Raw genomic sequence first — 132,691 nt, 5'->3', positions numbered from 1 at the left:
CGTTGGAAGGACCAGAGTGGAGAAGGACCTGGCTTCGTTTGGAATATCCAATTGGCGCCACGTATCGAAAAGAAGAAACGACTGGCGCGCTGTTGTTAACTCGGCTATAATCGCGTAAGTGGTGTCTACGCCAATAAAAAAGAAGATATGGTGATCGAAAATCCTCGTTCGTAAAACTTAACGAATTGAAATGAGAGATCTGCATCATTATCGAATGCTTTCTCTGCCGCTTCATCTGCTGCTAGCTCCAAAAATAACATCGTACGAAACTCTTCAATTCGAGAGAGAGCTGACCAAATCCACAATTTGATACAACAACATAGAAACATTAGACCGACAATACAAAGAATGAAGGCCCCAAGTCAGTACGCGACTAAATCTAATGGCATGCTAGTTTAACGTTACGATTGCAGCGTGACATTGCCACATTTTATCAAACATACCACAAAAAGTAAAACTTCAACTTCAACTTCAACTTCAACTTGGACCAAGCACATTTTATCAAAAGTTAAGATTAAATATAACGCAACAAAAACAACGAAAATCAATCAGTACGAGAAGTTCGAGCAACTCGCCCACACAACTGCTGAACAAGCAGTGCAAAATGATTGAATGCCGAACATCAAAAATAACTGCCAACAAGCGGCGAACAAATGAAGCAACAACAACAGCAAAAACCAATACAGTACACATATACAACTGTAAATGTAAATATGTAGAGTTAGTAAGGCAGCAGACAGCAGCATTGACAGCTGAAGCAACAACAACAGCAGTACCATTAATGCCAGCGGCCACCACAAGTTTGAAAGCCATCAACGTAAAACATGATTTGTGGCATTTATATCCGATTTAAATGGCCAGCAGGATTGCAGCGTGCCGCGCCGCGCCGCACAGCATAGCTGTGGGTGAATAACTACAAAAGGTAAAGCGCTGAAGTGCTGGCATAGCGAATGGCCACCGAGTCACCAGCATACTTTTGAGTTTTAACTTTGGATTTTAAATTGCACACTGCGGATGGCTCAGTGATTATTTGCTCCCGCCGCTGGTGAGTGCGCATACCTCGGCACAAGGTGCACAAGCGTTTACACAAACACACACACATGAGCGTGGGCAATCCATCGCCTGTTTGAAGCGCCGACACCCAGTTAATGACAGTCTCGCTGGTCCGTGTTGACAGTCAGCAGACGCTTCGCTGTCTGATTACTTGCTACCAGCGCATGGGTTTATGCATCTATATATATACATACATATGAGTGTATGTGCGTGTGTCGATCTCTGCCTGTCACTCACAAACACTCACCGCCTGCACGTTTGTGCTGCTTCCTGCTGTTGTTATTATTATTTCCTTCGTATTCAGTCAGCATTCGTCGCTTGCTCTTGTATTCCATTACGGAATTTCGCTCGCTTACTCACTATGCCATTTCACATCCTTCGTCCTTTTTTTTTATATGTGCATGTGCTCGGTGTTGCCTGATTGCTGCTGGCTGCTGGCTGCTGTGTTCAGCAAAATTTCTTTCAATTATTTATTCGCATGTTAATGTTAAATGCCAGTGCCGCATTTCGATGTTGCATGCCACATTCAAGCGGTTCAGACACACTTGTTTTTGCGTTGTTAAGTTAAGTCCGAGCTCTGTGTATGGACAGTTGCTCCAGATTGCTGCCAGGATGCTGACACTTTTTGTGTATGTTTGTGCGTGTTTGTGACAATTTGAATGCCATTTCACCACTTGAGCAGGTCTTTGTGTAGTAAGAGCTTGTTTGCACCTTGGGTTGGCCATGAACTGCGCTCATATACATAAAGGCTGATCTACATCGATTGTCTGTAATTAAGTCTCGTAGTTGTTAATTTGTTTCAAAACCTGATGGGGTCGCTTAGTAGACATATTTTATTTTAGACAGAGTGAAGGTTGGCGTTTTTAGTGGAAATTACTTTTTACCGTATACTAGATAATTATTTTAGTCTAATTAATTTCCATAAGGGATAGCTCAACACTGTCAAAACAGTTGTCAAAGTGAACACATGTGTATAACATATATTCACAATAAACTTTTCAAGTTACTCTGCCAAGACTTGTGCTGAAACAGCGTTAAAATAAGACAAACCTTGACTTCGGCTGCGCTATAGCTATAATACTCCTCACAGCTGCATTTTTTATAGCTCTCAAGGGTATACCTTGACTTTGATTGGTCAGTTTATAGTATATGACAGTTATATGCTATAATTTCTAAATCTCAACGACATCTTACAAAATTAAAGCATCATCTTGGACAATAAAAAATGCTGAATTTCTTGAAGATTTCTCTAGAAATTAAAAAACTAAAGGACCTAATTTGATCGGTCAATCTCTATGGAAGCTACTTATATCTATAGTGATCCGATAAAGACATTTCCGTTCCATGACTAGCTCCTTGGGTAGGAAAGGACGTTTGCGAAATTTCATTTCAGAGAGATATATCAAAAATTCAGGGCTAGTTCGTATACAACCGTCACTTCTCTGTCTTCCATCTTTCTTCGGGAAAATCAAACTTCCTGGCAAACTTAATCGTTCATGATATAAATATATTTAGGGTGATTTTCCAGGTTTCCTTGTATAAATTAATAGCTGCCAAGCTCATATAAAAGCAATTTTTCCATATGAAAGTGAAGATGGAGCTTACCTTTCCAATTATCACCGTATCAGTATTGACCATTGCTTTTGACCATCTCTCTAGCAATTTGTGGATACCATGCCAATAAAAATATTCTTATTTTCAACCAACCCAATCAGACAATAAATTTTCGACGTCTGCATAGAAATCCAAGGACTGCGCAGTAAATGTGTGTCCTATCGATGAAAACATATGCATTATGGTGTAAAAAAAACTACTTTGCCGTGTCTTCTGGCGCATTCTGGTCATTTTTCAAACAATGCATGGTTCAAATTGAACATTTGTTGACTGTTGTGTTTAGCTCTAATAGTTTCACTAGCTTAAAGTAGCTCATGATATATACGTACTACACCTTTCTTATCACATCAAACAAAAAACATTTACCTTCTTACCAAATCGATCTGTTTTTGCAGTCGATGTTGGTGGTTGTCTCGGATTAAGCCATGATTTTTTCCATTTAGGATTCTTAAAATAAATCAATTTTTCATTACTAGTGACAATTCGATATAAAACTGAACTAATAACTGAGAAGTATGAATAAATGCGCAAAACTCTGTTCGAACAATACGTGCAATAAAAAATTTACACAATTCTAAAACCAAAATATAGGCAATTTAATGAATTTTTTAATCTCTGATATACTGTTTGTAAGCCTAAACGTCAATGGTCAATTTAAATACCATTCATGTAGGGAATACATGATTCTGATCTCACTTTGACGCTCTCTTTTATCTAACTCTAATCGATTGCTTGCACCCTAAGTTCAATAAAAACTATTATTTATCCTTCTGACGGTGCCAGTGGTACTCCTCATAAGCACGATTTGAGTTTGTTAGATGTTTTTGCAATTTGATTTGAAAGTCCCTTATTATATTTGGTACAAAAATTTGTCCGATAATCTTTTTAGTACGATATAACTTAAGCCAAGTATATGATTTGGCGAACTTAACCAATTCAGGTAAAGCTTCTGTATATATCTAAGACTTGTTGATATTACATATCGATATTGTATTCTAAATTGGTTCTCTTTCTCGGACTGTCGTTTTGAATAATAACGTTAGACATTAAAAAATGTTAGGGAGAGTGAAAATTTGCATTCTTCTTAGACTGGTCAATCGTTCGAGGGGATATACTTGTACATTTGTCTAAAATGTGGAAATAATATGGAAAAACTTTCAGTCTGGACCAAATCGAAAGAGTTACTGGATAAGACTCAATTTGGTTACTACCCGGTAGCATAATGAGCAAATCAGGATCGCTCATCTCGTTTTGGATCTATTCACTATGCGACGCACTTTTTGTTCGAAAAATGCCTTAAATTGTATATCAAAGGTAAGGCTGTGCTGCGAAAATAGATAAACATTCTTAAGGCTGCAAAAAAGTTGGTTAAGTGGATTTATACCAATCGGTAGATTGTGAGACCCCTTCTGCCTGAAGTACTCCTTCTATCGAATTTCAAAGTTAACTTTTAAAATTAATAGAAAATTGTAAACGAAATATTATAATTTTAACTGAAGATTCAATTTAAAAATTTTATTTCTAAATAATGGGTTGTCAAAAAAGTCTTTTGGCGCTGAAAGCGCTTAGTTCTAGTTCGTCGCATCGGGCCATGCTATACCTTTTTGGAAAGCTCATTTCACATGCTAATACGTGTTTGATTGATTGTCGTTTTCTTTTAAGTCGTTCGTGAGTTATAGCGTCGCAAACATGGAGCAAAAATAAAGAGAAAATACGGCATATTTTACAGTACTACTACGATAAAGGCAAAAATGCATCTCAAGCCGCCAATAAAATTTGTGCAGTTTATGGACCCGATACAGTTTCCATTTCCACCGCACAACGATGGCTTCAACGTTTTCGTTCTGGTGTAGAGGTGGTCGAAGATGCGCCACGCTCCGGAAGGCCTGTCGTCGAAAATTGCGATAAAATCGCTGAATCGGTCGAAAGAGACCGGCATAGTTGCAGCCGTAGCATCGGTCAAGAACATGAGTCATCAAAAATTCAATTCAATTTCAATAAAAAAAAAATTCAATAAAAATACCGCAAGACTTTTTTGACAACCCATTATGTTAAAGAGTTTAAAACTTTTCACTACGCAGTGTTCGGCTAAAGTCCAAGTCCCTCGTGACAGTCAGTTCCAGTTATTATGTTTCCCAACATATTTCATTCCACCACTTATCTGTAAAATATTTCGCTTAAATTTAGGTTATTTATTGTGAAGGTTTATTTTCCCCCTAATTTTTTATTCGAAAATTTAATGTTTAGCTTTGTTGTCATTTCAGTTTAATTAATATTTTTGTAGTCACATTCTGCCATAACCGTTGCATTAGTTTCTTGTTTTATAAATATCCCATTCACCTATTTTACACACATTTTCACACTTGGCAACAACAAAAGCAGACAAAGAAATTATCTTTTACCATTTATTAACTATTTAGTCCAGTTTAATTCCACTGCTTCGACACGCTCGTTCAACTTTTTTTTGTCGTTTTTGTTATCCTTACATCTAAGCATATTCGTTTGTATATACATATGTATATGGCTGAGTGTGTATGCTGTCATGCTGGTCGCTCTAATCTGATTATGTTTTCGAAATTAAACTTGCACATTAATAAATCATAAAACACACCCCACAAAGCAAAAAACACCGAAACAGGCACAAAGTATGAAGTCCTTTCTCCACCACTAACACACAGTTCCACATAAATAATTTCGTATGCATTCGTGATGACGTTGCATTTCCTGTCTGCTGTCTGCTAATTTTCCAACTGACTTTCTGATTAGTTCTGCTTTTCGAGCGAACATTTGTACACCTTTGGCGCGTTTGCTTTTCGTATAATTTTCTGACGCATAATTTTTCAAATGATTAGAATACGCGACCCGCATGACCTCCTGCTTGGCGCCGCGGCGTCCACGTGATAAAAACTAATTTGACTCAGACCAATTTTCTGTCGGCTTACAATTAATTCTTCTACCCCCCGGCAGGACTCTTCGTGTTTGGCTTGGTCGGCATGTTCGGCTGTGCCTTTGTCTGACATGGCTTATGACTTAATATTTTGACATTTCTTTTCACTCACCAGCTGTCTAGCCACGGCAGCTTCTTTATTTGCAGTGCGCATTAATGTTTAGCATAAATATACTTTTCAGGTTATGTTCAACATTTGTGAAATATTTTTATTATATAAATTGTGTGCTTCTAAGGCAATTAGAATAAAGAGCACAAGACAGTATGACGAAACGTTGGGTTAGGTCTTTAAAATGTGGAAATTTCTGAGCTATAGACAAATTTAATATGTCTTCCAGCTGTCTTTACTTTAGTAAATCGAAAAACCTTCAGTAACAACGTTCTCAATCAACACTGTAGTTGAATAAAGCGAAAAAGAGTTTTTTTAAATTTCCTTGGAATACTTTACTTCCAACATTGTGAAATGGGGGTCCAAAAATTATCATCTTGGATGTCAATGCTGATTTGTTGCTCAAAATATTTTGTATAGTTAGGTTCCTTCAATAGAAATTATGTTCCTTCTATTTAAGTTAATTTCGCCGGCCTCTAAAAGGGAATCTATCCTAATGAATATAACCTTCGTTCCCAAATGGGGAAAATACCTGGGAATGCAGTTCACAGACACATTTATGTGCTGACTGACCACATGCTAACCGTAGCGTTAACCCATAAGCGCAGACCGCTTAAAAACTCGTCATCGCAGGTATCAATGCTGGGTTATATAAAGAATTTATTTATGGTATACAGTATACATGTAACCAACTCTAGGTTTCTATTTAAGAGAAGATTTAACCAAGAACCAGTTTTTCTGGATCATTTTATCATTTCCTCAATTAATTTCTATACATAGTTTCAGAGAGAAGTAGTGAGGGAAATAACTCGATAGCCCGGACTATTTCCATCGTCATCGAACTTCTTGAACGGTATCAAGAAGAGCAAGTAAAGAAGGGCTAAGTTCGGTTTCGCCCAAACATTTTATGCTCTTGTAACTTGAAGCAATCAAACGAACGAAGAAGTGTCAACCAGAAGATCGAAATTCAAGCAATTTTATATATACATATATATACCATATATATGTAAATCTTATACTGACAGACAAATAAGGTTTGTTAGCAAATCGAAAATCATTATGTATAGTAAATGGGAGTTGGGACCCATTTTCATTTTTCTCAATACCACATAATAATAATAACATGACACATACAAAAAAACTTATTATATAGACTACAGTCAGACGGATGTTCAAAAATCCTGATATTAATTATTTTGGAGCTTTTTCAAGTTTTTGCCAAATTTTATTTATTTTAAGTACGAAAATACACTGTTGTGAGTAAAGTAAGTTCCACTTTTCTCGTCATCCTGATCATTTATATAATATATACATAACCCTATATCTATCTCGATTAATTTTAGGTGATACGTACAAACGTTAGGTGAGCAAAACTATATTACCATGTAGCAAGTGTAAGAGTATAAAAATTATTAAAGAGTCTTCTTGCCCAAAACTTTTCCCATAACACATTTTATACAAAAGTGTTTCTGAAACAAATACAGGGTTTTCCTAGAAGAGCGATATGATTTCTGAACACACTCATTGTTTAATAAATTTAAATGTTTTTGATTTGATGTGAAGTACCATCGATACAATTTAGTTTTGAATATAACATCATTCAAATGGCCTCACGACTTCTGTTGCATGAACGGATTCGATGAAACCTATTTTCGAGTGTTTTTTCCACTAAATCCAGTCGTATGTCCTGAATAGCAAGTTCAATATTGACTTGAAGAGTGTCTGGTTTATGGCTAAAGAACAATGACTTCAGATAACTCCACAAAAGATAGTTTAATGGTTTTAAATCACAACTTCTTGGGGCCATTCAATGTCCAAATTTCTTAAAATTATCGAATCTCTACACTTTTTTCACAATAATTCGTTTGTTGTAGATTAATTTCTTCCAATGACGGCTATAAAAAGTTGGTTATCAACGTTTTATACCGCTCGACAGTACATTTGTCACCAGTTTTATTTCGAAAGAAGTGCGGACCGATGACTCCATCAGACAAACTGTCAATTTAGTTGAAAGTAATGGTTGTTCATGAATAATGTTAGTACTTTATTCGCAGCAGAATCGACAGTTTTAATATTTACCGCACCACTCAAATGAAAGTAAGCCTCATCGTTTTCCAGATGTTCCAAGGCAAAATCAAGAATTTAGCGACATTTACGTTCGTTCAGTAACTTCAGCTCTTCAGTGAGAACAGATTTAGATAGATGCAGACCGAAATCGTTTTCAAAACCTGCCAGGTTGTATTGTGAGACAGTCCTAATTCTGTCTTGGATACGACAAATTCCCATCTTCAGCAGCACTTGCCTGAACGCCAGCAATATTTTCATTACTTCGTGCGGTTCTTTTTCTTTTTGGCACTTGAACATTATGTCAAGAAAATGTAGAAAATTTTCAACAATTCCACGATTAGCGAGCAGAGGTGGGCAATTATTACGACCATTAAATGGCAAATACGCACGAAAAGTTGCAATTGCAATTGTAATCATTGCCGAATACAATGAAAATGAATTACAGATCATGACATATTAAAAATGGACAAAACGACTTTTAGAAATCATATCAACCCGGCAAGTTACATTTCTATTTAAAGCAACTGGCATACTTCAGGTTCATGGTCCAGATATATAATTTTTAAGGCTACTAAAATTTTATAAAACAAATGGTAGTTTAGAAATTAATAAATACATGACTTCTATAATTTTATTCCGACTGAATAAAATTTAATCGAGTACAGACAATATGACTCTCGATAATTCAGTGCATTTAACGAAATCTAAATATATTTGGCAAAACACCAAAAATACGAGCACATATACAGATATACGAACATCCACGCATCAGTAACATAGAAGCCTAGATGGTAATTCAGCCAACAGGCTGCACGAAAAGGGCTAGCCAAAAATATGGAGGCTTACCCTCGGCCTCGCGCAATTCGCCGCAAGTAGCGTTCACTTTCGCTATCAAACAGCGAATGACACAGAAAATAAATTTTCGTAACTGTAAACCTTCATGTACATACAAAGGTATTTGAGGGCTCGAGCACATGTGTACGCGTTTTACGCCTCAATGGATGTTAAGTGTTGAGCAACAGACTGGCCACAATGTTGCTGCAACATTTGGGCGAAGCGAAATAACTGTTTGTTGTTATGCGAGTAACTCACCACTTTTTTAGGAACAAATCCGATATGCAGCTAAGGGGCATTTGTGGCGAATTTTAGGGGTAGTTGGCGCTTGCGCACGCATTCGCATGAGTTTATGAGTAGCTGACCCGAGCAATGCAGAGCGAAAGAGAGCATATGATAGAGAGTCGATTGGCTTACTAACTATAGAGAGTGAATACGACTGGTATTCGGAACGGATAGTGATTGTGAATTAATATGTGTGTATGAGGTTTTGAATTTTCGCGCTTCTTATTGGATTTTCAAATTTATTAATTTATTTATTAAGGACAGATTACTTGCTTTAAAATATTTAATAAATAATTTTCGTTTTAAGCCAAAAGCTCTCATTTTCAAGTATAGTATTCCATGAGTTTAAAAATAAATATAGATAAATAGTGCAGAAACAAAGTCCCGAATTGAGATGTTGGGAGCGCTAAGTCCTTATGGTCTTTAAGACAGCTGCCTAAATCAAACATTTCAAGGTTTTTCAAGATGGCCAAATATAATATTAGATGTTACATACAAACGTAATTTTAGCAGGTTACTAAAGTTTAGCTCCATCACTGTTAGATGGACTCGATTTTTTTGGTAAATGACCCATATTTCTTTTATTCTCTCATTATTTACACAATATACTTATTACATATCGGAGTAATGGTTACTCATATTACTGGACTTAATGTTTAAGTTAATACTTTAAACTGAACGTTTTCCGGAAATAACTAAGAGGGTACTAAAACCTCGTGGATCATTGATAGGCCTAGAAAATAACACATTTATAAAGAAGCTCGAGAGCGTTCAACGGGCGGCGCTCTTCAGCCAGCCCAATTCATCGGCCTACAGATATCGGCATTAGGTATATGACCGTAAAATGTGTTCACGGATTCAGTGAATCTGCGTTTCTAACTGAACATGTACCATACCTAAATCCTGATACGCTTTGACTTCAGGAATTATCTTTCAACTTCCGTTTCGGACATTATGACTATTGTAATGTTTTTTTGATGCCATTGCAGGCAACGATAGACTTACTGCTCCACTCTGATAGCTGGACGGCGATAAAAAACTTATTATTTATGATATCGGGTCAATTTGTGATAAGACTAGTGTGCGCTAAGCTACAGCGGAAGCGCCGTTAACTGAAGGCTACCTTGCTTCGCTATGAGTCGAATGAGAGTGGACCGGTCTTCACTCTCCTCGTGTGTGCTACTACTGAATAGCTAAGTTTCGCAAGAGCTTGACCAAAGCTGGCCTGTCATCGGTTACAGAAACCTTTTGTCCTTAGATCGGCCATAAGATAACCAGTAAACTATTTGCCCTACAAAGGGGCTAGTCTCTCCGTAGCTGTTTGGGTTCTAGCACGTCGTTGGCATATGAATGCCAGCTGCAGAAGCTGTATGGAAGAAAGTGATGTGGAAACATTTTCTTTTTGGTTCTCTCGTGTTCGTAAGATTAAGGCTTCGACTTTCGGATGTTCCTTCGAGCTGGTGGCAATACAGATTAAAAGCTTAAGCAAATTTGTACTGACCAAAAAGCGCTTTACCGAGCTATGAAATCGTATACATGAGTTCTATTCTCGAGGGCTTCACAAAGGACTGTATATAGTAGTTGAAGTGCGATCCTTAGATCTGTCATCGAACCTAATCTAACTTAACCTCAAAAACACTTTTAAATATGACCTTAAATACCACTTGTTTACACTTTCCAATTCATCCTTTAATTAGTAAATGTTCTATATAGCACATAGACCTGCTTTCGTACTTCAAGTCACCCACACATTTGAACAACTCAAGCAACTCTTAACTGCCCGAACCGTTATTCTCTTACTTGAAACACTTCTCTAAAAATACTGAACGAATTCGCCGCATTCGGAGAGCAACAATTCGTAACATTGTCTATTGAGCGCGTTCTACTTAGCAAATTACTGGTTTACTACTGGTGCGAACGACCCCTTTCACAATATGAAAGCGCTCAGACAACTGGCTTCACAGCAAAGAGCGCCAGCACAGTGCATTTCGGCGAATTCACGAGTACAACAACGAACCTCAGCGATAGCCCGGTAAACGAACCGCCTTATAATAATAACGACATGGGCAACGTTGGTAACGAGGCATATACCGCTATGCTAAAGAAGCGAGTGCATACACGAAGTGTGTATACGGCGGATTTGACGAAGTCTGCTCGTCTAGTTGGAATTTCAGTTGGTTTGAAGGAGTAAAAGCAAAAACGTTTAGTTTGAAGTGAACTATTCGGCAATGTTGACATGTTGAGCGCGTTAACGCTGTAACGGTATATAGACAGATTTTAATTTGAAGCAGCAGCAGCAAGTTGTTGTAGGAGAGTTTGTTGTGAAAAATATTGATATATAACAAAGAAAATTTTAATTGATAATTTTTATAAATAACCGAAGTGCTCTACCGAAGTGAAACTTATTTTAATAAAAATATAAAAAATAAATAAAACGAACAGTTTGTGCTAAAAGTATTGTTGTGCGATCATAAACACGTGTTGGATAATTGTAGTGCTCTATTTTGAGCACATATAGAATAATTGATGCATGCTTTTGGGCGCATAGACGTGTGAGTGTTAACAAATAAAACTTCCTGATATTTTTGTGGCAAGCATTTTTGTTGCAATCAAAGAGCGGGCTTGTAGCAAACAATTCACGCAGTAATCAAACTTGCATTTGATTTTCGAAATTACGCGCCTATTTATAACTAGCATACATTCAGGCGCGGGAGTGTTTAGCTTCATTAACAAGCAAACCTAACGTTTAACGGCTTTTATTTGACAATTAATATAACTACTTCTCGCTTAGTGAAGCTTTTGGCTTATTTCCATCATTTGTACTTACTCATTTCATTTGTCTGTATGTAAGCGCGAAAACGCCCTCGAGCTTAAACGTCGCAGCTCAAGCGGGATTAAGCAGAGTGTAGCAGAAGATCAGTAAGACAGCAGTTGAAATAATTGCAAAGCGTATAGAAGCAAACAATCAATAAATTTGTTGCAACAGATGCCTAATAACTGCCACCAATGGCATGTGCGTGTGGCAAACTCAAATTGAAAATCGAATCTCATTTGTGAAAGTGTGTCTATAATAACAAAGTGGATTGCACTTTAAGTGAATAATTGATGAGTCAGGAATCAAATCAGGCTAATTTACATTTGCAAAAAGGAAGGCACACTTCATCTCACAGCCAGCAACATAGCATTGTGTACTTTCTTTCCCGTCTAGTACACCCGGGAGTGTCGTGCACCTCGCTCATTTATAAGAAACCTCACTCTGCACTCTAAAACCGTAACATTGTGTGTGCGCTACAAATAAACAGGCTAGCACCTCCGCTGTATTGTGCTTTTGCGCCCAAAAGTATATGCCACGGTGTGTAGTAAAATTTTGGGGCAAGAAGCTGGAAGTGAAACAACAGTGAAAAGTTTCTGCATTTTTGGCCGCTGCTATAAAAGTAAGTAAATAAGAAGTTGTGTAAGGACAGCAAGCCATAATGGCTGGATAATATAAAATATAGCATACCTTTAGGAGTGCAAAGAAAAACTCATTTATTTCTTTCAATAAATATGCTTTAATTAAGTGTAGCAAGTAGTTGTCGGGAAAAGTTTGTCGTTCATTTGGAAATGTTCGCTTTGGTTTGGGATGGCCTACTTTTGTTCTAAGACATCATTAAATTTGAAGGGTGTTGGTCCAACTAAAGATTTGTTTGTACTTTTTAAGACATTCTAAATAAATTTTTTATCTAAAGTTGGCCAAACTAGGTATTTTTTTTTTTTGCGTTTTAAGAAATTTTGTATTATTGAAAACTCATATTCTGAAATTTTTTTAAATCTTGTCGCTTTTAATTTAAGTTCTCGGGAGATTCTAAATCCATCTTGCCGATATTGAATATTTATATCGTCACCTAAGAAAGATGTGACACAACGTATCATAAAAAAAACGAAATTGACTTTTTTATTGCTTATAAGAATTTTTAGTTACATTTTTCATTTCTAGGCATTTATGAAATCTTCGAAATTATAAATCACATATCATATATAAACCTTTTAAAGCGAGCTTCAGAGTTAAGAGATAGCATTGACTTGGAATGCAGAGTACTGTCCACAAAATCCAGATTCTTAAGCTCACAAGAATGATCTCTATTTTTATAAAACAACAACAACAAATTTGTAAGCTGAGTGTTTCTAAAACGTTTTTCTATATTTTTAAGAGTATTGAAAATATATTATTTAAACAGTGATGGTTAACCGCAAAAAAAGAATTACGTCTTCAGCTGAAAACGGCGTTTCTAATGCTTCTATTTCTTAACTTCTCTATTCATGCGTCTTTCTCCCCAAAAAAAAATCTCTTCTCGGCCACCAACTTCAGCGAAAATCGACATTATCAAATCTTCACATTCGGCACGCCTGCCTTCGCCCATAGTTCGCTGCCTTTCTAGCAGCTGACCCATACTTGGCTGGCTCCATCCACAATTCGGAAGCCAGCAGTTTAACTGTCTTTAATATTATATGCCTCGCCGCTAGTCCCCATCTTTGTTTATGCCATTTCAATTTATTTTAGTGACGCCCAATGCTTGTTTTCACTTAAATTTTTCTTCGCTTTCGTTTCGTTTTTTTGTTTGGTTTTTGTCGTGCATTTCGTGGGCATTCCATTTTGTGCTGGTTTAATGTTGTCAACCATTTCGCCAGAAATTGACAGCTTAAATTCCATTAGGATGCTTTTCTTTGCTTGCCATTCGCTCACTCATTCACTTATCCCTCGCAGAATGCGGGCTTTCGTAGGATGTGTGCGCCCAAATGTATGCTATGAGAAAAGTGGCGTGAATGTGTGTGTGTGTGGCTGGGACAACGCCACTTGAAGTAAGGTATAGCGCGTCACTGCCGCTGCCAACCAAAGGCTAATGGCGGTTGTATCACTAACAACAACAACAATAAGATTAACAAAAACAAAAACAACAGCAGCGACAGTATTGGCAGCACTTTTCCCACTTGATTGATAATCAATTGATGGGATTTCGGTCAACTTCGCTGCGAGTGTATGTGTTAAGCTTGTTGTTGTTTTGTTTTTGCGGTCAGATTAGTGGCATATGATGCCATTTACGCTGACTATCCAAGCATCAATGACGATTGTCGAAATCGCTGGCTCTTCACTTGGCCTTGTTAATGGTTGTTTTTGTTGTCTTAAATTTTTTCTTGCATTTTTTGTTAACATGTTTGTTGTTTTTGCTATTTGTATACATATATTTCTCATATTTGTCTAGCGTACAAGCTTGTTGTCGCTCACATTGCTGAAATGCCGTCATGTTGATGCCACAAGTGCCGCTGCCACATTAAAATGGTTAAGTAAATTTCGTAACAGTTTTTATTTTTGGATTGAGTGTTTTCCTATTTTTTTTTTCCTTCAATTTACTTTTTTTATTTATTTCTGCTTCTTCTTCAACAGCACATTGAACCTTCGATATGCCTTCTTTGCTTTGTTTTGGTGCGACTTTGTTTCCGCTTCGCCATTGTTGCTGGTGCAATACTAATGTTATTATTTGTTGTAATTGGATTAAATTAAGATTGATTGATACTTTCGTCGTGTGTGCTGAATGTATCACACCGTGCAGAAAGGAAAGTGAAATGTACGCCAGCCCATCAGCGGCATTAGCGCTGTTGTTTACAAATGAGCATGTGTGACCACACACAACACATTCAAATAAAGTCACGCATACACAGATACTTGTATGTGTGCTTATTATAAGCAACAAATGTATTGAGCTAAATGAATTGAATTGTATTGATATAACGAGAGCACGTGTGGGCCGATAGTATCTGTTCCGTAATTGAATTCATTGGTGGCAACGTACTTGAACACATATACACACATATTTATCGATAACTGATGCGTTCTTATAGTTAAACAAGTACATATTGGTTGTCATTAATATTGTTTAGAGACATTCCACTCGAGCTTACCGCATAACCACGTAATTACAGTTAAGCAGGTTAGGCATAGTTATTTAAAACGCTTGTGTGTATATATGCATATGTGTACATATGTATATAATTATTTTATGAGTGGTTATGTGTTTATTCATCTATAAATATGCGCTTATTTATTATGTATAACATAATAAACATTTATATTGCTATTGTTTTTGCCCGACACTCATGCTCATCGCTCAACCGCGTCGAGTGTGCTTTAGAAAGCGTTGCATTGCTGAGTAATTCAATTCAATTCAAGGTCAAAATTATTTGTTTTTCCTACAATATAAAATACTAATCAAATATTTATTGTGTGATAATTTGGTGGCACATGCATTGAAAGGCAGCTAATAAACAAACTCGCAAGCGGAAAGCGTTAACTGCCACACTATAGTTATCCATCATACAAGGAGACTTGTTTCATAGGTTCTTCAGGGTATAAATGTCATTGATTTTGATAAATTAGAAGAGCAGATCATCTGTTGATCGATTGCTACTGTTTACAATTTTATTCTTTCTTCTTTAGTAATTGAAATTTAACTGATCAAATTTGAACCGGATTATTAAAAAAAATGTGTTAAAAAAAAAACATTTAAAAATTACAGTGTTCAGCATTTTTTGCAAGCAAATTTTTCATTTTATAAATGTGAAACCATTGCATGATTAAAGACGCTTCAACTTGACTTGACAGAAATTTGACGAAAACAAAAATTATAATTTTAAAAGTGCAGCTATTTGTGTTGATCAAGTTCCAACTATAGCTCCTTGCGGTGCCATCACTAATCCTTGGCGATTCAGACAATTGTTCAATCGAAAAAATATAGTTTCATAATGGAAAATCTCGTACCTGATCAAAGCTTGTTTTAATTTAACTAAATGGCAATCTCAGGAAAATTTTTTCCAGAATTTTGGGGAGAAAACCAATAGTTAAGTGCTTATAAGAAGTCTACATAAAAAAAAAATCTTCTAGCAGGCATATAAATTTCAGTGAAATCCACCACACGGTTATCGAGCTGCAGTGATCACCGCTTCAAAAAACACAGTTTTAAACCAAATACTTGTGAAGCTTTACACGAACTTTCCGGAGCGCCGGCGAACTTTTTTTCGGATTCATTTTTAAGTTATTACACTAAAAATAAATTGAAAAAAAAAATAAATATTTGTGGAATTTCTTTCGAAGATATTATACTCTAAGCAGATAAAAAAATATATATTTTTTTTTAATTAAAAGAATTAAAAAAAAAAAACAAAATTTGAAATAAAAAAAAAACTTAATATCTCTTGTTTGGCTTCTGAGCCAATACAAGCATGTCAAGGCTTAATCCATCCATTCAGTTAAGTTTTTTTTTCTTATTTCAGCTCATTTATGAAGCGCCATTCGTTAAATTGTTGGACAGTCTCCAAAATGTATTTTATTTTTATATTTTATTAACAGAGATGCTGATATTCGCTAGTAACTCTCTGATGCCAACATGACGTTTTTCAAGTACTGCTTCATTAACTTTTTCGATGTTATTGGTATCAACAAAGGCGATCATTCGCATTAGGCAAGTTTTCACGAACTTTACTAAATGCTTTTTGACATTCAAACTGTTGCTAACTTAGAAAACGCCTCGATATTTTAAGACAAGAGCTCTTTGGCAACCATTTTTCTATTTTTAGCAGCTGGATCAGACCACGTCAAGTGATCCAAGAAAATTTCGAAAAATCTGCGATTTTGAAAATTAGCAGTTCATTAGGAAGGGGACCAGACGCATACGCAGTGAAATAAATATTTCGTCAAAATTATTTTTTTTTGTTAAAGTTATTGAAGGTTGATATTTGGAGCATGATAAAATTGTAAAATTTTTTACTCATAAGTCACTGGAGATAAATCGATGAAATTTTGTGAAGTCAAGGAAAAATGGTAGTGCTATATTATAGATATTTTTCACGATCCATTTATTTTAATAATAATATTTTACATAATTTTTTGCTAAACAATTGTAATTTTTAAAATGCTCTTCACGCTAAAAAAATCGAGAAGTATGTCATGCAACGCAAAAAATATTCACTTTTAATAATCTGCAAAAAAATGTTTGTTCATTCATACCATTCCAAAGATATTGAATTTTTTGCCTCCCTGCCGCTCTTAAAACGTATGGCACATCCATCGTTGCGGAGTGCGCTCGTTAGCTCCCGACTTCTGTGCCGCAAGAAAAGCATTAGCGCATTCGCATTCGACGTGCTATCACATACCTCTCATACAACCGGGTATTCTGACTTTTTAAACTTCGTGTTAAAAATCGCTGGCCCAACACCGGCTGTATAGATCCATAGTCTATTGTGTAAAGTTGTTCAGAATGATACGTAGAACATTTTCTGCACACGCGATTTTTTGGCTCCCTGTAAATTGATCCACTCTAATGCATATCATCATGTTTTCTTTGTATTTCAATGGTGTATAATATACTTCTCTTAGGCTTGACGGTTGCTCTTAGCGATCAAGGTCAAATCTTCGAAAAAAATATACAATTTTTCCAAAAATACTGCGTAATTTTTTCAAAATGTTGTATCGATTTTATTATACAGTGTTATTGCTATATCGTTTTTTTTCACCTCCGTTCGTTTTTTACGTAAAGCTTGCAAATATCACTTGGCGGCAACATAGACACTTCGTCAACTGTTTTGAAAAACTTGAAAGCAGTTTGTATATTGAGATAAAAGGTAGTTCAAAGGCCTACTTCTACAGGATTAATTAATATTTCATTTATTTAAACTTTGCTGAAAATAATTATTAACGTTAGGTATTTATTCCAAAAGAAATACCTGCGCAAGACAAACACCAGCTTATAACTGAAAGCTACTTTCTCATAACAATTTCCCAGGCATAATATTTGTTACAAGAAAAGCCTTTCTAATATTTCGTCGGCACTTGTAAGCGTCCTTACTTAGCGCAAATATTCAAACTTGAAACAAAAGACACTCAAATAGAGCCGTTTAGTGCAAACAATTGCACGCCGCAGCAAGTGAGTGTATGTAAGCATGTCTGAGCTACAGAAATCATTAGAAAAGTCATTTGTCCATCTCCCGAAAGGGTACGTTAATGACAGCCCGTTGCTAGTGCTTGTAGGCATAAGTACATGAAAATCTACATAAAAATTACACAGCAGAGTGCGAGTGTATGAGTGAAAGTGTGTTTGTAAATACTCAACCTGCCGGCTGGACTTGGACGGCGTGTTGAAAGTCACGGCGCTGGAAGAATGACTCATTTGAATTTGTAATTAGTTTTCTGTTGGCGAGCGAATATTTTTGAATTTTAAAGACCATGCTCCATTTTGCCGTTTGTGTTCACCAAACTGTAATGTTTTGTACGCTTACTTATGCAAGTTGTTGTGCGAATGTTGTTGCCTTATTCGAAATACTGCAATTTCTTCAAGGTTAGCGATTTTATTTCGAGCTTTGCCATGGCATTGCTGAGGCGGTTTTAATGTCTCTTATTATTTTGTACATACATATGTACCGTTTTTTACATGTAGTCATCATGACATATAACTGTATTTTGGTAACGTTAAACCACGTCTACTCGCTGGCACACATATCCAAGTCTTCGCTCATGCAGAACACTTGAACTCACAAGCATCGACTGTGGCGCAGGCAAGCAATCGAAATACTCGTACCACAAACAACAGCAAAAACAGTAGCGAAACCAGCGTCGAAGTAGACAACATATTTGGGCGAGACCGACATCTTTCCATTTATTTATTTCAAGCCACTCCTCCCTGAAAGGAGTTTCGCCAAGTCAACGCAGTGTTGTTGGCGCTTTCGGTCGTGTTGGTCTCGTTGCGGTTGTGTTCCTTGTTGTAGGTTTCAAGTTTTTAATTAAATTCTATATCGACTCGTTTATTTATTAATGTATGCTGACTTTTCGCTGGCGTTGTTGATTTAGTGGGTGTTGGTGCTGTTGTTATTGTAGAGAGTATTATTGCTTGGAAGTCGTTAAAGTTAATTTCAATAGTTGAAAGCGCAAAAGGAGGAGTGGAAAAGTTACTATTTGAGACACTTATTGCTTGCTCCTATATGGCTGATTTCTCGTCAGTCTCATAAAGTTTTTAGCGCTATCAATTTTATGGGAAAATTCATAAAAATTAAAAGTATAGTTGCCAGTTAGGTTCAAAAATGTGTTTTGGCATCTGAACAGAGTTTTTGAAAATCAAGTTTCGCTAAACTATAGCTGTCCAATAGTTGTGTTCGTTTCGCCATTTCACTGCTCACAGCACTTGAAATTCTAACAAAATTACATGGGAAAGTAATAACAGTATCATCGAGTTGAATTTATACAAAAAATTAAGCGGTTATTTCATTAAAGTGCTATAATCGCTATATTGATACCTGGTTTTGTTCTAGATCTTATGTTTTTTTCGATTCACTACTCGTCAACATTTGTCGAATCAAAGACAGCTAATATTGTTTTCGAACCCCATGTAGAAGTGGAAGCTCATTATAATTCATCTCCATGAAATGACATAGAAAAACATTTTTTCAAGTCTTCAATCTCTTAGATCCTTCCGTGAGCATTTCTCAAACTAAAGGTCAAATATGGAGAAAAAGTGTCTCTGTTGTTATCGTAGCTAAATGTCTTCTATTTCCAGGTTCAAGCTCTTCATACTTTGAGGCGCAAGTTTACTTTTATTTTACCTTAAGAACATTGTAATTTTCGTTCTCAAACTATTTATAGTAAAAATTTCGCTAAATTTGCAGTTAAAACTAGAAATGAACATATCAACTTCAACACGCAATTTAATCGTGTTTTAATTTATTATTTTTACCGGAGTTTATCTCGACCTTTCCGAAATATTTTTCAGAGAGCCGCTGTGGTAATGTTCCTTATCTCCTTGAGCAACGTAACATATCCATCTTCTTCTTCTACACTCGTGGCCACGCAAACCTTACCACTATACTTTCTTAATTTTTTTTCGGACTTTTCGTTCCTTCGGGATTTTTTTCAATTTTGTTTTATTTTCTGTTTTTAGTAAGCATATGTAAAGTAAATTATATTATCTAATTATAATTATAGTTTTTAATTTATTACGTTTAATGAGTAAAACGCAAATTAGCTTTTCTCTTCTTGTACAAAGCGGCCGATTTTATTGTTTTTAAAGTGTTGCACCAACTAAATTTCGTGTTTCAATTAAAAAAAAAATAAAATAAAATATTAATTTCAGTTGTACTCGTATTTTAAATGAAATTAAATTAAGAAAATAAAAAATATTATTTTTTCACCACATGTCAGTCTCTTACATTTCGAGCTAGTTTTGTAAAGTTCACTATCTTTCAATCGATTTATCTATAGCTGAATGTGCTTTGTTTTTAATTTTTAATATTTTTGATTAATAACATGTCACTAATTTATTTCTAAGTAAAAAATTTCTATACCGCAAAAAGTACCGCTATAAAGTGTAGTCAAATACGCACAATACTTAAAAATTTTGAGTGGTAACTTTTGCGTGGCCACGAGTGTACCATTTATATAATTGTTTTGTAATGTAATATAATAATAGAGTTTTATACGAAATATAGAGTTTCAGGAGATGACCCATATAAATACTAATATTTATATTTAAAAAAGTAAACGCTGATTTCAATTTAATTATAATAATTAGAATATCCAAATTATTTGATTGATTTCAATACTTTTAGTTATTAAAGACAAAGGGGTAACACTTTAGTAGTGTAGCGCTGTTTGGTCGAAGAGACCGAAACCCATTTCATTCATTTGACGTCGAGTTCTTCTCTTTCGCTTCCTCCTTCTTAACGGCAACAGTGGTTTGCTGGATTTTTTGACAACAGCTACTTTAGTTCATTACGGTAGCGTCAGAAATAGTTAAATGATTTTAGAGACAGCATTGACAGCACTGTGCTGTGCCGAAGAAATAAAAGAAATGTACTGCATATTTGCGCCTCATTTTTTTCTAAATTTATGACGATTTTCACACGACATTTTTAAACATACAGCACTTTAACATGCAAATATTAATTATACTTTGGGATTAATGTAGATTGACATATGGATGTAAAACCCAAGAGAAACGTGAGAGTTTCTATAAAGTGTATACTACTGTGGTGTAAAAATAGAAATACATTTATTTTAAATTTGCCAAATGTCACATCAAATAAATAATTTCATTATTTAGCAAAGAAGTTTCATTAAATTTCGTGTGCGGAATCAAATTTCTGGTGCCGAAACAAATTATTCAAAGGGAGTCGAGAACGCGTTGACGATGAACCGCGTCCAGAACTGCCATCAACATCCACTGATAAGCAACACGTCATTAAAATGAACGAATTGGGAATTGATAATCGACAACCAACAGTCAGAGAACTTACTGACATTGTTGGAATGTAGAAAACCTTTTTGAAAGATCATTTGGAAGTGAAAGCACGATTGGTTTCAAAATCACTATTTTTTTCGAAAAATGGGATCGCATAAACCTCAGTAAACAATGCTTTCCGACTATCAGGATATCATGACTCCTATTAGTACTGACGATGAGTTTTGGATCTATGCTTACGACCTGAAAACCGATGATCAATCGGACTAATGTTGTAAAACGAGTAAAATCAAGTTCTTGTAAGGAACCTTTTGCATTTGTTCCGTGCAAGCAAAGTTAGCGATTTTTAAAGCGTTAAAAAATTAAAATTTAACTAACTGTTAGCGTTGACTAAACTCGAATTAAATTAATTTTTACTATATCACACTGTTATCTACAAACGTGATACGCTTATGTAATTAAAGTTCGCATTAAAATCAAAAACAAAAATTTTTGCGCAATTTTCATTAACACCACGCAATGGAAAATAAATCAAGCATTCAATGCATCCCTTGCACGTACCGTTATTGTGGTTTCAATTGCAGTTAAATCTATTTGTTTTGCTTCTTTCCTTCCGCAACAGCAGTTAATTACATTGCGAGTCATTTACTGTGCAGCAGCCATAAAATAATGCCATAGTAATGCAACAAAAACCATAAAAACCCATAAAGCAAAAAAACAAAAAAATTTTAACAGCAAAACTAACATTAAAACAAAGGAAAAAGAAACAACAAACATTAACAAAAATAAAAAAGTATCGAATAGAAAATAACAAATATTTTATGTAATTATTTGATTATTTGTAAGAACGCGCGTGTCATATAAATAAAGCGATAAACTGTTAGGGCGCAAAAAACTCAACTAAATGCAGGGTTGCATGTGCAATTAAAAAATTAAGTAATTAGCACACTAATTGCAGTAATGGCAATTTGAATGCCGAGGTAACGAAATATGATAAATATTTAAAATCTCGTTTCAAGTGACGCCGAATTTGAAATTAGTTTGCACAAATAATTTGCGCATGAGGTAATACGATTACAGTTATATGCTTACATAAATATATATATGAAATTAAAAATCCAGGCAATTGTTTACATAAAATATATATAATTTTTGAAACAAAAAATATTAATAATAAAATGAAAAAGTAAAAACAAAAAATAATTGCTTAAAATAAAAAACCGAAAGGTCAATAAAACACTTCTAATTAGTTTTCCGAGCGCAAAACATATTTATTTTTTTTTAATTACACTTTAGTTATTTTGTCACATTTTCGTTTCCGCATTTGTTTGCAAGTATTTTGTTGCGTTGAAAAGTGTGCGACCACAAAAACTGTAATTAAGTTGAAACTTATTGAATTTAAGCATAATTAATAAATTACATCTAACGCTAGGTGTCATATTTATTTCATTGGCAACCGCAAAAATTCACCCGGCATTGATCAATTTTATTTAATTCATTGATTTGTTTTTCGCCCAAATGTATGCTATTTATTGTAACGGTAATTGCGTATAAACGAATTCATCAGCATAATAAAATCACTTCCGCTGTGCATTAAGCGAAAAATAATGCTGCGCTTTGCAGTTTTTTCGCCATTATATTTATTTAAATATTTAATTATATAATAGTGTGTATTGTGCTAAAATAAATTATGTACATGTGTGTCAAATGAGTAACTATTTTATTAATTTATAAACATATTGTTGCTTTCACTAAGCGTGGCCTATCACATGTAGGAGATATTTATTTATTTTTTTGCAAAATAAATGCAGTAATACATATTGCAAAAAGGTTGCCAACAAGTCCATTAAATATATACCGGGAAATGCGTATTTTACATTAGAGAGCTTTCATAAGTTCTAGGCCAATGTTATTAAATAATAATATGCCACGCTTCAGTTCGTTTTGAGATTCAACAAATCGAAATCTAATATTTTTTATTCACACAAGTTTTTTGTTTTAATTTCTCAGCGAAAGTGCAATTAAATTATTTCAAAATATTAAGTAATATATGGTATGAAGAGCAATAAAAATAAGAAAAAATTATTAAAATCTATAAATAAATTTTGAATGAAAACTCATGTCAAAATTGACACACAAAAAACGAAAACGAAAGCTAAAATTTTATTTAGAAAAATTTTCAACGAAAGCTCTAATAACCCAATCTCTGGGAGCTTTGAAGAAGTTCATATTATACACGGTGTACCATCTATTATGTGGTATGAGGCTCTATCTCTTTTAGATATATCTTTAGTTTCATATTTCGCTAGGATGTACCTTAGAAAAAATAACATATTCAAAGTCTAAATAAATATTTGAAATATTTTCAAGTCAGAAGCTTGCAAGAGAAATCTGCTCTAACAAATTGATTTGAAGTTTTAGACCATGTATCATTGGATTTTGGGGTACATAAGCATAAGGGCTTTATACACACTGACTTTAGCAAATCTTTCGATAAAGTAAATCTCTCGACTTTCGTACATAAACTTCTTTATAATAGAACACATAGAGCGATATTTGAGTATACTCTTTCAGAATCTTTCGGAATCAGTTAATGTATTTTTAGGTGTTCCGCATATCTCTTCTGTAATAGAATTTTTATTAATATTATTATATGCCGACGACGTAAAGTTTTTTAAACCATACATACTTCAACTGAAGAAATGTGTTTGTTGCAAATATACTTAAGCAATTTGGTTGCTTGGTGTGGTTGAAATGATTACTCGTTATGTAATAAAAGACCATACACTGGCGCTTATAACTTTGTTGATTTGGTAGTTACCTTAAGCTTAATTTTAGCCTTCATATTGATAACATGGTCTTGAAACGGAAGGTGTTCTCAATTTTGTTAAACATTGGTGTAAAGAATTTAAAGATCCCTATGTTACGAAAACATTTTTTGTAACTTTGGTTGGACCCATATTGAAATATGGCTTTGTTGTGTGGAACCATAGTTACCAAGACCATTCCGATAAGTTAGAAATGCTGGACATTATATTCTTGGCCTAAAAAAACTCATAAATGAAATGGTTTGCAGTCTTTCTTCTCCTGTCTGAAGTTAAATTTAATATATCGGTTCACTTTTCGAAGCAGCTTTGATCTTTACTGTTGAAATCTTGAAGATAAAAATGTGTACTAAACAACCATTCCTTCGCATATGAATTATCTGGCTCACTTTTCGAAAGTAAGAATACTATATTCCTCTCTCTCAATTAATAAAATCGTAATAATTGATTATAGGTATTTTAAATCTTTATTGCTGATTTTTTTTTTGTAGCTGAGCAAGTTTTAATAGATCTCGATGCTTAAAAAATTCTCTTGCCTTTCATGACAGCTTATTCCGCACGTATACGGATGCGCTTCTAGCGTCGGTTAGGCGGAAGTGAGGGTAATCGTTGAGTTATTATTATTATCAAGTTTTTATTTCGATCAGTTCAACTTTAATCTCGTTTTTTTTTGAACTAAAATTTTTCGAACTACCTTGAGACATATTCATTGTCAATGTTTTCTGGGTGTTCTGTATAGTCCTTCCTATAATAACCTAACTTTTTTTTGCACTTATAAGATTCGAATTTTGGCTGACCAAAAATGACCAAAGTATTAAGTAAAAGTCAACTTTTTTTTAAACATTATTTGAAGGACAACATCACCTGCTTTGAACTTTTTTGATTTAAGTTTCATCCCTGAAGAAGGCCGGAATAGCTTTTTAAAAATATTATGTTGCCACAGGCACATGTTTTGTCTGATACCCGTATCGATTTTGAATCCTTTGGATTTCTGATTTTCCTTGAATAGGCATCGACATTTCGAAGTGATTAGGTTCCAACATAAACTTAACGAATGAAAGTGATACCTCCGGCTTTAAAACCGAGCCTGTTATATAAACACTATTTTCACATTAGTGTAAATCATAAGTAATATCTGATCCAATACTTTTAGAATATTTTGCACCACTACAAAAAAAAAATCACTAAAGTTTTTCAAATTCTCTTAGCGTATTTATGTTATTATTATTATTAAATACTTTGACCGGTCCCCAAAATATTCTGAAAATAATTTTAAGTTGAAAGACTGATTTCCATTAAATGTTTTCGAAAAAGGTCTTGCATACTCAATCCTGTCATAAGTTCTGTTACAAGTTGAGGTCATTATAATAAAAGAAACTGAAATGTATTTTTTATTAAAGTTAATTTCACTCAACAATGCTTATATAAAATGAGCGCTGTACCAAATTTCAGTCGAACTACCTTTTGCTTTTATGCAAGCTCCCAAACATTTGGGTCACTTATCAACAGCAGCATGCATTGTTTCTAATTATTTTAACAACGTTGCTCGAAACAAAGATTTGTTGAGACTCACCAAACTACTGTGAAGTATTTCTGAGGCCATAATATCCAATTCTGACTACAAACTGTAGATTCAAATCTGAATTTCTAGATAGTCAATCAGCTAAAGATTTGAAACCAGAAATATTGCTTTCAAGGCGGTCTTCTGTGATTTTTGCCTCATGTGCTGGGACAGAATTTAGCTGGAAAATCCAATGATCCATCCAAGAATTTTTCAACTGTGTTCCAACATCTTTTCAAACATTCTTTTTATATCATGCAGTTTTAACTCCTTCTCATAGAAATGATGAGGTATAACGTCACCAACCATTTCGATATGGTGGAATTTCATTGAAAAACATGTTAAACCTTTGGAATAAAATTTTTTCATCTTTGAACGTTTTATTGAAGATTTTTTTCTTTTGTTTCATACAAGCGAACAATTTTTCTTTTATAAAAATAATACTTTGATGGCCAGTGACCGCCTACTGCTAAAAGCGCCGCTTGTATCTGTTTAAACTTTTTTTTTTCAAGCACATTGGTAGAGGATGGCCAGTTTACTGACGCTTGGCTTTCATCTGGAAACCTTCTTGAATAAATCTTGATTAATCATTGATCTATCCATTTTCTTTGACACAATTTTCTATATTTTGCGACTTCTCTATCCGTCATCGACTGCAGACTTTTGGAAAAATCGAACAATAATGTGCTAACATTCCCGAAGGATTAATTTTTTTGAGAAGCTCTTAAATATCACTTCCGCTCTTTAACCTATATAACCTATAAGGCAAACACCGCAATACGTTATTCTTTTGTTTTCCATTTCATATTTTAAAAAGTTTTAAGAATATGAGAAGTCTCTAACCAATACTCCTCCTAATAATGTTTGAAATTAACCTCTATGTAGCAACTTAAAAACATGATTGCCACATAATACGAGCAACAGAAAGTAAAGTTTAAGCCCACATGAGCCACTAACTGAGGTTAAATATTTTAAAGAAAGAAGACATCTAGACAGAAAATCAAATCCTAATAAAAAACATATTTCCTACGCCCAGCTGCGTGGTCGAGGTTTTACTATTTATTTAGAGAATGATAAACCAACACGTGTGTGTGTGTGTAGCAGCATAACAGCGCTCCATGGTCTCATCTACGCTTGAACCCTTTTTCCATTTTTCTAACTTTCCATTTCAATTTAAAAAGTCAACAATTGTAAACCACAAAGCAAGGCAAGGAGAGATCTACACATACATGCATAACCCCGCACACATACATAAGGACATACAGTAAACATTACCATGTGTGTGTGTGTAAACTATCAAGTGCGAGCAAGTGCAAGCAACCATTACGGACCATATGAATATATGGAAAGAAAGTACGTACGAGAAAACTTGTAAAATTTTGTGCAACAACATCAAACGGACAGACAATCCTATCCAAACACACACCTAATCAAATTATAATATAAATGAAATATGAAAGCAAATCAAACCGCAAGAACAAAGTTTATGAAATGTTTGGAAATCCATGAGATGAAACCCCAAGATACACTTAAAAATTCGGTTAATCAAATTTTGCGGAGGAAAAAAAAAACAAGACAGAATGTTGTGGCTAAGAATGTGAAAAATAACTGTACATTGAAAAAGTGTGAAATCCTTTGACATTTGCTCCTTTGATTGATATGCCTTCCATTTGGGAAGGCGATGCAGACACGAAATTATTTAAAGTGGATATTTGGTATAGATTTATATATATTATATAAGTATATACATACAACTATATACAAAAGGTAGAAAATCAGAAGTTTGGAAATTTGGCATTGTAAGTTATCAGACAGATGTTGGGGAATATTAAAAGCAATGCAAAATGTACAGTTTTTTGATCGGAAAATTTATGTTTTGAATTCCTTTAAGCATTTGAAGTTCGGAATATTTATGTATATGTATATGAAATTGTAGTTGTTAAAGTTCTGAGAGACTTTAAATATTAACTTATGACAATATGTTCTGAGAAATTTCCCACTTCTTTAGAAAATGTAGAAAATAAATACTAACGAATGGGCATGAAATTAAAGCAGTTTTGTAAGACGCCATACAAAGAGGTTGCTAGCTGTATAAAAATTATATTTAAAACAAACTTACATGATGAACGATTTAATAGTATATGAGAAGCTCAAGATGGTTTTTATTTAAAAATATATCTGAAGAGGTTGCCACCTGTTTAAAAATTGTACTTAAAAAAATATATTGGTGTAAACCTTCACACTTTTAGATAGCTTATATTTAGAAAATATCTATTATTTTTTTTTTAATCTCTAAGGGTTGCCACCTGTAAAAAATCATGTTTTAAAAAGACATCGACGATGGATGAGTTTAGTTTGAATAGGTATAAAATTGAAAAAAAAATTACATGACTTAGAATTGAAAGTATATCTAAAAGGGCTGCCACCTTTTTCAAAAGTGGTTTGTTACATTAAAAAATTAGCATTTTGAGCAATTTAATAAAATATGGGTACGAAACTTTAAAATTTTGAGAAGATTTACAATTAACAAATATGTAAGTAAAGAGTGTTGCCACCTGCCAAAAAATATATTTCAATAATTTTATGTGGTAACTGATTTACTCAAATTAATATATGTATGTAACGCGCTGACTAACTGATAATTTATTTTTATGGAAAGTTGCCATATGTTTGAAAATTATGACATAATTAAACTCATAGCTCAACGATTTACTTAAATATTACTCATAAAATATTGTTGTTCAAGATAATTTATAGACAAATTGTCTATAACAGCTGGCAAGTTTTCAAATTTGCTAAAAAAAATAAATATTACAATATGACATCAAACTAAAAAGGTTCAAATGAATTTTTGTTGAAAAAAATTCTGAGAAGAGTTGCCAACTTTTGGAAAACTAGCATAATTGTACATGAAGTGTAACATTTCCGGTAAAAATTAAAAAAAAAGAGAAATATTTGTGTCATTTTCCTCAGTCATAGAATATTAAAAAAGAAGGATCAGTAATGATAAAGACTTTCAACTTTTGGGAAATGGACCGATTTTAATTGCTATCGAGTTTATAAACCGGGAAAGTTGCAGTCGCTTCACTGCTTGTTTGGATTACACAGAAGAGAAAATAAGTTATTTTCTAGAAGAGTAGTGAAGCTGAACGTATTACTTCAATTGACAAAGGAGAGTAAAATTGAAACTCATTATAACTTAAGGTGAACTTAAACAACAAAAAAATAAAAACCGATTGCTGATCTTAACAAAACATATATAAGTATATCAATTCTAAGAAACTTTGACATCAAAACGCCTACCAAAAATCTAATAAATAAGGAAATAAGGAGCACACACCCACACTCATTCGCCGTGTGTCACACGTGCCCTCAATGAAAAAAGTTGTAACTTTCTTACTCCCACACGCCTTTCTATAGCCTAAGGGATAAGCATTCCTGCTTTTCACCTGCTCTTTAGACTCCCCCCACTTAGCCGCATTAAACCACATTGATTGTTAAGTCATAAATAAAAGCTTACCTTAAATGAGCAACCACAAAGGGAAAAAGTGAGTGGGAAGTAGGTAAAAAATAAGAATCAAGTAAGAAATGAATAAAAAATGGCAACATTAAAAATAACACACAAAGCGGAATTTGGCTAGCGTGTGGGAAATAAAAGAGTGAAAAATGTGAAAAAGTAGATAAAACGCAAGGCTGAAAGGCCTACCGGAAAACCTCAATCACGCAAAAACAATTTATTTCGGCTCACAAGTCGGGCGCACGAAGAAAGATAGCAAGCGAAAAGGTTACATAATCAAAGCATTAAAGAAAAGAGTTGCACGCACACAGCGATACTAGCATACAAAGCGCGTATATGTATTGCTTGTGCTGAAAAATCAACTGCCCCTAAATGTAGGCAACATCTTTTGTATTTCTTTAGTTTCTTATTACAAAAAAGTGCTTTATATTGCTTTATTTGGCTATATCCGCCAGGTAAAGACGCCTGCTTAACATAGCCATAGCAAGCGTTCATCATGCACACACACACACATACAGACACGGCACGCCATATTTGAGTGTTTGTAAAAATGATTGAATGTCCTTTTTGTGGCAGCCAAGCGTGCTTCTTTTCGTGGTTAAGCTTTTCCTTATAACTTCTAATCGTGTTTGTGAGATTTTTTCTTCGAGCTAAAAAAATGTAAATGTTTTGATGCAAATTTTCAAATGCTTTAAATCATTTTTTATGTCGAGGCAAATCGTCGCTTTTGTGTTGTTGCAACTTTTATCGGCTTAAAAGGCTTCTTTTCTATTACTGACTTAAAGCGATGTTAGTTAGTCTACTTTGGCTCGTCTGCAAGTCCTTTTGTGAGTTTTGATAAGTTAATGGCTTGTGTTGATTTGGCGTGTGATAAATTAAATAAATGATTTGGAAGGTAAATACGCGGTTGGTGAGAAAGGGATGAATGCGTGCGGAAATGATTTTTATAAATAAGATCGTTGTATATTAGTAAAGAAAGGGAGCATACGGTATTTTTTCGCTTATCACCGCTCATTACAAGGTGGAAATTTTAAATTTGAGCAGGCATATTCTAATGATCGTAATCGTTTAATAGGTTGGTTGTGACTTTTGTTGTTTTTGAGCTTAAATTTGATCTGTTTGAAGACATTAACTTTTGTGTTTTCTTTTATAGAATATAGACTAATTTGAAAGGATTTCACTTGGTAGTATCAAGAGTAATTTCTTGAAGTCAAATTAACTTTCAAATTGATATAATTATCCGAATTTTATTAACTAGATGAAGGGAAGAGGGTGTTAGGTTGGCTTTGGAATACGTCAGGACTCTTCCAATTACACAGACGGAACAATAATACTATAGGGTGCCTATTAGATATTTTTCATCAATTAATTTGACTAGAAAAAATATGAAAAATAATAAACGGAATCCATACCTATCTTTGCTGCCTAATTGAGAGCGCTTGCGACCACGCTTTGAGTAAAGTTTTCCTACAATAAAATCTGCAATATTTTTGAACTTATCTAAGGAAAGTTTGCTGAAATCATATCTCAGAGAACATCAAAGTTATATTTTAAAAATTTATTTTCTTTGTGTTGTTTCATGTAGCAGAAAGAGACAATTAAGGAGTAAGTATATACATATTTCTTTTTACTTTTTTATTTTCTAAGCTCGGAATGAAGTAATTGAGTCTGTCTCATGAGTTATGTTAATGACGGTACACCGGAATAAACAAAAACCGTTTGACAAAAACGGTGCCCACCAGTGTTACAAAAATAGCAGTATCCTCATTTGCGCCATTTTTTCCAAAGCTATAGATACGCAAGATACATATGCTATGGGGATATTTCATTTTTCTGAAATAATTAAATATTGGTCCTTAAGCTTCTAGATATGGGCTCCTATTTCTTGAAGAAGTGTAAGAGAATGAAACTTTCTGTGAATTCTCAGTCTTGGATCTATGCTTACGATCTGAAAATGCCGGAATATCGTGGCGAAGGTGAGCTGAAACCAAACAACTCCGTCAAAGGTGGTCAAAAATCAAGGTTATGTTGATAGGTTTCTTCGATTATCGGTGTGAAATGTAAGCGAATTCTCTTCGACCGGCCAAACTCTCAACAAAGAATATCTTATGCGTCATTTGCACGAAGCTATAGTAAAATGAGTCCGGAATTCTGGGTCGATAAGTTCTGGTTTTTGCACCACGATGATGCACCGTCGCATATTGCATTGATTGTCCGTGAGTTTTTCGACAAATTTTCAACCAATATCGTGAAACAACCACGTATTTACCTGTTTTAGCATTGTGTGACTTCTGGGTTGATCAAAATCAATATTAAACTCTATCTATCTATTCTTTGAATCACTCTCATAACGCGCAATTAGAAAATCTGGTAACACTTTTCTGGCAACTTGAAATGTTCGCTAACATATAAATAATAAAATTTCAGTTGCTTATATTTCCTAGTAAACCATAAACTCATTGTACGTGATATCTTCAGTTGGCTGAACGTTAATCTCATTAAACTTAAAGCAATAAACTGAGAGGAAACCATTGAATATATCAACAAAGGGAATACAAACCCAGACAATAGTGTTTGCAGAGATTAACATTCCAGTTAACCTACAGCAAAAGCGCAATAAGCATACCTGGAAGGGTAACAGGAGCGCTGTTATTATGGCGCGAACATTATCACAGTGCACTACTTGAACCGATTGAAATTGAAGTAAAAGCGTTTAGTAGGCACAGAAATTGAAAACGCAAAATGCGATTATATTTCAAAGCAAATTTGTCGATTTCAATTCGATATTCTGCTAATACAGATATTTCCAAAAAAATTATGCGCCAAATTAACAAATGAGTTCGCGGTTGCGGCGGCTTATTGCGCTAATATTCAGTTTCAGTACGCCGAAACCGCATGTTTGATTTGCGAAATGTGTGCCCGAGTTGGTTTTGCACACGCACACCCTCACACAGAAAAACAATTTTCGAGTGTAATTTCAAAACATGTGTATTGCGAGCGTTTCCAAAACAAGAGTACACGTGTGTGTGTGAGTGCATGCATGTGTAGCTAACAATTTGGGGTTAAGGGTACTCTTACGATAGTTCGTGTAGTGCGTATGTAACTCAAACCCAATTACGTAACTAAAAACATAAAATTTGACTAACACAAACCGACATTAAACGGCGTGTTGAATTATAAATGCGCACACCCACGCATGCAATTTTGTTGAAGGGGAAGGTAAGCTAGTTGAGCTAGAGTGTGGTTGTGGAGCATGGAAAGCAATTAGGTGGAATAATTTTTGATTTAACTGCAATTGGGGAAAATATTTTTTTAGAAATGGACTCCAAAATTGTTGGAAAAACTGCTATTTGAGCTAGACAGCATACATTATGAGCAACTTGAAGATATTCAAGAGCTGCCATTTCATCCGGTAAAAATAACGGGTTTGTGAGCAAGTGAAATCATCCACACATATTTCTTGAAAAATGAAGCCGGTGAGAACATAACCGAAAAAGGACGACCGTTATCGCGCCATGATAACAGACTATTTGGTGTTTGAAGTTGAAGCTCGCGACATTTGGTTTCCACAAGAGTGCACCACTTCCCACATATCGCATCAATCATTGGATTTATTGAGAGAACACTTTGGTGAGCAGATAATTTTACGTTTTGGGCTGGTCGATTGGCCACCAAGATCGTGCAATATCACATCGTTAGACTTTTTCCTGTGGTAATGTGTAAACTTGTGCGTCTGTGTCTGGATTTTGTAAGAAAACATAACGCGTGTCTTTCGCTAGTTACCAGTCAAGATGCTCGAACGAGTCATCCAGGCTTGGACTCAATGCATGGACTATCTGAAACGTAGCCACGGCCAACATTTGAAAGAGATTATCTTCAAAAAATGAAAGCCAAAGAATGTTCTTTCGATTGATAAAAACATTCTCCACTAAATCTGAAGTTTATATGTTTTTTCTTTAAAAAAGTAGTGAACCTTAAAATAGGTCACCCTTTATTTTTATAATATTAATTATATTGTAATAAGATCGGTAATATTCTTGAGTTAGTTTTGCATTTTTCGCTGTTTTTCTGAGAGAATATTGATTCAAATTATATACATTATATACAATATAGGTAGATATGGCTATACAAAATACAATTTCGAATACAATTTTTGTTCACCTGATTTATTCGCTATATGGCGTCTCTTAGTATTTATGTCGCTTGCCTCGATTTTCTCCTATTACGTTATGAACCTATAGCATAAATATGTTCCAAAAATTATTATTATAAACAGTCTTTTGAAAAAACAGTATATTTAAGTCGGTATAGTAATGCAGTCCACCTGTAGTCATAATAGTATATTTTTTTTTTCTAACAAACCATTCTCATGTATTTATGGAAATAAAAAATACGTTGTACCTGTAAATATCTTAGCTTTTGTTGTTGTAGAGTTCACTGTAGTGAAAAGAACCTCCAGGAACATAACAAGCATTTACTCAGGCAATCGGGCTGAAATCAGGATCAGTCAGTTACTGACAGCTTAAGAATAGATTGAAAATTTGACTGATTTGAGAGGAAGAGTTTTTAGATAGTCCATCACAAAAGTTTCTCGAACACTAATGTTGAACGCTTGATATAGTTTAATCGTAAGTAAGGCTAGAGCGAAGGCTTAATCATGGAATTATTTTGCAAGTTGCGTTTTGGCCGAGGTAAGATTAGATATTCTTATAATTCTATAATCTTCTGAAGATAACACGGCTATAAGTTTTAGTATGTCTTCTTATTGGACACTACTTTTAAAGAATATTAACAGGGCTGAAAGGAAAGGTAAGGTCATTAACTTTGGTTGTAATGAAACTTGAATAACCTTCACAAAAAAAGAAGGGATATAGTGATCTGAATACAGGAAATTTCTACTTTTATTTTAGGGTTAACTTAGAAAACAACACTCCTAAAAAAATTGGAACGTGTAATTTGCGACTAATGTGCTAAGAGGTCTGCGAGGTAGTTGAGATGTCTTGATTACGAATTTCAGTTCAAGAATTTTACAACGCGTACAGTTATTTCTGCCATTTTAGTAAATTTTGGTGACTTAACCCCTACAATCCTTGACTACAAAACAAAAAACCCTACGTGTTAGGAAATATTTATTATCATTTTCAGTTTGAGCAACCCAAAACTAGCAAGAAACAGCCTCTTTCATCACAGTGGCAAAATGACTGTAAACTAGTGTAATCTCTGCCAAATTTCAAGAAAATATCAAGCAAAATAAAAAAGGTTTCCGACAAGAACTTCACTTTGATCGTTCGGTTTGTATTGCAGCTATACTCTATATTGTTCCGATGTCGAGGTTGCCGACAGATGAGCAGCTTCTGAAGGTGAAAACAACCTGTGCAAAATTTCAGAATGATATCTGAAAAATTGAGGGACTAGATTGCGTATATGCAGAAAGCTGGACAGGTTCCCAAAGGGAGTTCACCCCAATTTTCTGTCAGCTTTCAATCCAATGATTTCTGATGTTATCTGGAAGAACTTCAGAAACAACTCGCTGCATCTTAATAGATTGTGTGAAACTTTTTTTTGTTCTTTTTCAGCTTCTGCATCATTTTCTTAGCTCTTTCCCCTTTAAACATTAGCCAATAAATTCAAAGTAGTTGTCCTGCCATTACAGAGTCGCCTCAATAGTAGTATCTAAATATTTGAAGCCTCACCTCATTTCACCTTGAAAACTGAAACACTAATTAGGTAGTTGTACTACCTACCAACAAAATTAAAATAGTCGCACAGAAATCACCGCATCCAAGCACGATTCCAAAGCGAAATTAATGCCAACTTTGAGCGCGCAGAAACACGCAGGTATAGTGAAAGGAGAGTAGATAAATAACACAACAACAACAAAAACAGGTTGTGTTAGGAAATATTTGGCACAGCAGCATTGTAACGGTGCTGCTGCGCGTGAAATTGGAGAAAAATAAGCAACAACAGCCTAAAAGTAGGCTACTATTACAAACGCCAACATAGTAACCAACAACAAACAAGCAAAAAACAACAACAACACACACCGCACTACTATACGCAGCCAAATTAAAAAGTATTAGCCAGTATTAGACGCGTATTAGTGGAATACCGTTAGGCGCGCACGATGTCGCATGCCATTAGTTGCCTGTATTAGTGTATTCATTTACACAAAGTGTGCGCATTTTGCATTCGTTTGCAAACAGCAGTCGAAAAACGAGCGTTTTGTGGGGGATACACGCGCGCACACACACACGCGCATATGTATGAGCGCTTTGCTAAGTATGTGTGTCACTAGCGCGGCATGTCAACTTATTTGTAGTTGGTTGAGTGAGTGCGCCGGTATGTGTGAGTGTGTGCGCGCGCTCTTTTGCTCAATTGTTTGCATTACCATTTAAAGTGCTTGAATTTGTCTCTGTTCTCATTAAAATTGTAGCACAGCTGCGGATTACAACATGGCCAAACGAACACACAAACGCGTACATACATATACAAGAACTCCGTTAAACACTAAATTCGACGTGCGCGGTGAAATGGTTAGTGAGAGTGAAAGCGCCAACAGCTAAAGTGAAAGTGCAAACGAGGCGCTGCGCCGTGCAGGTGTATTGGTAAGCGCGCGTTGTTATATAGGTGTGCGTGTGAGTGCGGGCGCGCTTGTGTATGTTTGGCTGAGTGTACGCGCCTTTCATTTGCACGCTGCGCTATTTATTGTACTTATATTTAATTTGAGTAGAACGGTAATTACTATAATTAGTTGAGGCACCAAATTGCCCGGTGTTTGCGCGCGTACACACACGCGCAGAAAGGCGCGTTGTATAAGGTGTTACTGCTGACAAAAGCGCGCGTTTTTGGCGCTTTTTCAAAGCTCAATGCCGTTGCGAAATCTCGCCGAAGAATCTGCACGCAGCGCGAAAGGGTAACATTTACGGCGCGCAATTTGTAAGCAACGGCAAAGACGTGTGTGCCACGGCCACATATGTGTAGTTACATATTATATATATTAAACTGTATATACACATGATTGTGTGTGCAAGAAATTAGCGTGTGCATGTTTGCCTATGTTTGTATTTATTTAAGACATAACTTTAGTTTCAAGTGAACGCGGCGCGCATGGAAATTAATTTCTGTCGCTTTGCCGAGCTTTAGTCAGCGACTGGTGGCTTCTTGTAACGTTGGTATGCGAGTATAGGTGTTTTATAAGTACGCATACGTAGAGGCAGCTCAAATGAGCACTCTTATAACTAAGCGCAAACATGCTTATATATGAAATTCATATATACATGTGTCATGCCACGCCCTTGTTAGCGCATGCTGCTGCTTGTAACGGCGCTTTATTGTATATAATATACTGTCGTAATCAGCAGTTAAGCAGGCGGCACCAGTTGCTAAATATTGCTGCCTTCTTGGCTTGTCAAGGCATGTATGTAAGAAGGATATACAGACATACCCAAACATAACCTCAAACCTTCAGTTTTATATTTCTATACTCACATATAATAGCAATGCACATGTGTATGTGGCACACTGTCAATCTTCGAAGTATATATGCGTATTTGCCCCCATATATTTCGCAGCACAGATACACACACACATGCATATACATATATAATTGCGAAATTAAAATTTCATACTTATGGCGCGAATTTTACGTGTTTAGAGAGTTTCAATTAAATTTAATGAGTTACGGTGAAATCGATTAGCTGCCAATGTAAGTTTGGCACGAACGCGGTTTGCGGCTGCCAGATAATCGGGTCGCATACTTGTACCATACACTATTGCATACGATAAGAAGTCATTATAGGCATGGGTGGGTAGTTTTGTAGCTCTCTGCAAGGCGCTGAAGTGAGCGTGTGCTCGTATGAGCTTTCAATCAAAATTTTATTGCACAATATGTATGCATGCAGGTAGTCCTTGAAAAGTTCTCTTTATAATTACGCTCGTTTTACAGCTGAATTTTGCTTTATTTATGTATACAATACGACGACTGTGGTAAAATTTAAAAAAATTGGCTAATAATATTAGTCAACAAATGGCACTGTGTACAAAATTGATCAAAATCACACATCTATTATAGCTGAAATCGATCTAGAGATAGAAATAAATTGAGGTTTACACGACTATCTGTTATGCCCTCCTTTTTATACTCTCGCAACAAAGTTGCTAAGGAGAGTATTATAGTTTTGTTTACATAACGGTTGTTTGTAACTCCTAAAACTAAAAGAGTCAGATATAGGGTTATATATACCAAAGTGATCAGGGTGACGAGTAGAGTTGAAATCCGGATGTCTGTCTGTCCGTCCGTCCGTCCGTGCAAGCTGTAACTTGAGTAAAAATTGAGATATCATGATGAAACTTGGTACACGTATTTCTTGGCACCATAAGAGCCAAGTTCGAAGATGGGCAAAATCAGCCCACTGCCACGCCCACAAAATGACGAAAACCGAAAACGTATAAAGTGTCATAACTAAGCCATAAATAAAGATATTAAAGTGAAATTTGGCAAGAAGGATCGCATTAGGGAGGGGCATATTTGTACGTAGTTGTTTTGGAAAAGTGGGCGTGGCCCCACCCCCTACTAAGTTTTTTGTACATATCTCGAAAGCTACTATAGCTGTATCAACCAAACTCTATAGAATCATTTCCTTCAGGCATTTCCATATACAGTTCAAAAATGGAAGAAATCGGAAAATAACCACGCCCACCTCCCATACAAAGGTTATGTTGAAAATCACTAAAAGTGCGTTAACGGACTAACAAAAAACGTCAGAAACACTAAGTTTTACGGAAGAAATGGCAGTAGGAAGCTGCACCCAGGCTTTTTTTTAAATTGAAAATGGGCATGGCGTCGCCCACTTATAGACCAAAACCATAACTCAGGAACTACTCCACCGATTTCAATGAAATTCGGTATACAATATTTTCTTGACACTCTGATGACATGTTCGAAATATGGATGAAATCGGTGCACAACCACGCCTTCTTCCAATATAACGCTATTTTGAATTCCGTCTGATGCCTTCTCTGTATAATACGAGTATAAACATTAGGAACCAATGATGATAGCGGAATAAAACTTTACACAAATACGGTATTTGAAAAATATGTAAATGACGGATAATGAAATCTCGATTTTCACTTTATCATGCGGTTCGGAGACAATACTTGGAACCCACTTATGGAGCTTTTTGGCTTGCTTTTGAATATTTTTAACACTGCCATGACCGCTCTTCAAAAGTATATTTGAATCAAGGGTTTTGTTTGTAAAACTAAAGTAACTCGGTACATATAATCTAATCTAAACCAGTTGGGGGCAGCTGGGGAAACACTAATCAATTAAGTTGTCCTAGACCATTTAGCTCCTTCAAGGATTGTTTGAAGCAACGGATCCTTGAAGAACAACTTATGTCTTGGAACACTAGCAACATAGAGTATGCCACAAAATTACTTTAATATTACAATTATTTCTAACGAAAGAGGTCCTCAAAGGTGTGATTAGCGAAGAAAACGACATAGACGTTTTTATTAAGATATAAGATAATATTACGATTTTATCAATAAAGACCTATAAACAAGTGCGATAATCAAGATTAAAGTCGAAAGCTTTACTCTAGATGACCAAGACAAGAAATAGCTATTCAGAAATCAAGTAAAAAGTCCTTCCATTAGCAAGCTGCTGGCTTTAGTTAAAATGTCAAGCATTTAGCATGCATTAATTTTCAAACGTTTTGACTACAGCGTCATCCACTGATATAATTTACATTCATAATAATGTAGTATGATACTCGCACTAACTCAAAAATCTGGAATCAACGTATTGCTCACTCAAATGCTTTGATGAATAATGAATTTAATTAACCACAGAGGTCAAAGGTAACAACTCTCCATTATTATTATTAGTGACAATGCGGCAATTATATTTGCTTCACTCGGGATTTCACTACAAAAATGCATAAATACTAATTAAATTTTCGGTGTTTTCAAAAATCACATTAAAATTGATTCTGATTGTAATCCATAGATAACAAAGAACCATTGGAACAATGGTATATATAATTTTTATAAGAGTGTATATACAGTATTACGTCCCATTTTATTTTATTATATGTAGGTAGAGGAGGAGGCCTAATATACCCAATTATATAGCTTCATTGAAAACCAATAACATTAATATATTTATTTATATGTAAGTATATGTGTATATTTCTAAAACGGCAGTGCCAAAAAAGAAATAATAATAATAAAAGAAAACAACCAAACACGTAGTAAGCAGAATTACCAAAAAGAAGTTTTAATTGAATATTGGGACACTTTTACTGTTATTTCTTCCGCTACCCCTGCCAATACAACAAAGTTTGCGGAATAAAGGTTAAGTTGCCTGTTCGTTTGCTGGGAAGTTAGGTTAGGTAATTGAAGCAATTGAAAGCAAAAGTAACTTTTTATTGCTTGCAGTTAAATACATTTTACTATAATTTACTTGTACTTGCGTAGGTGTATGCGGGTGACCAGAATTTGAGCTTTGACTGAAATTCAATAATCCATGTTTAGTTAGGGAAAGTGATTTTTCAATTATTTTATATTTTCGCTACTAAAAATTCAAAGTTTTTCAAACTTACATGGATTTTCGGTTTGTAATTTTTGCTTTTTGCTGGACGAAATAAATTAATCTGAAAGCAAAGCGAAATAATCAAAAGTTTAGTAAATCATATATGGTGAAGAGGGAAGAAAGAAGGGAGGGAAGATAAACTTGAAGAAAGTAAAACAAAGTCTGGTCTGCATAAAAATCGGTGCAAGTTTTCGCTTCTTAAAGTTTTTCCAAAGAAGTAATAAATTGCAAGTGTCGCTTAGAAATCTTGAATATTTGTATTGTAGATAATATCTTTTTGGCCAAAATATTAGCACTAACCCAGCTATAGTGATTGCGGACTCTTTGACCTTACAATTTCGACGTTTCTCTGGTATTTTATGGATAACAATAATGACTTTATTTACTAAGTCCATCGTTTGAAGTAGTCAGTATAAGGATAAATGTTCATTAACTAAATTGTTTACTAACTATATATTTTACAACGGTTTATTGGTCATTTACATACAGTCACTTGAAATGCAAAATAACGCAAAATCACTTTTCATAAGTTTAGAGACGAAGGAAAAACGATAGAATAGAAACCATTCATATTGTGACAAATTTTGGGTTTTGGTTAAAAAATCTATATCTGAGAGCGGAAACTTGAAATTTTACGATATTTTACAAGTATATGTACATAGATAATATTGTATAATGATGTGAATAAAAAAAAACTAAATTTCGAGTTTTTTGATGATACGTTGTTTTGAATTTCAGGTGACGACAGTAATATATATATATTATTTTGTAAGATCATTATCCCCGACTTTGTTATATCCTGAACATGCTATGAAGTCTTTAAAATACAGTAGGAAATGTTGGAGACCATATATAGAGTATATATATTTTCAGAGGAGTATATCTTATATCTTCGTCGATATAATCGTGTCCATCGACTGCACATCTGTCTGTATATGTATGATCGAACTGGTCTCTCTGTTCTTAAGATGTCGGTCTAAAATTTGGTACACGTCGTTTGCTTCGTAAGAAGGTGCTCATTTGTCAGAACTGCTGGTAATGAATGACAATAGCTTATATCTGCCATACAAATTGTTCGCTCAAAAACCAGTCTCTGCATTTATTGGGTAGTCGAAAAGTCTTCTCGTATTTTGCCAATAGATGTCGTTGCAGTCGTATAAATGTTAAGGTATCTTCACAGAATTTGGCATGGATTATTATCCGAGGCATCGCTACAATATTCCTAAAAATTTTTGAGAACGGATCACTATAGCATATATCCGCCATATAAACTAAACGATCAAAATCAAGTTCTTGTGGGGGAAACTTTTTTATTTGAGGAGATAACTTTACGAAACTCAGCACAAGTTATTGCCCAGAGCAGCGCCATAATCACCGAAGAAATTTGTCAGATCAGACCATTATATCATATAGCTGCCAAACAAACTGACCGTTTAAAATCACAATAAATGTATTTTTATAACCTTTTTTGTTATAATAAATGCACCTGTGAAGGGTATTATAGCTTCGGTATAGTCAAATTAAATGTTTTTTCTCATTTTTTATACTAATTCACCAAAATAAAGCAAATTCTTCTTTATTTAAATGGCAGGCAAAAGCTGCTGTAATATAATATAGAAGGCAAAAGCTTTCTATAGCTTAAACTTAAAGCGGATAACTACATCAGAATCAGCTTTTGAATGCATCCTTAACCTTAAAAAATCTTTCGTTTACAGAAAAGAGCTGGTGTAAGCTCTTTAATTTTTAAGAGTACAACAAATAGCTACCTTTTGAGAATCATCAAGATCCTTCATTTGAAGGACAGCTACTAGTATGCTACCGAGCTGGCTTCCTTGAACTGATATTGCATGAAGTATGTGCCGAAGGTGCTTTGAACCTAACGCGAGTTGCATAACAATTTCATTTAAAATGCAAAACAACTTTATAAAAGTATACCAGCAGGCGCATTTACGCGTATTCGACGCAAGTGCGGCCTGCAGCAAGATTTCGGGCATTTCAATCGAACTGAAATACATATTTATATAGGCATAAACAAACATAATTGATTGTGTTTCGATTATACATATGACGGTACACTTGTAGCGCTGCCTTTATATTGCTCTTTAACACGACGCGGGAGTACACATGTAGGCGGCCACTAAACAAACGGAAACGGATACGCACGCATGAACCGAACAGCACACTAGATACGCAATCACGTGCCAGCAGGGCGTGTAATGTTGCACTCTCCGTATGCATGCTTACAATTGCGTGAGGAACTTTCGTATGCGCCTAAAATTATGTATAGATATTCATTGTGTGCGGCATATTGTTTAACAAAATGTGGTTTAATGCGCAGCAAAAGTTAATAAATATGGATAATTATTTTTCATTTGCGCGTTCAGTGTTCACCTTTAGTTTCATCTGTTCTCTCCTGTACTCTTTCTTTCTTTCGTTCTTCATCGAACTGCTGCAATTCTAAGTAATTTATTTCATTTATTGCTCTCTTGTTGTTGACACACAAAATGCGGCGTTTATTTGTTTAAACAATTTGTCAACTGTCAGTTATTTAGCCGTCGCCGCCGGCAAGTCATTAATGGCTCTCTCTTTACCTGCACGCCTTATTTACGCAGCTAATTTCCTTAGCCAGCCAATTTTGTGGATTTTGTTGGCTTGTTGCTTCTGTCATCAACCGCAGACATTTTCCCCGTAATTTTCATGCTTTCATTTATTTATTTCCGTTATAGCTTTATTAATGCGCCGCCGTCTACTTTTTGCTCTCTTATCCTCCACAAGTATATATCTAAATATGTGTGTGTGAGTGTGTGTGTGTGCGACAATTGGACGTAGCGCTGAGGCACTTAATTCACGCAATTGCGGAGCGAACTTGTCACTCACTCGTCCTCGACTCGGCGCATTGACGTTGTCAACGAAATTAATGAGCGCTTTGGCCGTCTGCTGCCTAGAGAGCTGACTGTCATTGAAATGTCAGAATTGATTCATTGTCGTAAGGCTTCTTCACTCGGCGCTCACGCCTACCGCTCCCACCACCAAACAGGGCTGATCCGCTAACTTTGAATTGGATTAGTTAATACTCTGCGCTTATGTTGACATAACAATGACAGCTGCTTGACAGCTGCTGGTAGCTCCCCATTATTGTTGTGGCTTTGCAAGAATTGTCATTGAATTGTGCACAGAATACATATTTATAACAAACAAAAAAATTATCATTCCGCTAATGGAAATGAAAAAGTTTGGGTAGATGAGTGAATAAATAAGCAATCGCTTAACAGCGAAAAACAAAACGTCAGCAAGGGAATAACTTCAGTATATTCAAGTATCCATATTTATGAGGCAATTTTACCTGAGGTTGAAATTCAATTAAAAGCCTAAAAGCTCAGTCACACTTAAACAAATTTTAAAACGTTTCGAAATTGAGGGAATGTATTCAAAACCTAAACACACGACGAAAGTTGTAAATTAATGCGAGTACAGCTCTGTGAGCAAAAAGTAGTGAGATTTTTTAATTTAAATTTCGCGCGAAAACCTATTCGTCGAAACGTTTTTTTCTAGGTTGCTATGACTGTCCGTGATATCTGTGTCAAATGTCACATCAAAATAATCATTAGCGTTTCGAACACGCTTGACTTTCCGAAGTACATAAAGTGCATTCGGCGATTTTTATCATGAGTGAAATTATTCAACAAAGAAGTTCCATAAATTTTGTTTGCGGAATCAAATCGAAACGTTCAGAATGTTGCAAAAGGTATTCGGTGATAATTGCTTGTCGCGTAGAAATGGCTCAAATTATTCAAAGCGTTGACGAGGCATCACGTCCACGTCCATGGTGCTAGGGAATCCAGTCAGAGGTTTTACTGGCATCGTTGAAATATCGGGTGGGCCTGTGAAAACCATTTTGAAAGATCATTTGAGCTTAAGAAAATTGAAAGCACGATTGACTCCAAAAACACAAAATATTTGGAAAAACAGCCACGCGTCAACGTCTATGAAACAATGGTTTCCGACAAACAGCATGTCACAGAACATATTATTACTGGCGATAAGTCTTGGATTTATGCCTAAGATCCAGAGAAAGACGATTGGTCTGCTGAATATCGGTAAAAAAAAATTGAGTCAAAGTCAAACAAAAACACGTCCATGCAGGTCAAAAATCAAAGTTAACAGTAAAATGAAATGTGTACTGAAGAAGAACTGAACTGTCCGATAGACTACATCTTGAGTAATCAGTATGTAATTGTAATAAAATATGTAATTTTGAAAGACAAAAGAAAACAGAAAAAACTGACTAAGAATCATTGTCAACGCAAATTAAGGGGCGTTCTCATGAAGGATCTAACCTTTTTATTGTATTATTACATTTCTACAATTCTTTTTCAGTTACCTTTTCCGCAGATTACATCGCTGTTCAGAAACCAAACCAAATCTTTGAAGGTTTTTTGTCCCAAAACAAACTTTATGGAGCTTTGAATAACTTAAATTTGTTTATTTTCTGAAAATATATGTGAAGTAGAAAAAGTTATATACCTTAATATATTTGTATCAGCACTTTGCCTGTATTTTAAATCTTCCATGTTTTTGTGAATATCGTTGTGCTTAAAGCCTTAAAAAGGTAACAATTTGAAAGCTCTAGTAAATTATATGATTTCTACTACATGAGAATATTGGAAAAAGTTTAACCCAGCATAAGTCTTCCAGTTTTCGCTCATCTCCACGTCCGCTTTCCTTTTCCACAGCAACGTTCATTAAAAATCGTCTTCGCTACCATGTGAGGTGCCTCGTCGCGCTCTGTCAACTATCTGCTTATGCGATCAGCCGCATTTATCACACTTTGTCATTTCCCATTGTGGCAACGCGCCGCAAGAAATATCCTGGCGACGGCGGCAAGAGCGTCACAACAACAAAGCTTGTTATTATATTGAAAAGTAGGCTACTGATATGTCGCGTTATACGAGTATATGTGAAAAACATATGTGTATATCTATATATACATATATTGTATATCGACAGCCAAAGCCGCAATGAATGCGCTGCAGCTGCTGGTGCTATTGTTTCGTTAAGTGAAACCCTGTTTGTATTGGCTGCGGTTGCTTGTCGTCGTTTAGCTTTATTATTGTTGTTTTTGTTGCTATACGTTTTTATTCCCCTTTTTCCTCACTCACATCTTAAGCAGCTTTCTGCTTCTCACTCTTTAGCGCATTTTTCCTTTACTCTGTCGCTTACCAAGCGTGAGCGCCTTACGATATGCCACGCTGAATTGATTGTTGGCAGTAAAGCTGCGTATACATGTGTATGCATATAATTTTATTTATTGATATCTATAGGTGGCTAATATAATATAACCGAACTGCCAACCTTTTTCAATTGTTTGCAGTGCGAAGGGAGTACGGGGTGTAGTGTGTGTAAAGGGTGCTGAGGATGTAAAGTGTGATTGAGTGCGTGCTCATGTGTGCGGTAAAGCCCGCTGCTGCGTTAAAGCTTTCCTGAAAACTGAGCGCAGCATACTATTTATTTATTTTTTATATTTTTTTTCTTATTCCAACTTTCTGTTTTTGTCGCTTTTTCCTTTGTTTTATGTTTTGAGGGTATTTTTTTTGTTCTACAGATATTTATTTCAATACGACTGATTCTTTCTGGTAAGCATTTGTGAACACTTGAACATGTTTTTGCTTTCTTTTTTACTTAGTAGTCACGTTAGGGTGCTCCGTCATTACGAATAGTTAGAGTCAACGACCTCATTTGAGTTCAAAATACAATTTATATCTACTTTATAAGTATATTTGAGCATCGTTTGAGCAGAGAAACAGAAAAAATCGTTCTTTTGATTCACCCTTAATTCCAATTTATAAAAAAAATATTTTGCTTTTCGCAGTTTAAAGATCAACTTAAGTTTTCATAAATATTTTTTTGTATTTTTTTTTTTAATTTTCTTTCACCTCAGCTGCCGTTCATCCTTTAACAAATTTATTTGAATTACATAAATTATGTAGCCTACAAATAGGCGCTAAAGTATTTGCTCTCCGCCATTCGCACTTCTGACATTAAATCAAGCGCTTTTAAAGCGTCCATTTGCTACATTTGAAGTTCAATCAATTCATAAAGCATATACGAAATGCATTCCAACAAACATTTGAAGGTTCCTCTTCGTTTGTTGTTAACAACAAATGCAACGCATTTGCCCATGTCACATTCGTCGTTGATTGCTTTTGCTGTTTTGCACTCTTTTGCGCTCTTTTCTTTTTTTCGCCTGCAAATTTCGTGCGATTTTTTATGCATAACATTCTTTCGTCGCCATTTTTGTCGTTCCATTCCAATGAAAATGCAAAGCATTCCGATTGTACATTTCACTGTTTCGTTGGCATTTTATTTGCTGCGTTCAGTTTTTGACTGTTCGTATATTCGCCCGCATTCCGACGTCAATATTTCGTTCAGCTTCAGCGAAACCTGCGCCACTGGTAACCTCCTTTCGGCGAACTTTTTTCTGGTTCTGCTTTTCTTTCCTTTTTGTTTTTGTTTTTTTTTGTCCACACCGCAATGACATTTTCTATATCGTTTTTATTAAATGTGATTTATGGATATGCGTGCACAGATGCATGAAGATTTATGGAGAATTAATATTTAATAAGTTTTTCGGTAGCCAACGGCGTCGCAATGGTGGTGGGGGTTGGAATGCTGCAGAAAATAGTTTTTCTCTAAGTTCAACTTAACAGCAAGTGATTTGTTAGTGCGAAAATCAGCGTTTGATTGCAGATATCGAAACCATATTTATACTTCTAAAGTAGTACGTGTATATATTAACAATATATTTTTATTTCCATATTTCTGCTCTTCACTTTATGACGTTTCGTTTATGAATTTATATAAGCGTCTTTTACGCTTCTAGCAAGCATTAAGTAAGTAAGTCGCCAAAGAAGAGTATTAGAATATCAAAGAAAAAATATTGCCCTAGCTGTCAATTAAAGCAAAACTGGATTATATCGAAGACAGCTCAGTTCTTAACAGGCATCAGTGATGTCAAATTAAATATGATATTCCCAAAAAATATTAAAGTGTTCACACGGAGTAATGAACGATGTGTAATCTACAAGGTGCATTCCAAAGTATACAGGACTTAAAAAACAAAAACTGAACAAATGGTCTTTTCGGCAAAATCAATTTATTTTATTCAAAAGAGTCTGCTTCTGCTTCAATACAGCTTTTTGCACGGTCCAAAAGCATGTCGAACGAGTGTTTTAGCTCGTTGGCCGGTATGGCCGTCAGTATGCCGGTGCAAGCTTTTTGAATGGCCTCTACGTCTGCATAAAGCTTTCCTTTGGGCAAATGCATTTCGAAAAGGAAGAATTGGCTCTTTGTTCGAAGCTCATTTTCGCATCGATAACACAAACATACTGACACTTAAAACGCAATAACTTCACTTCCAATCTTTGAAATGTCACGAAAATGTCACTGGAGAATCGATAATGATAGCAGATTTTAACGCACCAGTCGACATATAGATGGTGGCGCCAGGGGGCGCAGGATTCAGAAAGTCCTGCTTACTTTGGAACGCACCTTGTATTTCAGATTTTCTTTTCTTCGCTAAAACAGCTTTCGATGACATAAAATCATAATTTTTTATCTAACTTTTCATCAAAAGCTTAAAGGATTAAATATAACATTATTCGATAAATTGAAAGCTACCTAAAGTTTAAGTTTATAGAGAGATTAAAATCTGAATTTTGAAAATGAAAAAAATCTGACCAAAATTTGGTGAATAGAAATTGTTGTCATTTCACTCTTTTTTACTTTGTTCACTTTCAAAAATGTTTCAATTTTCTCTCAGAATCCTCTTTTATTTATCTCAAAAATATTAGACAATTTTTGTTTTTCCTAATTTTCTTTAAAATGTGATTCAATCTTCTCAGTAGTTTTTTGCCGCATCTGACAACATAGAAACTATGTAAGTTAGTAAAGCAGATTTGACGACCTGCCTAAAGCTTATGGAGGTCCATTATGATACCATTGGGACTTAAGTCCCCTCATTGCATTATGTTTTATCTGAACCACCTTGTGCTGCTTATAAAGCTCATAAAATTTGTACTGTGTAACCTCCAAAACAACATCAGGAAAGCCTCGGCTGATAGCTTCGATTTTTTCCTATATAGAGCCTTAAAATTGCATAGAGGTTGCTCTATAGTTTCCTCTTCTAAACAGCTTCTACAATAGTCATTATATGGTATAGCCAGTCTACTGGCATGTATGTAAATAAAACAGTTACCGGTTGACACACCTAATCGAGTTCTTATAATATTTATTTTAAATTTTAATATAAGTAGTCAGAATATGAGTTCCATGTTCCATTAATGACACGTTTGCCTGCTTGTTCAGCTAGTCAGGGTTGACTCGACAGAGACGTAGCTATATCTAAAACATGTTTGTCGCTTAAATATCTACAAATAGTCAGAGACATATACATTACATTTTTCGTCGATTACAATTGCAGTTTGGTACCTGCTTTGTCAAGTATATCCGCTTCACAGTTATTAGCAAAATCATTATGTGCGGGAACCTATTGGAAAATTTATTATGACATAGGGTGTTAGATATGTTAATAGTTCAAATCACTATTTGACTCTCTTTGTTGAAACCCCCAAAGTCTTTAGTAATTCCAAAGCCGCTTAGCTATCTGTATAAATGAGCATATTTTGTGTTGTGAGCACACTCTTTGCTGAAAGAAAAAGGATTTTTTTAACTGCTGTGGTCTTCCAATGCATGACACTGGTGTAGTTTGGTAGATGAAAGACTATTCTGGTTTCTAATTTTGCTGAAGAACACCACATGCCACTCGATTATCTGGTTTGAACACATCCGAGTAAACACTATTCCTGTTCGCCTCACCCCTTTTCTACTATTCTGTGGAAGTAAACGCAATATGTGGAAGCAAAGCTTCGAAAATCCATGATATTGGATAGAAACGAGAACTTACTAATTAAAAATTTCACAGACATAGATTTAAGCATATTTGCATCTCAGAGCCAAAATATTTTCAAAAGCAAAGTCTCGGCAGACAAGCGACTTCTTTTGTTCGATTCAAAATGAATGAACTCGATTCATTTTTTTGGTTTTAATTGTGTGTATGTAAAATATAGCAATATTTATCAATATTTAGCTTAAAGTCACCCTTTTTCCTTCTTCTATGCGGTTCAATATATTCGAGTATGGTTTTTTTTTTTTAATTCCCGCAAATGACTTATTCAAAAATAAATCTCAATTTTGTTAATGCTTGATTTATGAGTCTCCACGTTCAACTCATTCCGACTATTTCCCTCTTTTTCTATATAAATATCATTATCTTTTAAATATAACAGAATTTCGTATGCTGGCTTGATACGCTTAATTAACAGATTTATGTGCTTTCAACTAGCAAAGGTACAGTTGCCACATATAAAACATCAAGATTTGTTTTTCAAAAGGAGGGACACTTAATAAAGCACCGTAATTGCACGGAAAGCCAAATCCCTTAAGTAAGTAATTGCCCAAAATACTCTTGCCACACATTTTCAATACACAATTTGGGCTTCATGTGCTGGATATTTTTGTTGCAAGCACTTAGAGCTGCAGGTAATTCAAGTGGCACTGCAACGAATGCATGCCGTTACTTCGAAAAATATTAAAATTTCGTTATATGGGATGCTTTTTTGAGTAAATAGCACAGAGACCCTTGTACAGTAAGCAAATATATGTGTGTGTGTGCATGTGCAAATACTTTATAATACAATACTTACTTGTTAATATTTGCTTAAGCCACTTGTTAGTATTTGTTGGGGAATATTTTGAGACTAACTAAAGCACCATTCATGCTACCATTATAATTTATTACCCAAATGTCCATAAGAGTTGCAACATGCGGCTACAAACTGCAAGCATTGCCTAGTCGCAGGCGCACCGGCGCAACTCGCCCCCATTTCAATTATATTTGTGGAATGTGAAAGAAATTTCGGCAGAAATATAATATTGCATAGAAGAGCATAAAGGATGCGCAAATATTTTGCACGACAGTGCACGTTGCATCCACATGCGGCACAGGCATGCGGAGCAAACGCAAAAAGTAAAAAAATGTGAGAAAAAAATGTAAAAAAAATTAAAAGCACTTCTATGCAAAAATGCAAACAAAAGCAATGTGCGACTTGATACACACATACATGCGTATTTACATGCATAGCACTTCAATATAATAGCAATAATAACAACAGTGCTGCTGCTGCTGTTGCATAGCTGTGTCGAGAGGCACGTACGCAGCCAAAGAAAATATGCAGCAAGACATTTTTTCTGCCAAAGTGTTTGCGTACACAGATTTACATGCGACCTGAGGTGGCACACACACACAAACATACACATATATATACCTATAAACTCACATACATGTCTAAATACCGGCAAGTGCTGTGTAGGCAAGCATACTTGCAGGCGCCTAGACACACAGTAGTACGGCTAGCGCACCGGCAGCCGAGTGCAGTGTAAGCGTTGTGTTTGCACTAAATACTGTAAGCTGGCGCAATTTTCTATGCATTTTCCCCAGGCAAAATATGCATAAAAGAATTTCCATATCAATTACAATTCATAATAATAATGTATCCGGGCGCAACGGCAGAGCAAATCAGATTTCTGCTGCATATTTGCCGAAGTTGCACCAGATCAGGGGAGCAGGGGTGGGTCGGCATATAAATATGAAGTGGAATATGCAAGCAAGTCAAGCCTATGCCACGGAAGTAAAGAAATCGTTAGCTGCGCTATGTTGCAAGGAAGGCAGTCTAAATCGGAGAGCTGTTTGCTGCAACAACGTGCTTGTATGTGTATATGTGTGCGATTTTTTTCAAGTAATAGCTGGTGCTCGGTTATACAAGATCTGTTGATAGTATTGAAAGCGCATAGAAAATCAGCTCTTCACATATAAATGAATGCTCGTGTGTGTGTGTGTGTGTGTGCGGTAAGCTGCAGCTGCATGCAGTGCTTAAAGTATATAGCATACAAAATCCATTCTATTCGTACAGAATATGATGCTTATGAGAGCATAGTCAACTTGGAGCAGCAAGCAATAGTAGACATGTTGCCAACAGTGCTTAAGTGCCAGATCAAAAACGGGGTAGATGAGCTGCAGATGTTGTATAGACATATACATATGTATCGTTACATATATATGTATGTAATGGAGTACTAAATGTATGCATATATATACACATGTTATGTGTATGTACATAGCATATATTTGTGTGTATTTGAGTCTCTTTTCAACTCGATTGATAATAATGATGAGCACTTGCTTGCAACTTCCACTGCTCGCTCTCAAAAACACACAGAGGTACCAACATATGAATATGTATATCCTTTTATGTATTTATTGTTACTGTTGTGGTTGTGAGCTGCTGTTGATAAACAAGCCAGCCAGCAAGTATGCATGTAAGCAAGCAAACAAGTGCTATAGAAAATTTTTGCACACAAAAATAGCAGCGCCATCAGCAATTCATAACGGTATCCCTTACTCAGACAAACCAATACATATATTCACACAAACCAATATATATCCACATACGTCCAGGCAGTCAACCAGCCGCAGAGCTTACATTATAAAAGAGATTATCCATTACAGCATAATAAAAAAATATGCAAATATGTATGTGTGTGTGTGCGTGTTTACTCAATACATACGTGCCTTCTGTGTTGGCACGTAAAGCAGTAATTGGGGAAAAACGGATGTTTATGGGATCTCATAAAGTGTTTTCTGTTTTCTGTGTAGAAATATGTAAGATGCAATACAGGCAAGCGTTCGAGTGCATTGGCGGATGTACAAAAACACATAATCACACATACTTTTTTGCCTTGCCTTAGGGTATGCCTAAATTGGAAGTATACAGTGGCCAAGTTTAGTATTATAATATCATATGTTTCTTCGGAGTAATTAGACTTGCCGAAAGGTATTAAACAATATTAACTGGATTTGAGTTTGATTTTTTTTTTTTTTTGAGTTTTACTTAAGGGGTCAGTAGGGTAATCTTTTTTCAAAATTTTGGTTTTGAATTTTCTGTTATGTGAAGAAAGCTCTATTGTGGAATAAAAATTTCTATGAAAAAAAATGTCAATAAACAGGCCAGATTACCTTACTGACCCCTTAAATTAAAATTTGAATAATTATTGTAATGGTTATAATAATTACGATTTTAGTTTCAATTTTAGTTTTAATTTTATTTCTAATTTTATCTTTAATTTTAGTTTTAGTCCTAATTTTAACTTTAATTCCAGTTTTAATTTTAATTTTACTTTTTATTTTATTTTTTTTAAATTTTAATTTTAACATTAATTTTAATTTTAAATTTACTTTTAATTCTAATTTAATTTTAGTTTTAATTTTAATTTTAATTTTAACATTAATTTTAATTTGAATTTTAAGTTTACTTTTAAATTTGATTTGATTTTAGTTTTCATTTAAATTTTAATTTTAGTTTTAATTTTAATTTTAACTTTAATTCAGTTTTAATTTTAATTTTAAATTTAATTTAATTTTAATTTTAACATCAATTTTAATTTGATTTACTTTTAATTTTGATTTGATTTTAATTTTAGTTTTAGCATTAATTTTAATTTAATTTAAACCTTAGCTTTATTTTTAATTTTAATTTAATTTTAATATTAATTTTAATTTTAATATTACTTTTAATTTAATGTTAGTTTTCATTTTATTTTTAATTTTAGTTTTAATTTTAAGACTAATTTTAATTTAATTTTAGTTTTAGTCTTAATTTTAAATTCAATTTTAATATAATTTTAACATTAATTTTAATTTTAATTATATCGTTTAATATAATTTTAAATTTAACTTTTATTTAATATTTAACTTTGAAATATATTTGAAATTTAGTGATAATTACAATTTTAATTTTAATTAAAAATTTTATTTTATTTTTGTCCATTTTATTTTATTCAAATTAATTTAATGTAATATAATATATTCAAAATCTTCTTAAGCCTCTTCACCCATTTTTTATTTTAAAAGGTACTTATATTACTCATTCTTTACTTCAATTTGATTGATTTCCTTCTTCACTGTGCTTCCTTAAAGCATTTTATCTGCATATATGCTTATAAAAACTCTATGCAACCCATGCGCCTCAAACTATGCAAAGAAGAGTCGGTTTAGCCTATAAGAGACGGCAGGTAGACAAATCGGTTGGTAATTGCATTCCAGCAAAGGCATTTAGTTGCCATAAACAAAAGCGAAAATATATATTGGGTTGTTACTTCAGGCTAGCAACATTCTTTCAACTGAAGGGGAGAAGTGAAGCAAATGTCAGATTGACGCAAATCTTACTTAACAACTTGTATAACAGGGTTATGAGACAATGTTTGAAGCAATTAAAGCAAAATGTTTTTTGTTTTCCGTTTTCTTTATGATTATTGAGTTTTTATGTGAAAAGCTTTAAGGAGATTAACTTCATTTGGTCTGTATTTGATTTCTGCATTGGGTATACTTTCAATTTACATATTTGGGTTTTATATATGTTAAATTTACATATGGTAATATCTCAATCTCTTTTAAGTTCTATGCAAAAATATAATCTTGACCTATGCCGAAGTTTAAAAAATTATTTTTTATCATTATATAGTACCTCCTCCGAAATATTTTCGCGAAGTAACTAAATTAATCGAGATGCTTATCAAGTCGACCTAAATATCCAGCAGTTTTGAACTAGAGAAAGGAAAGCTGCAATAGTACCTGTTGTAAGAGGGGTTTTCTCTACATTTTTAACATTTCAGTGCTCTGTAAAAGTTTTGTCTGAAATCTATAGTGAAGCTTTTTTTAAAAGAAGTCGTGATTACATGATGAGATCAGGACATCACCACCGATATTTAGACTTTAAAGGACGATTATTAAGTATAAGTATTGCTCACTAAAGTTTTTTCTCAAAAGATCTGAGTGAAATTGTCTTGGGCTTATAAACTTAACCGAGCCACCTCAAGTCTCTGAATATGTTTCCATTACTGAACAGTCTCAAATATGATTCCTTTTTTGTAGCTTAGTTCGAAGCATATTTCATTCATTAGTGTATGTCGACAGAATAACTTCTTATGAGTTACATATCTTAGCGAACAATAACACGAATACTTATTCCCCGAACATAAAATATTTTCGATATTTTCTACCAGGATTGGCAAAATATAAAGATAATCTTCACAAGGACTTTAGTGAACATAGATCCCAAGGCAGATTGCAACGTAATATTTTTTAGTCATATACCTTAAATTACTATATACTTTCATTATGATAGTGGCACTAACAGCCAACACATAAATATTTTTTCTAGTAATGAAGGCAGTTAATTGTTCCGGGACGAGTTCTTAACCACTATATAGTACTTCTCAAAACAACTCTTACTTCACTTTCTAGCGCATTTTAATCAAAAACAGCTTAAACTTTCTCTCCATTCGAAATGTAAAGCAAACATCTTGCATTTGGCAAGAAAGTCCAACATTCGCAGCTCTGCAAGGCCATGCCACGCAACTCTCTGCAATTTTCCGTAAATTTGCTTCTATTGTCAACAACTCGACGAGCAAACCAAGCGATAACGAACTTCTACAAAACAAATGGATGACAACAAATATCGCAAGCAAGAGCCACGCAGGAGTGCATTGCCACATTGTTGCAAGTATATGTGGCACAATATAAGACGATGGGGTGAAGTTCATAAGTTTAAGTTGTTGCCATATGCAACAAGTCTTGCGTTGCTCACGCAGTTATTTGTAATATTTCGAACAAAGAAAGCTAGCATGCATTCGCAAGTGTATAAAAGCACACACACACACGCGTACACATATATGGTTTATGCCTAACCCTTCAACGACGGCAACGCGTGTTGGCGCACGTGATCTCATCGCGTTGGAAAGAAAGTTTTCAATAGAAACAAAGTGGCACAGCAGTGTGGAGAATAGAAGTAAAGGATTATTAAGTTCATTCAAACGCAAGTGCATTTAAATGCAGGGAAATCTGATTATAAGGAAGTCTTAACTGAGATCAAATCGTGCTCTCAAGCATAAGCGCACATTTTTTTCTGAACATGACTTAAGAATAGAAAGTATAAATGCTGAGTTCGAAAAAAAGCAACTTATATCATTTGAATGCAAATTTCTTTCATCATCCACCGGCCTTGAGTGTCGAAAGTATGTGGAAGTATTGCAAATCACTATATCGAAGTTGTATATAATTATAGCATTTACTTTTTTTAAAACAGGTTTCACCAAAAATCTCGCTCAACTCATTCCTGCTACTGTGAAAGATAATTGTAATCACCACAATTTATTGTGTTTGAGTTTTATCTGGTCGAAGAAAGGGAACTGGAAGCTTATGTAGGTAATTAGGCGCTAAACTTCAGAAATGTGATGATTTTGGCTGTATATTTTCCATATATAGTTAAGTACTTATGAAGAGGTCCGGGCTAGAAGATGATAGAGTTACTAGTCAAAGCTGATGGTTCGATAATATGCTCTTGGTGATACGATTATTATTTCTGGTAGAGCAATCTTATAGTTAACTTAAAGAGCTCTTAAATATTGTGAGTCTTCAGCTTCGTTGGTGATCGTCAAAAATTGCTTTAAAGGTTTTCAATATGGATATGTCGGTCATATGTAAATTTGCGATCTCATATTGACGGACTTCTGTTGAAAGGTGTGCGAGATAGAGACAGTAGATATCTCAAGAAGTCTTGTAGTTTATATCCTGCATGAAATATTAGAAGGAAAAACTGTCGATACGCATATGTGATAACAGTGACTTAACACTGATTCACTGGTATACTCCAGAAATCATGAGAAATCGAAGCAATCGATTTTTTACACAGCAAACATTCTCCGAAAAAGGTGAAGCCTGTCCCGGCTGCCAGAAAAGGGTTGATTAACATTTGTTGGGATTCACAAGGTGTGACTAACTGTCAAAAGTGTCACATACACTACATCTACATGCTATATTATCGGGCCAAATAACAAAAAAAAAAATCGCAACCATTTCGTTAAAAAATAGTGCAATTTTCGTAAGACTTCGCATAATTGCAGTTGCTCGATATCCGACTGTCTTCATTGAAGTTTTAACTAAACTGAAGTTAGTCCTAAATGTGGTGAAAAATAATCCTAGTTTTACAAATAACACTTCTACTTTTAATATACTTACATATGTTCTCAAAAAAAAATTGAATAAAATTAATTAAACATTGTTCTTTTATTACACATTTTTAATGAATTAAGCATTTTTTTCATTTATCCACTTTTATTGCCTCGGTTCGTTTCCAGCTTATGTCAGACAAACAGATTAATTGTCTCTGAGAGCATCCTCTCAGCTGTCACTTTAACATTTTGACAAACAGTTGATGCTATGTAAAAATGAAAGGAAGCATTAAAATGCTGCCTTGCTGCATTGAGGTTCAAACGAAAGAATTGGGTTTCATTAAAAATAAATATTAATAATTTTATGCTTACAGCGCTGCCAATTAGCGCCTTCACTTTGTAATGAGTGTCTGGATGTCATCCCGTCTGTTATTATTGTTAATTATGTGTTAATTACTTATGTATAAAGAGATGTGATTGATGTTGATGCTAATGCCTTTCGCTGCTAAAAGCGATTTCTGCATAAAACTAAGTGGTTCGTACTTTACTGGTATTATTATGGCTCCTGAACGTGAAGGGAAGGAAGGTGGATATCTCTCTTTGATTGCAAAATAAACCTGATTAATGGACCTTTTAAAAGACAGAACATATTTTGGTTCGAAATATTTTCTTTGGAATTAAAAATATATGGCAACTATTAAGAACTCAACATACCATGCGACTGGAATACCATAAACATGTATGTACTATAGTTCTCTCACAGAATCGACTCTGTAAAATATTATTTATAGATAATGTACACCTCTCAAAGAAGGGTCACTTTAACATATTCAGAAATCAAAACCTCTTTAGAAGATATTGCTGCTGTTTCAACAGCATTACTGATTTTTCCCTGAGCTTTTGTGTGTTCTACTACCTGTAAGCTCTGTTTATTGGGTAAAACCTAAAATTTAATAATTTAAGGTATTCAGTTTCAATGTTTGAACACACGGTCAGCGTTTGCGGTGATTGTTCTACTACGAGATGGAAGATACTCGTTTTCAACGAGCTGTAGAGAGAAGGATAAAGAGAAGAAAACAAAAAAGAGTATCTGTTCTGCTTTGGTGTAATTTTAGTAATCCAGAGTAGTTTGAAAAGTTGCTTTTAACTTAAGAATAAATAAGAACGATTCCAGTAATCTCATGAACGTTCTAGATTGAGTTTACTTGAGAAGTATACGGACAATATTTTGATGTTTTTGTGGAGTAATCTCTAGCAGCAGATCATTTCAAAAAGAGCTTACGATAAGCTGACTAGAGTACAGGCTCAAGCAGTACAAGCGCAGCAGTTCGTAAAAAAAACCTTCACAAGTGAATTTCTTAAAGCATATAAAAGTTATAAAAATATCTTTAACTTGATTTTGATCAATTTGTAAGACAGATATATACTTTAGTACTCGAAACTGAACAATTTCTTCCGAGATTGTACCGTTACCTCAGATAATAATCGTCATCAAAAAGTTGCCAATACAGAGACTAGATATTGATCAATCACTCCTTGTGTGGCAGGTATACGTGATGTATGTATACTATTCATCTATTGGATATCTCTAAAACTGAGAGACTATAAAGGGGCACACCGATATGGTTAAATTGGCACAGCTCAACATTCTGAACCGTTATGTTTATATTTTACTCTGTGCTATAAACTTAAATATCATGTTCAAGGTATAAAATAAATAAGAAGTCCCTGAGTATATAGCTTCTAAATCCGTAATGCATACGCTAGATATTTTCGTCTTATAGACCTCCATTTGAGCTGATAAACTGGTTAGCACTTGTAAGCGAATTATTTTCTAGAGGACCAAGCTCAACCCTTATAAACCCTAATAAAGCTAAGCTCTTTGGCTTGCATGTCAACCAAATTGCATTTGTTTCACTCGTCACCAACATAAAAATATGTTCACCAACAATATCGTAAAAAACGCGACTTCTAATCGTATAATCATGTATATGACCCTTTATTGTTCCCACGTCAACACATTTAAATTTTTATCTAAATCCTGACGCGTTAGCACCCACCCAAGCCAAGCACCGCTTAACGGTCATTCAGGAAAGAATTTTAAATTTGAGCGGTGTTAAAATTATAAAATGTCATTTAAAACGCAGTAACGGTAATTTTTTGCCAAGCATAAGCGAGTAAAAACATAATTCTGCCATTTGCCGGCGAGCGAAGATTATCAAATGACCGGCTGAGGGGCCATAAAAATAATCAAAAATCGCAGAACGACAAAAAAGCGAAAGCAACAAAAAACCACAACAACAAAAAAAACAGCAACAAAACGAAAAAAACAATAACAACGCGAAACAAATTGGTGTGGAAAAGGTGAAACCGTTTCGCCAAGCGAAGCGAGCTCATATCTCTAAGTACTAAAACATGCCACGGCGCTTAAATACGAATAAACACGCAGGGACATTGTTCCAACGCACCAGCTCCTGCATGTGTTGTGTGTGTGGGTGCAGAGTCGTTAAAAAGATATTGACCGAGCGCCTCAAAGGTGGCGAGTGTAAACATAAAAATCCGTAAAAGCACATAAAAGGCGATAACCTTACTGATAACCGAAAAGTAACCACGTCCATGCATTTGTATGTGCGAGTGTGTGTGAGAGAGTGGCTGCTTGCGCGCCTCGGTAGCTGGGTGCTGGCTAAGTGGACTCACTGCTGGCACGTGTGCATATGTTGGGTATGTGTAGGAAGGGGCATGCAGATAAGTTTTAAAATATTTATGCTTCTCTTTGATTGCGCCACTCGTTGAGCGGGCTGGAGTGAGCCGCCATTTGCACTGACTAATTCAGCTGCTGTTATCCTGTTCTCCACTTGTGTTATCCTGTGCAAGGACCGGCGCTTACCTGTTAGGTAATATTTACATGTGTAATGCATACATATTGAGACAAATGTGCATATCTAAGCCCGCGCTGATTTACACGCTTTGGCGCATGCTCGCTTAGATATTTCGCTGCTATCTTGGCCATAAAGCACTCCATTGGGAAGTAACTTTTTGAGTAATTACTTTTGCAGCGGATTTGTGTGCTAACGGGCCAAGCAGCCAGCAACTCAGCTCGTATGGCTACACACGTATTCATATTTATATAGCGGCTGCACAGTGGTGTGATTTTATGGGCTTTTACGTTAAAAATAAATAAATTAAGAACTGCGCGAATTGAAAAAATGTTTAATTTGTGGTAAAATGTTGTCAACTCTTCACTTCTTAGTCTTTAATTTTTGGACGTTTCGTAAAAATTTTTAAAATACACATACAACATATAAAAAGACAAATTTTTAAAAATTTTAATAAAAATATTTTTAAAATTTTGTAATAAAAATATTTTTTTAACATTTTGTAATAAAAATATTTTTAACATTTTTTAATAAAACTATTTTTAACATTTTTAATAAAAATATTTTTAAAATTTTTTAATAAAAATATTTTTAAAACTTTTTATAAAATATATTTAAAAAAATGTTAAAATATACATTGAGCATAATATCGAATCAATCATATCAAAACTCGTTTTATAACTCACCAGATTAAAAGGATCCACAGTTCAAAGATTTCTGTAAATTAATCAACACTGACAGTGACAACTAGTATAACGGTAATACCAAAATGAGTTTTATTGAATAAGTTCCTCCTTTATAACATTAGAATGAACTTCTAGATATATGTATGTTGTTCAAAAAAAAAAACAAAAATATGGAATAATATAATGAAAGTAATTCTCTCAAAAAAAAATCAGTCAGTAATTTTTAGACGGGTTGGGAATTCAAAACATCCCTACTTATGAAATTTTCATTGAATTTTATAGAAAATGTCAATTTAAAATTACTTAGATCCGTATAGGTTCGTTTAGGTAAATAGTGAAATACGAATCATTCATTGTAGTGCTAGGCCCGCCTGCCGTTGTGTCTGCCTAGACTACCTAAGAATGGATTAAAATGATCGTCAGGTTAGGTTAGGTTAGTTTGGTTGACCAATGAGTCACGCATAGACCAGTTTTGGTCCTTTGTGATACCAGACGGAGTTCAGTTACTAGGTTCATGAGGTCTAGCCAATCTTTAGGATGCCTGCGCTAGACGCAAATTTTAGCAGTCTCTGTGGCCTCACTATCGATACCTCTTCCTGTGTATCATACCGTCAGGATCCCAGATGATTACAGCAAAGTTTTGCCAATGGGGGCAAGTACACAAGAGATGCTCCATTGCTTACCTTTTCTACACATTTCCGGCAGTATTCTCGATCTGTCAGCCCAATTATAAGGCCGTGTGTCACCACCAGTGCCAAGTATGAACTAAGATGGCCGCTGTATACCGTCAATTTGCAAATTTATTGAGGCGTCTTAAATCAATTCCAGCCTGATCACTTGGTTGGTAGAAGGAGTGATAATCTAAATGTTTCTATCTTAGTAGCGTTTACTTACTTGAATCGTTTTATAAAGAACTCTGACAGAAACAGCCTCGCTTGTCGAAACGCACTCACTTGTCACCAGTAGTGTTTTCCCACAGTGAAAAACGATTCCGATCCTATCCGCCTGGTTGCCACAGCTTCTATCTTCAGCAGGTCGGCTGGCTAATTTCCATTGAAGACTCTATGCTCAGGGATCCATGCTAGTAGGATAAATTACATCCTCCAAAGTATTTATCCTCACCGCATGTGTGCCAATAGAACTCATTCCGATGAGATGCATTTTGCTAAGAGCAAGTATTTATAGAGACCTTTCGGTAGGCTGATGCAAATCTAAAGTTAAGTTAAAAGCTCCCGACAGAAGATTACTCCCTCAATTTACCCATTTAACTACGATCCATCAGTGAAAGAGTTCACTGTGTTTCTTTCCGGCGACTCCGCTCTACTCACATATCACTCAAAGGTATATGTGCGGAGGAACTTTTGTCAGTGGTAAGATTTTGTCGCGGAGCTCCAGGTTATCAAGAACGCTGTGAAAGGCAAAATCTTTCTGATAAACCATTTAATTTTTCGCCACGAAGATGCCACTGTGCGTTGTTTTGAAACCATACCAAAAAATTAAAAACGTAGTGTTGTACAACAACATTTTATTGCACCTTCAGGATATGGTGGCGCGTTTGTTGTGGGCAAAGCGAAAGTAAAATCACCCCACCGTTAGCGCTGATCCGCAAAATTACTAACACAGGAGCTATTAGTATCTCATGGCCGTTGCCTGAGTGCTTGCATCTTCTCGTCTGTGTGTGTGTATGTATGTTTTTTGTGTATGTGCTCATAATGCAAACGATAATTATTAGCATCGGGCGACTTTTGTAGCGACTTTTAATGGCTTGCTGGCTTGTTGACTGCCCAACGATGGCTGCCAAGTTTGCTTTATCTGCATATATCTGTATATGTATGTGTGTGTGTGAGTATGCTTACATGTGTAGTGGCTTTGTTTGTTCACAATGCATGTGTTTGTGTGTATTGCCTTGTCTGCTGTCGCAACTTTGCGGTTAATCTAAATTTATAACTTCATTTTTTCGCCATTGAATGTCGCGCGTCGCCTGCCCTTCGGCGGTCCGTCTGCCGGAGTTAAAATGTACGCGCTCAACTTGTTTAACTGCATATAATGCTCTGGTAAGGCCACCTAACCCAGATTTGGTCATGTTGTTTTCGTAAATTGTTGTTGTTACTGTAATTTTACGGCATGTGATAATGAAATGATTTCAGTTTTTGTTTGTAGGCTTTGTGCCAACAACATTTTCATACTTCAAGTCGGTTTTTCAAATAATTTTTTTTTTGGTTTTGCTTGCAGCAAACTGTTGAAATATATACATACTATGACGTTCTCCTCTCACTTTTTTATATATATGCAGCGTATTCGCATATTTCTCCATTGCCTCTGTGGTCATGCAGCTTCCAGCGGAACGAGTGTGTGTGCTCTCACATATTACATCCATAAAATGGAAAGTAGTTTCGAAAGTTTGGTAATTGAATATTTGGTAATTGCACTTCGTGGTCTCATTTCTGGTTGCAAAATTAAATTTGTGCACTTTAGCGTCACTATAGTAATAATAATATGTAATAAAAACAAAATATCAAAAAATGCAATGTTTTAGGTTTGTCGAGAAAGAAATGTTGTTAGAGTTGAGGAAGCTTATACAATTGGATAGCATATACTCCAAATGTATATGGGAACAAAATAGTAAACACTAAACTATTTTAAAGGAATACAATGATATTGGTTGACCAATGTTCAATGATTAGGGTTGTGATATTTTATATAACCCACTTTAATCTACACAGTAACTGTAATGGGCTGGCATTCTCGTCCTTGGAACAGGTCTTTTCAGTTGTCTTACAGATACCTATTATATAGCAAGCCACCTGTGTGATAGCAGTTAAAGTTTACACTAGTACAGAGACCAAACTGTGTTCGCTTTAGATATTTCCAGACGTTATCCTCATTTACTTAGCTTTCTTGCTTACATTTGTGGTTCATAACCCCACTGTGTACTTAGCATACCTAGCATCATCACCTTTTTTGCGAGATGTGGTTAACATGCCCAATGAACTTAAGAGTGCTCTTGCAAATCCAAAAATCTGCGCCAGCTTCCGTATAATAAGTCTCCCTAATATCACGTATAAAGTCTTATCGAGAGTAATGTGTGAAAGTCTGATGCCCACCGTCAATAAACTGATTGGATCTTATTAGTGTGACTTTAGATTTGGAATATCCAAAATCGACCACATTTTCACCGTGTGCCAAAATTTGGAAAATATGACCTTCGTCGATTTTAAATCCGCCTTCTGCAGTATGAAAAGGCATCTATGCCGCTCTGTCTGAACTTGGTATCCCCGCAAAGCTAATATGCCGGTGTAAGATGGTGTTTAACGTGTGAGTTCTTCAATTTATTGCTAGAGAAAATAATACGAACTGCAGAGCTAATTAGAGAAGGTACAATCTGATATTAGAGTGCACATGGCTTCAACAACCGCGCCGTTTTTTCTTCTTTTTTAAAGACTGGATGAGGGAGCGAGACGTATGGATTTGGTTGAAAACGAGGGCTTTTGTCAACAGGTGGTACTAAATAGTATATTACTCTCTGGTCCAACAAAGACCAAACTCTCTAAGACACTCGTTATTCACGTTGTTATTCACGTTCTACTATATGATCATCATCTGATGAGTCAGCCTTAGAAGTGTTCGAGGGAAAGGTTGTAGAAGATTATGGTCCCTTAAGATGAGCTGTACAAAATACACGGCGACATTGATATAATTCATCGATTGTAGAGACAGCGGCTGGGATGGCTATGTCCTGTTTCTATATGGAAGAGAATATTTCAACTTTTAATGTTTTCGATACAGCACCTGCCGGTGGAAGCAGGAGTAAAAAAGACCTCTCCGCTGGAGAGATCAGGTGGAGAAGGCCCTGACTGCATTAGGTATCGCAAATTGGCGCCAAAAAGCGCTGTACACGCCAGTAAAGAAGGAGAAGGAGAAAATTGCAATGAATGTCAAATTTAGAAATTTAAAAAAGTTTGCAGCCTCTTACAACTGCATGCACTAGAGTTGCAAAAAATTTTCGAACTAAGCAAAATATTATAAAATATAAATAATGGATACCAAGTGCAAGGCGTTGAAGCTAACCTGCCAATAAATTTTTAATAATATTTGATATTAAAAATTTTCCAATGGGATTGCCATCAATTGAAAAATTAAGCTTTATTTATCTATTAATATTCTTCTAAAATACGTCTAAGAGCAGATTTGTGTTCAGGTGGGCTCTTATGGTTGAGCAAAGGCTCAAAAATTTAAATTATATAAATAAAATTTATGTTTTTACATTCGAATGATTAACAAGAAAAATATTAATAATTATCTAGACATTCTTTTGTGTTATTTATTTCACAAAAAAATCGCAAAACCGAATAGCATGATAAAAAGAAGTAACATTTTTTTAATAAATTGATTTTAAATTTTTAAAAACGCCTTTGTATTGTTTTATATTATAGTGTTTCATATCACAGCGAAATCAAAGCTTCGTGTGAAAAATGCAAGCATAAAAATTAACTATTTTGCACCTGAGCGCTAAAGTTTCACTTTGCATTAAAACTAGATTTGTTGTATCTTTAATTTATTACTTTAATTTGGCCGCATAAACAAGTAGTAAATAATCAAAATAAGCAATTTGCATGATATTTACGCGCCTCGCCAAACGAAATAATATCAAAACTATTTTTTAGACGCAACTATTGCGTATAAATATTTAAATAACATATTTTCACACACACACACATACACAAACATATGTGTAGCGCTTGTGCAAAATATTAATATTAATTTTTTATTTTTCGAATTTAATTTGCAGGCGGCAGCATCAATCCTCGTTAAGCAGCGCGCGCGCCAGTGTGTCAGTAAACAATTGCAATAAATCAAAGCTTGTCAGCGATTCTCCCGAGTGTTCGGCGGCAACGAATGACAACAGCACGAATGCGGGCTCACCTGCCGCACTGTTTGGGGCATTAGTGCGCTTGTGTGTGTACCGGCGCGCGGATATGTGTCATTTTGTGGCGTGAACGTGTTAAAAATTAATTTGCATAAATAGCAAATATTTCGTGTTGACAGAGTAAATATTTGCCAGCATATGCAGGTGGCAACGCCAAAAATCGTGCAATAAATTATAGCGCGACACATTTGTTGAAAACTGCAACTTTCAGCGCATACTTAATGCGAAATTTATGCATTTATTTATTTATTTGTGTTTAACGAAAAAAAAATTGCGGAAAAATAATTTAAAAAAGCAAACTGCAACGAGTAATTGATTAATAGCGGTGACAAATTAACAAATACACAACCGCACAAATAAGTGCATACAAGTGTGTCTATGTGTGTGTGACAGTGGCGTATAGGAAAAACTGGCTGCGGCGCCTGTGCATATGCAACGACTTGTGACTGCCAAGTACCGTAAATGTGCTCAAGCAGTGAGGAGGCGCAACAATAAGCGCATTTAAGGCAAACTGAGTGGCGGAAAGAAAGAAAATTATAAAGTGAATAAGAAAAGGCAGGAAATTCGAGGAAGCGCCGCTTATAAAAATACGCAACAAAAGCACAGCAAGCGCTTAGAGAGTACAGAAACAATAATTTATAAAAGCGTAAAATTAAATAACAAAGCCACTTAGCTTAAGCTGCTTGGTTTTTGCTTCGCATGCAAAGGCGGCTGTGCCAGCGCGGAAGTGACAACACAATGCGAGTTTAAAACAAGTATAAAATTGACGTTAAAAAAGTGCTTTTTCACATACATAAAAGAAACTGGCATAAAAAAAACTGCTAAAACAAAGGAGTCGTACCTTAATAAAACACAAACAAAAAATAATTAACAGAAACCAACAACAATCACAGCACTTGCTTATAGCCACGCGCGCTCAAGTGTGCCCATTTTCGTAACAATGCGCATAATTTCGCATAGCATACGTTACGGCGCGCAAGCTTATGCCGCCAACGCGGCGCATACAATTAACAAAAGCACTGCTACACTACCCACCAACACTGCCACCGCCATCACCGCTACCGCTACCATCGTTACGAAACAGACATCGACTCAAGCCACCAACATCTTTGCAAACGCTGCGCCACAGCAGCAACGTAACGCCAGCGCATTGTTTGTTGACGCGTCACCGTTAGCTGTGCCACAATTGGCCAGCGCCACCACACTGCAGGCAGCCGCTGCGCCAACAGTAACGTCAACAGCCACACGCCAATCGCAAACGCAGTCGGTGTCGCAGTCGCAAAACTCGCTATCAGCTACAGCAATGCTACGTCGCTCCTACGCTGCACAATTCAGAATGAATTGCCCCATTTTAATTGTAATTAGCCTCGCTTGTATCCTGCATGCCGGTCTGCTGTGGCATGGCGCAAGTGCAGCAATTTCAAATCGAGGTAAGTGCCGAATACTTGTGCCGCTGATGGCGCGCGTATGTTAAAAGAATTTAATTAAAAATAAAAATAAAAATAAGGAAGTGAAAGGAAGAAGATAAAAGAATTATAATTAAAAAAACAACAAGAAAAAACAGCAGTTATTTTAGACATCTCATACACAGCAGTGTTCGTTCAAGAACTTGCATTGGAACAGTCAATTTGTATGGCAGCTATATGCTTTAGTCAACCGATCTGAATAATTTCTTCGCATAATATACCGTTATATTGGAGAATAGACCATGGCACATTTCTTGGAGATATCTCCTCAAATGAAAAAGTTTTCCATACAAGCCCTTGATTCCGATTGTTCAGTTTGTATGACAGCTATATGCTATAGTAGTTCGATCTAAACAATTTTTCAGGTTATTACTTCACTTGCTCAGAGAATTATACGTGCCGAATTTCATAAAGATATCTCGTCATAAGAAGAAGCTTTCCATATAAGAACTTGCATTTTATCGGTCAGTTTGTATGGCAGCTATATGTTATATAAGTTCAATCTGAACAATTTTTTCGCAGGTTGCATATCTGTGTTAGGCAATAATCCATATTAATTTTCAGGCAGATAACTCAAGCAATTTTATTATCCATAACCATCTTATCATAAAAATATTTGATTACGATCGTTCAGTTTGTATGGCAGCTATGCAATAATAGTCCGATATCGTCAGTTCACAATGATCACAATGGAGTACCCTCTTTTTGAGAAAACACTTGTGTAAAATCTCAGATTAATATCTAAATATTGAGGACTATAAACTTCGTGGCAAACCTGGGGTATATCAAGTTATAATTAGAAAATAACAAGAAGGGGAAAAAATTAAAAAAAATAAAAAAAAAAAAAATAAAACAATAAATGAAAGTAAATAAAGAGTAAAATAAGGAAAAATAAATAAAAGTGAGCAGAAAAAACGAAGAAGAAAAAGTAAACGTGCAATTCTCAGTCAGCGCCTTGAGATATGCAACGCATTTGTATTCACTCACGAAATTGCCACTATATATGCGGATTTCTGTGCGTACGCGCGCAATTGCTGCAATTTCCATGCAAATTCAGCACATTAGTTGTAGCACTGTTCTCTCTTTTTAAAGTAAACTTTACTTTTTGCAATTTTTCGCTTTTATTTAACACATACACACCCTTTGCTATGTTTACTTTGCGTCTGAAAAGAGTGCGAAATGAAATCAGTCAGTTGCTAAAGTCGCATAAAACACGCTTTTCAATACGCTCGTAAGTGTCTTCATTTATGAAACCGCAAAATAAAGCAAGAAAAGCGAAAAACGCTTAAACAAAAGTGCTAAAAAGTATGTTGAAATGTGTGCGCACCTGTAAATAATTCACTACAATGCCACTATATCACATATTTAGACTAGTGTGAGCACTCAGCATATAACAAATATACTACATACTATGTGTACCGTAAAAACAACAACAAAGAATAAATATATATGTATATATATTTACATATACCGCTTAAATCCGCTCCATTTAAGCGTCAGCTTCCACGTTTTTCCTTTTACTTCCTGCCTTACTTTATCTCTACTGACTTTCGTCTTTGCGCAACCTTCAGCGTTGCCACTGCTTCGTATCCCTACAATCACACACACACTTCGTCAAATATTTTTCGCATTTTTATTCTCCTCTAGCTCTGCTTTTGCATTTTCCTTTGTTTACACTCGTAAATGCTTAAATCCTAGTCGTCGAAATAGGTTGCGTAAGCTGGTTGCCACGCCGCCGGTTCGCTTCGCCGCACATCCGCTCGGCATACCAAGTAGCTGCAAGTCGCGGCTGCTTACTTCTAAAACGCATTTACACAAATACCACGCTATGCACACACACACAGGCACAGAGTTACACGCGCAACCACAATGCGCGTGGAAAACACCAAAAACCACTCGAAAGTTCAAATCCCGCTTTGAAGCTGCTGTGTGGCGCATACACTTGAAAATTATTCATAAAATATACTAGATAAGATATTAAATTTTAGAGAAAAAAATGGAAAATTTTAAATACGGTATACTTTTACTGGTTTTCACCTCATAACTTACATAATTGGTTATAATTTTGAATATTGGGTATATATTTGGGTATTGGTTATAATTTTGGTTATATGAGCTCCAAAAATCGATCTTGCTAATGATAGCAATGACTATGTTCGCAAAAGCAGCTCAATTGCTCTTAAATATAGCACTACTTTCTTAGTAGCAGTTTCTAAAGGAGTATTTCTAAGTTAAAAATGGTATTATGGATAAAAAAAGAAATGGCAAATTTCGAAAAGAAGTGAAAGGGTTGCTTTATAATCACCAAATAAATTACATTACTCCTAGCCTTGACTAGTTATTATATAATTTTTCCGTTGCCAATCATAAAAAGTGTTAATATTATACATTCGATAAATCTCATTTAGTTTACGGGATCACATCAGTTAGCAGATCCATCCCTCAGTATGATATTCCTATATCGATATTGCCACGTGTCAGGCTTTAATATTACTTTTGAAATTGTTGCCATAATTTCAAGAGTTCTTTGGCGGTCTATTTCATCCGAAAAGAACGGCTGTTAGAATAAATAAACTGTACGGCAGCATCGCCGACCCAGTTTTCTATATAAAAAATTATAATAGAATTATACACACTTTGACACTTCAAATGCAGTGATGGCAAGGCATGGATGCCGAGATGCAAATAGCAAACTAAAATTTTTTGGGAAGGGTCATATTCAATTTAAATTTTTGGCATAATTCCGCCGCAGAAAAAGCTTCTCACCCTTCAACTGGTAGAAATTCTCTGCTGAACTCTCCAGAGGGTGTCAACTGGTAATGGAGTCCTCAGTATCACGATGGCCAGTTCAATAGCACAACAAATAAAAGAAAGCTGGGTGTGATGCGGCCCGTGCCGAGAACAAACCTGGCTGGGGTCCAGATTATGAACCAGAACAACAAAAATATAAAATTGAAGGAGTCCGGTTCTTCTGGAAAAAAGTCGGAAGGAGCTAGGTGTTCCGTAAAGATGGCAGTGTTTCAACGAGCTCGAAAGCAGCCGGCAAGAAGACAAAAGCTAATCTTGATCTACCAGAAAAGGCTGGCAATAACTCTGGAGTTGAAGCTAAGCTTACCTCCACGTAGACTAAGTATGGTAACAAAGCAAGGAGGGATAGTTTCTGTAAACAGAAGCTGATGAGTGGATATGCCAAAGAATGACATATTTTTAGGGTCCATAACCAAGCTATAGCAAGGTATGCGGAAAACTGTCCTATTGCCTATCTGTTCAGAAGGATACAGCTGCGACCGCCTACAAATGACGAGGTTAGCGGCTCCAGGAGGCTTCTGCATAATTTTAAGTTTGTACCGCCTGTAGCGGGAAATAAATTGCAGAGGTCGGCAAAGAGGCTAAACCCACAGCGAATAATGGTAATAGAAAGAAATTACCCGAAAGAAATTCGTTAAGGCTTTCGGGGACCCTGCAGTAGACTTTAGCACACTTTTGTTTAAACGTTACGAAGTTTAGACATTCTCCTTCGAATTCCCGCTCAACGGACTTCCCCGACAGACGAGGCTACTTAACTGGAACAGGTCGGAGATTTTATATGACAAATGATAATCAATTCAGACAAATTCAATGACATTTAAAGAGGAATCATTTTAATAAAAAATTACTTGACTAGCATAGATAAGAGTGTACTACTAAAAGTTCCGAAATTGCAATAAGGGCTACGTTGCTTACCAATGGTACTCGCTTACGCTAAAACTTTTATTAAGAATTTAAAATGATTAAATGTTCTTCCTTGGTAATCTGAGTAACATTTCACCAGGTGCAGTTGCACTCCAAATATGTCTCACTCGCAGTTTCATGGAGCTAAGCCGCGACCAAAGCACCGCAGCAAGCGCGAGCTGCAAATGGCAACAATTAAACGTGCTACATTAACTCAACGCGCCACCGCAACGCACACAGCAACAAATTTTAGACAGTAACTAAAGACTTCGTTGCAAGTATGTTTTTGAATTGAAGGTGGTTTGAACCTGCGGGGCGTACACAGGCGGCTGCTAATTGTTACTAGCAAAAGGATACTAAGCCTGAGCTTTGCTGCTGTGCCATGTTATGCTGTGCTGTGCTCTGCGGTGCTATATACTAGGGTATCACCTGCTACGATCTGCTAAGTTGTGTTGAGCAGTTAAGTTAAATTAGGTTAGGTGGCTGACCTTAAAAAGGTGGAGGGGCTCACACTTAGAGTGCGCAGTCCTTTATGAAGTTAAACGAAAAACTTCTTTAACGTCTATCACTGAAAGGTGGAACTTGCTGAGAACGAAGAGTTCTCGAGGCCTCATACGGATTACCGTGGGCTAGCAGGACCTTGCGACAGCACTGCTGTTGCTAGTTAACCAATGCTAGCTGAGTCCGAGGCGCAACAGTCCTGTACCAAACCACAAGAAGCCAACGAATCTCCCAATCGTTCCAATTCAACAGGTTTTGAAACTGAATTATCTGCCCTAGCAACCACATCAGTCTTACAGTTTCCTGCAAACGTTAAGTAACTCGATGCTAGAGATAAGGAGTCCAGCCAGACAAGCCTTTACGCCTCTTGAGTCAGTGAACTCAAGGTCAATATCGGTACCAGAGTGAATAGCTACCACTCTGTAGGAAACTGAGCTCCGGATCAAAATTCTACTGCTACCTTTATGGCATTTCACCTCCGCTGGATGGACGCTGCAATGGTGAAGAAGCCTAAAGCTGGAGCAGATGAAGAGTTCTCGACAATGATTCACACTTAAAAAAATGTTGCGTGCAATCTCATGCTATGAAAGTACTACGCTATGCCCAACTTGGTGGCACTGTGCAATGTTTGCTTAAATATTTGCTCTTGCAGAACCCCCCTCCGTATTTATGTATACTCGTTAACTTAAACCGAGCGAAAGGCGTGCGCCATGTTGCAAAGTAAATACTTTTTACCTCACAGGTAAATTACATTGCGGAAATGAGCTTAATACCGCCACATTTTGCAGCAGTCTATTTTCACATTTCGTTTTGTTGTACATTCACTTTCAACGGCAACAATTTTCCGAAGCTTGAATTTGTACCAACCACAACTACATTAAAAGCTGTACGTATGTACATATTTGTTACGGTAGTTTGTTGCGCTTCGGAATGCGCCAGCTCCTGTGCGCATACGCAACTTACTCACTTCCTGCGGCACGTAAGCGCTGCATCTGTGCGGCATTATTTTTTATGCATTACGCACATTATGTCGGCTCTCGGCTTTTTCCTTTCTTTTCTCTATTTTCTTAAAAGTAGTTTGCGTTCTCATTCCTGTTTTCCTCCGCGCATCACGCCCTGCAGGAATAAGTGTGTTGGACTACGTGCGGTGGCTGGCTGTTGTTTAACTTTTAACTTGACACGAATATGTGCAAGCACCGCACGAACTTATTCGTGTGCTCGAAGACCCAAGAAAGTAAATATAAAAACAACTACAACAAGCAGGGTACAATTAAAAAGTTATCTGTGTGGCAACGCGTGGAAAAATACTTAAATTCTTGCGAAAAGAAAATTGTGTGTGTGTGCGTGTCTTTTTATTGTAGCCGCTTTACTTTTATTGTCGTTGTTTTCGTTTTTTAGATTACTCACAAGCATTTGCCGAAGTGCAGGAAGTTCTACGTTGAACTACTAAACATTCGACTTAATTATTTCGCATTAGTTTAAACGTTTTCCTGAAATGATTGTGTCAATATGTACATCTGTGCTTGTCTCCGTAGAACACTTACCTGCAAAATTTTTTTTAAAATTTCAGATATTACACCTTACACCCTATGCACCACATATTCTTACGAAAACTTTTTTGTAGACCAGGGTAGATAATTTTTGTAAACAAAAAATCATAGTATGATGAAATCCATCAGAAAAGATAGATACATCATTGGCGTAGATACCACTTAAGCGGTTATAGCCGACTGTACAACAACGCGGCAGTCTCCTTCCTTTTTGGTCTTTGCCGCCAATAGAGATTTCAAGTGTAGCCAGCTCCTTCTCCAAAAGTCTTTCCAACGAAGTGATCTTACTCTCACGTAGCCACTGTCACTTGATTCGCTGAACTACAAGGAGCGTTCCAAAGTAAAGAGGACTTAAAAAAAATGGAATAAATGGATTTTTCAGCAAAATCAAATTATTTTATTCAAAATAGTATTTTCTTTCTTGAATTCACTCACATTTTCGATGGATATTCCGGTGATCACGGATTTTGATTGGCCCACATGTTGATGAACACTTTGAAAACGTTGAAAACACTTCTGCACTCTGCTACCAATTCTAAAACAAAATTTAATGTTGGCTCTTTGTTCGCAGCTCATTTTCGCACCGATAACACAAATCTGACTGACACTTAAAACGCAATAACTTCACTTCCAATCAATGAAATGTCATGAAATTCTCACTGGACAATCCATAAAGATAGCAGATTCTAATGCGTCAGTCGACATATAGATGGCGCCACCAGGGGTCGCTGGATTCGAAAAGTCCCGTTTAGTTTTGAACGCACCTTGTATGTCAATGTCGTCGTATAACTTGTACAGCTCATCGTTCCATCGACTGCGATATTCGTCGTTGCCATTGCGCAAAAACTCTCAAAAACTTGTAATATCGACTCATCAGATGTTGTCATAATATATGCCTCTGCACCATATAGCAGGACGGGAATAATGAGTAACTTATTACAGACTACTTAGAGTTTGGTCTTTGTACATCAAAAGATGACTTTACTTCTCAGTTGCCTACTCAGTCCGAAGTAGCACCTGTTGGCAAGTGTTATTCTGCGTAGAATAACGGTGCTGACATTGTTGATGTGTGTTTATACTGATTCCAAGATAGACGAAATTATCTACGACTTCGAAGTTATGACTGTGAACAATTGCGATTTGGTTCTCACAATCGCGAGTCCCACGACTGTTTGCTTCATGACGATATGTCGTCTTGGTTCGTTCACTACTAGACTCATTTGCTTTGTTTCCTTATCCAGTCTAGAGAAGGCAGAACTAACGGCGCGGACGTCGAGGCCAATGATATCAATATCATCGGCGTACGCCAGAGCTGTACACTCTTATAAAAGATTGTACCGCTCGATTAAGTTTTGCAGCTCGAGTTATTTTCTCCAGAAGCAGATTGAAGAAGTCGCACGATAGGAAGTCGCCTTGTCTGAAACCTCGTTTGGTATCGAATGACTCGGAGAGATCCTTCCCGATCAATTAGTTTCCCGCCGCATTGTTGTTTTTTAGACTATTAATTGCTAGTCGAACTTACTCGTCGTCAGACAATGGAACGTCAGCTCCATCGCAATTGATTGGGGGATCAGGTTCACCATCTCCTTATGTTATGCTTTCACTGCCATTCGGCAGGTTGGAGAAGATTTCCTTTTATAATTCCAGTCACTAGACTAGAGGTTCTACAGGAGTATCAATTTGGGGGGGATTTCTCATCATAAACGATTAAGTATAAGGTAAACTAAAGACTGGTAGAGTATATGCTCATCATTAAACTAGCGCCTGAAATGTGTCCGGGTGATCTAGGCGAGACCTTTATACGATTTCGAAAAATGTCGGCATTCATTTGCAAAAATTTTTGTGAAATATCCTGTAGTTAGTTATCTTGTTGGTCAGTTTAGTATATACAACATTTCAAATAAAACCTTTTTACACTAGCAAATAAGGCTTTTAACACAAATTTGAAATGAAAGGCGACATTACATTGCGCCATCACAAGGCGAGTAACCCACTTAGAATATATACGTATACGGATATACTTTCCGGATCGCATGCCTTATTCCACCCAAAGGTTTACTTCTATGAACTTTTGAGCACAAGCAGTGGAATTTACGATTTTTCTAAATGCGATAATTACCTAAAAGTGGTTAAAACTGAAACATCAGTAGGTCTCATAAATTATTGGCTATTTTGTTGTGTCCTCTGCATGAGTCAAATTGTGGTATACTTTTTATGAACAAGTGGAATAGTGAACGCTTTCAAGTATTATTTGAAAGCCACAAGCATTTCGAAAGCTTTTCTACTAAACGAGTACCAAAACGCAGCTATTTCCAGAGTAGCTCACCCTTTTTCAAAAATTATTTTGCTTGGAATTGATGCTATTCATATATCGCAAAGTATTTGCCAAAACTCATATTCTATAGAGACGCGCCTTCTTGCTCTAATTTTCAAAAGTATACACATATCCTACAATATAGACGCAAACACAAATACGAGTACAAGGTTCAGCTCAAACAAAGCCAATCCTTTCTACACCGACAGCGCATATGAATGCCACTGTCAGTTCAAAGCAAACTCGAAACTTCGCCATTCCAAAAAGAGCACACAAAATGCCGCAAGCTACGCGATAGCAACATCTTGAAATTCCGGTTAAAGGCAAACGTTTATTTTTTTTTATTTCGCAAGAGTTTTCAATAGCACGTACGTACGTACATACTCAGATTTTGGCACTAAGACACATACATATATGTGTAACACTGCCCCAGTTTGTGGCGCTTGCATAAGCGCTTGGCAAGAGTTGCAAATTTAATTAAGCTCAACTACACCGTCACAGCTGCTGAATGGAAAGTCTCATATAGAATCTAGAAACATGCGGAAGAGCGGCTTCTTTTTCGAATGTGTATATATATTTGTGTCCATGTTCAGCAAGTAATACAATTGTTGTAACTGATCTCTTATAGTTGTGAAGGTACATATGTAAGCTGATTGTATGCCGGCTGCCTCAGCCAGAGACCTGCTGCTAATGAAAGTTTTCGGGCATCCAATTAACTGAATATATTTTAAACTAAAATTTAAGTGTAGATTAGAAGTACCGTTAAACTATGTTCCTTCTAGCAAACGTTTATATCACACACAAAGACTGCAAGCTCTAAACAGAAAAGATAATGGAAAAGTTTTCATAGTCAAATGCAAAATATATTTGCACAGAAATCGAGAAACATAACCACAAATTTAATGAATTTAACATCTGCGTTGCTTTGTTCTAATTTAATATTGTTATAGGAAAATATGCGCCGGAGTATTATGTGCCTTCATACATGCACCTGCATGTACTAAGATTAAAATCCGCATACACAATCGGCAACATTTGCTATGCCTTCGATAGTAAATTAATTGTGAGAGGGCAGTAAATATTGCCAAGTCCAGAATATTGTACTTCAATTCTCCATAAGAAAAATATTTTTTTGCAGAAAAAACAGTGAAATAAGATAAGAACTTATTTTTCTATTTATCACTTGTGAGTTTCAAAAAATCGATTTTTTGTTTTGTATGTACAAAGAGTATTCCAAAGTAACTTTTTGAATCTAGCGCCCCTTGGTAGCGCCATCTATATTTCGACTCTTACGTTAGAATCTGCTATCTTTATCGATCGTCCAGTGAGAATTTCATGACATTTCATTAATTGGCAGTGAAGTTATTGCGTTTTAAGTGTCAGTATGTTTGTGTTATCGGTGCGATAATGAGCTGCGAACAAAGATTCAACATAACGTTTCGTTTTAAAATTGGTAAAACTTTTACCGAAACGTTTCGATTGATGAAACAAGTTTATGGCAATGATTTCCTATCCCGTAGCAGAGTGCACGAGTGGTTTCAATGTTTTCAAAGTGGTCGTGAGGACATAGATGAGGATCAACATGTGGGTCAATCAAAATCCGCGATCACCGGAAATTCCATCGAAATCATCATTGAAATGGAAATGGAATTGAACATCTCCAAAACATCGATTTATCGCATTTTGACCGAACATTTGGGCTTACGAAAGGTGTGCGCACGGTTTGTTCCGCACAAATTGACTGACGACCAAAAAATGCTCAGAATCCAACATTCGAAGGACGATTATTTGACCAAAAATCACATTTTAACCATTCACCACTTCCCATATTCACCTGATGTGGCAGCGAGCGACTTCTTCTTTTTCGAAAAAATGCATTTGCCCATGAAAGGAAATCGTTATGCATACGTACAGGCCTCCAAAGGCTTGCACCGGCTTACTGGCGGCCATACCGGCCAACAAGCTAAAACACTCATTCGACATGCTTTTAGACCGTGCAAAAAGCTGTATTGAAGCCGAAGAAGACTATTTTGAATAAAAAAAATTGACTTTGCCGAAAACAACATTTTTTCTGTTTATTTTTTTAAAAGTCCTGTTTACTTTGGAACGCACCTTGTATATCGATGAAAGGCTTAGCAAGGAAGCTAGATGCTTTCTCCACCATCTTTTTCAAATCTGAGGCTGAAACATCCCAGTAATCCAATCTTCGGCGAACCAGAAGAACAAAACCTAGACTGATATTAACCGTATCAACAAATTTATGATAATATCAACGTGCTTTGTCGATTTGTAAGGGTCTTTTATCTATTATATAGGAGCTTCTTAGGTACCACAAGGGACTGGAGTTTTAAGCTGTTGAAGTAAGATCGCTTTTCGGATCGATCTTTTAACCAAACCTAACCCTTATGTATCCAATGATAAGAATAAGATAAGATAAGAATTGTTGGAATATTTGAAAATGATCTGATTATAGTTTTGCAGATATAAGCGTATTTGAAAGACTTTTTAAAACTCTGTTTTCCTGCTTGAAATTGTCACACGACTTATTTAGATATGTTTTTCAAATTGATTGAAGAAATATGATTTTTGATTATTATTTGGGTTTTTAAGTCTCGGAACTGTAAAATTTTCTACAAAAAACAACTTTCCTTCAAATTTTGACTAGCCCTTAAACCGGTTTTCATCTAAAGTAGTATGGTATTTTTTTCGAGATAATTCTAAGTAAAAAGGCCCTACCTGTTGGTTCGACAAAAAAACATATTTCTTGATGTCTTGAAAAATGTTGTTATGAGGACTTTTGTTCGGATACATACTATTTTCTCGTTTTGAAAATGAATTATATAAGATCTTGCAGCCTTAATAATGCTGCTGGAAACATTTCTGTTAGAAAATCTGCTTGCTTTTTCGGCCAAGGGGTGTACTTTCGGAGATCTAACCTCGTTTGCACATCGGCTAGGGCCAATACATGCAAAGGATGGAGACAACTTAAGACCTGCTCAGGCCTTAAAACACACCGGTAGTGGGCCTCGAGTTACTTAGCCACATGCTGCCAACGCACTACTGCGATATTAGTCTCTGCTGCTGTGCAATTTGCACCAAGTTTGCGTACCGTGCCGCCACTCCACACCCGAGTGGCCAAAAGAGGACTATTACGATACATAGAAGCTCAAAAAGGCAGCATGATTCCCATTGTGATCAGGTTCAGAGTTAGTTGCATTTCTGAGCCGAGAATGTGAATCGATAGTTGCGGTCCAAGAAACCAAGTAAACAGCCACTCAGATCTTCTAAGTTGCACAGGTGTATACGTTAGGATCACGATCGAGATAATGGTGGAGGCCTAGCCTTCATACCGCACAATTCCTCAATTGATGACGAATCCCTCTAGAATTATGGGCACATGTAATAGTTCGCACGATATCCAAAATTGCCTGCGATTCATTGCGACAGTATCAGGACCACAAAAACTCTTCATATTTTCATCAACTTGGCTGGATTTTTCGCCCTTATCGCAGAGCAGCTGTAAAATATGGCATATTTTTTTGCAGTTGTTCATATTTGACGCGTGCTTTAATAATACAGAGTCAAACTGTTTATGAAAGCCTTTGGTGCAAAATACGAGATACAGATTTCTAAAGCTTATATATACCTTACCCTTGGCAGTCATGACCACGTAATCGAAACCAACCCGATTGTATAAGCCCAAGGACTATCAACTCTAGAGCAATCTTGCAAATTATTTTGGTAATATTTTCTAATGCTGAAACAATATAAATGAGTCCATTTGATCATGGTCAGCTTTATAGTCTTTAGAATGCTACGAATATATATTAAAAAGTATGTTAGACTGTGGAAAAGTGAATTATATATTTTTGTATATTTTCATACTTCGATATTTTTTTTAGCTTTTTCACGTAGTATTTCATAATTTTATTTGACAAGCACCATACCCAAGAGTTAATAAAGTTTCAAGCGAAGTTTCTTCAAACAAAATGCTTTCGGAAGTAATATCAAACTGCCTTCTGATGGGCGAAAATTATTTAAGAAATAGTTACGTAAATTTTCAGACTTAGGTGCGAAATTGATTTGAAACCTATGCGTACAAAGTATATATCAAGGACTTTTGCGGCGGTACGTACGCCATTATTATAATTAATTATTATTTCAGTTTGGCTCACGATCTCTATGGTGGGTGAAAACAATTTGAGGAGTAACTGAAGCAGTTTTCAAGACAGTTATAATTCTACAAATCATTAAAAATGTTCTCTACATACAATAACTGCAACAAAAAACACAAAAAGAAAACACTTCTTAATAGCCAAACAGACTCAGTGCACACATACTTACTTACAAAGCCCGGATGAATTACGCTCGACTCGCTGTCAAACATAATTACCAAAACGAAACTCTTAACAAGCGAATATTTTGTTTCCCTTTGAGTACGCAATTGATTTGGCGCAAACGAGCCGAAAGTTTTTTAGGGCCGCCGCCCAACAACTAGCCTCCTCCCAACTCCCCCTCCAGCGAATAGTGCACGCGCAAATAAAATCCACGCACACATACATACAACAGATTAATATGCCGAATAAATAGCAACAAAAAGCGTGTATTTAAATCCGCAACAATGTAATATTTGCAGCGGTGATTTTCGCCGCTGTGACAGCTGATGCAGAAAAGCCGAATTTGTGTGCGCTTTCGGGAAATATAAATTAGCAGCTACATTTGGCGGCAGTGGCGGCGTTTTACCGGCTTGCGGCCGGGGCACGGATGTGTAAGTGGGTCGGTGGCGCTCGCAGAGATTTGCCAATTACTTTCGTGGGAATTGTCTGGTGTGTCATTTGTGTCAGCTGTCTCTACACACACACACACATATACGCAAACGGATTTTTGTCTTTAATTCTTGTTTCTCCGCCTGGCGCTTTGAGTTGAGTGAGGTGATTTTCTAATTATTCTTTCAACTTTTAATCATTTCTAATTGCCGAAGTTGATGCTCGGTCGCACAGTCGTCGTGAATGTTTTAATTATGCCCTGTTCCATATTTACAAACCAGCTATTTACCTTTTTTGTTGTTGTTGCAGAAATTGTTGTTTGAGTAAGCATAGTATTTTCGCTTGGAATTCGCAAATTGCTACTTGCCACTTAATGTTGCGCCAGAGAATTCTACAAAAGTCAGTCAAAATTGATTTTCATTGTTCTACTATGAAATTTTACAGTTATAACCGTCTAAATATTTAATACCTTCTGCCGTGGAGCACTATATATACACATGTATATATATTATGTACATGTGGCAACCACTTCGCCGTTGCCAGCGCTGTTTTGCTTTCGCTTTTAGTGGCGCGTAATTAATAAATTTCGGTTTTCAGCGATTTAATTGAGTGGAAATGTTTTTGAAAAGTTGCTCTGACAACAAACAAAGAAAAGCAATTTTATGCGCTCTGCTTGTGGCAGCTAACGGTTATTCATTAACTACGGATATTTGTCGCTACATGTCTGCGCACATACATACATTATACTTGTATCTTAAGCGCCGGTTCTGCTATTGTTTAGTTGCGTATTTGTTGTAATGGCAGCTTCGTAAGCTCCAGTGATTTTAGTTAGTTACTTGTTAAATGTTTTTGTTCTTCAATATTTATTGTTGTCGTTTGCTTATGTAAGCTGCGTAAACAATTTTAAGCACTTTGAGCATCATCGATTCGCTACGCAGCTTCTTAGTGTGTGCGTGTTTTTGGAGACTTATCGGTATTAGCAGAGGATGCACTTAAGTTGCCAATAAAATTTACTACAGTCGCTTAGATCCGAAGTAGAACGCTTAACGTCTACATGGGACTCGCATGTAGACTCTTAATATTAGATATATTTTTATTGAGAAAGGTTTACAAGCCTTTGATAGAGGAAGATATTAGAATCCTTTGTGAGTAAGATTCATTTTCAGCTTGCCACTTTTGACACTTTAAATGCTTCAAATTTTTGGCAAGGTCCTTAAACCACACTAGAATAGCATTATTTTAGAATTTATTAGAATCCAATTCGTATTCGTTCACATGTCAATAACCAAAATCAGTAAACAAATTTGAACAGCACCTGAAGACCAAATGGAAACATGTGTCCAATGTGTGAATCCTGACGTAGTTTTATTTGAGTCCTTGAGGTTTTGTGGAAAAAACAGTGTTCTGGTGCGAGTACTCTGCGTCGACCGGAACGAATGGCACTTAGAGGGCGCACGATCTGGGCTATAAGAGGGGTGATGCAAAACTTCTCAACCGTTATTTTCGAAATAGTTTTTTTAATCCGTCATGCAACATAAAGCCGAGCGTTATGATGATGAAAATTTATTGCCTTGTGCCTAGTTGCAATCGGTCGTTTTAAATTGATAAGTTGTTGGCGATACCATTCCACATTGATGGCTTTATGTGGCTTCAGATGCTCATAATACAGCAATCAACTCTGATCTCACCAAATACAGAGCATTACCCTGCGTTACAGGTATTTAGGTTTGCCGATGTTTGCGAACTTGGCCAACCAAAAAATGACTTTTTTATAGCGTTCAAGCAACACCTGACTTTGGCTTCAATTCTTAGGGCTCCTACGTTCTTTTATTGTGAATGTATGTGCTTGCTTTTAAACATTTTAAAATGGTTGCTTGAGTCATACTTAAATATTCTGTGAGCAACTCCTGTATTTGACAACAATCATCATCAAGTACGCTTTCTCATCTTCAAACTTTTTTGGCCGCTAAGGATGTTCTACGTGTTCCAAGTCGAGATCAAAATCATTTAAGCCACCATATACTTCCACCAAAATAAGACGACTTTCGCTGAGGTACACTTCGTATTAAAGTAATGAGCTGGAAGTCCTCGCAAAAACAATATTTCTGGTACAAAGCTCAACACATTTAAGTGACAAAAGAAATTGACTTCGATTGTACCGAAGCTATAATACCGTTCACAAATTCAAAAGATTATTTACAAGAAGTTCGAACGAACCTGAACAATTTTTTCGGAGATTGTATCATTGCTTATGGTAATAACCCATGCCAAATTTCGTGAAGGGGTTTTGTGAAATAAAAAAGCTTTTTTACAAAAATCCTGGCAAATTAATATACCCTTAATATACAATTATTGTTGTTTGCGCTTCAAATGTATGCCATATACTAAGGACAGCGCATAAAGAAAATATCTTTCCAATGTACATATGTCGAAACCCGCATGACTATTGTTATAGACCCAATATCGTAAAGCTTCGGTAGATCCACTTAGGTGTTCATGATAAATATTATAGTTTCAAAGTGATTCGATAAGTTTTACCTGTCTCTTGAATTTGTAACATCATACTCACAGAGCCTCTATAGACTTCTAGCATCAAATAAAACGGAAAGTGTTCGAAATTAAACAGAAAGTTCTGTGAATATTGGTTAAATTCTCCACTCACAGTGGTATTCAAATTGATCCTTAAATCTAAAAACACCATCCTTGACTTACAAACTTCATCCACTCATTAGGAAGGGAGGAACAGAATTGATTCTGAATTCTGTGAAGTTCCCGTAAAGATCATGAATTGGAATAATCTCTGCAGTATTATTTCTATAGTCTAGAAGGACAAGTATTTGTGTTGGAGTACGTTCAATAAACTATGAACCCTTTTCTTTTTCTTTACTAGCGTAGACACTGCTTACACTGTTATGACCGATTTTACAAAAGCACGCCAGTCGTTCTCCGTTTCGCTGTTTGGCGTCAATTAGAGATTCCAGGCATAGCCAGGTCTTTCTCTATCTGGTCTTTCCATGGGAGTGAAGGTCTTGCTCTTCCTCTGCTTCCTTCGGCTGGTACTGCATTAAATACTCTCAGAGCTTGAGCCATCCGAACGACTTGACCTAGCCAGCGTAACCGTTGTCTCTTAATTCGATGTCAATGTCGTCGTATACCTCGTGTAGCTCATCGTTCCACTAACTGCGGTATTCGCTGTGTCCAACGCGCAAAGCACCATAAATCTTTCGCAGAACCTTTCTCTCGAAAACTCGTAACGTCGACTAATCAGCTCTTGTCATCGTCCATGCCTCTGCACCATATAGCAGGACAGGAATAATGAGTGACTAAAAGAGTTTGGTTTTTGTTAGTTTAGAGAGCGCGTTACTTCTCAATTCCCTACTCAGTCCGAAGTTACATATGTTGGTAAGAAGTATTCTGCGTTGGACTTCGAGACTGACGATGTTTTTGGTGGTAATTCTGGTTCCAATATAGATGAAATTATCAACGACATCGAAGTTATGCCAGTAAATAGTGACATGGGGGCCAAGTCGCGAATACGTGTTTGTTTGAAGACAGGAGGTATTTCGTGTTGCCCTCGTTCATTACCAAACCCATTTCTCTCGCTTGTTTGTCGAACCTAGAGAAAGCAGAACTAACCGCGCACAGTACGCTCGATAGAACCTTGTATGTGATCTCTGTTTCGGTATTGCTTGATTTGAATGGAATTTTTCCTTCCTTTTAGAAGCTCGTTTGATTTTATCAGTTCAGCAGCTCGTTTCAGTATCCGTTTCCATTGTCGTGCAACAGCTTGCTGTCATGCCAAACTTAATTATAACCTAATTTTTCATCTTCTAACACAAAATGTTGGCTTTTGCCGTTTCATATACATACATAAGTGCAGCTGTTTGCGCCATATATCAGAAATACCTTTGTAAATTAACGCAAAATATGAGCAACTAATAATTCTGTTTGGTGTCAATTGCTGTCAGTGTGGCATCACTCTAGTGGCACTTTATTTAGCTCACACGAGTTGAAGTGGCAAAAAACGAAAAACTAACACTCGAAAATCGAAAAAATGGAACAGCATTTGGCAATAATAAAAGCGCTCGCTGAAAGCATTTATTACTTGCCACAATCTGTGAATATGTATGGTATGTTTAAATAAAAAAAGTGATAAAAGTAGCACAAGTGCACTTGTAATTAGAAAAGTTAAAACCATTACCAAAGCAACAAACACACACACATACATACAACATTTTAACACACTCACATGTATGCAACACTAATTTGTCATGTGTGTGTGTGTCTATGCGTGTGGTAGTACTATATATACTCCTAAGTACAGTTAGTATAACGGTTTGCCTCATTTGTTGATTCGCTCATTTCAACCGAGTTCGCTTTGGGGTCAACACCAGCGAGCGCATTTAAATTCATGACTTTGCACAAAACTCTGGCAATCCTTTGCGGCAACGCAACAACATGAAGAGTTCAGTTACAAGTGTATGTGAGACACATCTACATATTTAAGTGTGTGTCGGTATGTAAGCGCTCGTATTATGAATTTTACTTTGTTATTGTTGTTGTTGCGGATGTTGCTAAATGAGCGCAAATAGAGTGAAAGCAATCCATTGCTGTTGTTGTTGGTGTTGGTTAGATGATTATTGAAAATCGAATGGAGTTGCATTTTGTAAAGCAATATGAATGAGCGCAAAATCGGCACACACCCATACACTCTCGACCCAAACTGATTCTTGTAAGCAAACACTCAACACCCAACTTTGTTCACATTTTTACGGTGGAGCGTAAAGCATATATTGACTTCTAATTTCTGTTTAAAAATGGATATGAAGAATCATACTCGACTTTGGGCATAATGTATGACCGTGTCAGTGATGGCGTTAGCGGAAGCGAAATTTAATAACGGTATATAATTTTGAAATTTTTAATAAAACCAAATATGTGAACTCTTATATTTGGTACCAAAATATTATTTACAGTGTAAAAGCTGCAGTTAAAAGCTTGCGATGGAGTCGGTTTTACTAGAGAAATATGTGGGCTCTTCAAGTTAATATTCACATTGCTATTAGCAACTCTGGTTTACACATTATACCAAACTAATTTTTAGTATCGTAATAAAACCTACATAAAATATGCTTGTAGAGGAATTTGATATTTGATTCTATCCAATGGACTGTCGAAAATCACTGAAAAGTGTAACCGTTCCTCAATGAGGAAAACTGTTTTTTGTTCACACAGGCGTCACGTGATTCTCCCTAACGGTTTCTTAATTACTTTTCACTTCTTTGTACTCCTAAAGTAGACTGTTTAAACCGAGAGCCTATAAAGCATGTTTCAAAAATGGTATTATATAGTATAATTACTTGGAAAATGGATAAAGGAAGAAGTTTATTTCTTTGGAGTACAGTCAACTTCGAATTACACTTTGACAAATGCTTTCCAGTATAGAAAATGCATTTTCGATGTTTACTCTTCAAAGCGTATTTGCGGCCATATTTACTTAAAGCTAAGAACTTCTGATGAATCTGAACGAATGATTACGTTAAACATAGTTTTTGTATGAATAGTGCTACCGCGATTACTAATCAATCCACATTCAACGTTTAGCAAAGCTTATGCCAATTTCTTCATACCCAGAATCTCCTTTCTATTAGGCCAACTAATACTTCAATTCACTTTAAAAGCAACAGAAGACAACATTTTAACACCTGTAATTTGAAAACCCTATAAAGTAAATATAAAGAGGGTTCCCTATTTTTTTTTAAGACAGATGTTAAGTTTGGCAATCCGTTTATTTCGAGAAGTGATCTAGTCAAATGGCCGTCAAGATCATGCCTTTTAAAGTCTTTATGGTATCTTCTCTAAGGGTATGTTAAATAAAGGGCTTACGCCAACCAACCAGCAGCGCTCGGCAGGAAATATGTACTGCACCGAGACATCGAAAATTGGCGCAAACGGCTGGAGTTATACAACTGGCCGACATTTTGATAGAATTTTATTTCATTTTAAATTCACGCCGTTCTTGTTAGTTGACCCCACATGTACCAATATGACTAGCAGAATCACGATACCCGTCATATTCATGCCATAGGAAGACATGGCCTAATATCACTCAATTCCCCTATAGAACCACATTAGTCTAGACCAGGCCTGTCCAACATACGGCCCCCGGGCCACCATCCGGCCCGCATAGGCCCTTCATCCGGCCCGCCATCTCTTATAGTCTTTGGGCATCCCAGTTTTATAGGCCTGAAACACGTGATGGATAAAGTAGTGCAGACAGATAATTTTATACGCGCAAGAGGGCTTAACCACAGACAGTTCCAGGCTTTTCTGGCTGATGTCGGTTCAGATCACGAAGACATTGTATACTTCAGTCGCGTTCGCTGGCTCAGCAGAGCAGCCACACTAAAACGATTCTATTCTCTGCTGGACGACTTAAAGATTTTTCTTAGTAACAAAGACCAAGAAATTACTTTCCTTACTGATGAGGAGTGGTTGGCTGATCTGGCTTTCCTGGTTGATATAACTAAATATCTTTCTGATCTTAACTTAAAACTACAAGGGAAAGACCAACTATGCACACAGTTATACGAACACGTTCTAGCTTTCACAAAAAAGCTTTTATTGTTGGAAAAGCAGCTGGAACAAAAGCAGTTGATTCATTGGGAGACCTTATCTACAAGAAAGCAAGATACCTTGGATTTTGACAAGTACGTGTTGATGTTACAAAGATTAAGGAACGAGTTTGACGACAGATTCGCAGACTTCAAATCACAAACTCCCTGCATGAAAGTGTTTCAAAATCCATTTGATGTTGAAATTGAAGGCGCTGCGCAGAGTTTACAGCTGGAGTTAATAGAATTGCAAAGCAGCTCTCATCTAAAAACAGCATATAATAATTGTCTTCCAAACTTAATTGAATTTTACAAAAAGTATATTACACCCAGTCAATACCCAAACCTTACTAAGCTGGCTATTCAACATATTTCTTTATTTGGTAGTACATATGTTTGCGAGCAGCTGTTTTCTCGCATGAAATTTAACAAATCAAAAACCAGATCATCTTTATTAGATAGCCATCTTAAAGGCATTTTGCGCATAGCCACTTCTAAAGCTCCAGCTCACATAGATGCGCTGTGCAAACAGAAAAAATTTCAGACATCTCATTAATTAGATTTTAAGAATAAGAATATCTTTATATGCTATGGCCATAGTTACATTAATAATAATATATTAAGATTTATGTGATGTTGCTTATTATAAATAAATAAATATACCAAAACTGAAGGTCATTTTATTTTTTTTTTTTGGCCCGCTACGGTTATGAAAATGCTAAACCTGGCTCTTCACAAAATTATGTTGGACGGGCCTGGTCTAGACTCTAGAGATAAATTCGTATGTGTTTTACTAATATATTTTGCACCCTATCACACATATATATTGTGTGTTATTGGAAAATATGTAAAAGAAATCGTTTTTCAAAAACCAAATTTAAATAGAATTGTTAAAGTGGTTTACAAGTTATCTTACACCTTGCAAGAAATAGCAATAAGTGGCGATATTATAAAAACACCAGAGCAAGTTTCAAAACTATCCAGCTTAACTGGCATCAATGCCATAGAGTACAGCTTATGCTACATATAATTTTACCATTTATTTTGCATATTCTTAGTAGAAGATTTTATCGTCTTAAAAATACGAAATTCTCGCGGATTATGCAGCTGGAATAACAGAATTATACTATTCGTTGCCAATACACATTTCTGTTTAAACGGAAACCCGTAAAAATGTCATGGACTTTTTATTGAACGCCATTTTGTGTGTTCTAAAAAAGGATAAAACAACGCAAACCCGCTACCTGCCGCAAAAGCAAAAGAAAATGAACTCCAACATAAATATTTATTGCGGCTTATTTCATTTTATTGCCATCACTACTCTATAATTCCAAAAAAAAAAAACCAATAGCAACCCCGGCAGTGTCTGTGCAGAATATCTACTTCGCATTGAAGTCAAATGTGCACACTGACAATAACTTTTTATAGCAATCCTTTACTATGGGGCACATGCACATGCTATTTATAGTCAAGACGAAGTATGGAGGGGGCAATAAAACCCGTATTTGTTGTAACAAAAGTCAATCGCTACAATGTACGATCGCGGTTCGTGCATATGTGTAAGTAAGTGGGTGCATAAATGTCGTAGACTTCTTTGTAGATTTGCATTAGCTCAGCGAAGAAGATTAACGTATTTCGCGCGGCAAATGCGCACCTAGGATGTGCTTTAAGAATCTACAGAAAGCTTAAATTCTTTATAATAGTAAAGTGCTTAAAATATAATTGTGATATATAGGCTTTGTTCGGTATTCATGCTCAATATTTTATGGGTGAGTTCTTAGCAGAGTTGGAGCTTCACAGTGCCGTACTTTTCAAAAGAAACACAATAAGATCTACGTAATCTAAGTATTATAACATCTGCAATATGTTTGGAAAAATCATGAAGGGCTAACTACAGGTTATACTCGAATCCATAATGAACTAGAGAGTAAGATTAGATAGGCAAAGGGAAATCGATATTTTAGAATGCAGTTCTTTAGTAGAATAATAAAATACAGAAAACAATATTTATCTTTTTAGTTACTTTAGCCGATATGACTATTCTACACTAAGGTTATACAGGTAAGTTGGCTCAAGGCTACTTAAAAAATGCCGAACCTAACTATCAACGATATCGAGCTACCTCTGGTTAAGACTAGGCTCGGTACCAGTCCACAACGGAGTCTATAAAGCTAAAGAGTTCGCTCTGTGCCTTCCTAATTACATTGATTCTAACTGTTCATTAGAGTCTTGGTGTGCTCTGTTTAGGTTTAAAATCCTACGGAGAGCCATATTCTAGAAGCGAATTGGAAGATATCAGGTTAAAACAACGAAACATTTGCTCATTCATTGTCCCAGTTTCTCAAGATTGAGTTGAAAATACCTAGCAACTCACACGATTTTTCGTTCATGTGAGCGTAATCTGATTTCCGATAGGATCTTTTACAAGAACTTTGCTTTCTGAATTCGCAAAGTTTTGAATTGAGCACACCAAGCCTCCATCTTGGAGACAGCCATAGACCTATTTAGCAATAAATCTGCATGACTTTTTTTGAAAAAAAAAATAGTAAAATGCTTGCTCTTTCACTGATGCACACCCCCATTATCGTGTTCTGGGTTATGGTAAATGCTGGCAAAGAGTAATGTTTGTTTGGTAAATATGATATCAGTATCGTTGTCAGTAAGCTTAGTAAGCATCGGTTGACTTACCTATATTGCTCTTTGCCGCCATAACTCTTACCAAATTTGCTATTTTGACTCAACAATGACTCAATAATGTTCTAGGTTGTTTTCGTCTAGAGGAGGACGCTCTAAAAGGCTGCAATTGCTAAAAAGCTTGAACGTATTTACATATGGCATTATCGTGGACATTGCACGAAGGTGCATTGCTACGAAGTGCGTTCTAACAAACAAAACAGCTGGTCCCATGAAGGCCTTCGAGCAAGGAGTAGCCAAAATTTTTTCCACCTTCAACTGTATTCCTGAAAACTTGGATCACTGAACTCTTTGGCGTAATCGTAGGCATCCCTATCGGACATTGTTCAATAGACATTCATACGATAAGCCTCGAAATATTAGCTACGCAAATTGTCTAAATTATATCAAGAAGGCCTAACCATCAAGCCACTTCTCCTCCATTGTACAGCCTATATAAGACTGAGGTTGAAACATCACGGCAGTTTTACTTTCAGCGAATCAGAAGACAAAGCCGAAATTGACATTAGCCTTCTTAAAATATTTGTGATATCCTCAAAGCGCTTTGCCCATTTTTATGGATGTAATGATCTATTATATATGAGAGTTAGGTAACACAACGCACCGACATTCTAAGCTCCCCAAGTGAGCTCCCTATATGACCTGCCTATTAACCTACATCTAACTCCACCCAACCTAAGTCAGTGATCACCTTTCCATTCATAGACATATGAGTACAAAGTTCAATGCCATTTAAATACCACTGCTTGCATGTTCTTTTGGTCTTATATCAATGAATTATTAAATGAAGACTATCAGAAGGCCATATAGAAGAACAACAACTTAGTCCCATCGAAATGAAATCATGAAAATATAGATTTATATAGTTATTAAGGGAAACTGTTGTAATTTTTAAAATGCTTTCATGGCACATTTTACTTAAACCTTATAAAACTGACTGAGGTTCTATCTAATATAATTTAAGTTGAACGTTTAAAATTTAAGCTTTAAATGCTGTATTTATCTAAAAATTTAGTTCTCACAAAATTACTTATACTGGATGAGAAAAATAGCTTAACATTTTTTAGAAGTATATGTGATGAGCCACTATACATCTTTATATTAAAGTCATAATTTAATATTCAGTTTTATTTACTGAAAATTTTCAAATAACTTATACCAAATTGAGCACCAATACTTTAATTTTATTCGAGCTCTCCCGCTTTTATAATAGTCGTATGCCAATGTCTCTTCTTATTTACCATCGAGCTGTATGCAGAGATGAGCGAATCATTCAAAAAGTTATAAAAATTGCATTCGAAAGGTATACAAAATTCTCATAAATATGAAAGATTTAATAAAATATTTTTACATACACAAGTATATCACCTCATTGATCTGCTTTGGTAAAAAGATCGACATAAGCCATGGAAATTAGCAGAATTTAAAGAAAACATATTATAAAGAAAATATTGCTTTTACTGTTACGCGAGGAAAGTAGCTGCTGGCCAAACACACACCAAATATTAACGCGGTCATTAGCGACTGACAATGCTGGCGCATTTTACCAGCGAACAATAGAAGGCGTTTTCGGTTTCCATTATACCGTTGTACGCGGCACGGCAACCAGACTTTCCTTTCCTTTCGCAACCACATTTTTTGCAGCAAATGTATATTTTATAAGAAACAACGGTTGTTTGCGGCGCTTGCCTCCTGACTGCCATTAAGAGCGCTTCATTGTTTTGGCTTTTCGACTTAATTTTTGCCCACAAGACTTGCTGCTTTGGATTCATTAAAAAATGATTATATTCAGCACAAACATGCACATACTTAACTATATATACACATATACATATTTATATAGACATACATATTTATATGCACATAGAATTGCAAATGCGCGCTTATCAACACATATTCTTGCGATAATTTTCCCAAGATGCTTTTTGCTTGCGCTAGCTGGCGTTTTTATAAAATCCCGTTGAATTTCATTACATTTCAGTTTGCAAGCAGCGCCGCCATTATGAAAGTAATCTGCCACAATACGAGGAGGTATATATATGATAATATGTATGACTGGCTATAAGTATATGTATAAATATGTGTGTGCGTGTGAATATTTGTATGTGTGTGTGTGTGTGTGCTCACCGCAAGTACAAACCATTTTACATTTCAATTGCTGTTTTTGCCATTCTCCATTCATTCGCTGGTTGGTGTGTGGCATGCTACACGCCAGCAGCGCTTGTCCTCACATTTGCGCTTATTGTTTTTGTTTCTTTTTTGCGTTTTTTAACATTACTTTTCGCTTTGTTTCCGCTTGCTGCTCAATATTGTTCTTTTTCCTCGTTATTTTGTTTTTTTTTTTGTGTTTTTAGTGTCACTTGTATTGCTACTTTGTCATATTTTCCTTTTGCGGCTCATTTAAAAATTCAATTTCATTCAACGCTCCAAACAATGACACTGCTACAACAACAACAACAAGCGCAGATGAGAATTGTTGCAAAAGAAGCAACCAGCAGCAACAATAAAGCGAGAATCTCACAATGGGCGGCATGTGCTCGGATGTGCTGAGTTCGTGACGGTGGCAGTATGGGGGGAAATGCGGGGTTTCAACACATTTGCACGCAAAGTGCCGCAAATATCATGAACCGCCACACGTTAGCCTTGACTGATATTGCTGCATAAGTAATACCTGTAAATTATTTGTGTTTCACTTGTTGTTGTTGCAGTTATTGTACATTTCCCTATTTGCATATTTGCGCCAGTCAGCGAAATAGCGCGGCTCCCTGGCGTATACTTAACCTCGACGGCATTTGGCGGTGTAGTGAAACCACACACACCAACACACATGCAAACAAGTATATTAAGCGGCAACGTGAATGCTGAAAAACACCGCCACCAACACAACAACAAACGCGTAATGTTACGAAAACAGCAGAATAATAAAAGCGTTGTGGCGTAAAAATTATTATTATCATTATAATTTTATATTTCATTGAAGTGCTGTGCCACGGGTTATTGTTGTTGCGCCAGCGTTTTTCTTATTTACAACGCTTAAATTGAGAAAAACATGAGTGTTGTTTATATTAATATATTTGCTGTGAAAAAAAGACAGCGCACTTGATTTGTTTTTTTTTTGTTTATCTTTTATGCTTCGGGAGGCAAAAACAAAATTATTAAAAAAAAATGAAATGAACTTAAATATGAAATATTTATTAATTAAAGTTAATGAGCTTAAAGTTTTATGTTAGAGGATTTTATTTTTATTTTTTTGTGAAATATAAAGCTTATTTAATTCGTAATTTTGTTTCATACATTGAAATTCCGATTTAAGGGGCAGAGTTGTTTCATGGTTGATTCAAAAATATATATCCAAAATATCGCTTTATTCATTATCTAACGGTTTTTTGTATCACAAAACTATTAGATATTTATATGCAGTTATATATACTTATATATAGGTTACATATATACAACTGATCAGGATGACGAGATGAAATGGAATCCGAGTGGCTACCTGTCAGTGCAGCCCTGACTTGACTTAAAATTAAGATTCTTAATGAAAGTTCGTACATATGGTTTTTCGCAACATGAGAAGATTGGTGTTGCTGATAAGCGTATATGACCTATTGCCCACGCGCACATAATATTATTTTGATAGTCCAATACCACAATGTAAAATTTGTTTTGCAATATTATTTTATTTATTGGATCTGCTTTGTTTTAAAGCCTTTAATACGCAGGCATATCTCTTCTTTTACGGCGTGTTTGATCGCAGGAATATACATCAACCATGGTGAACATGGAATTTTTCGAAGCATTTTCGATTGGAATCTTTGTATTATATCGATATTAGTTCCACAGGTCGTACCCCACAGTTGAATGCCTTACATCCAAATCTGCTTTGTGACCGCATTATAAAAAAAGCACTTTGTTGTCTAAGGCGATGTTTAGAGTTTTTATTTAAAAGCCAATTGAAATTTAAAAATGAACGAAATCTGATCGCCTACTTCCTATACAACACAATTTTAAATTTCATCTGATTGTTTCACTTTTCAGTATACAAATCAAGCACCAATAGACATATATCGATGAAACTTTGCACCAATGGTTCTTCAAATATGCCATCTAATGATTAAAAATTATCCAAATCGAAAGGAACAGTTCAATCAGATAGCTATTAAACTGAGGAATCCAGTTTCAATTGCAAACTTTTTATCAATTTTAATATAATTTTCGTTGACTGGAATGAAAATTTTGTTATAAAACTAAGTGAGTCTTTGACCTTCAATTTAAATTATGAATGTTAAATTCCTTCGGAACAATTTTTTTTATAAATATAATAAGTTATGCCAGCATCTAAAGGATTTGCCGCGCTTTGATCCTTGCAAGTTTATGTAAAAAATATTCGGTCACAGCTGAACTTAGTTCTCCTTACATGCCTTTTCTTATTCTTCAAAACAGTTACACCAATTATAGCGAACTTCCAAAACTTTCGTTTTAATTTGTAGCGTGAAAAGTGCTTTGCTTCAAAATAAGCTTTAGTGTTGGATATTTATTTTCAGAACGCCTTTTTTTGAGGCCTGAAAAAAGCAAACCGTTGCTGGAAGGATTCTCCCTATCGGAGGACCTTAAAAAACATATAATTGTGTCCGTAAATATATGCGTGACTTTCTGTTTTTCCGATGTTGCACAGGTATTTTCGGAACTACTCGTCCCGGAGAGCAATCAACGAGTATGTGTTAAGTAGTCGTTTATCTCGCCGTATTTCCTACTGTGACAAATCTCTAAGTCTTTGATTGATCTTGCTTTATGATCCTTTATCCACTAGTCTTGCCATAGTTCAATTGTTTGCTTCCACGCCTGTTGTTTTGTGGGCATGTGTATTTTAATTCCATCCTTCTTCCATAACCAGATATTCACCAAATCGCGACTTATCACAAGCACGGCGGATTCGGATACCGTACGACGTGGCGACTTTCAGGGGTTCCTGCTGCCCTCCAGACATTAGCAAGTACTTTTCGTCAGTTTGTTATCCGTTCTTATATCTAGGTATCAACTTGCATGTTCACCTCCAGCGGTATGTGTTTCTTAGTAAGTATGATCCGCTCAGTTTTTCCGCGGCCAGGCTAAGGCCGTGGGAGTCCAGCCATGTCTGTATTCGTAGCATGACTTGAGTTAGTTTGAGTTGGTGATGTCGTCTGCGTTACCAATGAGGTAGCGGTCGTCTGTCTTTTCGGCGTTCGACTATGTTTTTAGTTATTTGGTATTGTAATTAACCTTCTATATTTATTCCAGGGTTTCAAAGCGAGCGAAAGCGGGAGAAAAACCAGTTGGAAATTAGATATGATGGAACGGAAAATTTCTTGAAAATATTGAAACTTTCTTTCAAAGGCTCTGATACATTTTCAAAACACAGCTAACCGATCATACATACATATGTATGTAAAACTAAGACTTTCGAATAAATCCTGCAAACGCTCTTCGAGCCAGAAAAAGTTTTTGATAAGCGTGGGTTGTTCCCGAATTCAATAGACTTAACCGATCTGAAAACAAAACAACTTTTTCGTTATTTTTTAGTCTTCGAGGTTTATGCCAATAGTCTAAAAGCCAAAGTTTCGACAAATAGCCTAAGAGCCAGAGTCGATATCAAGCCTTATAACATTTGCAGCCATCACTTTATACGCATAAGCTTTCTGAGAGCAAATCGTATCAAGATTTCGACACTTTTCTTTACTTTCTATTATTGTTGGACATTACTCTTAATTCTAAATTTATAATAAATATGAGAAATGTAATTGTTGGAAACAAAATTGATAGTTAATCACGATTGAAAATTGAATAACCAGCCTGAGTAAAGTAAGATTTCATAACTTATAACCAAAGTAATTTATTTCAAAAGAAGCCACTAATTAAATTTAAAAAATATCATTAAAAAATTTTAGATGTGTTTTTTAACAATCTTTTAGAATTTTCAAATGTAGAGAGAAATTAATACTTCGCATCTTAACTTAATTAAAACATTTCTAATTTTTTCCGAAAACTCTGACACAATCTCTACCGCTTGGTACATTTTAAGAATATACAAATGTGACAAACTAAACATTTTTTTTATTAAAAATACATTTTCAGAAATTTTTTGAAACCAAGACGAAAATATACTCTTAAGCAGATAAGACATTTTCCGGTACACTCTAAGGCCTTGAAAAATTTCGGCGTAAATTTCACCAACTCAAGTCATACAAACACAAAACGAACGAGTGCGAGTATTTGCATTAGAATTACAGTTAAATTGTCATGAATTCATTTGTAGAGTAACGTTTTCCGTCGTACGCAATAACAACAACCCTAGCTATTTGCATAAAGCACAACTGTCAAATTGTAAAAACTCATTTCAATAAATTCCAAATAAATATTGCTGCCAAGCCGAAGCGGTTTAAAAGAAGCGTCACATGACAAGCCCCTAGATACGAAGAACTTAAAAGTGAAGACTGTTCGTAAAAGAGAAAGCCAAGCACACGTTCTACTTTAAGCTAAAAATTCACCAATATTTACAGTTATACACATTCTCGTGTCAACACACGCAGTGAAAAGTCACGGCTGTCACTTTTTTCTCCTCAAACACATATACATACATACATACATACACGTGTTCCTACATATTTGTATAATTTGATAGGCCTGCAACAAATGCCAGCCAATTGATGGAAAAGTTTGCAAACAAGAAATTTGTAGGTAACGCGACTAACACACTTTGTGCCAGGAAGCACGCGTAGGAAGGATTTTCATGCGAGCAAGTGGCAACTTGGCGAACGTGGAAGGGGCGTATCGTCGCTTAGCAGTACATCAACTCGGTTGGCGTTGGTAGGGAGGGGGTTCTTGTGTTACTAAGCTCTGACAGAAACGACTGAGTGTAGCTCCTTTGGTTAACCGACTGCAATGACGCGGAAATAATGAAAAATTGCCTGCCTACGCATTAAGGTTGCTGAAATAAAGTCGATAAGAAATATTGGAAAAAATTAAATACCAAGTTGCTAATACTTTTATAACATATTTAAGCTAGAATTGGAAAATTGGTTTTCGTGAATATTTTTCACTTTTCACAATTGAATAAAAGTAAAAAACAAGTAAGAAAGGGCTAAGTGCGGATGTAATAGAAGACTACCGTGCCATCTCAGATGTAAAATTTTATGTTTCTGGCATATTTAGTCATTGATTTCTGCCACTTTTCGTAGTTTTTAAGAAATTCGATATATGATGGATTATAATATGAATTTGGTTATAGGCGATATGCTTGTAAAGTGATGCATTTCTCTACTCTCTACTTTTCTAGAGAAAAAACATAGAAATTTCAAATGGGAAATGTTTATTATCATTCCAAAGAACATTCTTTGAAATTTGTTTTGTTGTTATCTCTGTCAAATGTTGACTGAGGCCATCTGTTGAGTTTAAATTTCGATGACACGTTGAAGCATTTCGGCTGGTAACTGGCGAATGACACGCGTAATATATATTTTGCTCCAATGCCCGAGTCGAAGCGGTATTGCCGGCATAGACTTTAGACTTTAAACTTTACATATCCCCACAGGATATAGTCTAACGGTGTGATATCAAACGATCTTGGTACCTATCGACCAGACTAAAATGTGAAATTATCTTCTCACTGACGTGTTTTCTCAATAAATCAATAATTGAGGCGATGTGAGGGGAGTTCTGCTGTCTTGTTGATACCAAATGTCGCCGATATCACGGGCTTCAATTTAAGGCATCAAATAGTCTATAGTATCAGGACGCGATAACAGTCGCCATTGACGGTTGTGTAACCGTCACCGGCATAATTTTTGAATGAAATATGAACCGATGATCTACCGGCCTACATATCATAGCAAACTGTTGCCTTTTCTGGATGAAATCGCAGCTATTGAATCCCTTCAGGTTGCTCTTCGTCCCAAATGCAGCATATTGCTTCTTTATCTACCCATTGTGCCAAAAATGGGCCTCATCGCTAAACAAAATTTGGCTCGAAAACGTCGGATCATCTTGGAAATTTTCAACAGCCCATAGAGCAAAGCGATGTCGGTAGGATAGGTCGAGCGGTTTCAGTTCTTGAACAAGTTGTATTTTGTACGCTTTCAATTTAAGATCTTGACTCGCTCGTAAAATGCGCCAAGCCGTTCCATACGTCAATCCGAGTTGCTGCGAACGGCGCTGAATCGATACTCCACTGTCATCGTGTACACTCTCAGCAACGGCTGCTATATCTTCTTCACTGAGTGGTGGACAGGGTTTGTTCGGTCGAAAATTATCCAATAATGAATCCTGAGTCTCAAGATGGGTGATGGTGTGGCGAATAGCCGATTACATTGACCATAAGTTGAGCGAAGAGTGCGAAACACATTTATATGATCAAATCTTTGAGGCAAATAAAAAGCAAAATATCATGGGGCATTGGTGAAACATCGGTTTTAATTTCTCCATGAATTTGCACCAGAAAATGTCATCGGAAATGATAAACGCTGGAAAGGACCTCTCTTCAACGGCTTCGGTGTTCTCGATTAATATATTTAAGTCTTATAATATCTTATTTTTGAGCCAATTGCTTATGTGAAGTCTTTTCCTGCTGTTTCTTTGTATTATTTGCTTAGTAGCTAAGATTCATCAGCATTTTCGGCCTCTAAAAATGTATATTGGTTTGGTCGGAAAGCAAAATGATGAAGTTGTGGAATTAAGGGGTTAAAGAACTTAATGCAATTTTGTAGTTATGAGCGATGCGGAAACTTAACATGACTATTGACTACTTATCCGAGTAAACGATAGCTTTCCATATTCACTAACGGTTGCTCGTTAGTACCTGAAAAGCACTTTTGAATTATAGGACATTTACCTGAAAATTGCTGTCAAGTTTATTAGAAGGGGAGAGCGGGATGGGCAGATTTTTTCAAGAAAATTTCTGGAACCTTACCGTACTCCATTGGAAAGAGGCAGTAGAGATGCAGAAAAAGTTACTTTCCATCAAATAAGCCTTATTTGTTCAACGTGCCGAATGCTTGTTAAATAAGGAGAGAGGTTGGCAGCTTTTCGAGAAAAAAACCTGCAACCACTGCTGGTAGATATTAAGAAATGTTACTCTGCCTTAAAGTATCTCTCTTCCTATTATGCACAAAGAGAGTGAGAGACCTCATATGAAAATTTAGAATTTACTTAACTTATTGCTAATACCAACTTGTGGTTAAAGTCTGTATAAAGAAGCAAATAAATATAAAGCGAAATTTCCACTAAAAACACTTATAAATACGCCCGATTTAAATATTTCAACACTAGCGACACCTAGCGAGTTTGCTGGATGTGGAGTTTTATTGCGTAAGGTAGAGCGAGCAGAAATATTAAGTGAAATTGATTCTAAGTGTTTGAAAAAAAAAAATTCTTCCAATTCTTGATATATATTATAACCTAACCTAGGCATTGTTTAAAAATTTACATACTAAATTTTCCAAACTTTTACCAGGCTATGTTTCTAAACTACGAGATAACAAATTTGTAATCAACTTATCTTTATTTTCAGGTACGTTATAATATTATCCTTTCGGAAGCCTTCATTAGTAAGTAAGCTTCTCACTTAAACTTAGCTTAACTTCGCATTTATAAAGCAATTTCAATTAGAGTTTAGTATCCTCTGGTAACAGTTAACTTCTAAGTGAGCATTTGAGTTTTAAAGGCCACTCAAAGCTTAAAAACCATGTAAATTCAACTCTCCAGTAGAATCATGTGACTAGTGGTCATGCCTTAAATGCAACCATATGACTTACTGGCCAGCAAAAAGAAGAGGAGAGAATAAGAAACTTCTAAATATAATCCTGAAAACTATTTTACCAAAACTTTTCAGCGCGAACTCATGTCAGCATACAAGCTTCGTACAGTGCCCGCATACTTAAGCGCAGGCTGCAGGCACAGCCGGCAGCAGAAAGTAACAGCGCCGAAGAGCAGTATTTGTGGCCAAAGTTAAATACGCGGGCGCGTGAAAGGTCACCAGTGCCAGCGAAGTACGCGCGCATGAGGCCAATGTGGCATATGGACGCAGTGGAGGAGAAAATTCGTTAGCAAAACTTTGGCAAAAGAATAAACAACAAGCTGAGAAGGAAAAGTATGGAAAAGACAAATTCCGTTATGTGCAGCAGCATCCAAGTTTTCGGTTAGGCTCTTGCAGATAATGCGAGTACCAGTAAACCGAAAACGGAATAAAGCCAAAATGGCGGAAAATTTTTGAGAAAGTAAATTTGAAAACGCAACGCGCGTTGCAACCACTGACCTTTAGTCAAAAATTTACTCACACACATATGTACATACGTTAAGCGCAGTGTTGCAAGTACTTACAAGTATAAAGAAAAGTGGCAAGATGCTAGTGTTAATATGAACTTGCTAGCAATTGAAAAGCGTGCTCATAATGCCACAAGTTCACTGTTGCAACTTATACTTGCAACATGCTGCTGGCACTGCCACTGCCATCGCCGCTACTTGTGTTGCACATGCCGCATATGCACTTTATAATAAATTTCAAATTTTAGTTTAGCATTTCGTTGCTTCCGACACACACACACATACACACACTCATATTTATGTGCAACCATAACTCTTCATATAAACTCTGCGCTAAAGTTAAAGAACTAGCGCTGCTACATGTATACAGTGTGCACTTCCCATTTTATATTCAATTTTATTGTCATAAAAGTTTGCTGCCACTACAAAAGCAGAAACAACAACAGCAACGCGCGCATATAAGTTTAGTCACAGACCCTCAACATAGCTTAATGGAGCGGCAAGAAAGCTTAGGCGGGCGCTCATATCAGCATATGCGTGAGTATGTGTGTGTGCGCATATATGTGTGGGTTTGTGTGCCTGCACTCACACACTCACACTTGCGTTACATGCGCGCGTCTCAAGTGTTGCATACTGCATGTTGCTTGCACTGCCGGCTATACGGGTGCATGGCGTTCGCCAACATATGCGCTCGCATTTGTTTCTGGTTCACGACAAAGCTGAAATTCGCACGTCTTTGTCAACTACTACAACATTACTTTGCTGTCGGCAAGTTAGATAAAATATACTCGCATGTGTGTGTGTGGGTGTTGCAAGTTGTCTTCATCTTAAAGAAGTTTTATGCTTTGCTCGGCATTTTTGTTATTGTTATGCTGTTGCAGACACTGTCAGCATTTAGTTATAAAATTTTATTTGCGAAGGCATGCTTTTGAGTAGTTCAAGAATTAGTTTTATTTAGGGCTTAATTTGGCAGAATTTCGAAGTAACGGTTGAAGGTGGTGTGTGGTGCCATAAATATTAAATTAATATTGAAATTGCATATATTATTTACGGGAATTATAATTACATAATATATTCTCTAATAGGTGCTTATTTACACTGAAGATCAAAATTGACCCGTACTGGTTCATTTAAACTGCGCGCATAAACCGCGTCGATAAAAAGTTCTTTTCCTAGCTGAGTGCAATCAACGTTCAGACATCGTATTCGCCAGATTTAGCCCAATGTGATATTTTTCTGGTTCCGCAACTCAAAAATTTGCCTCCTACATAAACACACAGAATTTACCAAAAAAAATTTTATCTACTCGGCTTGTGCGCGCAGTTTAAATGGATCAGTCCGAGTCAAATTTGTCTTAAATATATAGAGAGTACATCCAAACATGGCCGATAATAGAATAATTTGAAGTTATTACCAAGCTCTTGAGCTAGGTTATATGCGGACTACTTTATGAAATGTAGTTAGTAATAATATTATATACATATATAATTAGTGATAGTAAGTTCCGGTTTCTACCCAAAGCCACGGGTTTTTGAAACCCTATAGAATGAATCTTAAATTCGGTTCCCATTATTGCCTTCCCTTCTAGTGAAGAACGGAAAATCGGTGAGGTCGAAAGTCGTATTGTTAAGTATCTATACTGACGGGTCCGAACTTAATAACACATTCGGAGGTGATGTATTTTCAGCAAAATTAGAGACCAGAATCGCCTTCTGTCTACCAGACCACTGCGGTATTCTCCAAGCGGAGAGCACAACAAATAGAGAAATATTCTTATTTTGTTGAAGAATCAGCTTACAACAATAAATACAATATACAAATATGCAGCTAACCAAGTTATATTAGGTTCACTAGCCTTCACTTTTTCGAAGAAACTCCACAAAAAGATGTCAAGCGAAGTATAGTAAATGTTTGTAGTGGATACGAAATAGTCTGATACTCAGTGAGATATTCAGTCAAGATTTCACTTTCCGTTCACTATTTATGTAGTCTGAACGAGTATGTCCTAATGCTGATTTTAACCGTAATTTTTTCGAAATAATTATCTGCACTCCAAATGCGGCGAGTTGGCGTATAAGCCTGCCAGACAGTGCAAAGTGTTTGCTATAGCTCATTAAATGCCTGCAGGGGTACTATCATATTCATACCCTTTATCCAATGATCTCGACTTCATAAAATATTTTTGCAAATAGAACAAAGTAAAAACGGTTTGGGATATCAATTAAAGTCTTTATTCCTGTGCAAGTACACTCGATGCCATTATGTATGGAACTCAATTTATTTTGCATGGCTACGACGGGCAAGCTTGCTTGGTTTCCAATGAGTCGATTGTGACATTCGCTGTCTTTGGCGCCGTCCAGCTAAATTCACATATTGTCCAAGTCCATATCATCCAGTTGGAGCCATTAATATTCGGTTATCATTGAGCAGCAGCTACTCCTATTCACAGTGACGTGCCAGTCTTGATCATCACGAAAGAAGTGCGGCCCAATGATGCCGACGGCCCATACACCGAATCAAACCGTAATTTTTTCGGGATGCAATGGTGGCTTTGGAGTACGTGTAGATTTCTGCCTGACCAATAACGCATATTTTGCTTATTGGTGAGAATGGCTTCGCCAGAAATAAGCGTCATGCCTGGAGATGATTTTTCGATGTCCGCATCATTTTCAAGTGTTGCTCAGCCCAATTCACATACGACATACGACATTTTCAGCATAAAAGGCACATCTGTTAAGTGTATAATCAATCATTTGACATCAAATACTACAACTGATCATATTAATCGCTATCTTCTAGACTGAAAGAATGACACAGGTATCCAAATAATACAAATAGATTCACAATCCCAAGTATTCTTAACCAATTAAAATCCAAAAAAACTTAAAGAAGTCCAATTACAGCTAACTCTGTTTTACCTACGCTCCTTAATTATCGACAATACCTGCAAGCTACACAAATCAATTGCAATGCTTAGATAATTGAAGAAACTTTCGAATAATAAGTAATTTGAATCTTTAAGGGAATTTCGGTCAAATCACTGGCTTGTAAACGCTCACAAAGCAACTTAGGAAAAAAGACAAGAAATTCCAGTAGAATAGAATTGTCTGCAAAACTGTGTCAGAAATGCAGAAAAAGTGCAAAAATGAAATAAATAAATAACAGAAATAGAGCAGCACTTAGGCTGGATCCAGTGCACCAGACAGGCAAACAACAGAAAGTGGCCTCGCCTTCAAAGCTGGCCGAAAGGCTATTTGCATGGCAAGGGAGGGCGTGTAGATATAAGAATCGGTGTGTATGTGTGTGTGTGTGCTGCTATGTGTTGTTGGGTGGCTTTCGCTCCAGCAGCGCAATTTATAAGCCAAGCTTGCTGCCCACATTCATAGGTTATATACGAGGTAGGAGTGTGAAGAGAGGTGGAGCAGCAAAAAACAGCGACCGGTTGGGAAGAGAATTGGCTGGCAAATAGCAAATGGCGGCTGAAAGTGCATGAATTGCAAATAACTTCTACACACACATACGGTTGAACACACACACAGGCATGAGCATAACTACGTATACATGAGCTTATGCATATATATGTGTGTATGCATGTACATCCTGCTGACTGTGTCTATTTCCTTTTTTTTGCATTTTGCTGCCCGCTGCGGGTCAATAAAGATTGCACCACTGAGTGCAACGAATTACCTCGAAGAGGTCGTATATGCCACAACCAAGCACCTTTGTGTGTGTATATGTGAGTACTCAAGCACCCATACAGCACTGCTGTGTTTGCACAAAGCTTGCTTGCCACCGCTGTGGGGCAAATGGATGACAGTTGTTGCTTGCAGGCAGTATTTGCTATCGATATGGTAATAGTTTCGAAATTGTATGAATTTCGCTTGTCGACAGAGCAGAATATGGGAAAATATTTGCAAAGTAATTTCAGCTTACCTGCTATACGGGTGATATGTTGTTGCCTCAAAGCAAATACTAAATGCAATGGGAGTATGCAAAATAAATCACAGGCTTCGTTTTGCCACAAGGAAAGCAGAAGAAATTTGAATTAATTGAGTGGATGAAGTTGGAGCAAGGTAGATATGTAGATGTATGAGTGTGAATATTTACGCGTGAGCGTTTGTGTGATATAAGGAAACTTAAATTAGAGGCAGACGTATTTTTGAGATTTCAGGTATCTGCTATTCACATGCAGTAAAAAGTCAATTGAAAAGTCCCCGACCTACGTTAGTAAAACACAGTTTTTGGCAAAATTCGTTTTTCTATTGAACATGGTTCTCTTCAAGGTTGATATACTCGCCCTCCAACTTTTCGATACCATTTTTGTTGTACGATTTGTCCTTTGCTTAAAAATAGGTCTCAGTTTCGGCCATTACCTCTTCATTTGACAAAAGCTTCATTACAGCGAACATTATTTTGATATCTGAGAACAGGAAATAGTCGCTGGGGGCCAGATATGGAGCACAGGGTAGCAATTCGAAGCCCAATTCATGAATTTTTGGCATAGTTTTCTCTGATTTGTGACACGGTGCGTTGCCTTTGTGAAAGAGCATTTTCTTTTCAATCAAATTTGACCGGACTTCGGCGATTTCGTTCTTTAAACGATTCGAAAACGCTATGTAATAGTCGCTGTAGATTATACTTCCTTCTTCATAGTCTATAAAAATTACTCCCTGCGCATCCCAAAATACAGACGTCATAACCTTACTATCTGTCTATTGCGCGTTTCCACGTTTTGGATCGGGTTCATCGTGTGTTGTCCACTCAGATGACTGTCGATCGAATTTCATAGTGAAATAATGAAGCCATATTTTATACATACACATTGTCACATTTCGACGCAAAACATTGGGTTTATTACGTTTGAACATCTTCAAACACTGCTCCGAATAATCAACTCTTCGTTGTATTTGGTCAAAAGTGAGCTCGCGTGGCACACACATTGCACAGAGCTTCATTGGCATAAGTGTATTGTAACGGGAAGGGATTACTTTCAAGGAGCTGAAATGGCCAAAATTCACCTTTCAATTTGACCACTGTGTTCACCGTCTTCAGGTCTCATTTCACCAGGTCTTAACTTAGCATACTACTTTTTGATGGTACATTTTCCTGGGATTGTGCCTGGCAATCGTCATCAAGCCAAGTGTTTGCTTCAACTGCATTTGTTATCTTCAAAAAGCAAACATTTATTAACGCGCGAAATTTCTTTTTTGTCTATTTTTTTTTTTCAAAATAGCAAAAGTTGCTTCACAATTGTGCTTGCGAACTGTACAATTGTGAAGCAACTTTTACTATTTTTATATATCTATTTTGATCCGAAAGCTGATAAATTTATAGACGCGTCTTTCGAAGAGTAGGGCCAACTTAAAATCAGTTCCAGTAGCACCAACTATGTGTCAGGTCGGGGACTTATCAACAGGTCTGTTAAAATGAAATAACTTCTATTTTCATTTTTCATCCTCTCGATAAAAATTTTAAGCCAAAATTAGTCCTTTAAGTAAGATTTTCTGGAACAATTATACATAATATTAATTTGAAATTTGAGCTATTGCACAAATTTTTGGTTGTTTCTAAAACCACTCGAAGCCTGCAACAATTTTTACATAACCGTTTGGACGATAATTTCAGAGCTTTTGGTGAAGTTTAGTGATAGTCAGAGAGTATTATGAATGAGTTTCAGTCTCAGATTTTGGATAGTTCAAGTCATTTTTTTTTACTCACAGAAACAAATTATAATCCTACGATCTAATAAAAAAACGTATATTTGAACAAATTTCTGTTGATATTGAGGCTAGGTATAGAATCGTCGATGCACAGCTTAATATTACGATAATAGTTGGAATAGTTTTGGATAACAGTATCTGAATTACAATGAAAAGAATATAGTCAGAAGAAGTAGGTACATTTTCTACGTCTAGGGTTAGGTTAATGGTGTTCACGGCTTGGCCCAGATAATTATCATCGTGAAAGCGAAATAGTAATTTGTCAGTGCTTGTGGTCAATTCTATTTCTACAATTCAACTACAGTTTGATAAGGTGTTGAAATCAAGGTTCTTTATTAATTTGGTTTAAAGATTCTTGGATAATAACATAAGATAAGGAGTTCACTGACCCTTTGATCAGGACTTTTGATAGACATGAGATATATTATACAATCTATGCAATTTTTCTATAATTCCACCTTCCTAGGTTTCGGAATATAATGTGAATAATAATAACAATTCAAATTATATTCTTAATTTCTGTAAACCAGCTGATTAATTTAAAATATTCAAAAAGTTCTCTTCGGCATAAATTTTTACCTTTAATTACTCATAAAGCTTTTATTTGAAAGGAGTTTCTACTAAAGTTTAGTGCTAAATAAATAGTAATTTGAAAAATAGATAGAAACTTTGTATCTTCCTTTTATGAAGGTATTTTCTGTCTCGCTATATGTTTGTTTCATAAAACAAACCCCTCATTCATCTTATAATAACAGTGTAAGTTATTGGCATAACCTTATATTGCCGCCGACGTTTACTACAGATTTTAAACTAGTCTGTTTATGAAAAACCTATCGACTTCTTATTTTTTTCTTCAGATTATGTCAAATTAATAACTTTTATATAATAAACAATATCATATATCTTTTCCACCTTATTATGAGCTTGTAATCTCAACACTAAAAATATAAAATTAATAACGAATTTATGGCTTTCCTTTAAACAGAGAACCTGCCACCACCACTCGCTATAAGTTATTGAACTTCTAACAGCTCTTAATAGATATTTAAGCCTACTTGCTTGCCTCTAAATCAATAAATTGAATTTTTTTTTGTGTCGGCTAAGTTTATTAGACCTTTAACAACCCATCAAAAATAAGATTTAATAACTGTAAATGTATGGGTGGCAGACACTTTCATGCAACACTTAGCCATTTCATGCAAGTTTAAATTTTACGCACATTTAATACACCGTTTATAACGGTTATAAGTCAACAGCATTTGCTCGCTTGCCTGCTTACACACGCCTATGGCTGAGTGAAAGTGACATGAGTTGGCCTAAATTGGCTTTAAAGTCGCTATAATAAAGTTAAGTAAATCCGCGAGCTCTAAACATTTTACAAATATACACAAAAACCAACAACGACAACAAAGAGAAAGCAAATTAGTGTGAAAAAGCAGCGAAAGACGCGCTGCAAGTCAAATATAATATTCGAAAAACGAAAAAAAGCTAGAAACATATGTGTCACACAAACTCATACCAAAGACAACTTAAGAGTATGGCAGATACAATAAAGTTTATATTTGCCATAGATACTCATATTATGGTTGCTGCCCAGCGCGCGTCTATGCATGCCAACCTTCGTTGCCGTCTTAACTGTTTGGCGGTTGTTGCTTTTATTTTCATTGTTGTTGTTATTGCTTTTGTATTTTATGATTTTATACATTTCAGTATTTTAATGTTATATGCACGTCTGACGCCGCCTTCACTTCAATTTGATGTTGAAATTTTGTAAAATTCTCCCACACTCACGCACACACCTTTATATAACATATATGTACATATATGTATATATACATACATATATATATATATATATATATACATTACGTGTGTAAATGTGTGTGTAGCACTTTCTTAATCAGTGAAGCGGTGCTCGGTGCCTGGGAGTATCGCGTTACGTATACGCCATGTGTACAGCTTAGTTGCATACTTAACATGCTGTTAAACTTGATGTATGGCGCGTACTGGGGCATTAAAGTACATATTTGGATGATTTGCTATATATATTACACAAGCGCTTGCCCTGTAGGAATATTTTGGGTCATGCAATTTCTACTTAGTGACTATAGCTAACTTAACATTACCGAACTTTACATTCTCGGCTTAAAAGCATCGACATGAAATTGTCTAGTATATCAAATAACGGTAATTTGTAATATTAAAAAGGCGGATTCTGTTGGTATTTCCCAGCCGGTACCTTTAATTTTGCAATAACGTATTCGATCTCTTAACCAAAATCTTCTTAAAAAGCGAAAAGTTGTAATGCTTAAACTACTAACGACAGCGAAAATTAGATTTTTTGGTTCCTCTCCTCTCTAGTCGAAATCTTAAAGATACCATAGATGGTATAAAGTAGTAGTAAGTCTTAATCATCATCTTTTCTTCCCAAAAAGTTGTTCCCTTGTCGGAGACATGCAAGAGGTAGAAAAAGCAGAGAGTATAGAATCTGTGTATCTTCTGTGTGAAAACAAGGCTTTGTATACGAAAATAATCTCAACAATCCGTCTTGTCTTCTTGAAGATGTCACATGGTGGTTCCGAGAGCAGATAATACAGTGAGACCACTTTAGTGCCGGTGTATGTCCCATACAAGTTAGGCAGTCTACATCAAGTTCTTATCTGTACCGATCTAAATTGTTCTTCTTGTTTTAATTCCTTTATTTATAATTGTTTGGCTTTAGGAAAGTTTTAGATGAAATTTAATTGCATATAATCTTAATCAATGTTTGTAGAAGCAAAATCTTCCAGAATCATTAGGAAACGTGCTCATCTACAGCTTCTCTCCATATTTTCGATGGTACCTTGATGTCATTTAAGGAGTAGTGGATCTTAAAATTTCTTATTTGCAGTTAAAAGGTTCTATGAGAAGCTTCTTCAACTGATAACCTAACTAGAAACTGCAATAGGACCTTAGGAGGGACCTGAAGTAATTAAACCGAATACCTTAAGTAATCTAACATTTGGTTTCGGGCGGTTTGTTGAAAACGTATATTAGATTGCTGGCCACAAATCACTATTAATAGACACTTTAGTATTTAGGGACTCTGTAACAAATTATGCTCATGGAAATACATAATTTTGAGGACTTACTATCTTATTGGGATCCTGAATTTATATCCTCTGTACATATGTATCTATGTTCGTACTTATGTACACTTATAATTCCAATCAAACATAACTGAACACTCAGTTTGATGGACAACTGCCACTCGTTTGTTTGTTGTAGGCATACACATATTATTATTGAGCCAGGAACCCTTCGGCTTAACTCCCACATACACTCTACAGCCAACCAATTTGTGTATCATTTTTCATTGAGTTTTGTTTACTTAACCCATCAGGCGTATTTAATAACAGCCAAATCTAAAAATATAAACCTTCATTAACAACAACATTATCGTCGTCATTATTGGGCTCATCGGCAGCATAAAAGTAATCGTCAATGTAACGAACGTGCGGCCGCAGCGGAGGCAAGCAAGTGGCTGTCAGTTGTTATTTTATTTTTGATAAGAAAATGTTGTGTGTGTGTTTGAGTGTGTAGTGGCATATTTTCGGGCTAGACTAGCCGGTTTGTGCTTGCGGCTGGCTGTAAGTAACGCCTTGTGGCCTTGTTTGTGGCAATGTCTTATTACTGCAATGGCTGGTTAGCGTTTCGGGCGCATTTTTGTTATTGTTATGTTGCAGATGTTTAGTTTTTTTGTTGTTGATGTTGCTATTTGACTGAGTTTAAAGTTGACCAAGTTTGGCGTGCCGTTAAATACTATCGCTCGCAAGCGGGCCAACACATTGTTTATCTTACTCACACTTTGCAACAACAACAACAACAACAATAGCAGCAAAAGCAAGAATGCATGTAAGAAAAACATAGTTTTTTATTTTCCCAGTTTTTGTTGTTCCTCTCCCAACAATTCTTAAAGTTTTGTTGCGCAGCGCCTTGGTTGCCACTTTACTGGCAGCAGCTAACTGTTGTTTGGCGTAGTCTGGCGTGCGGTGGCCGCCTCGGTTTTTGAAAGTTTGATATTAGAAAAGTTTTAATGTGCCACAAGCGCACAGTGGTTGCTGCCAGAGGTCACGAAGCTGCAGCGAATATGAAAAAGTAAAGAAGTCAGGTCATAAAGTTACTGTTTAAATTCAACAAATCAGCTGTGCTTTTGAACTGCGCAATGGTATTGAAAGCTTCTAAGATTTGCTGATAACAGCATAGAACATTCTTGGGTGTATTCAAAAAAAATATTTTATTAATTTTAAATGCTGTAAAAAGTAAAATTTTAATTTATAATATTTAATTTTGCCTTTTGTAGCTCTTGTGCTTTTTGAAACTTTTTGATATTATCCACAAAAAATAGTGGCTGTTTCTAAAATTAAACATTTGCGTGTGTTCTATGTAATTAATTTTAACCTCTTTAATTTTTGAGTCAAAGTTTTTTCTTTAAGAGCTTTTGAGCTTGCTGAAATTTACCTAAAATTTTTTAATTTTGAAATATTTGTGTGTATTCTATGAAAGCAACTGAATATTTTATTTCAAAATATTACAACATTTGTCCTTGCTAGCTTTCGATTTTTTTGATAATCTCCATAAAAAAATTTAGCTGTATATAAAGTGAAATATTTTATACATATTCTGTGTCATGAATAAGTAAAGTAGTAGTTAAGTCAGTTTTTCTTTTCAAAATTGTCTAACTCTTTTATGTAAGAGCTTTTGAGCTTTCTGAAGTATACTTGATATTTTCCATTGTGAAATATTTGTTTATATTCTATATAAGTAACTGTAACCAATATATTTTATTTCATAATATTCTAACTTTTGCTTTTCATAGCTCTTTAGCTTTTAAAGCTTTCTTGATATTTTTCTGAAAAGATTTTAGCTCTACATAAATTAAAACAATTGTTTGCTTTCTGTATAAGTATTTCTAAATGAATTGACTTTTTTTTAAAAAAATTCTGACTTTTTCCTTTAAGAGCTTTTGAGCTTTTTGGAATATTCTTGATATTTTTCATTACGAAACATTTGTTTTTACTCTTTATAAGTATGCTGCTTCAAACTATACATTCTATTTATTTTACAATATTCTATGTTGTGCTTTTAACAGCTTTTGAACTTTTTGAAAATATTTCAGACAAAATCTTAATTCTATGTGAAACCCAATATATTTTATAGTCTATAAAAGCAATTTACTATTTAAGAGCTTTCAAGCCTTTTGAAACTTTTCATGTTTTACAAGAAAGCTTAACATCTTTTGAAAATAAACATTTGACTTGCGTTTTATGTTATATCACCATTTTTTCAAAAAGCTTTTTCCAAGGTCACCAATATAGCGCCCAAATGTATGCATTCAAAATTTTGGAAAAATTCCAAGCAAGCTGTTATTTTCAAATTGTATATTTTAAAGTGGTGGATATTTCCGTAAATATATTAAAGCTTGATTTTTCTACCATTTGATATTAAAAAAATATTGCCAATAAACGAAAGGGTTTTTATAATTTTGGAAAATTTTCGCTAGAACTATACTAAACAAAAAAAAAATGCACGTTTCCTACTTTTTTTTTACTTATAACTAATATATGCTCTCTTTTGCTTCACTGTGCAACGCCAAAACTGCCATGCATATTTCCCACTAACCCAATAGCCACGCTTGGCATATGTGTGTTAGATATATCAATTGTAAAATCTTATATATATATATGTTTATATGTATGTACATACATATATGTGTGTCCACATATGCAAGTATGCATGTGTGTACTATAACTCATATATTACTTTAAGCATTTAATGAGCTCCATTTAACTTTCGACAGCCGGGATATTACTTTTATGCCGCATGTGGCGCGCCAAACGCACAAAGTACTCGTCCATTTCCCTTTTCACTCGTTGCACACTTCAATGGCTTTGATTAATGCTTTGTAAATTTTATGTAATATTTTATGAAATTTTTGTGCTCATCGTTGTAATTTGTTCAGTGATTATGTGCTCATCAAATGAAAATAGAAAATAAAATATAACGTTTCATCAGATATTAATGTCAGTTACTTACTCAACAAATTTGTATAGAATGGTGTGTATGGGTTGCTTTTCATTATAAAATTAATTGAAATACCGCAAGACAGAAATATAATATGAATATTAGTCAAGCTTACGACGTACAAAAGCTGTCCACCGCAAGGCAGCTTTAAGGTTGGTGTGGTTTCTCATACCGCCTGGAAGTATGCTTCACATAGATTTTTTGCTTTATTTAAATTTTTTAATTTTTAAGGCGCCGTAAAGCATGCTACACATAAGTCTAATGCTTTGGATAGATACTTTACTTGGGGAGCGCCTTTAAGTATGCTAAATTGAGATTGCTGTGTTAATATAAATTTATGAAGCGCCTTGAAATATGCAATATAATATTTAATTATGTTTTATATGGCTATTTTTAGACTTGCACGGCTAACTTTTGTTCAAATACCTGTTACTAAAGCATTTTAAGATTTTTTTTGTTGGAAATTATAATTTTAATTTTATTTTCTATATAAAATATTTAAGCTGAAGGGTTTATTTCTGACAAAAGAAGAAAATTTTCGTGGTTTAAGGGTTTTATGCGAAAGCTTGTTGCAAGATTTAATCATAAAAACTATTAAGAAAACGCAGTGAGTTTAACTTTAAGTCATATATCGATTGAGAAGTCTTCTTTTCATAAATGCTTTCTCTATTAATTAGGAACAGTGCGATCTAGATACATAAATATATGGAAATATTGGTAAATTCATGCCTCCGAAATGTCGCTTAACTGGTAATCCAAACAGATTTAGTCTTCTAATGAACTACAAATAAGTCGTTATTTGAAATTTTCGCTCAAAATATGTACATTTATAATACATAACTAAAAGTTTTCATTCATTGCAATCCAACATAAATTATGCCCATACAATCATTAACAATCACTAGAATCACAAACTATAGCACATTTCATTTAATTTCGATTGCGTGTACTGCTTCCTGTTATATAAATAAACCCAAAATATGCTTGTCAGCTGCTAAATAATACCTTATTACTATTACATAAGCACTTATCAGCTAAACACCAGCTAGTACACATGTTGTTGTACTGATGAAATATTTAACTTAACAACATGCAAATTTCGTATGTAATTATGAGGTAATAACGCATGGTTTGATTATCCGAAAATCGACTGTGGAAGGCACCTGATTGTTCCAGAATTGAATGGCATACCGATTTAGTGTCTATATCGATTTATGTATTTATGTAATACATTCAAATTTGTTGCCTCAATTTGTTGTTGACTTCGTTTCTTTAGTAATTGTCCTTTTGTTGTAAGTGTTATCAAACTGCTAATCAGCTGTTGGAGGAGTGGATACACATATGCTGTCAGACAGATATGATGCAGTATTACTTAGAATATCATATATATCTTTATATATATTATGATATTTGATATATACTTTGATATGGACCTTTTAGAAATATTTTTAAGTGTTAGCAAAAAAAAAATATTATATATAAGATATTCCGTAAAAGTAGTAGCCCCAGCCAACTTAAACCATAAGCAGCCAATATATGTATTAAAGAGTATTGTGTAAACATGAGACCGTTACGTAATTTTTTTTGTTTTTCAGATAACGAAATCCAAAATCAAATAATTTTTGCGACAATTCAATATATTATTCAGTATTCAATATATATTATTCTATTTTTCGTGAATTTGCCATAGTAAAATCGAATTATACAAAAAGGTAAAATATTTAATTAAAAAAAAGCAGCTTAAAAAAAATTATAAAAGGCGTTCCTTAAAAATTTACAAAAAAATCCAATATGTCATTTAGAAAATCATTTTGCTGATACCATACAAAAATTACAAAATTTTTGAATTTTTGAACACTTCCATAAAATACAGTCCTTCTAGCAAACCCCACAATTTTGCTCACTGCGTTAGACAACACACGCATCAGCTTAGTAGAGTGTTTTTGTGTATCAGTACACGCTTACAAGTTCATCGATGTTTTCATTGTGTTTCATGTCGTTCTTAAATGTTTTGTAAGCAGCTTAATGGCTGCTTTCATATACCAAGTTAGTCTTCTTTATTGGTTGTTGTGATTCTTGTGATTTTCTACAGCTTTTTCGGACTAAACGATTGCGCCTTTTATTTTCGGTATTTCTACTGCATTAATAAGGCTCAATATTTGCTTCTGAGAAGAGCCCAAAAGTAAATATTAGTTCATATATCGACAAATGCGAAGCGCTTTAATATATGGCGTGTGCCTTTTGTGTGAATTGTGAGTTGCTATTTCGCTTCATAACATCAAAATTGAGACTATTATGCATTTTTAAGTACTACAAAGAGGTATAAAAATAGTTGAGTATATAAAAGACTTAAAGGTCTAGTAGTTTAGTGGTATATATTTAGAATATTTATATAATATTTGTATGTGAGCCTGTGCTAAAGCAAGCTAAGAATATAAAAACTGTGTTTTATTAAAATTTAAAATGTCTGTAGAAGTGTTCGCTTACTCTTCGATATAGTTTTTGCTTTTTTAACTCCCAAAGTAAACACCCTTTGAGTAGAAAAGAATTTCTGTAATGCCACGGCGTATGAGTAACTTTATGCGCATGCCATACACACAATTTAGTGTGTGCTTTTTCTTATATTGGTTTGCAGCCCAATTTGGGCGCAATTGAATATTCAATAAACCGTTTTTATTTGCAACTACATATGAATTTATTGTTTTAAAATTTTATTTTATTTTTGAAATACCAATTTCTTGTCTCCATCCGTGGAAATGTTAGATTTTTCAGTGAGTAGGTTATGTCGGATATGATATAACTTTTGTCAAATCTCTTGTGTGTAAAGTTGGTAATGATAGGTTCGGTTAGGATAGGTGAGGCTGGTAGGCCAACGAGCAACGTATAGACCAGTTTTGGTCTTTTGCGGTACCAATTGGAGTTCAGTTACTTGGTCCATGAGGAGTAGACATCCTTTAGGATGCCTGCTCTTGACGCGAATTTTAAGGAAGTAGGGAAGGTTAAGCTATTTAAAAAATTATAGAAAAGCTTCGGTATATAAGTTGAACAAATATATTTGAAAGTTGTTCCCAATACATAGAGCTCACAATAAACGCTTGAACAATTTGCTTTATACGTTTATCTTCAGTTGAAACTTCGCATATTGATCCAACTTCATTTTAATGCAAATAATTTCCAAACCTGAACGATAACTTCGGTAGCTTTGGGGCTGTAACAGCCTCTTCATGTACATTTTTTAAAGCATAAATGGTATAAAAACCATCGCTAAATCGACTCAGTTCGTCACGATGATAATTTGTATTATATAAATTTTGAAGAGTCTCCTGTGTTTCCTTCTTTGTAATACAAACTTTAAATATCCTGTTGAAGGCATAAATAAAAATATTAATAAACATATGAGAATATTAATGAGTAGTTAAGTGGTGATTATCTACTTTTGAAACATTGAATCTAATTCCATCAAATTGTTATTCGTCAAAAAATGAGGTAGTGGAAGGTTTAATTCTGAAATAATTCCGAAATTTTAATATTATTTAGTAAGCTTGGGACTCTTTTGGTAAAAATTCAAATCAAAGTTCTGATTTTTTTTACTTCACAAGCTTTTTAAATAATATTCATGTTTCGAAATTATTTCACAATTTAAAATATTTAAAAGCGCTCAAACCAATAATTTCGCCTTACTTAACTAATGTTAACTCTGCTCAGTATTTCAATGCATTCAATAGAACACCATTAACCAACAAAAGCAAACATCTGTATGTGTCCACACAGCCAATATTCAATAGATTGCCCCGAGCATGCTGTGATAAGCCCCAATCTGCCATAAACAAATTAAGTTTTAACAAATTTTTCAACAAAACGTTCGCTTTGAATACATTGAGGCACTGCAAAGGGTCGGCCGATGGTAAATACAAAAACACCAATACACGAAGACGGTGTACAAAAGCGATGGCCGACGGATTTTAAAGTATTCGTATGTACGTGATATGTTTTGCCAACAAGTTGAAGCACTATTATCGCCATATTGGCCTTGGGCGCCTTGGCTGGCTGCAACTGCCGTTCTTGCTGTGTGCGAGGAAAGAAAAAATATTTCCATGTGTGTTTGCGTGTGTATCAATGCGAAGAAAAGGGTCGAAGACTTGTTTACAGTGGTTACATATGTTTACCTAGATTGCGGCTTATTGCTATGTGAGCAACTCTTAGACACACACATACATATATATTAATCTATAATATATGTTAGTGTTTGCTTATTTGTGTATGTGAGCTGTTGATAGCTCACCACCGCACACAATGAATATTAAATCTTACAAATTCTTAGAAGCGTTTGTTTGGAGAGTAAGCGGCTGAAGAAAAAATGGTATGGTAACCTTGCTCAAGGGTCTACATAACGGTGAATTTGCGTAAGCCATTCTTGTTTTTTTTAATTTTTTTTCTTTGATAATAATTCACAAGCTTGTGAGTGGACCCTAGTAGAACGGAAATTTAACGAAACGCTTGAAAATGTCTGCCTGCAGAGCTGGTTACAGAAATGTATAAATCTTCCAGAATTACAACTGTTTAATGCTTGCAACAAACCCGTTAGGCGTGTTTGTATATTAAATATCTTGATTTCAGACTCAATTTGTTGTTGTTAGCGGCCGCCATTGCGCGCCGCTGTCTGACCTTTTCTTGGAGCGTACTTTACTGCTCACTTGCTTACTGGGTCAGTGCCATAAAAAGTGCTGCCACAAGCACAATAAAGTGAACCCTGTAAATATTTAAAAACACAATTTTGTTTGTTCGTCGCTTCGCTTATTTTTTCTTATTTTATTTCGGCATCTTTGACCGTTAATCTGCATTCGCGAACCGTACTCGGCTGCGTTCAAGTTTGCGGTTGCGATTTGTAGGCTTCTGTGCAGCTTTAATTAGCCCAGAAAAGCTATAAAAATGAAATAAGCAAAGTGCGGAGATTTTAGTGTATATGTATGAATTAAAGTTTTTGTTTGGACAAAAGTATTTTGAATTTAATGTTTTAATTCTAGGCATGCAGAAAGAAAGGGCTCATTCGAGGTTGGGGGCACTGAGCTGTTTTTTCGATGTATCAAAGATTGCGGAGAGGGTGCCTTCAGAGCGCTGACTATTCACTCCGATATTAGGGCCGCGACCAGAGGTTTGAGTTGTGTGAGTTGAGTTTTTGCTCAGGACTAGTGAAGGGCTGTCTACATTCTCTACATTCAAAGAATGTGTGCAATAAAGTGGCAGCAAAGTGCCAAGATCTCACAAATGCAATCACAGTTTTGTGTGCTCTTAAGGGGTTACATGGCCTTACGGGTTTCAAAAAATCGATTTTTTTTTTTTGCATTTTCCTTTGAAATTCATCTGAGTAATAGTTTCGGAGATATACATAGCCTTGAGAACTTGTGCGCAACTTTTCTGAGAACTACCCAACCGATCTTAATGAAATTTTACGCAGGTCTTTGGAATACAATTCCGAAGGACTTGGATAAAGGATTGTTTTTTCGATCACAACTATTTGAAAAAAAAATATTTCGCGAAATTTTAATTTTTTTGAAAAAATATTTGCCAAACATCCAATTTTCCGATTTTCCTTCGTTCAAGTTCTAAGTTCAGGTTTAAAATAAAATACGTACTATTTTCACTTTAGATGACCCAGTAAGGAGTTATCCTGCCAACGCGGGCGCATTTTTTTTTCGGAGGGGTCACCGGAAATGGCGTCCCAATGTCAGAGTTTAAAATATTTGTTTCCTAAAATTTCAGAATTTCTTTGTTAATAGTGCATGCTTGTAACAATAAAATATTTAATTTTTTATATGACAAAGAAATTGTAAAGGCTAATTTTTACCCGAGGAAACCCATTTAATCCCTTAAAATGTTTTTAAGAATTTAATCCCATAAAAAAAAGATTAAAGTGAACAATTGGGCAAGGTTCTCACAGAAAATTTAAATTATCTTTTAAATTCAATCGGAACAGATTTGCATTTAGTCGATAAAGGCGGAATAATGATCTTGTATAGTCGCAACCGACTTTTGAAATAAAACATATCATTTTTTTTGGATAAATACTTGTTTTTTATGAGTTAATTCTATGCATTTTTTTGGTCACATTTAGCTATTTGCTTAATTGGTTTTACACACACTTAGCCGCAGTTTAGTCCATTGTACTTATTAAATCACTCAAAATAATTAAATAATATTTATAGGCTACTTGTGAATATGACTTTCATTGAACGCATTTTTTTAGTTTCAGCTAGGTTTTTTGCAAGAAGTGACATGCTTACATTTCAACGAAAATAACTAGGTCAAAAATTGAGCAAAAATGTTTACAAATAGTTCTTAGTATTCGCTGAAAACTGCAAAACAATTCTGCCTGAATCAAAATTAAATGTTAGCTGAGTTATTTTATTATTATGGAACATTTAAGTTCAACTATTTAACAGCGTCTTACACCTATTCGTATTTTAATAACATAATGAAAACAGAAATTAGGTTTTTATTAAACAATTTTTTTAAAAATCTGTGTAAATATGTAATTTCTTTCATTTATTATATCTAATAGGTAAATAATTATTTTTTGTTAAAAATATTTGCAAAATGAACACAGTGTTATTTTTACAATTTCACAGCGAACGGGACGGGGCGTATACGTAACCTCAGCAAATAACACAATTTAATTCAATAGACAATATAAGAGATGAGAACGTTGTTCGGGAGGAGAGAGAGAGAGAGACAAGAGAAAGTTAAATGGACATTAAATAAAATCGGCGTGTAACTGTAATTTAAACGAAAGGTATGGCAAAGAGTAAACATGCAGCGCAATCACGATACGAACGCGCAACTAAACATTACCATGATTGAAGTAATTGTAGGGAATTAACTTAATTACAGGGCAGTAAGTTAGAAAGACAAAGAGGCAGCAAAAAACTTAAATAACGCAACACGAAATGGCGAAGCCAAGTGCAAGTTTTTGGTGGTTTATTTATAAATCTTATCCACACGCCCCCACGCCTCACGCCACACGCAGTAAGTGAGCGCCTAAATAAATAATAAATTAAAATATTCATTCGCTTGCTTGTCATTTGGTAAATAAGATTGAAGCTCGTTCAGCCAAATTGGTTAATGTGCGCTTTCAAGGGGACCAACAGCTGTTGCATGCAACTTTTTCCAATTATTTACCAGAAACGCGGGTTTTTAAGAAACTACGCGCTCTTCATTATTTGCTAGCGTGTGGGAAATAAATTGAACCGGACAGACACGCAGTTTATCTGCGAAGAGAAATTAGCATTTAATCGGGCGAGTATTTGTCAGGCGAACTTTTAAAAAAACAAAAAGTTACGGAAACACAAGGAAAGAGTCTGAGTAGACCAAATAAAGTTGGCACAAAGTTTCTGTTCGAGATAGAGGAGGCAAAGTGGTGTCACCGCACAATGCGCGGCACCAAAATGACCACACACACGTCGTGTTTTTGTTGCGCGGTAGACGTTGTTGTAAAAATTGTTGTTGTTGTAAAGCAGTTCTTTTAGCAAAAATAAGTCGGTAATGCATTTTTTGCTGTAAACAAATTGTTTTTGTTGTTGTCTTTGGAGAAAAATTTGTTGTTGTTGTAATAGAATTGTTCTTGTAAAGTGATAGTTAATGTAAATTGTGTTTTTTTGTATTTATTTTTTCAAATTTGTTGTTGTAAAAATTTGTTATTGCTAAAAGTTTGTTGTTGTACAAAAATTCTTGGAAAAAGTTATTATTGCAAGACAGGTTTTGTTCCAAAAATACAGTAATTGCGAACCAGTTGCTCTTGCAAAGCAGTTATTGTAACAAAAAAATTCTTGTTGTAGAGAAGCTGTTGTTACATATACTTAGTAAGTGTTCAAGTAATTTTCTTGACGTAACCTTTTTCTTGCCACAACCGCATTTGCAATCGCCTTGTTGCCATTTTGAGCAGTCAAGCCAAACTGTTGTGGCATAGAAGAGTACTTATTAGCTGCTCACTTACCACACACGCACACACATATGCAACTCAGTTCCACACAAACGCTCACTTACTGTTATTGACAGTTTCGCATTCTTCGCACTTTATTCCGCCGTTGCTGCAATTCCCGCTCACAAATAAAGCTAATTTATAACTTCCATTCTTTCACTCTCACTTTTTGCATTAAAAAAAAAGATTTCACTTTTGTTGAAAAATAAATTTGGCGCAAAGTTTAAATAGAAAATAGTGAACTTTTCTCGCTTCAATGCCAAAATGTAAACTTAAAGTATAATCAATGCTGGCTCAATTTATTTTCGAAGAATCTCTGCTTTAGCGCTGATCTATTGTGTGCAACAAAAAAATGCTGGCATTGTTGTTGCTCAGCAAGTAACTGGCTTCGTTTTTGTTTGGCTAAACTTTGAAGCAAATTTCTATGCGCACTTTTACAGTTAGTTTATCGAGTAGCTGAAGTGCATGTGCTGCTGCTCTACTTTTTGGTTTTGTTGTTTTTTCTTAGCTATAATTTATAAGGTAATTCATTTTGTTGGCTTTGGAAGTAAGTTTTGCTAACAAATACGGAGATGGGAAAACTTGGTCTATTTGTTTGTGCCTTGTGCGAAATTTCCAATGTTAGTTTGGTTGGAAAGTGAAAGCCGGAAGGCGTTAGACTTAATCTAAACAGATAATGTCATTGTTGGAAATTTAATTGGAATATTTGTAAAACAGTTCATTTTCAGAAATTTTGCTACCCCTAGAAGATGTTTGCCGCGACGGGCTCGGCTTAAATCCAATTATAGATACTGAATTTTTTACCACTTTTTCAGCAATCGCAGCTATATGTCAGCAATAACACGCCAAACATTTTCTTCCAAGGCGTCAATCGTTTCTGGCCTATCTGAGTAGACAAGTGACTCCTCACAATTAAAAATAAAAAATAGCACAGCGGTGTTAAACCGCCCAGTATTGCGGTCACTAAATGTTTCCTTCAATAAATTGATTGCTTCTTGGGTCAAACGGCTTATAAAATCATCTTGCTGGAACCAAAGATCGATTCAGGCACAAAAAAGTTATTAATCATGGATTGAGGTTATCATATTTCCAAGTGAGACATTTTTGTTTATTAACGTGCGTGCCCATTCAACCAAAAGTGAGCTTCATCACTGAACTAAAAACTATTACGAAAATCGGGATTGGTGACCATATCGTTTTGGGCTATTCACCGAACGTGTGACGCGATTCATGGCCATTTGGCTTAAATTTTTTTCGACTTGCATTTCGTAAGCCCGCAAACCAAATTTTTTTTTTTCAAAATATTCCATAAAGTTGTGTTATTAAGGTCTACTTCGATACTCCACTCCACAACACTAATAACATCCCCGATGAACACTGTATCTCGTCTCTGAGTATGCGTATTATACCAAAGTGAACGTGGTTCGAAACCAATTCCGGGTCGCTCGAGTTACCGACTCTGCTGAGCGAATATGACAACCTAATATTGGACGCTGCTAGCGCTGCAAACGAGTTCGGATATGAGTATGCCTGAGTAAAAATGAAATAACAGCTGTTAAAAGACCAAATCCAAACAATTAATATCTCATCACGTCTAAAAAATAAATATTGTTTTAGGTGGGTTTTGATACCTGAGTGGACATTTTCATGCTGAATCGGTTCAACGGTTGTATATGGAAGAATTTATGGAATCTAGACTTTCATTCTCTTAGATGATGCCTTTATTCTGTCTTATTCTGATAATTTGTAGTATCTTACAACAGAAAGAATATCGTAAGCGTAATATGAAATCTATCTACATTTTCTATTAGCTGGATAAAAGCTAATATTGTTTTGAGGACTTTTGATAATAAAAAGCTCTGATTTGGTGACAAATGTGCTGGTTTCATCTCCTTATGAGATATAACCTCTTTACGAGATGTAGCCAGCTCATTTGTCTATAAAATCAGAGCTTTCAATTTCAAAAGCCCTCAAACCAATATTAGTCTTCATCTCTTAAAGAATAAAACATACGTCGAGAGTTTTAATTGTACTCATTATGGAAAAACCTTTCGGTGAAAGTAAGCTCGAGGAAAATAGTAGCAGGCAACAAAGAACATTTCTGTAGTAAATGTTGTCCATTCGGTGGCAAGAGCCGCCAACAATGCATTCTTATCGGTTTGAGTGAAAACTAGTCTCCCTTGCAGAGGCTGAAAGCTTCACCACGAAACTGCGCTGGCAGATAGTGGAATTAGTTCCTCCGCATGCGGCTTGAAATGCAATCTACGAGCTGTAGCTGTAGTTCGTAGATTAAGTTTTCATACAGAAAAAGTATGAAATTAGTTGGGGAAATTGAAAAAATAAGACTCCTATTACTAACGGCCACGTTATAAGGGATATACTCCCAGCTTAATGTTAGTTTTCGGAGAGTTGAATTAAATACCTGAAAATATTCTCTTTTCGATAAACTGTTTGATAATTAAAAGCTATGACAATTCATTTCTTTGAAGGTATATGTTTTTCCCCATATAGTATATAATAAAGAATGGGAAGCAACGCCTAAAAGTATGCTAACTATACTAATGAACGAATGTCAATTAGTAATAAAAAATAACCTGTTTTTTTCTTCCATATTTCTGCTATTAAGCTTTTATATAACTTATCTTTCTATGTTATGCCCACAATTAACAAAACTAAAGCATTATATCACTCTCTCAAACAACTGAGGATTATCGGCTTACCGCAGTCGACTAGTCAAGCAATAAAAACCGAAAAAATGAAAACAACCATGGCTAACGGTAAATAATAGCGCAGACTAAAAGCTGCACAAGGCACAATAGAATAATAAAGTAAATAGCTAATAAAGCGATTTGTTTTGAAGCAGTTAGAATGAGGACAAAATAATAAAACATGTCAAAAGCAAAGAGAAGTCAGCGCATTCATAAGAAAAAAAGTATTTTTATAGCTGATTTTTTTTAATAAGAAAACTCCTTTTAATATTCCCTGTTATAGTGCATTGACAGTACTGTTACAAACTTAATTGACAATATTTTTTTTGGTAATCCTTCGGCCACCTAAATACACTCTTTTTTTGGTTGTACAATAATATTTAAAATATTCGGTGTTTTTCTTTTTAAAAAATACAGCTTACTTTAAGCAACCCGCTTGCTGATGACTTTATAAACGGCGCGTGTTGGCGAAAAGATTGCCAAATGCGCTCAATCTAACCACAAGCATAGTTTTAGCTGCTTGGTTCTACTTCAGCCGCCACGGTGTGGAGGTAGTGGGGAGAATAAAATTGTCGCCGCTGACCGCCAGTGCCTATATTTGCGTCATTAAATGAGGACTTCAACGGCCCGGCTGTTTGCCTTTCCTTGCAGCTTTATTTTTTCATACCGCATGCAGCGCCTGCTTGTATGCTATGCCTTGGTGCGGGGTTCATTGTTTATGCCCGTGGCATAATGGCTTATACAAAGCAAGTTCATTTTTTTTACAGATTTTCTTTTAATTTCTGCTCACAGTGGCTGTCCGTTTGTTTTTAATTAAACACAAAAACAATGCGATTTCTTTAAAGCAGCGACCGTTAACTGCTGAATGCGCCGCAAGCGCAAGGGTTATATAAAGTTCTACTCTAGCTACGCTCCTTTCTTCTTTGCATAAAATATAGGCTGTGGATACACTAAACTGGCCGCTGCAAAGCCAAAGTGGCTGCTAATCGCCTGCGGCTTTACTCGCCATCGTTTTGTGTCTCGCCTCATTTCATAAAAAAAATCTTTCGTATTTACGTTTTTAATTAAACAACATAAAATTTAAACGACATTACGTGCAAAGTTTCGAAGCTGACCGACCCACCGGGGAGCACGTGGCAAGTTTCTAAACTTTTATGCTTCGTACTTGTCTACACTGATTTATGGAAGTTAATTTTTTTCGTGGAATGAAAGCAACAAGAGCGAGCTTGGAAAAGGTCGTTCACTTTTACTTCGAAACCAGCGTTGCCGTATGCTTGTGCGCCTAAATGCGCGCTAAGAAATTTGCATTTTTTCTGCTCGTCACAAAAAATGTGGCCTAACGACGCAAAATAATAATGTCATTTAGTTTTTTCCGACGCTTATTATCATAATTTATAACCAAGAATTTAGGGAAGACATGTTTCTGCCCGCCCACACATGTTTGCGCTAGTTTTCATGCTCGTGTTTAGAATGTTATCTGCCGCTCTCCTATTCCGCCTTCGCTCCGGCCGCGCTTACGCCAAATTTTCTGTAAATATTTGTGAAATTTTTTCGCGCCATTTTTATGCTTGCCATATTTTCACTTACAACAATAAATGCGCCGACATTTCCCGGGACCCGTTCCAATCACGGCGCTGTCATTTCTAATGCCGCTCATTTCGCATGCGACGCTTGTGTGTCAGCGCCCTCAATTAAGGGCACAAATAATCAGCGGCTCTACCGGCCCATCGCGCGCCTTTCACTGCCGTCTGTTTGCGCCGAAAACATGCAAAGTGACAAAAAGCGCACAATAAAAACTGCGAAAGCTTCGTGGAATAGAATTTTTTAATTAGTGTCAGTGGCAAAACAAACCAATTAGTGCAGCTGTCAAGAAATCCGTTCTGCGCCTTTTTTCCTGCCACCTCCAGTGCAACGGGCCGCTCAGTGCATTGTTCGCACGCTGCAACAGCTCTCACACACACACACACTAAGGCAGGCTTCATTTGAGCGTCGTTTTTGTGTTGTTTTTTCGGCCGTCAATTCTTGGCAAAAGTTTGCGTTAACGCGCCATTGGCTGGCAGCGCAATTCATTGCTAATGGCATTTTCGGTATTATTGAAAATGCACTTTTTAATGAAACATTAATTTCGACCCGACCAAATGTGCACGAGCGCCACAAGTATTCGCAAAGTTTTTGCATTGAAACATTGAAAAGCGTAAACTTGCATTATGCGCAAACTAAAAGCGGAAAGTTAAAAGTGGAAAGTGGAAAGTGTAAAGTTTTCATGACTTTTGACATTTCGAATAGAGATCTAAGAAATTTGTGAACATTTTTGGACATTGAGCAATTGCGGTACTTATTATTTGAACGTAGTTATTTGGCGCTATATATTAAAGATACTCAATTCAATACTTAAGTTTTTATGATGTTAAAAGTAATCATCGAAAAAAAATAAATAAATAAAAATCATAAATCATAAATCCCCTTTCATACAAGAATTTGCTTTTAATCGATCAATTTGTTTGGCAACTTTATGCTATGTAGTAATCAAATGTCGGCGGTTCCGACAAAATGAGCCACTACTTGAAGAGAAAAATGCTTGTTCATAATTTCAGTGAAATATTTCAAAACCCGAAGAACTAGCTCGCGTATGTACAGACTAATAAACTTAACTAAATCGTCTTAGCTCGTTGTGCTGCTCAATTAAATATATATAAACAATATCCACTTTGAATTTCCTCCCTTTACTTAAAGAAAAAACACTGAAGCTTCATATTTAATGAAAAAAATTTATTATCATTCAAAAGAACATACTTTGGCATTTAGTTTTCCAGTTTCAAATGTTGGCCACGGCTACGTCTCAGTTGGTCTATCCATTGGGTCCAATTTTCGATGATCGACTGGTAACTGGCGAATGACAAGCGTGACGTTTTGCTCCAAGGTCCTACTCGCATAGATTTAAGACTTGACATATCCACACAGGACAAAGTCTAACGATGTGATATCACACGATTCTGGTGACCAATCCACCGGCCCGAGACCTGAAATTATCTGCTCATCGAAGTGATCTCTCAATAAATTTATTGATTGATGCGATGTGTGGGAAGTGTCGCCGTCTTGTAAAAACCAAATGTCACCGAGATCACGAACATTAATTTTTTGTATCAAATAGTCAGTTATCATGACGCGATAACGATCGCCAATGACTATTACGTTCTCACCGGCATCATTTTTGAATAAATATGGACTGATGATTCCACTGGCCCATAAACGATACCAAACAGCTGCTTTTTCTGGATGAAATGGGAGCTCTTGTATCTCTTCAAGTCGCTCTTCGTCCCAAATGCAGCAATTATGCTTGCTTACGATCCCATTCGACCTGAAATGAGCATCATAAGGCCTTAGAGTGAAGCGATATCGCTTGGGAAGGTCTAGTGGCTTTAGTTCTTGCACAAGCTGTATTTTGTACGCTTTCAATAAAAATGCGCCAAGTCGTTCCATACGTTAGTCCTAGTTGCTGCGGACGGCACCAAATTGACTCTTCACGGTACACTCACAGCCACGGCTGTTATAATTTCTTACTGCGAGCTGGACGTGGTTTATTCGGATGAATATTATCCAATGTGTGCTGGGTCTCAAGGTGTCGCAAATAGTACGCTCGGTAGGTCGATTATATTGACCATTAGTTGAGCGAAGCGCGCGAAACACATTCTTTACAGAACGTCGACTTTCGTAATAAAGTTGAACGATTTGTAAACGTTGTGCAGAAGTAGGTCTGTCCACGATGAAATGCTAAACAATACGGAACAAAATCATCATCACACCACGACTCACGCGTGATCTGTCAAATAAAGGCTATTGAAAAAAACGCCCAAAATAATTTATTTGTGGACGATGTATGTTGTTAGTATTTCAACTTCGTCTCGTCTAAAGTTAACGTTTTATTTAATGACACTTATTCAATCTAGTTAATACTTTCAGAAAAACATACTTATACTAGTAATAGATTTTCAGCATATCGAAAATCGTAAATAAGTCTAAGTCATGGAAAAATGAAGGGTTATGTGATATGGCAATCAATTCCTAACTCATCTTATCATTTTTTAGCTGGATTTCTATGTCTAAATAGTAATTCTACTTCTCCTTCGGCTAACAGATTTTAAAGCTTCTTGTAATGATGACTTATAGAATTCGAGATTTTGTACTAAGTTGACTTGTATGTTTAACATTTCTGATGTTATACATACTCAGAACGTTCTGATATACGAGCGCTATTTGTGTGGATTACAGTAACTTATAAATATTCATCTCGTCAGCAATAGAATTAAATCGCGGACATACTTTTCGCGTAAATATTTTTTACAACTTTCGACGTGGATTTACTGAACAGCGTTGTATCGATGACCTTAATTCAATTTTTGGCCATGAAGCTTCACCAAAGACCAGTCTTCAATGATGGTACAAATGAATATGCTTTTCACTTTATGTAAAATTTTTGAATTTTCCTCTCTCAAATACTCTGAGGAGTTTTTTAAGATTAAATCGTGAGTTATTTGTTCAACAAGTGCCCCAAGCGACAGTTTAAAAATCCCGAAAATATTTCAAGTTTATTTTGGTGACAGATAAACAAATAAAGAGAGAAATATTAACAGATCACTTTTGTATGTATATCTGTTACACGTGACAGGGCTGACAGCTGCAAAAAATAACAAATATCTAAAATTAAATTTGCGTCAAACGCAGACACGTGACTTTTTAAAATGGTTTGAAAGAAATACTAAACTGCATATGTATGTGTGTCTCTTTATAAGTATGTCACAAAAAAAAATTTCACATAACCATTTCGGTTATAAAATTTATCGGCAGTAAATAAAATGCCCGGCAACCATAACTGAGAAAAATAAAAATTATTGGCTTTGAAGGAGCTGCAGCAAATTTAAATTTAGACATAAATTTTTAAGGTGAGTGGGGTATAAAATAAACAGACATGCAAAATGGGCACGTGTCTTGCAGAGTTGACAAATATTATATACTAGATACTGTTTGTGTAGTATATGGATATATGTACATATGTATATGTGTGTATATATTATAATAAGGTCGCTTTAACTGGGGCAAGCCTGGGTAGTTATTGATGTTGTCAACTGGTTGAGGTCGCAAGCGGAATACTCAGCGAAGCAGCAAGCTCAGATATGAGCTGGCGCCGTTGTTGTAATTAAATGAGGTGGAGCGCACAAATGAATAACTGTCAATGACCGTTATGCTGATGTCTATATGTTACTCTTATACTTTACTGCACCACTCTTGTCGCTCAGCAAGTATACTTTACTGCCTTAGATGCTTTATTAAGGATCCTGCCACAGTTTGTTGCACGTCAGCCATTGTAAATCTAAGTTGTCCGCAGGGAATATCAACATTACTTGTTATCGGCGCGCAGGAAGCGTGTGCCGGCGAGCATCAGCAAAACAGGATAGTCGGGCGGGAACATAACCAACACGAGGGGAGATAAAAACAAAGCGGAATCTGGAAATTGCATGGAAAACATGAAAAACAACAAAAGGAAAAGTAGAATTTCAGAAAAATTAAGTTGCAAAGATGCTAAGTACCTTTCTGGGACTGAAAAGCCCAGCATAGAGAATGACAAGCGCCAAGGCGCGCCGCTGTAAGCAGATGACATTGAGACAGGAGAAGCATAGCACGCGCCCGCTCACTGATAGCCGCTTGGGAAGATAGCAGGCTTGATAAGGTGGGTAGAAAAAGCTGAGAGTGAGTGGGGCGAAACAAGGCAGCGCACTATAGCTATCTTAGACAGCAGAAAGTTTGTTGTAACAACAAAGTAAATAGGACTGACAGCACACACACATAGATGCATACACCAAGCTGTCGAGGAAATAATGGAGACATTTCAGCTCATCTCGCTTTGGCTGTCGAACTTCCCGGCCTGCGGAGTGTAATCAAGTCAGCCGACTTGCTGAGCGCATGAACGAACGAACGAAGACATCAGCGCATAATACGAAGATTGCAGATAAAGCGCAAATTTGTCGCAATAAGAGATTTTAAATTGTGATATGATGAAGTCGCCACACAACACAAAAGCCCGGCATTCATTGCGAGGATAGTGGCTTGTTGTCATACTTCTTGCCGGCGAACTGTAAATGAGCACCGGAGACCGTCCGACTTGACAGCGCAACTGCTCGTGTATGAGCGTCGAGATTAGTGAGCGAAGTAGTTGCAGTGTACTGTCTTTAAAATAATAGCTTCAACAGCACTGTCTTTGCTGGATATGCGCGCGCTTCAAAAACAACAATAAGGTTTTATGGATATCATAAAGACCTTATGCAACGCTAGCCTGGACATCAATTTTTATTGCGAGCTCCGGTTGGCGGAACGTGCGTCTTGCTTACACAGCCCGAGGCAGCTGGCGGATAATGAAAAAAACGTAGTGATTGCCATTGAAAGTTATTACACGGCCCTGCTGACGTGATGGCTTATGTGCGGGGGCGGCGGAAGTGGCGCATAAATGCCAATTAATATTCATGTTAGACAGTCCGGCAAGGAGGGTGGTGGGTTAAAGTTATTGGAATTTTCTGCGTATTCATTTCAAAATTTCGTTTAAAAATTTGTGTATGGGTACAGGCAATGAATTTAAATTGCTGCTAGCATATTTTATTCACCGTTTTAAGCATTTCAGAAGTGACTGCAGAGAAATGCGGAGAAATTTAAGCAATTTGATTGTAAATATTCCTAGTTTATTTTTGGTAAAATAACTGGGTTATTTGGCTGTTATTATACTATATGCTACACTTACCTCCACAATTCCTTAGACAACTCTGGATAACCTAGAAATAAAATTAGAAAAAATTATAATATATAATTTTAAAACTATTTACTATGCCGGAAAAAATTGTATATACAAGTAATTGTGTATGTCAAATTTAAAAATTTCTAACATGTTTAATAATTTTCTAATAGTTGGCAACTCTACTCAAAACAAGTAAAGAGAAGCTCAGTTCGTCTCTAAGCGAATATTTTATACTTTCGTAAGATTATTATTTACAAACACACTATTATTTGAAAAGTAGTATTTCTGAATTTCATTAAGATTTCTTTCATATTGACTGATATATACTAAGAGCACAAAATACTAAAACTTTGTTCCTATTCTTCAAAATCTATGATGCTCCACTCAAAGTAATCTTCTCTGGCACCAGTACACTTGTGCCAACGTTTTTTTCCAATTCTCGAAACAGTTCTTAAATTCAATTTCCGGAGTAGCCTTTAATGTGGGTAGCGATTCACGTTTGATGTCTTCAATTGACTCAATCGGTTTCCCCAGAGCGTTTGTTTTAGTTTGTTGAGTAACCAGAAGCCACGCGAAGTTAAATCAGGCGAATACAGTGGGTGCGGCGCGATATTAGTTGAAAGTTTGACGAAAATCGCACGAGACATAAATGTAGTATGCGGCGGTGTATTATTGTGGTGCAAAAACCAAGCATAACCCTCAAATAGTGTTCTTTGTTGAGAGTTTTGGGCGGTCGGCAGGAGTTCGGAGTGCGTCAAACCTAGATAAGCGAAGAAAACTCTCAACATAACCTTAATTTTTGACTTGCTTTCTTGAATTTCATTACTAAATATCACAGATTAAACGATATGTTTTGTAAAAAATCTGCCAAATGCACTAACGTCCAGATGTTTGGTGTTTGGATCTTTCTATAGTGACCAATACTACATACCAAATTTGGTTAAGATTGGTCAAGTAGTTCCCGAGCTTCAGCTTAAAGGGGGACGGTACTACTCCTATTGTCCAATTTTAAAAAAGCTCTTCCTCTTTACCTTGGATGTGAAATTTAACAATGCTAGCGAATTTATTCAGCTTTGTGAGGGGCAATGATCCGCTTACATGTATCTCCAATACCCGCCTTTCCTGGCTGCCATGATAGCTCAATTTTTACTTAAGCTAAGTTTTATTTTTAGTATTTTTGTCGACAGTTGGCAATTTAAGAAAAAAATCACAATTCTCTCTGGGTTCCATGTGAATATAACCCCATAAATAAAGGTCTCTACAAAAACCTTGCTCTCTTCCTTACTTTTGGCGCACATCTAAAATGTCTCTTCTACTTTTGCTTTTAATGTCCCTTCTATTTACATCACTTTTTGTGTAAAAAATTATATCTTAAATAATGGCCTCTCGAATATTTAACGGAAGACTTTCTTGAAGTTTTTGTATTTGAAATGGATTTCTAAAATTCTCACTTTTTCGCCGATGACAACTCTCAACTCTCTCTCATTTTAAGCATCAAATTACTCGCATGCACAAAGCTATATTAGGTCTACCACTTTGCTTCCGCCGTTTTTTTTTTTGTAAATTTAAGGCTTTATTGTATAAAAACGGTTACAAAAATGTTATTCAAAATATTGGCCGTCGCTAGCTACTACTTTTGACCATCTTTCTGGCAGCATGCGTATTCCGTGGCGGTAGAACTCCTCATCTTTCGAGTCGATCCAAGTCTCAATCCAATTTTTGACTTCTTCATAAGAACTGAAGTGCTCGTTAGTTAGACCGTGTGCCATCGATCGGAACAAGTGGTAGTCAGATGGTGCAACGTCTGGAGAATAGGTTGGTGGGGTAAGATCTCCCATTTCAGCGTCTCCAAATATTTCTTGACCACCTTTGCGACGTGAGGCCGAGCATTGTCATGCTGAAGAATGACTTTATCGTGTCTTTCCTCGTACTGTGGCCGTTTTTCTTTTAGTGCTCGGCTCAAACGCAGTGATTGCGTTCAGTATCGATCTCCTGCAACGGTTTCACTTGGCTTTAGAAGCTCATAATATAACATCCCCAGCTGGTCCCACCAAAAAATAATAAAATATCTCATACCTCTCTTTACAATTTTATGTTTTCATTCAGTGAAGCTTTTCCTCTTTTAGTCTCATAGAAGCAACAAGTCGATATATATATCTACTACATTGTTATTGCTTTTGCAGACAGCGCACGCAATCCAATTAAGGTTAATTGATTCACTGAATACATACACTCATCAATCACTGGTCATGTAGTAATATACATAAGTATTTATATAAGACCCGCTGGGAAACAGGTGGCCGTCGAAGCAATTGCAGATATACATATTAGATACATTCTCCGACATAAAAGTTGCTTATCATTATGACAGTAAAAATGTTATACCTAATTAGCTACTATCAGTGAAACAATTATTTAGCCTTAGTTGACTGTTTTGGAGCCAAGTCATAGAACGATATGGGGTAAAGAGCTTTGGCTTTGGCACTTAGTTAATATTTGTACTGAAAGGTACTTGCTTCTGACTAATTGAATGTCGAAAATTAATATATGTAGATATGGCCAACGATTGGAATTTAAGTTGCTCTGCCCAATCCACAAAAAGGGAGACCCCATAATATGCGCCAACTACCGTGGGATAAGCCTCCTCAACATCACGTGTAAGGTTCTATCGAGTGTATTGTGTGAAAGATTAAAGCCCACCGTCAACAAACTGATTGAACCTTATCAGTGTGGCTTTAGACCTGGCAAATCAACAACCGACCAGGTATTCACCAAATTTTGGGAAAGACCCGTGAAATTAGATTCGACACGCACCATCTCCTCGTCGATTTCAAAGCTGCTTTCGACAGCACGAAAAGGAGCTGCCTTTATGCCGCGATGTCTGAATTTAGTATCCCCGCAAAACTAATACGGCTGTGTCAACTGACGTTGAGCCACACCAAAAGCTCCATCAGGATCGGGAAAGGACCTCTATGTGCCGTTCGATACCAAACGAGGTTTCAGACCAGGCGACTCCCTATCGTGCGACTTCTTCAACCTGCTTCTAGAGAAAATAATTGAAGCTGCACGTCACTGTTGACAGTCGTAACTTCGAAGTTGTAGATAATTTCGTCTATCTTGGCACCAGCAACACAAGTGTCAGTTTCGAAATCCAACGCAGAATAACTCTTGCCAACAGGTGCTACTTTGGACTGAGTAGACAATTTAGAAGTAAAGTTCTCTCTCGATGAACAAAAACCAAACTCTACAAGTCACTCATTATTCCCGTCCTGTTATGTGGTGCAGAGTCATGGACGATGACAATATCTGATGAGTTGACGTTACGAGTTTTTGAGAAAAAGGTTCTGCAGAAGATTTTTGGTTTTTTGTGCTTGGGCAACGGCGAATATCTCATTCGATTGTACGATGAGCTATATGAGATATGCGACGACATTGACATATTTCAGCTACGCTGGCTAGGTCATGTCGTTCAAATGAATGAAAACGCTCCAGCTCTGAAAGTATTCGACGCAGTACTCGGTAGGGAAAACAGAGGAAGAAAAAGTCCTTCACTCCATTGGAAAGAGCAGGTGTAGAAGGACCTTTCTGCACTTAGTAGTTCGGATTGGCGCCAACCTAAAACGACTGGCGCGCTGTTGTTAACTCAGCTATAATCGCGTAGACATTGTCTACGCCAGTAAAGCAGAAGAGGGTTATAGCGTTGGCGCTATTGGCCGCATTTAACTTTTTACTCCTTGAGACTTATACTAACTGAAAAGTAGTCTGTCTGAAGCCATTTCGACTAAAAAATAATCCTAAAGGATAATTAAGTGCGCTTCTAGTGATTCTCGTTTAAAATTTGTCGCACTTTAAACTAAAATTTGCAGCATCGCTAAATAAATCAAAAGTTTCAGCGCTTTCAAGATTCAACACAAAGCAAAACGTCTCAACAATTGAGCAAGTTCATTTACATATTTATCGTGTTTATTTTATTGTATCGAATTCAACGCCTGCGGCAACTTTTACCTGCCGGTTGAGGTATTCTAGAAACAAGTCGAGAAATGCCTGTGAGGGGACATCACGTGGGTGTGTGTGCGAGCCACCAGCGCTTTGTTGTTTAATTGTTTACTTTTAATTGTTTCACATGTTCATATTCGTACTTTCGTATTTGTTGCAGCTATTGTTGTTATGAGGCATGTCTTATTGTGCCACGCAACACTTTAAATAGGCGCTTTGTTAGGTAACAACACCACACACACACACACACGCACACTATATTATACTTAGCAACCGAACAACAACAACAAATTGTTGGCATTCTTTACTTCCATTCATTTCATTGGATTTTATTTAATTTTCATTTTACTTTGTTGCTTGTCCCAGCCAAACAAAGGCACCGGTTTGTTAGCGCCTCAAGGTGTTTGCTGTTTCTCAACGCAAACACACACACGCACGTATTCACATGGACACATGTATGTGTGGGTGGGTGTGTTTGTACAAAGCAGACGTGTTTGGGCTTGAAGGCATTCATTAAACGTCACAACTTGAAGATATGACTCAGGTGGTAAACATATGAAAAGGCAGTTGAGAATACACGAAAAGTGCTGACGCTTAGGGCTAACTACTTGTTGTTTTTGCTGCCGCATATGTTTTGTAAAACTTGGCTGTTTTATGTCCTGCCAAGGCGCTGGCAAACAAAAGTTGGGTGCTGCGCCCCTCTCATTGTCGAGAAACGCACGCTTTTTGTTGTTGTGGCAAGCGAACAGCGCGCATATTTGTCATAGCTGTGATAATTTTGGGTGGTAGGAGAGGGTCGTAACGCATGTGTGCGTTTATATATGTATATGTATATGTATATAATATATATATGTGTTTGTATAGTATTTCAGAAACCGGCGTCAAAGATGACACCTGCAAGAAATTTAACAAAGCATAGTATGCCGCATACCAGTGGCAGTTCACGCCATGTGGCAGCTATACACAAAAATAACGGTATAACTTCAATTACAGTTAAAACCAAGAAAGAACATTAACATCGGTGGCACCGTAGTTATAATACCCTCCACAAATAAAACAGTTTCCACACAAGAACTTGATTTTGTTTAGGCAGCTTGTATGGCAGCTATATGCTATAGTATTCTGATCTAAAAAAATTTTTTGGATATAGTATGGCTTTGTCAGAAAATAACTCAGGCTAAATTTCGTGAAGATAATTGCCAAAAAAAAAGTTTTCCTTGCAAAGACATTATTTTGATTGCTCCGTTTGTATGGCAGCT

General features: G+C 35.9%; 1 protein-coding gene across 1 annotated transcript; it reads left to right on the top strand.

Annotated features, from left to right (window-relative positions):
• The first annotated feature begins 11,140 nt into the window (after nucleotides 1–11,140).
• On the top strand, nucleotides 11,141–66,303 carry LOC120772687. The gene is made up of 3 exons (XM_040101463.1): nucleotides 11,141–12,343; nucleotides 64,143–65,710; nucleotides 66,269–66,303. Exons 2-3 carry the CDS (start codon nucleotides 65,221–65,223, stop codon nucleotides 66,301–66,303), a joined length of 525 nt encoding a protein of 174 aa, XP_039957397.1. The 5' UTR covers nucleotides 11,141–12,343; nucleotides 64,143–65,220.
• Nucleotides 66,304–132,691: the final 66,388 nt, after the last annotated feature.

This window comes from Bactrocera tryoni, chromosome 1 (assembly GCF_016617805.1).
Source record: "Bactrocera tryoni isolate S06 chromosome 1, CSIRO_BtryS06_freeze2, whole genome shotgun sequence".
Taxonomy (NCBI): Eukaryota; Metazoa; Arthropoda; class Insecta; order Diptera; family Tephritidae; genus Bactrocera; species Bactrocera tryoni.
This window is presented reverse-complemented; position numbering and strand designations above follow the sequence as displayed.

What these genes read in the sequence shown, in the direction of transcription:
- LOC120772687 (XM_040101463.1), top strand. Translation starts at nt 65,221, where the DNA reads ATGCGCATAATTTCGCATAGCATACGTTACGGCGCGCAAGCTTATGCC. An exon ending in TGCAGCAATTTCAAATCGAG is followed by an intron (nt 65,711 to 66,268) that starts GTAAGTGCCGAA and finishes ATTTTTTCGCAG; the next exon opens with GTTGCATATCTGTGTTAGGC.